The sequence below is a fragment of the Eulemur rufifrons genome, chromosome 16 (assembly GCF_041146395.1).
Source record: "Eulemur rufifrons isolate Redbay chromosome 16, OSU_ERuf_1, whole genome shotgun sequence".
In the NCBI taxonomy this organism is placed as follows: domain Eukaryota; kingdom Metazoa; phylum Chordata; class Mammalia; order Primates; family Lemuridae; genus Eulemur; species Eulemur rufifrons.
The window spans coordinates 8526796-8670974 of record NC_090998.1 but is presented as its reverse complement, the minus strand read 5'-3'; the positions used below and the strand labels follow the sequence as shown (position 1 = coordinate 8670974).

General features: G+C 39.3%; 2 protein-coding genes and 1 pseudogene across 2 annotated transcripts; 2 read left to right on the top strand and 1 right to left on the bottom strand.

Annotated features, from left to right (window-relative positions):
* Positions 1 to 36668: 36668 nt before the first annotated feature.
* On the bottom strand, positions 36669 to 84788 carry RIMKLB (ribosomal modification protein rimK like family member B). The gene is made up of 6 exons (XM_069490641.1): positions 84739 to 84788; positions 66198 to 66431; positions 45749 to 45979; positions 43761 to 43847; positions 42438 to 42641; positions 36669 to 37132 (listed from the first exon to the last, which is right to left on the bottom strand). The coding sequence occupies exons 2-6, from the start codon at positions 66370 to 66372 to the stop codon at positions 36669 to 36671; spliced, it is 1161 nt and encodes a 386-aa protein (XP_069346742.1). The 5' UTR covers positions 66373 to 66431; positions 84739 to 84788.
* On the top strand, positions 72632 to 72762 carry LOC138397647 (U4 spliceosomal RNA; annotated as a pseudogene).
* Positions 84789 to 113618: 28830 nt separating the features above from the next.
* Positions 113619 to 124662, top strand: MFAP5 (microfibril associated protein 5). Its single transcript, XM_069490957.1, has 9 exons — positions 113619 to 113635; positions 114166 to 114225; positions 115582 to 115617; positions 118357 to 118401; positions 118743 to 118775; positions 119218 to 119253; positions 121817 to 121904; positions 122785 to 122858; positions 124452 to 124662. Exons 2-9 carry the CDS (start codon positions 114168 to 114170, stop codon positions 124562 to 124564), a joined length of 483 nt encoding a protein of 160 aa, XP_069347058.1. The 5' UTR covers positions 113619 to 113635; positions 114166 to 114167; the 3' UTR covers positions 124565 to 124662.
* The last annotated feature ends 19517 nt before the right edge of the window (positions 124663 to 144179 follow it).

The following is a 144179-nucleotide window of genomic DNA, read 5'->3' as shown; positions in this document are numbered from 1 at the left end:
CTATGGAACATTTATACTGGTTCAGCCAGTTTGGGGGGAAAAGCCAGAGCTCAATATTCATAGTGGTAAAGCTCTCAGAACACATTTTGAACTCCTCCCTTTTTTTCTGGTTTCATTCCAAATTCCCATTCTCATTTAATCTCCTTTTTTTCTTTTATTATTCTATTTAGGTATACTTGGGAACACAGCATGAGGGCAGTATCAATAGAAAAGCAGTAAACTTTTAATTGGGAATTTTAAAAAGTTAATACTACTCAATATCAATGTGACTGTATGGAAGACTGTATGCACAGTCCCAGAGAAAAAAATAATTTGGACAGCCTTTCTCAGAGCACATCAAAAGCCTTGGAGATTTGCATATTCTTTGACTCAGCAATTCCTACTCTGGAAATATATCTTATTGAGGGAAAAAGAGAATGCTGTATGCAAAAATGTATCTACACTGAGTTTCTTTATGGTATTCTTTATAATGGCAATACTTAGCAGCCACCTAAAATATAAATTAGCAAGGATGCTTTCCAGGACCAATGACCAGGCTTGGTACTGCCGGGACTCACTTCTCCTAGTCTTTCTCTCTTACTTATTATTTGTCTCTGTTTGGCCTCATTTTCTTCTGCTACACACAGACTTCCCTTCAAGTGGCGGGGAAGATGGTAGCTGTGAGTCCTCAATCTATATTCTTCCAGCTCTATGATTCCAATTTACAAATTTTTCACCTATGTGATATTATAGAAATTTATGAAGAAGGACTTTGTTCCTCCTTCTCTTACAAGGTCACCTCTGAATTAACGACTGTGGCCAGGATACTACAATAGGCAGGCGCTGAGTCCTTCTCCCACCCAGAGGCCAGAGTGACGAGGCACTGTGACTGGCAGCCCCATTAGAGCCACACAGAGTTGGGTAAGGGAAATTCTCGAAAGAAAGAGGAGTTCACTACAGTAGGAAGTGTGTTGGGGTAAAGATGCTGGAAAAATAAAACATTAAGTCTATTATGGTGCTCAAAAATATGAGTTTGGTTGAATAAACTGTCATGTTAATACAAAGCAATACTTTGTAGCCATTAAAAATAATGTTTTCATGATAAAAGAAATGGTTTATAATACTAATTGAATGGGAGTAGGGGAATATGATGCAAAACAACATGTAGGAAGTTCCACTTTCACTTGGATGTGATATAAGAAGCTGGAAAGGGCACTGCTCCCTCCCTGACAATGAGAAAAAGCCAGACACATTGCAAAATCACTTTTTTGAACCCAAAAGTTGAACCTTGAGCAGAGCTGACGTTGCAGGTCAACTAAGTAGCCTGAAATCCAAAGAGGCACAATTCCTCATGAGCAGGGACTGATGTGTGGACTGTCTCCTCTGTACCAGAGCGTGGGAAGTGTTTGAGCCATCATACAAACAAGTAAGAAGAAAGCAGCTAAAGCTTTTATGGATTACGACTGTGGGCTAGAGTGGCATCCTCTGGGTGCCACAGAAGCAAAGGGTGCTTGCACTTACCTATAGGCTCTTCTCCATGATGTTCACAAGAAGTATTGGGGGCAAGGTGGGAGACTGCAAAGAGCCCCCATCAGTACTATAGGCGTAGAGGACAGTATTAGCTACCACTGCAGAAAAGGCCCCAGCTGCCCATACTTCTCTCTCAAAAGGCTTAAGACTCTGGGGAGAAACAGCAAAGACTGTTGTTTCCAGGGTACAGGTAAAGACCCATTGTCACCAGGGGACAAAGAGGGTGGGGGAACCCTACTCCTGAGGGAGGTACAATAAACAATCTTGAGCCCAGGGTTCTATACCAATACTTTTAGAGGTCTCCTAAAACTGAAGGAGTGGCAGAAAATTTTTCCCACACAAGACCTACCACAGATACAAAGTGGAGTTTGGTGGCCTGTCATAAGGAGTAGGGCAGGAATGCTGAGAAAGCCTCATTTTCCAGGGCCCAGGCATATAATCCTACCTAAGATTGACAATGAAGAGGACAACAGAGAATGATCCTGTCCTGTTGCCGTTACCCTAGCAAAAACACCAAGTAACAAGTAGTGGCAGTCTGCCACTGGCAGAGGGGCAAGAACATGGACAGAGACTACCTCTGTGATGCCTATATGGTATACAGGAAAAGCTGAGCACTAAGGGTGGAGTACAAACTTCGAGAAAACCCTCCAGCATTCCAGGCACCACCCCTAAGCATAAGGTATCATTAGAGGAATTTGAAGCCTATGGTGTACTGAAAGTAATCTTGGCAATAGCAAAACCTAAATCCAGCTCACCTTTTAACTAGATTGGCTCAACCTATCACGTTAACTGCCTGAGCTGTGTCCATTTCGAGGCACAAAAACTATTCACCTGAATCTATTTTATTCTACGCAAAATGTTTGGTATGCACTCAAAAATTACAAGATGTACCAAAAGAAGAAAATGACAACAACCCTCTGTCAAGCTACAAAGTAATCAACAGAAGCAGACTCAGAGATGACCTAGATGTTAGAACTATCAGAGGGACTTTAAAATGGCTAAGAGTAACATGTTAAAGGATCTAATTAAAAAGGAGGACAACATGCATGAACAGACAGGGAATTTCAAAAGAAAAAACATGGAAGTGATAAAGTCAAATAGAAATGTGAAAAATTAGAAATACATTATCAGAGATGAACAAATCCTTCTACAGGCTCATCAACAACCTTGACACAGCTGAGGAAATAATCAATTACCTTGAAGTTAGGTCAATTAAAAATCACCCAGACTGAAACATGAAAAAAAAGAGTGGAAAGAAATTAAACAGAGACCTATCATTCAATCCAGCATCCCACTACTGGACATCTACCCAAAGGAAGTCATTTTATAAAAAAGACATCTGCACCTCAATGTTTATCACAGCACAATTCACAATTGCAAAGATATGGAATCAACCTAAGTGTCCATCAACTGATGTGTAGATAAGGAAAAATGTGGAGTACTACTCAGCCACAAAAAGGGATGAAATAATGTCTTTTGCAGCAACTTGGATGGAACTGGAGACCATTATCCTAAGTGTCGTGGGAATGGAAAAACAAACACCATGTGTTCTCACCTATAAGTGGGAGCTAAACTAGGTATATATATGGTCATAAAGTGGTATAATGGATGTTGGAAACTAAGAAGGGGGAAGGATGAGAAGGGAGTGAGGGATAAAAATATACCTATCAAGTACAATGTACACTATTCTGGTGATGGGTACACTGAAAGCCCTGACTCCAGCATAATATGATTCATCCATCTAACAAAAAACTCTTGTACCCTCTAAATGTTTGGAAATTTAAAAAAATTAAACCAAGTATGCAAGAGCTACAGGACAATATCAAATGGTTTAGCAAACATGTTATTGGACTCTTGGAAGGAGAAGAGAGAGAAACAAGCAGAAGAAATGTTTAAAGAGCTAATGGGTGAGAATTTTCTAAAAATAATGAAAAATGGCCAGATGCAGTAGCTCTGTAATCCCAGCATTTTGGGAGGCTGAGGCAGGAGGATCTCTTGAGCCCAGGAGTTTGAGACCACCTTGGGCAACATAGCAAGACCCCCATCTCTACAAAAAAAATTTTTTTTTTAAATTAGCCAGGCATGGTGGCATGCACTTATAGTCCCAGCTACCTTGGGAGGCTGAGATGGGAGGGTTGCTTGAACCCAGGAATTCAAGGTTACTGTGAGCTATGATCACACCATGATTGCACCACTGCACTCCAGCCCAGGCATCAGAGCAAGACCCTGACTCAATCAATCAATAAAATTTTTAAAAATTAAAATATAAAAATAATGAAAAACATCAAACAATAGATTCAAGAATCATAGAAAATCCCAAGCAGAATAAACACTAAACTAAAACATACCTAAACACATATTCAAACTGCCAAAACTAGAGATAAAGAGGAAATCTCTGGCCAGAGAAAAAAGACACATTGCATACAGAAGAACAAAGATGAGAATTACAGCAAACTTCTCATGAGAAACAATGTAAGCCAGAAGGCAATGGACTGACATCTTTAAAATTCTGAAAGGAAAGAAATGGAAATTCAGAATTCTGTACACAGCAAAAATACCTTTCAACAACAGAGGGGGGACTTTTTCCGACAAACAAAGGCTGAGAGAATTTATTGCCAGTAGACCTGTGCTACAAGTAAAATTAAAGAAAGTTCTTCAGGCAGAAGATAGAAGACAGGGGTTGGCAAATTATAGCCTGCAGGTCAAATCCAGCCTGTCATCTATTTTGTAAATAAAAAGTATTGGAGTATAGCAACACTCATTCATTTACTTATTAGCTATGGCTGTTTTTGTGCTACAAAACAACAGGATAGACTTGAGGGATTGCAAGAGGCTGTCTGGCATGCCAAGCCAACCTTATTTACTGCCTTTACAGAAAAAGCTTGCTGACTCCTGGAATAAGAAACCAGATAGAAACTGCAGAAATAAATGAAGATCTCCAGAAATGGTATTAAATGAAATTAATACAAAAGACATTTAAAACAATTCTTAATTACTCTAAAAGATAAATGACTACCTAAAGCAAGAGTAGCTCATTCTGAGCTATAGTGTAGTAGTGTAGGGGTGAGGCCTTTTTTTTTTTTTTTTTAACATATCAAGACAAAGGGAATGAAAAAACATTGTAGATATAGCCTGCTTACCATAATTCTTTTGGCATCTTTTTCTTTTTTCATATTTTGGATGTCCTCACTCTAAATTTTACTCCTCTTTGTAACTTGTTCAGGGCCCACCACTACACATCTCTACTTCTTTCAGCTCTTCTAAAATCCCAGTAAAGAGATCTTTGCTCTCTCCAGCCATGAATCTTCTTTTACCCTGGCTCTTTCATTCTAGTAGACAAGCTTTGTTAACTTTGGGATCCTACTGAACGTTTTCCAATCCTGTGGCTCCAAGAGAGAAGCTAGAATGGAGACAGGTGTGTTTCTAGCTATGGGGGTTACCTGTGCATCTAACAATACATTAGCCATGCAATGAAAAATTAATAATGCTTGAGCTAGGGAGGGGTGCTTATCTACATTAAATATATTTAGCTTTGGCCAGGCACAGTGGCTCACACCTATAATCCTACCACTCTGGGAGGCTGAGGCAGGAGGATCACTTGAGCCCAGGTGTTGGAGGCTGCAATGAGCTATGATGATGCCACTGCACTCTCCCCGGGGCAGCTGAGTGAGATCCTGTCTCAAAAAAAAAAAAAAAAAAAAAAAAAGTATTCAGCTTGGATTCCTAGGAAATCAATTCTACTGCTAAGGGGATATAAAAGAACTACTTACTGTATGAGCAACCAGAAGACAACAATCTTGCACAGGAAAGATAACGGTTCAACAAATCTGAAAAGGGGAGGCCATTTATTAGTTGTGTGACTCATGATAAGTTATTATCATAACTTCTCTATCTCGGTTTCCTCATCTATAAAATGAGGGCAATAATAGCACATACCTTACAGAGTTGGTGTAAGAGTCAAAGAACTTGATGCATAAAAAGTGTCTAGAACAGTGCCTGGTACATAGCAAACTTCCTATGAAAGTTAGCTTTAATATTTTTAAAGATTATGATGGAGCAACCTTTTTTGGGGTTAACAATTTTCAGGCAATCAGCATTTTGCAGAGTTAAATAAGGCAAGATTTGTGAACTTGCTGCATAACAATATCAACATGATTAACACTACTGAACTGTACACTTAAATAAATGATTGAGAGGAGCTGGGCATGGTGGTGCGTGCCTATAGCCCCAGCTATTTGGAAGGCTGAAGCAGAAGGACCGCTTGAGTCCCAGAGTTCAAGGCCGTAGTGTGCGATGATCATGCCTATGAATAGCCACTGCACTCCCACCTGGGCAACATAGCAAGACCCTGTCTCTAAGAGAGAAAAAAAAGGTAAGAGGGTAAATTTTATATTATGTGTTTTTTACCACAATTAAAAATTAACAAAGGGGCCAGGCGCGGTGGCTCACGCCTATAATCCTAGCACTTGGGATGCTGAAGTGGGTGGATCGTTTGAGCTCAGGAGTTGGAGACTAGCCTGAGCAAGAGCGAGACCCCGTCTCTACTAAAAAAATAGAAAGAAATTAGCCGGACAACTAAAAATATATATAGAAAAAATTAGCCGGGCGTGGTGGTGCATGCCTGTAGTCCCAGCTACTCGGGAGGCTGAGGCAGAGGGATTGCTTGAGCCCAGGAGTTTGAGGTTACTGTGAGCTAGGCTGACACCATGGCACTCTACCCTGGGCAACAGAGTGAGACTCTGTCTCAAAAAAAAAAAACAAAAAAACGAAAAACAAACACAAGTTCATAAAAAATAACTTGGAGGCAGCTACTCTGCTTAGTTGCATTGAGGGTTCCACGTGCTCAGCAGAAGTGGCAGAGAGACATATCAAAGTAGGTGAGAAAAAACTGGAAAGTCAGCTTCAAACACACGCTTTTGTCCATGCCACCCCTTACCTGGATTGCCTTTTCTCCTCTACCTGGAGAATTTCTCATTGTCCTTCTGGATTCAGCCAACTCCTCCACAAAGGCATTTCTAACCCACATCATCATCTTCCACTGCTCCAGATAGAACTAGTTTCTCTCTCTTCTGTGCCCCCAAACTTTAGTACCTCGTGACCTTGAGTACGACACTAGCCATCCTGTCTTGTCCGTCTTTACTTACAGGACTCTTTCCCTACCTGTTCTGTGAAACCCGTGAGAGTGAGACTCAAAGCTTACCCATCTTTATCCCCCTAGGATGAATGCACAAACGAGGAGAAAACGGCGAAGATCATCCCATTTCCTGACCACCTCTATGAATACCTTTTGCTCCTGTTCTCCCAAACCCTTTCACATTCTTTCTGTGTTTGGGGCTCTGGTTTGGCAAAAATTTTATGAGTAATGGCATCATTAATTTATTATTCCTTCTTACAGCTAACCTCACATACTTTACATACTATGGTAAGAAGGATCCATCTTTTATTTCAGTTGATTTATTAATAAGGAAGACACGGCAAAATGCTTGTCTAGAGTTTCTGATTTATTAGTCTGTGGCGGGGCTTGAGAGTTTGCATTTTGAACAGATTCTCAGGTGATACTGATGCGGCTGGTCTGGGGACCGCACTTTGAGAACCACTTCTGTAACGCTGAAAGTAAGAGTAGTCAATCAGAATGGCTCCCTGGAGCCTAGAGCAAGGTTCTGAGGGTAAAAGTGCAGAATGTCAACCTGTCCTCTGCATCTCCCCACCAATGTCCAACAGAAAGAGGCCATGAAATCATCTTCCTTTCTCTCTTCATTCTCTGTCTCTTACAGTCTGTTCCTCCCGGGACTTCTCCAGTTTGGTCCTCTGCTCCCTGGAGTAATATGAAAATATTATAGCAACCATGAGGGATAGAAGAAACAAGCTGCCAATGCTAATGAGCTCTCTGTGGAATGAATTCACACACACTCTCCCTTGGCAGGAGAGGAAAGTTGCTCAGAAAATATGAGGGACTGCCTAAGTGTTTTCCTGTTTATAATTTTCTTTAAGGTACATCCACATAAGCTGTAATGCATAAGTAAAACAATGAATGTCAAATTTAATTTACACCTTCACGTATTTAATTAGCATTTAAAGGCCCAGAATATAAGATTTATATTTACACTCCTGGAAAACTCTCCTGTGTGCACAGTGTTTGGAGCCCAGTCAGACTATATAAGCTGTGAGGGTTTATAATTAATTGTATCTCCCAAGTATTTTATAGTACCTGGCACCTAGCAAGCTTTCAGCCAACATTGGTGTATGTGTGTGTGTGTGATTGGATCTGACATAAATATCCCTTCAGAGCCTTGTTAGGAATATCCCAGGGAACTTGTTTCTACAGTCTGGAATAATTTCCCACGTTTCCCTTCATTTCCAGGCCAACACACACAATAGGCACACACATACACCAACACACCAAACCTCTTAGTTAGGCATGGAGTACTTGTGATCATCTCTGGAAGCTCTGACTCATTTGGACACAGGGAAAACCAGGACATCCAATCGAGGTTTTGGTCTACTCTAAATAAACTCTTAAGTAAATAATCAATTTTACTATGAATGATTCATAGTCTATGGAAAGTTTATATGAAAATGAATGCAATTTGAAGAATCATGAAATCCAGAATTTTGAGATCCCCTAGACTATATTCCACTACTGCTTTCTTTTCTTTAAATATGGCTCCATTCCGTACCGATCCTTCCCTTTTCTAGATATCTTTTCCTGAGGGTCCCCGAACGGCAGGTGTTCAGGAAGTTTTAACTGCTGACAGGTCCAGTCTCACCTCCTAGAAGCTTCAAACATGCTTCACCAGTTAAGTATTACACTACACTAATTAAGTCCCAATATTTTTCAATTACATTTACTGATCTAATAGCTATTTTAAATTAGAATTAGGAAATTTCTCCATGTCTGCTCTCAATTTGAATCAAAATGCAGCTGAAATAAACTCCAGAGCATGAATATTTCCAGAGTTCCACATAACATGGTTCGCCCCCAACACGAGCATGTGATGGAGACGTGTGCTGGAGGCTCGGTTCCGGCGTGGTTCCGGCAAGTCTGATTTTCCTTCCTCCCACCACACCGCCCCTGCTGTGTCTGAGGGGAATCACATCCCGGCCCTTTACCACCCACTCTTCTTCTTACTCCCTTTTTCCTACCTCTGTCAGTCAGATTGGCCTACCAACTGTTTCTCTCTCTTCCGGTGCATTTTAGAATCTATTGAAATGCAGTTATCAGCCTGATCATCTGTCTGGAATTTGGTGGGAGAAAATGTCCACAGTTTAATAATCTCGAAAACTTAGGCTGCATAAAACCGTATTGCCGGCTTACCATGTGGCACATATCGATAAAACTGAGCCATGCTAAAGGCTATTCTGTAAAGGAGCTACCTCGCTTGGTTTTGTTCTGGGTATCCAAATCCTGACTTGAGAATGTTAGCCTACATAGACACCGCAATGTATTACCTGGAAGAGCTCTTGCACTTGGACCTTTATTGTAAATACTGAAAGTATTTCTACAGTAAGAATTATATCAATTGTATACGATCTCATTATCTTAATAGCTTATCATCTTATATATTATCTTAGCCATAACTATATTATGTATATATTATATATATTTAAATCTATAGTTGTTGTACAAGAATACTGATATAAATTTCCAATTCATCCTCACCAAAAAATGAGTTGTGATAACCAGCAATCAGTACAGCTAAGGAAAATATCTTTGTCCCGGCGTGTTTGGAATCCTTTTTTCTTTATGCTATCGCAGCCTTCCTGACCCTGTTCTATGTATTTTAAGTTCTGCCCCATACCATTCTGCTCAAGGATATTATTTTCTCATTTCCAGATTATTTCTATTTTTTTTCACATATAGTCTTTGGTCTTACATCTGCTAACATTTTCATGAATGTTTTTCTTTTCCATGATGTACTTTCCAAAAAGCTATTGGCCCACTCCACCTGGTAGCCTCCCAGGAGAGAGTGTGGTACTATCTGCTAGGGGATGACGTGCTCAGCAAGCCAGTTCTCTTCTCTCCTCACTCCAGAGGCAGCCAGAGTAGAGGGGCCTGTTTCTGTCCCTTCTGGACTGCTGATTGGAGGTTTTACCTCCAGAGAGCAGGGAGCTAATCAAGTCCTAATACTGAGGAAAGGAAGAGAAGAAAACAGCTGAAGTTGGAGCCACTCCTTGCTTGCCGTCCTGCCTCCTCTCTCCTTCTTACTAATTATAGGCTACTCTGTTTCTTTTTCAGATCCATTGAAGTGAACTATGCAATGTGCCGATGTTCAAAGACGAATGCATCAGGGCAAATGAGGTTGCCACCCAACCTCGCCCAGGCTTAGGCAGTGTGTGAGCCAACACTTGGTTTCCTAAAGTACAAAATGACAGAAAACTGGAAGTTCGTGTTAAAAGAAAGGAAAATTGTAGAGATATGTGCTCAGATTTCAGATTACACTTAGGGAGTAAGACTTTTTTCAACAAATATTTATTGAACACTGTAAAGAGCTCAATTGTGTCTTCCACGCCCCTCCCCCCCAAATTCATATGTTGAAGCCCTAACCTCTGTATCTCAGAGAGTGACTGTATTTGGAAATAGAGTCCAAGCTTCCAGTTTGCCTTGCAGATTTTGGATTTGCCAGCCTCCACACTTGCATGAGCCAATTATAAATCTCTGAGAGACAGAATATGTATATTCTATTTACCTGAAGGACCCTGACTAATACAAATATCTTCAGCCTTGTAGATACTATAGAAAATATATTTGAAAATGTTCCCTTTGACTTCAAGGGAAATATTTCAGAACATCAGATATTCACATACAAAAAGCCCAATAATGGAAAAGAAAAATCCTAAAGAAATGCCACAGAATAGCACATGACTTAGTACCTAAACTGTGTTACTAGTGATAGATATTACTCATTTAAGAACCCTGGGCTGGGTTACAGTTGTCAGGAAAGCTTAATGGCACGTATCAGCATGTCCTGAGAAGCTTCAGGGAACCTCTTTCATCCAGGTTTTCATCACGCTTTTATCCTTCTTATTCTTCTCACTTTAATCCTTTCAAGCAAACAAAAGCTGTCTTCCTTCTTGAAGGACAGGACCATGAGTCCCTCAGTCTTAACCTTATCATTTCCTCTATGGGACACCGGCTTGTCCATACTAAGCCACTTTTCTGAATTTGATAGTACTATTTTGGGAGGGGAAGAGGAACAGATGGGAGTGCTTCCTGCAAAGTATGAACGTTTTCTGGAAAAGGAGACTATATAAGGGATTGACGGGAGGGAGGAACAACAGGTTTCCTTGACAATCAGCAATGTCTGGCAGATAGCAAGCATGCAGTACATTTTTACTGACTGACTTAAAAGAATAAGTATGAAATAAACTTTTAAAAGCTACATATTTAGATAAACTTGTATTATGCCATCAACCACTGTAATAAGATATTAGACTTACTAGACAAAGACTTTAAATATTTTAAATACGTTCAAAGAGCTAAAGGAAATCATGTTTCAAGAGCCAAAGAAAGTATGAGAACAATGTCTTAGCAAATATAGAGTATCAATAAAGAGACAGAAATTTTAAAGAGGAACTAAATAGAAATTCTGGAGTTGAAAACTAAAATAACTAAAATGAAAAATTCACTAGAGGGGCTCAGCAGCAAGTTTGAGCAGGCAGAAGAATTGACAAACTTAAAAATAGGTCAATTGAGATTATCCAGTCTGAGGAGCAGAAAGAAAAAAGAATGAAGGAAAATAAACAGCTTCAGAGGCCTGTGAGACATCATGAAGCATATCATCATACCTACAATGGGAGTTATAGAAGGAGAGAAGAGAGAGAGAAAAAGGGCAGAAAAAATATTTGAAAAAATAATGGTCAGAAACTTCCCAAATTTGATGAAAAACATTAATCTACACATTCAAGGAATTCAATGAACTCTAGGTTGGACAAACTCAAAGAGATCCAAACACCTAGATACATTATAATCAGATTGTTGAAAGACAAAGACAGAGAGGGAAACTTGAAAACAGTGAGAGAACAATTTATCATGTACAAAGGATCCCCAATATGTTAACAGGTGATTTCTCACCAGAAACCGTGGAGATCAAAATTCAGTGGGATGATATATTTAAAGTGCTAAAAGAAAAAAACTGTCATCTAAGAATTCTATATCTGGAAAAAGTATCCTTCCAAAATGGACAAATTAAGACATTCCCAGGTAGACAAAAACTGGGAGGAGCAGACCTGCCTCACAAGAAATACTATAGGGAGTCTCTCAAACTGAAATAAAAAGACTTTAGACAGTAATTCAAGCCACATGAAAAAACAAAGAACACCAGTAAAGATAACTACATAGATAAATATAGAAGACAGTGTAAATATACACTTTGTTTGTAATGCCATTTTTTCCTGTGTTATTTAAAAGACAACTGGCCGGGTGAGGTGGCTTATGTCTGTAATCCTAGCACCCTGGGAGTCTGAGGCAGGAGGATCCCTTGAGCTCAGGAGTTTGAGACCAGCCTGAGCAAGAGTGGGACCCTGACTCTACTAAAAATAGAAAAATTAGCTGGGTATTGTGGCGCATGCCTGTAGTCCCAGCTACTTGGGAGGCTGAGGCAGGAGGATTGCTTGAGCCCAGGAGTTGGAGGTTGCAGTGACTATCATGACACCACTGCACTCTAGCTAGGGTGATAGAGTGCAACTCTGTCTCAAAAAAAAAAAAAAAAAAAAGACAACTATGTGATGCAATAATTATAAATCTAAATTGTTAGGCACACATGTATAAAAACGTAATTTTTAACAATAGCAGCCTAGGGGCAGGAGATAAAGCTACATAGGAGCAAAGTTTTTGCATACTATTGAAATTAAGTTGATATTAACCCAAACTAGATTGTTATAAATTAAGGTATTATTGCTAATCCTCAGGGCAACCACTAAGAAAAAGCACTAATTATAAATTAAGCACTGAGCTATTGTCAAATATCAATTATATGTTGCATGAATTTATCTCAAACTTACTCTATTTCTCCAGTGGCTGAAAAGTTAGCAAGAGACTTATCTTTGGAAACTAGTCTAGTAACTAGGCACCATACGATTCTGTATGAATTCCAAAACATCCCTCTAAAAGTGCCTTGTTATTCTGTCTAGCTTTGTTAGGATCTTTAAACAGCTTTGATGGAAGTTTGGAAAGGTAAGATTAGATCATGTTTCAAATCCAAGGAATGTCACCAAAGGAGCTCCTAAAGGAGATGCCTCTCTTCATCAATAATAAATTCTATATTCCCAGAAGACTGATAGAGAAACCCCTTGTTATTTCAGGCTACTTCCAGTAGATGGAGGTAGAGTACAGAGGACCCATCCAAGGGAAAAAGGCATCAAAATAGGACAAAACAAATATTTCAAAAGGCATGAGCAAAAAAATAGGCTAACAGTCACATGGGTACAGACATTAAAAAGCAACCCCCTTAGACAGATTGTTATCCTTGGGCTACGACACAATAGGGAAGTAATGAATCTTTGCGGAAAAGGGTGTGTTGTTGTTGTTGTTGTTTTTAAAGAGATGGGGTCTTTCCATGTTGCCCAGGCTGGAGTGTGGTGGCTCCACAGGCATGATCATAGTGCTCTACGGCCTCAAACTTCTGGCCTCAAGTGATCCTTCTGCCCCAGCCTCCCAAGTAGCTGGGACTACAGGCTTATGCCACACACATGTGCGGATCAGCATTCACCCAAGCCTCGGGAGGATCCACTGCAGATCTCAATATTCTCTCTGTGTACCTCTTTTCTCTCTGATACTCTGCTCTGAGAATTCAGCTGCCCTGGCTCTCTGACTCTCAACTCCATTTCTTCAATTCAGTGAGACCACAGGCTCCTGTTAGACTGCTCTACCCTGCCCTGTGACCTGGCAGCTCTCTCCAGGTAGTGGCAATTACTGTGCTCACCCTGGTTGTCTTCCCTCTCTAAAAAATCACTACCATGTGCTAACTGATTATGTGTCCAGTATTTGAAAACCACTGTTTCATATGTCATGTCCTGTTTTTCGGATGGTGGGTAAATCCAGGCTCCGTTCGTCCATCTTGGCCGGAAGCAGAAGTGCTTTTGTCTATGTTATTACAGTAGGCTCCTTGCTTCTACCTGTGACTTTCCAGAGTCTGTCATCGACATTATACCTAAAATGATACTTTAAAATGTAAGTTAGGCCGGGCGCGGTGGCTCACGCCTGTAATCCTAGCACTCTGGGAGGCCGAGGCGGGTGGATCGTTTGAGCTCAGGAGTTGGAGACCAGCCTGAGCAAGAGCGAGACCCCATCTCTACTAAAAATAGAAAGAAATCATCTGGCCAACTAAAATATATATATAGAAAAAATTAGCCGGGCTTGGTGGCGCATGCCTGTAGTCCCAGCTACTCGGGAGGCTGAGGCAGGAGGATCGTTTAAGCCCAGGAGTTTGAGGTTGCTGTGAGCTAGGCTGACACCACGGCACTCACTCTACCCCGGGCAAAAAAGCGAGGCTCTGTCTCAAAAAAAAAGAAAAGAATAAAATGTAAGTTAGATCATACTATTTCTCTGCTCAGAGCTGTCCAATGCCTCTCACTTTCTCTCAAGATATAATAACATCTCTACAATGATCTTAAGGCCCCGGGTAATCTGTCCCTTCACCACCTCTCTAATCTACTGCTATTCTCTCTCCTCCATCCGAACTGGCCTCATGGCTCTTCCTTGAGCACACCAGGCACACATCCAGCTTAAGGTCTTTTATCATGTTTATTGTCTACTGTCTGTTTCCCCTGCTGGACCATAAAGTAAATGATGGCAGAGGTGCTCCCCGCCCCCCACTGACTTAACCCGAGGGCCTAAAATAATACCTGGCACATCGTAGACACTCTAAATATTTGTTGAGTAAAAGCCTGAGCCCAATTATACAGCGTTTAGAATATTAGGAAGGTTACAAAAATGGGCACTCAAGTCACTGGAGACAAAACAGAAATCCAGTCACCAAAAATGGAGTATAATATCAGAATCTTCCCAGTAACAAAAGTCACTTGATGACAAGTATTGTTAGATAAGATATACTCAATCTGTTTTACCAAAGACCAGAAATTAACCTAAAGGTTGGGCTGAGATGGTGATCAAGCTACTCAAACTATGAGAAGTAGGACCTGATATTAAGTTTAGCCTGAAATACTTCAAAAACATGATTTTAAAGGGCAAATATGTTTGACAGCAGAATTTCAGGAGACATTTGGATGTGTGCTTGGAATATATTTTTCCCACTAGAATCCATTGCTATATAACACTATCATTCTTTTTTTTAACATCACTTTGTCAAGATTTTTAATGTTGATAAAGGTGTGATGAAATAGGCACCTTGTAAACTAATAGTAGAACTGTGTTGCAATCTATTTTTTTTTTTTTTTTTTTTTTTTTAGACAGAGTCTCGCTCTGTTGCCCAGGCTAGAGTGAGTGCCATGGCGTCAGCCTAGCTCACAGGAATCTCAAACTCTTGGGCTTAAGCGATCCTCCTGCCTCAGCCTCCCGAGTAGCTGGGACTACAGGCATGCGCCACCATGCCCAGCTAATTTTTTCCAGATATATTTTTAGTTGGCCAGATCATTTCTTTCTGTTTTTAGTAGAGACAGGGTCTCGCTCTTGCTCAGGCTGGTCTTGAACTCCTGACCTCGAGCGATCCACAGTGCTAGGATTACAGGCGTGAGCCATCGTGCCCAGCCTCAATCTATTTTTTAATTAATTTTTTTTAATGATGGTAAAATATATGTAACATAAAATTAAACATTTTAAGGGACACAGTTTAGTACCAGTAAGTACATTCCAACTGTTTTACAATCATCACCACTATCCATCTCCAGAACTTTTTAAATACCATCATTCTTAAACGGAAAAAAAAGGTTTAGCAATCATTATTTGTCAAAGTATTTGTGTCCACCACCTATAGAGTAAGTGGATTAAGAAACTTCTTCCTCCAATATCCTAAAGAAATTAGTTATAGAGTATAAGTAAAAGCAGAAGACACAAAATAAGAATCCCAGAGGCCCTTATAATTACTGTGTGTACATTCAACTGCATATCTTGTTCCATCTTTGAAGTAGAAAAGGTTTATAGCTTCTTTGTTTGGAAGGAAAACATGTCTTTGACTCAATCCTCTCTAGTAATATCAGATCTCATCTTTCTTTTTAACTATATGTCTTACTAGGAAGACAGGCAGTTCCTCCATCCTTTTATTCTGTGACAGCCGCCAATACCAACTGTCCTGGCATCGACCAGGAGGAAGTTCTGTGCACTGGGACGTCTCGTCTTCAACCTGGCAGTTGTTTGTGGGCTCAGGTTTGTCTGCAGAAGATAGAGCAGCGCATAGTACTCACAGAAATTCTAAATGTGTTCTTGCTTTCTGGGTGGTAGTGATCCTGGTGTTCTCATTTAGGTGAGAGAATTATAAAAGACACAGGACACTTATGGCCTGTGATCCTTTAAGTGGCCATTAACTGGCAAGTTTAATTTCTCCCAGTTCCCATTCCAGCTGCATCTAGAAACTCTCTTCTTCATTGACTTCCAGATCCTGTTCCTATAGATTCTTTCTCATTCTCCCTACCTCTGTCTCTGTCTGTCTGTCTGTCCCCACCACCACTCTTTCTCATACATGCATTTGCCTCTGCTGCTCCTCTTTTCTGACTTGGCCTTTATCCGTGAGCACACATTTTAGTTCCTGAATATTTATGTCACCACTTTGGAAAGCTTATCCTCCCTTCCAGGTTTAAGTACATCCTACATATAACTGACACACTTAAGATAGAGGGTAAGAGCTAGAAGGGACACCAGAACTAACAGTCGAATGCCTCCCTTTTCCAGGTGAGGAAGCTGAAACCCAAAAAGATTAAGTGATTTATCTACAGTTAGTCAATTGTTATAATTAGTGGCTGAGCCAGAATACTATTTTCTGTCTCCCAATCCAGTGCTCTTTCTATACAATGCTGCTGTCCTAAATCACTAAAATATGCTAGACTCCTGTGTCTATGAACCTACCAGCTGTGTCAAACACATGCTACCCCACCGAAGGACAAGGCAGCACAATTCTGCCACAGATAAGGTCTATATACAATAGACATTTTTATAGTATGACATATGCTTACATATTATAGCATACATAGTATATATGATATGAACTATACACTTTAATACAAAATATATGTAAATATTTATATGAGTCGCATATAAATATTTTAACTGTAAAGAAACTTGTATTATAATAGTTTTCTATTGCTATGTAACAAATAACCACAAACATAGAATCTTAATACAAATTTTTTTTTTTTTTTTTTTTTTTTTTGAGACAGAGTCTTGCTCTGTCACCCTGGGTAGAGTGTAGTGGCATCATGATGACGTAACCTAATCATGGAATGACATTCCAGCATATTCGAAGGTCCCATTCAAGGAGTGGGGACGGTACAGGACACGTACACAAAGGGGTAAGAATCTCAGCAGCTATTTTAGAATTCTGCCTACCACACTATTTAATGGAAGACACTTCATTCTTCTCTCTTCCCGAGTGTCCAGAGCTATTCTGATTGATTTCCCTTTACCAGACCAAAATGCTTGAAATCCCCACTTTTAGAGCAGTGACTGAAAACAAAAGGCATATTTTAAAAATAGTTTTGGCTTTGCTACTGTGTGACAACTGGAAGGTCATTTAATGTCTCTAAATCTATGTCTTAATCTTTCAAATATTGTCCCCGGTGAAACCAGAGGTTTAAGTTTCTATATTAATATTCCAACTCTTTCCATCCCATTTATTATCTCTTCTATACCTTTTTAGGAACCCTCCCCCATTTCTGTGGTAAACTTATTCTAGGTGTACCAGGAGGGGCCGACCTACGTCTAGCCAGTCAGCAAATGTCGCCCTCCTGGCCACAGTGGAGGAGGAGTTCAGGATGGGTGTGAGGCCCTACCCAGGAGAACCAGAGGCTGCTTCCTAGCCTTGTCCTAAATTTTCTGTCAGAGCAATTTGAGGAAGATGGCTGAAGCTACCAAGCTTAAATGATATAGGTCAACAGAGGTCAGTGATTATTTTGCCTGCCTTATAGAAAAAGCCTGTCTGCAGATTACAACCAAGCAATAGCAAGCAGAGCTAAGAAAGGGAAAGGGATATAAAAGCCTCTGAATCTCAGCCAGAAATGAAGTCAAGCTGACACAAGCAGATCCAAGGCATGGAAAGAGAAATAGATTCCTAGCAACGTTAATTGAGTCTCTGGATCTAGCTATGCCTGTAGCCATCACAAGCCTGGAAATCTAGGTCATAGGAACCAGTTAAGTAAATCCTCCTTTCCCTTTTTTTTTTTTCCTTTCTTAAACTAGTTTGAATTGTGTTTGTCATTTGTAACTGAAAGACTCCTGATTAATACAATCCACATAACTGTAAATTTCTTTCTTTCTTTTTCTTTTTGAGACAGAGTCTCGCTTTGTTGCCCAGGCGAGAGTGCAGTGGCGTCATCATAGCTCGCAGCAACCTCAAACTCCTGGGCTTGAGAGATCCTCCTACCTCAGCCTCCCAAGTAGATGGGACTACAGGGATGAACCACCACACTTCCTATTTTTTTTTCTATTTTTAGTAGAGACAGGGTCTCACTCTTGCTCGAGCAGGTCTGGAACTCCTGAGCTCAAGCAATCCTCCCACCTTGGCCTCCCAGAGTGCTAGGATTACAGGTGTGAGCCACCGTGCCTAGCCATAACTGTAAATTTCTGATCCAGCTTCCCATTTCTACTGACAAAAAATTATTTATGAGAAACAAAATACAACTGCAGGTAGATCCGGGCATGTAAATCCAATCATGGAGAATATGCATGGATAGTGGGAAGAGTGAATAAGTACAGATGATGCAGTGAAGAACGTGAGTAGCAGTTTATTTAAAAGATGGAAGGACAGCTTGGCAATTAATTAATGACTAGCATGACCCCAAATGTCAATGAGAATCCAATTCTCTTGCCATTGTGTCTACAAACTGCACTTATTTTTTTTTCTTCAGCTCCATATTCCTTTAACTACAGAATACATCAAGTTCTTCCTTCTCTGTTCTTTTCTTCTGTGAACAATAAGCATATACAGTAACAATTACTTTGGAACTTACAACAGGTAAATCTCAACCTCTAGATTTTTTTTACCTTAATTTTGCTTAATCATGCTTTTATTTTTTCCATAATTAATTTGCATTGCTTTTTGTGATAAGGAAAAAAAAACCCTATTTTTAATTTAATTTAATTTAATTTTTATTTTTTTTTTGGAGACAGAGTCTCACTCTTTTGCCCTGGCTAGAGTGCCATGGTGTCAGCCTAGCTCACAGCAACCTCAGATTCCTGGGCTTAAGCAATTCTTCTGCCTCAACCTCCCAAGCAGCTGGGACTACAGTCATGCACCACCATGCCCAGCTAATTTTTTCTATATATTTTTAGTTGTCCAGCTAATTTCTTCCTATTTTTTTAGTAGAGATGGAGTCTCGCTCTTGCTCAGGCTGGTCTCGAACTCCTGACCTCGAGCGATCCTCCCACCTTGGCCTCCCAGAATGCTAGGATTACAGGCGTGAGCCACTGCGCCCAGCCCCTATTTTTAATTTTAGAAAACTTCTAAAGTCTCTCTATACCTTCTCTTTCACTGGTTTTATACTAAAATTTATATTAACAGACTTTAGCTGCCATGCTGGGTTGAACAGTGTTCCCTTCAAATTCATGTAAACCCAGAACCTCAGAATGCAGCCATACTTGGAAATAGGGTCTTTCCAGGTATAATCAGTTAAGATGAGGTCATACTGGATCACTGTGGGGCCTAAATCTAATGACTGGTGTCCTTATAAGAAGGCCATCTGAAGACACAGGCACACAGGGAAGACCACCAAGTAATGGCAGAGGCAGAGATTGGAGTGATGCAGCTTCAAGCCAATGAATGCTAAGGATTGCCAGCAACCAATGCCAAGCTTATTTCCTGGAGGCTTCAGAGGGAACATGGCCCTGCCAACTTTTTTTTTTTTTTTTTTTTTTTTTTGAGACAGAGTCTCGCTCTATTGCCCAGGCTAGAGTGAGTGCCGTGGTGTCAGCTTAGCTCACGGCAACCTCAAATTCCTGGGCTCAAACGATCCTTCTGCCTCAGCCTCCCAAGTTGCTGGGACTACAGGCATGTGCCACCATGCCTGGCTAATTTTTTATATATATGTATGTATTTTTAGTTGTGCAGGTAATTTGTTTCTATTTTTTTTAGTAGAGATGAGGTCTCACTCTTGCTCAGGGTGGTCTCAAATTCCTGAGCTCAAACGATCCGCCCACCTCAGCCTCCCAGAGTGTCTAGGATTACAGGCGTGAGCCACCGCGCCCGGCCCCTGCCAACTCTTTTATGGACTTCTAGCCTCCAGAACTTTGAGAGAATAAATTTCTATTCTTTTAAGCCACCCAGTTTATGGTACATGGCTATAGCAGCCCTAGGAAACCAATATACCTGTATATCACACCATCGTCGGTAGTTTCCCTAGTTAGAAATCTGAAAAACTTTTACTCTTCTTTTTTTACCCTCCATATACCTTTCTCACAATGTCATTACTCTTGCCTTTTCTGTTTTAGTAAGTACATTTAGTTACACGGAACAAAAATCTTTTCAAGCTAAGAAAATGGTGGGGAAATTATTTACTTTGTAAATTATCTATTGTCCCATGAGAATAAGCAGTTCCTGACACGTAGGAGGCTGACTCAGCTTATTTTCTGCTGTTCTCTTGTTCTACATAAATGGAAGACTTTACATTTTCCTAAACACGTATGTTCTTTGATCATAGTGGCTTTTTCAGCAAAATGTTTTTTCTTCTTTAGAAATCAGGATACATGGATATATGCTGTGCTATGCAGCTCTGTACTTTTAGCAAGACACATAACTTGTGCTCTCCTGAAAATACCAATTTCATATGATGTAGGGAGGGTTCTCATGAAGAGCCTAAAAATATATGTGAAAGAATTTAAAAGTTAAACATAATAGTGGCATAGTAATATATTATTTTTGTAGGTCTAATCCAAGTCCCATGCCCTTTTTAAGACTTTGCTATATTCTTCTAAAGGAATACCAACTTTCTCCCCTGAATTCCTATAATAGTTTCTTTATCAGTCAGATTGCACCTAATTTGACACTATCTTGCAAATTTGTTTTTGTTTTTTAATTGTTCACAGGTATTTTTAAAAGTGTTTTTCCTTCCCTCCGTATCTCAACAGAATTGTAGGATAATGGAAGACAGAGATTGTCACTTACAGTTCTTTTATGGTCCTCCAGTGCAAAGGAGAGACAGAAATTCTAGAAGGGCCATTTATTTAACATCAATTATGTTCCAAATTCTACTAGGATTATTTAACTCTCTTAAAGAAAAACCTATCATTGTTTACCTTTTGCAGATATAAAAACTGGCATATAGAGAGGTTAACTTGCCTATAAATACAGGACTAGCATGTAGCAAGGCTGAAATTTAGATTCAATTCTAACTGGACTTTTCTTGCTATCAAATGTCGAATTATTAGGCTAGCTAGGGTTATTAAAGATGATTGTGCAAATAATAGACTTGATTGGTCTTACTTATTGGTTGACTTCATTGCAAACTCCCTGAACTGGGAAGTCTGCATAGATATCTAACGATAACATATTCATCAAAAATTAAGTCTGTTCAGTCCAGACTAGGAGCAGTTTATACTTTGGGCTCTTTGGCAGAGATGGCTTACATATAAAATGGTCTAGAATTGGGTTAATTCCACTGCTTACATATAAACTGAATTTATAAAATGTTTAAGACCTGTGCCCAACAAATACATATTGTTTTTGACTGGGCTAGTTTTGACATGTGTTTTCACTCAAATGGCTTGACCTGTAGATTTAGGGATGCAGTGGGGAATATAGTGAAATTGAGACTATAAAAATTGTTTTGGAAATACAGAATTGGCCAACTTTCTTTTCTTTATGCTTTCATTATGATCTCACATCCTAATTATACAAAAAAATTGATTTTGATTACATTCCCCAAGTGCGTGTTCAAATGTTCAATTAGTTTTATTGAACTGGTACAAATGACTTTATTATTCTTGTTGGCACTTTATAGTCCCAAGATGTTAATTAGACTTGCCAATTCTTTAATCCTGCCACATCTCCATCATGGTCTAACCATCCTCCATTAGACCTAGTGCCACTCAGGTCAATCCATTATTTCTTCTGGTTTGTGGGAACAAGGCATTATTTTTTCTCAACTCATGCTCTTCCCTCATTTTTTGACAATTAACCACATGACCAAATTTTGAAGTTCACTTTGTATATACCCATAGTATTGTTCCTGAGCGTCTCCATAGCTTTCCAGGCACTATTTATTTTTTACCGTTGTTATACAGATCCCCGCCCCCACAACACACACACACAAAGGATTACATCTCCAGCAATGTTCAATGTGTTCAAACAATTTTTAACTGGTCAAAGAAAGTTTATCTTTTTATTCTCAGTTTGGTTTTTTCTTGAGACAGTGTTCCTCTATGTTGCCCAGGCTGGCCTTAAACTCCGGGACTCAAGAGATCCTCCCACCTCAGCCTCTCAAGTAGCTGGGACTACAGACATGCACCACCACACCTGGCTCCCAGTCTCTGTATTAGAATTCCCTGGCTGCATGTAACAGAAAAAAAAAAAAAAAAAAAAAAAATTAAAGCAGAGGAAAAATTCATTGGAAGAATACTGGGATATTTTATGTAACTAAGCCAAGGAAATAAATTACGGTAGAAGCAAATAATGGAATTTTATGTTGCTGTTTACAAACTGGAGGTAGCAGTATACCTGCTTATACGGCAAGATACTCAAGATATATTGTGAAGTTATGGAACATTGCTTATATCATGATCCCACTGGGCTAAGAAATGGTTATAGATGAATACACAAATGTTGGAAGGACATTTAATAGTGATTCCTTCTAGGGAGTAAGGTCAGCAGGAGGGGAGGGGTGTCAGTCGGTTTTACTTTCCAGTTTATTCTCTTCTTGAAGACTATTTGTCTACTGTGAGCACTGTGACAGCCACAGAGGTGTGGCACTCAGACCTCCCTTAAGAAAACATGCTGCAAAATGGTGCAGCTGCTATGGAAAACAGTATGGATGCTCCTTGAGAAATTAAAAACAGAACTACCATGTGATCCAGAAATCCCACTTCTGGGTATTTATCCAAAAGAATTGAAATCAGGATCTCAAAGAGATATGCACTTCCATGTTCACTGCAGCACTATTCTTAGCCAAGATGTACAAACAAACTAACGTCTATTGACAGATGAATGGATTTTTAAAAAGTGGTATATACAAAGGAATATTATTTACCTTTACAAAGGAAACCCTGCAATATACAACATGATGAACTTTGAGGACATTATGCTAAGTGAAATATGCCAGTCACAGGGCAAATACTGCATGATTCCACTTACATAAGTATTTAAAACAGCCATCGATGCAGAGAGTAAAATGGTGGCTGCCAGGGGCTGGAGGTAGTGGGAAATGGGGAGTTGCTAATCAACAGATATAAAATTTAGTTATACAAGATGAGTAAGTTCTACAGATACAATACTGTGGCTAGAGAATACTCTATTGTACACTTAAAAATCTGTTTAGTGTTCTTGTCACAATAAAAAAGTTAATACATATAATGAAAATTATTTTTAAAAACCATGTCATACAAAGAAAACAAGAAAGCCACTGTGAGAAATGTAGTTGCCTGGCTGGCCTCCAGCTGCCACTTTTAGATCTAACTCAGTTTTCACACGGAGGCCACTTTCTGGTTTACTCCCAGCCAATGACTGCACACAACAGTACTAGGTCTCAGGCACGTAATACCCAGCCATTGATTTAGGAAATGCATTTTTTCCCCTATCTTGATCAGTAAAAGGACCAGAATGAATTTGCATCCAAGTGGAACAGACAACATTTAGTTTTGCCCCAGGGATGTCAACTCCTGCACCTTTGATGATAAAATGTGAACTACGGGCCACCTGGACATTCCACAAAACACATTACTAATCCATTCCATCAATGATATCATGTTCATTGAGCAAGATGAACGTAAGGTAGCTAGCACACTGGAGGCCTTGCAGAGTTATGTGTTCTAGAGGGTCGGAGGTAAACTCTACAGAGATTTGGAGATCTACCATCCCTGTGAAGTTCTTAGACCAGTGGTCAGGGGCATGCTGAAATGCCCTCTACAGACTGAAAAGACAAAATTGCTACATTGTGTACCACCTGCTACAAGGACGCGAGCACAATACTTCTGGGTCTCTCTAGGTTCTGGACGCAACACATCCCACTTGGAAACACTACTCCAGCCCATATACTGAATGACATGAAAAACTACTAGGTTTTCCAGTCGACTCGGGGGGGAAAAAAAACCTACTAGGTTTGAGTAGGGGCCTGGAGTAAGAAAGGGCTCTAAGATTCAGGCTGTGATGTAAATAGCCCTGCAAATTGGGTCCTACAATCTACCAAACATCATAGTATTGAAGGTGTCAGTGGCAGTAAAAGATGCTACATAAGAGTCTGTGTCGGAGGCTCATGGAACCGTGGAATTCCCCAAATGTGTGTTTAGTGGATCTGTGCAGTGTTGAAGCATGGAATAAGGTTGTCATGGAGGTGTGCCACTCAGGTCTCTTCAAGAAAACTGGTTGCAAGTAACATATCTGGCTGACAGCCTCCGGCTGCCACTCTGCCTGAGCTGTCGCCTCTTAAACGTGGCATGTGCACTTTCTTCCCTGGGTGCTCCTTGTGAACTAGTCAGGGCATTTCTGCCCAAGCCAGCACTACTGTAATGGGTGTCTGCTCTGAGGGTCCTCATTAGGCTGGCACAGAGTCTCAGAGTGGCTGAGGTCTGAGACTATTGTTTTATCACAGGTGTCTGATGTACACTGCACTCTGAAGGCCTTCCCTGCCTACTGCTCCCTCTTCCTTGTATCCCCCCCCTCACAGGCATTTCCCTCAACACATCTCTAGCACGTGTGACTCTGTCTGGTGTTCGCCTTTTGGAAATCCCAGGTGACACTGGCATGCATGCTTTAACATCAACTTGTAAAAATGACAATAATCAAATTGGAAAGATTTTTCAAAACCATACACCTATCTCAACTCCACTTAACTTTCAAGAATACAAATTGCATTGCCTTAAACTGTACCACGTTAAGTTTTAAATGTCATGGAACACCAATAGCTGAGTACTGTTGTGGCTCATAGAAAGCCTGTTTCATAAAGCTTTGCACTTTAAGGGATTCTTCCTCTGCAATTGGCAGCTTACTACAGGGGAACTACAAAAAATTTAGCAAAGGCCGTTTGTAGTAATGAAGTCATCATTCAGTGAGCTTTTAAGTTTTAAGGAATTTGAAGGATTCAGTGTCCTAGTACTTTTTGGTCATACAAGTCCTACCTCAATGTAAAAGGTGACATTCTGTTCAGAATTCTAGTTAAGCAAACTTGAGAGTAGCAACTCTAGCTTCTACCTTCCTTGACCACCAAAGCATCATTCTTGGTTCAGTGGACAGAATTTCAATATAACCATTTTTCTACCATGGCAAATGAACTCTGCTGTTACCAAAGCCCCTATTTAGAGAAGTATTAAATCGCAGATCAATGCCTAAGAATACATTCAATCCAACTATTTCTCCAGAGCCTGCTTTGTACAGTAAAGTAGGCATAATTATTTCTTTTAAAAAATACTCCTCTATGGCTTGAAGAGGGTGACTTGTCCAAAGGCCATGTAACCATTCAGTAATGGAATTAGAATCTGTATTAGTATCTGACTACAAAGCCCTTTTTTTGTCAAAAGTACTAGGGCTGTCTCTCCATACAGTCAGGAGCTAGAGACGTTTTGGTCAACCGTAGACTTGCATACATATGAGATAGTTCTCCCACAAGATTATAATGAAGATGAGAAATTCCTGTCACTTAGCATCGTAGCCATCATAATGTTGCAGCTCAACACATTATCTGTGGTGATGCTGGTGTAAAGAAACCAAGTTTGCTAATCATATAAAAGTACAGCACATACAATTTTGTATAGTAACACTTGATAATAAACAACTATTTACTGGTTTATGTATTAATTATACTATATATTGTTTAGAGTGTACTCTAATTATAAAAAGGTTCATTGTACAACGGCCTCAGGCAGGTCCTTCAGGAGGTAGTCCAGAAGGCATTGTTATCATAGTAAATGACGGCTCCATGCCCATTATTATCCCTGAAGATCTTCCAGTGGGACAAAATGTGGTGATGAGAGACAGTGATATTGATGATCCTGACCTGTGTGGGCCTAGGCTAATGCCTGTGTTTGGGCCTTAGTTTTTAACAAAAGTTTAAAAAGTAAAAAACAGAAAAATTTTAAAAATAGAAAAGCTTACAGAATAAGTATATGAAGAAAATATTTTTGTACAGCTATACAATGTGTGTTAAGCTAAAAATTACAAACACTCAAAAAATTTAAGCAATGAAAACGTTTATACAGTAAAAAGGTTATAGTAAGCTAGGGTTAAATATTGAAGAAATTTGTTTTTGTAAATTTAGCGCACCCTAAGTGTACAGTGTCTATAAAGTCTACAGGAGTGTACAGTAATGCCCTAGGCCTTCACATTCACTCACCACTCACCCACCCAGAGCAAATACCAGTCCTCCAAGCTCCATTCATGGTAAGTTCCCTATACTGTTGTGCCACTGTTTTAATCCTTTATATTGTGTTTTTACTGTACCTTTTCTATGCTTAGATATATAAATACTATTGTGTTACCACTGCCTACAGTATTTAGTACAGTAACATGCTGTACAGGTTTGTAGCCTAGCAGCAATAGGCTATCTCATATAGCCTAGGTGCACAGTAGGTTATACCATCTAGGTTTATGTAAGTAAACTCTATGATGTACCCATGACGAAACTGCCTAAGGACACATTTCTCAGAACATATCCCTGTCATTAACCAACACATGACTGCATTATGTTTCAGACCCCCTATGGCTTAAATATACTAGATCAGACATCGTCTCCAGTCACAAGTAGATTAAAATGTAGTAGACAAGGCTATAAGTCCGTGCCAGAGCCCTGTCAAGGTGAAATTTTTGAAAAGTATGCATTTCTTCAGATTAAAAAATACAGCAACAATTATTCAACATGGACAAAGTATGACGAAAGAGAGAAAAATCCATCTAATATATATTTTAGTACCTGCCTATGTGCCAAAAGGAGTAATTAATATTTCAGAAGATATTATAGAAACTAGTCTGATAAGAACCAAAGGACTCTTAAGAGTTTCATCTGGTAAAAGGTGAAGCGTAGAAATGAGAATGACAAATATTGGAGCGAGACATCAAGTCTACAGATATCTGGATCAAAGTGAATGCATATAGAATGGAGGGTGTAGAAACAGCCAAAAGAACAAGTCACACTCCATGCTATTTTATTTCCAGTTCATGGTGTTTTTATTTTAGAAAACACATGGAATCAAACAGGTTAGAGCTACTGCTTCTTTGTTCTGTGCATTTTTATTTTCCACTCGAAAAAGCACAGTGTCAATTCTGTCTTCATCAATTCTGTTAATAAGGTAAGCAAAGAAGATCACTGGTTACTTCAAAAGAACCTGTGGGGAGAAACACATAGAACTCACTTAAATCACAGATTTAACAGCTCTCTACAACCAGGAGAAAAGAGAAAGAAAATAAAGACAGAAAATCAACTAATGACAATAAAATATTACAAATTGGGTAGACTATCAAAAACCACACCAGTTTTTGGTTATTATTATTCTTTGTCACGGTGATCTTAGCTAACAAAGGTATACTCTATTCTGACTTGGAAGATATTTAATGTTCTTACCACTAAAAATTTAAAGCTAAACCTATTATCGTTTTACAAGTGCAATCTTCCCAAATTTATTTGACAGTTTTTCAGGAGAAACTATTCTAACTCCTTGGAATTTGTTCTCTCTAATGAGAGAACAGTCATATCAGTTCCATTTATAGGTCCATATATTGTCTACTTCATTGTGATGCTGATACCACTATAGCCTATACTTTTTTTCCTTTGTTTGCCGGCAATATTCCTGATTATCTTTTTTTATTCTCAAGTTTTGTGACTTTTTCTTTTCTTCTTCTTTTTTTTTTTTTTTTTTTAAAGAGACAGGGGTTTTCCTGTGTCACCTAGGTTGGACTGCAGTGGTGTAATCACAGCTCACTGCAACCTCCAACTCCTGGGCTCAAGTGATCCTTCTACCTCAGCCTCCCAAGTAGCTGGGACTACAAGCACGTGCCACCACACCCAGCCCATGACTTATTTTAGACAGATACCTAGTTAAATATATTTTCCCAGGGATTAATTTAAACTGCAAAAATCAACCCAATTTCAGACAAAATAAATAAATGTACATGAAAAATATGTAAGTAATTCTGCATACAAATCTCTTTAATAGCCTTTATTTGAATAAACCCCCCATTCTATATTAGATAACCACAAGTACAAATACCGATAACTTTCTTTGTGACACCAGAGCTCTCACTGGCCACGTGTTTAGTAACTACAATTTTGAAGGATGCATGGAATACAATGCACAGAACACTGAACTGACAATTAGGAGACTTGGACACTAGTCACGGCTCAGTAATCTTGGGCAAGTCATCAGCTTCTCTTGATTTTAGCTTCCTTATCTACAAGTCCAAGATTATACTGGATGACTAAACTTTCCAGTTTAAACACTCTAAACTTCTATGGCATGCCTTGGAGGTTGGTAGCTCAAGCTACTATAGATATTAACAGGAACCAGGACTCTTTCTTTAGTAATGTCTTCTCTGGATATCCTGTTTCTACCACCTATAAAGCTTGAAAACAATTATTTGTGTGTTAAGAGAATAAAAATGCTTTGAAAATGGTCACATATATACTCCCCAAAAAGATCAGAGTTTTAACCATCTAAAAAACTAAAACTTGATTTTCTCTAGTGTGTATGTCTCTAAAATACTGACTGCTTTGCTCATTTTCTGATTTCATTAGATACTTAAAAAATCAGAGTTTAAATAAGATTGAGAACCATATGCCTTTCACATTTCTGTCCAAGTGATCTTAAACAGCTTGGATGCCAGAAACAAAGATACTATAGTTAAAATAAACAAGTAGTTGAGTGAGTAAACAGGTCTGCAATTTACTATAAATTTAAGAATTGAAATTTACATTCTTTAATTATAAGGGACTTAGCAATATCATTTCATTTCTTCTATTCAGCCTAGTCAAATTCTAATACATAAAGAATCACAATGTTGGTAGCCTGATTCACACATCTAAAGGCAATATAGATCCCAGGCAGATGCAGACATAGAAAATGCAAATGAGGGGCTATGGGTGTGGGGCAGTGAAAGGAAGAGAGAGAGACAGGTAGACATAAACATACTCTTAAGAAAAACATGAAGGTGGAGATGAAAAATAGCAACATTGGGGTGAGTAAAATTCAGAAGGACTGAATAAAAGAAAGAAGCATACGACAGACTGAGGTAAGAGAGAGGTACAAAAACAGGGAAAGAAAGGAAGAGGGGAAAAAAGCAGAAACAGATAAGCAAGAGAGAAAAGTGAATGGGCAGAGTGGTGAATGGGCAGAGTGGGCACAGTGACTAGAAAATAGGACTAGATCAAAAAGAGATGGCCAGTTGAAACAAAAGATCTTTTCCCCCCATAATTTTGTTCAAATTACATTCTTTTGTTGTTATCCCTCTAGGGCTTCCATTAAAAAGGAGACAACCCTTTATTTTTATAAAATGGTCAACGATGCATATTTTATTTCTCTTACAGATTTTTTAAAAGTCAGATTTATTGTCAGCATAATTTCTGCCATCATTAAAGGTCATGTATACCAACGAACTAGAGGGAAAACCCTACTTTTACATACTGTTAGTTATTTTTCAAAGTAAAGAATGACAGTATGTATCCAAGTTAGGTCAAATTCAACCTAAGGTGAGGACCTGTAGGTATTTATGATTATATATCACAATATATAATTACATAACTTATATAACACTAGTATCAGATTAAAAACACACTCTTAGTTGAAAATAACTTACCGTTCATAGTTAAAATCCAGGAATCTTAGTCCTGCTTCCATTTTTTGCCCACCTTGCTTCACTTGGTATGTCATGCTCTCTTCTCCTATGTAGATTTTAAGTCAGTAGCCATCAATCTGAAGAATTCCTTCCTCTCCTGCCACCTACCAGTTTAATTCTCTGCTGCAGCAGAAGGGCATATAGAAAAAGTTCTTGCTTACTATTCAGATTAAATAGAAAAGATTCCTTTGTTTAATATTTCATATTTTCACATGTGCAACTTTCTCATGTCTCCCCCAGACCTTCCCTCCAAAAATCAGAAACAAAAATCCCAATCACAGAAAATCAAACAATGTATGATTCATGCTAAGCTGGGAAAATTATAAAAGAAAAAGAAAAAAGAAAGAAAGTGGAAAGATTTAGACACTCAGCAGTTGCCATTTCAAGGAGCCATTTTCTTTTGTTAGAGTTTCCTTCTTCACCTACCCCTACAATCTACAAATAAATTATATAACTTAAAATTTTTAACTAGGTAGTCTACAACTCCTACAAATTTTAAGTTCAGAGACTACCCAAAGAACTGTGGAAGATGCAGTGATATAAAAGAGTTTTTTTTAAGTAATTCTAGAAACTAAGGGTGTTAGATGCTTTACCTGCTTGAGTTTTCAATGTTCTGGACTGCTTATTGCCCAATGGCTCTGAATACATTAAAACACGAACACATACGCCACCTACATTTAAAATAGGGTAGCATTTGTATGCCCATATAAGCACTGGGTATATTTTTGCAAAAGAGCAATAAATCCATTACGCCCTTTAAAAAGGACTGACCATGAACGTACATTTCCTCAAACTGTATACATACATAGAAGAATCAGGGGGGAAAAAGGGAGATAGAGTGACAAATGTAATAGCACTTGTAGAAATGGATATTAACACAGCATAAATGTTTTATCTGTTAAAATACTAAGATTCATTTCTATTCCCATGCTGTTTGTCATTGGGGTCTATGCTTCAAATTTATTCTGTATTAGCTATTAAGGGACAATATCCACTAATGAACTAGTAATAACAGTAATGGCTTGTTTTTGTTCCACCCTCCCACTACCTTCACCCCAAGATAAAAAAAACACGTACAGTTTTGCCAACTTAAAAGAAAATCAGGAAATAAAACAAACACTGACATAAGCACCAAAGGCTAGTCAACAGTGGCACTGCAGTGACATTGTTTCTACTTTCTCATTCCTTCCCCCAATCTCAAGCCCCACCCTTTGACCTCTGTATATGGGATGAGCCTGAGCAGGAGAGTTGGTGATGTCAGGACTGCGCCGTTCCCACGGATGCTTCTAGAGGCCTGCTGTGCTTCTGGGAACTGGGGCACAGGGATGTCTGTCTGACTGAAACCTAAAACAACAACAGTTCACCCCACCCCTCATGTTCCCAATCACCACAATAGCAGCCAGGTATATATGCTATATAAGGCTCACCTAGTAAGTTTGAATATGGTAAAATCTAAAAACAAGATCATTCTTAACAAGTCAGAGGTATTCAATGGGGGAAACAGGTTGGAGGTTGTTAAACTCTCCATGCTTTCATAGTCCATACATTCTAATGTTGGCCATTCTTATAAGCAAGAGAACAAGGCTCTCCAGAATGAGGCTTTTGTAGTTTACACCATAAATTCTTGCAGAAGTGCAGTTGGGATTCCTCTGTTAGTAAATTCCAATTCAATAGATAAATATTTTTCTCTTAAGATGCATATGAGAGTGATTGTCCCTACCTTATATGAATCAACTGAAACACAGAATAGGTTAAAGAGTTATTACATGTCCTCCTTCGGCTGTAGAAATAGCATTACAAGCCAGGACTTCCTGTTCCCTAACTAGTGATTTACTGGACTAACAGCTTCTTTGGACAGAACATCTAAAGCCACAGAAGAAAATTATGAAGAAGTGTATCTTGAAAAGGTCCTGGCTACTTTCACTAAAATTCTACCCACTAGAAAGGGGACTATCTCCCAAAATAATAAAAACTCATATAAGAGCTAAAACTTTAAGAAGGAAGGAGAAAGGAGGAAAGAGTAGGTGGACTGGGGTAGACAGAGGAAGGGACAGTTTAATAACTACAGGAAGGCTATTAAAATGGGACAAGTTGTATTCCTATTCCTGCCATTAATTTTGTTTTACAACCTTGATTCATCTGCTTAACTATCTTGTGCTTCAAAAATGCTCTCCTATCTGTTCAAATCTGCACTTTTTCCTTGTTCAAACCACGATTTTACAATAATCTCAAACTGCTCATGTTAGAATTAGTAACTCAGAAATGCTAAAATGATTAGTTCTGAAATCACATTGCTCCTAAAATAACTAAAATTCTTTGTTATCTATGTCTTATTATTCCCTTTCACTCTTACAATGATGTCACAGAAAGAGAAGCACTAATGTCAACTGAATGCTAAGGTTGAGTTTTTATCGTATGTATAACCTAGAACCTAATTTTACCTTTTCAACACTCTAGTTTTCCATACCTGTCAACTCCTAATTGATGTCTTTATACTGTGAGCTCACTGTGTATTCGGAACACCAACCCCTGAAAAAGCTTAAGCCAGAGTAGCACAATGGAAGAAACAAACAAACCCAAAACAAAAACAAAGCCAAAAGTCACACTCTGAATACTTAATTATAGACATATATGCAAGAAATGGAGTTATCTAAATGGCTAAACAAAACCCCAAGAAAATCCTGAGTTCATCCCAACTAATTCAAACTTTACCCCCAAAAGCTCTTCTTTAATCAAATTACATGCTAGATATATTTATGCATTATTTTTCTAAATGAAAGTTATGACAAACCCATTGTTATGTTTAGAGTATATAAAGAAAGGAAATTTTAAAAAAAGAAAGTAAGTTAGCCTAGTGATGGAAAGAAAGGAGAAAGAGTCAAATTACCTGCAAGCAGGCTGGGGCTGTGCCTGAATCCAAACCGCTGCATTTACCATTCATTATACAGCTGCATTATTGGGGGAGGGGGAGTTTAGAAGGGCACTGACCCCGGAAAGTTCTCAATACTTCTCACTCATCATCAGGAAGGGGGAAGAAGGAAAGTTTTTTCTCTGGGTATTTTTTTGTTTGTTTGTATTTGTTTTTTTGGCTCCTGAAAAGGCTGGTAAAGAACAGTAACAGTGCAAGCAGTTAGAATATTTCTTCAAAAACAATGTAAAAATGCAAAACATTAAGGAATTTAAAAGGCCAAACTTTCGTTAATGTAGAAAGAATTTTTGCTAGAGTTAGGCAGCCACCCCAAAACAGCATGGCAAAAAGGCATTGGTATAAAGGAAATAAAATACCACACAAAAATCCAAAACAAAACTAAAAACATTTCAAATTAAACCTGGAAGACTAGAAGATTCCAACAGCAGATTTCTGTCCACTACTGAAACATTCCAAAATCCAAGCTTCAAAGGTGCCTAAATCTATTTTAAATGAAACTTTGCTTTGTTTTTATTTTTTAAAGGGGGGGAAAAAAAAGAAAGAAAGAAAGCAGTGAACCTGGTTATAAATCCTGCAATATATTACATTTTTAAAAATCCTAGTACAACAAAAACAAATCTTAAATGAAATTAAACAAACAAACAAATAAAAACAGTAGCAGCAGAGGTTACCTGTCTGAGCACCTACATTTTCTTAGGAGGGGATCGTGTCTCACCAGCCAAATAGCCCATAAACCTTCTCAAAAAAAATGAGCCAGGAGAAAAATATAACACAAGATTTGACTTCACAATGTCTCTAAGCCCCCCAATCCCCAAAATGGGGATTCACTGAATGAAGAGAATTTGTTTCTCCACTGCTTTCTTCTTGAGAAATAAGAAGTGATGATTCTGAAAGTCAATGCCTTCGATATCTTCTCGAAGTCTGATAACGTGCTTGACGAGAGCCAAGTCTCTTGTTGGATTTTTCTAATGTTCCAGGGTAGTTTTCTTATTGATAGCATATACAGAAAGATTTCAAAGTTCATTGCAGAAAAGTCAGCAGAAATGACCAATCAATTATAGACACCAAAAAAGAAAAAAAAACTATTAAAAATTTTAAATAGTTCATACTTATATATGTTTAGAGCGAAAGATATATAAAGTCCCGTTTTCATCATGGGTGACAGGAAAACAATATCAGAAATAATTATTTTTAAAATACAATTTAGAATTACAATTTTAACAATATATAAAAATTTTACAATAATTCAGATTTTGCCATAATTATACATATTTGATAAATACATTTTTACCTCTCATAGTAGCAATAAATATTATACAAAAGTTATTAAACAATTATGAAAATAAATCTAACTTTCATTTAAATATCTGATGTTTCCTTTGGGTTCTTCCAGAATGATTTGTTCTTATTCTTTATCTTAATTTTGGGGGGAGTCAAGGACATATTCATGTTTTTAAATCTACAATGACCATTTGCTCTTTTCATTCTAACATGTAAGTGTACAATCCAGAAATAGGTTGGTAAAGCTATGTTTTAATATAGTGTGAATGCACAAAAGATGGATAGTAAGTAAAACTACAGGTAAACTAATTTCAAATATTTCTTATAATATAGTTGGTTGGTTTGGTATAAGCTTTAAAAAAAAAAGGTTAGCTACATTTTTCCTGGTCCCTTACTCCACCAACACAAGCTTGGGCTTTTCATCAAATAAAGAGGTTGTTCTATTTGTGTTTTTAAATGCATTAATTTACACACATGTGATATATAGCTATTCAAAGTATATGTATCATAATATATGTGGCAACCAGATGGTTTCTACATGAACATATGAATGATGGTTTAATTAAGCAGTTCCTTCTTGCTCATTTATTTCTCTAATCCAAATAGTATGCATCCTCCAAAGTATAGTCATTCAGTGAAAGGACCAAGTATTTCTTTCTGTTAATGAGTCAGAGGTACTAATATATGTAATGTGAGTCCCCCAGTTCCCCTGTGTAAGTCAAATTCTTTTAGATGCAATTAGAATAATTAGAAGATAAATTAGATAAATTAGAAAGTCCTCTTATATGTCTTTTCCTCTGAGGTAAAATGAGACACTGCACAGATGAGAGGTACTATTCTATTGGTCAACAATCAACCTTTCACTCAATTTTAATATTATTTAATTCTATGGAAAAAAACAAATTTTATTACATTCCTTTTTAAAATGGGGAAAAACTGTACAAGTAAGCATGATCAAACCTCTGTTAGAGCTGGTTAATACTGATTTTTTATTATTGCCTCGAAGTCTCTCTAGTAGTGTCCAAGAAATTATCTTTAAGGTCCATGTGAAGGAAAATAGCACTGGAGAGGCAAGAAAGAGCTGGGGTAAAAGCTTCAGAGGATTTGCAGGGAGATGGAACTTGCTGTTTAAAAAATTATGTTGAGCTCTGCAGCATCGCCATTTCTTAACATACCATCCAAACCCATCACTGGGATAGTTTTATCCATGTTGTAAAGGCTCATATTATATGCAGTTTTGGGGCTATTATAAATTCAGAAAGTAAAGGAATATAAAGAGTGGACAGTATTAAAGGCTTAGAGTAGGGCTACCAGAGACTCAATACTGCTAAATAAGTCCCCAGACAAAAATATCCAGCCCACCCCATCCCAAATCCTATGTGTAAAAAAAGAAAATGCATAGCCAAAGCATTAAAGAAAAGCATGTAGCCTTGAATAAACCATACACTGAACAGTCTAGAAACAAAGGAAAAAAAACAAACAACATACATATGCACTAAAAGGCCTAAGAAGAATATATTCACCTTATGTCTTTAGGTGAATATCTCCACCCCAGTGGAGTCTAGTTATGACACAACAACTCATCTGCTTTTTAAAGTCAAAAACTGTGTTTCCCATCATGTTCCATTTTCTCGAATCTATCCTTTTTGATTAGCTGATGTAAACAAAAAGCAAAACACATACACATGCACGCGTGCACACACATATATTCTCCCTCATAAAATGTGAAAAATGCAAATATATAATGCTGGCATTGGAAATCACTCCAGCTTTATACTTAAGAACTTTTAGGCCCTTGATCTGACCCCCCAAAATATTTTTCCTTGTTTTTATTCTTTAAATGTCCAACCACCAAAAGAAAAAAAATAAAAGGCTTTAAATGTACATGTTTCAAGTCAGTGTTATGTTAACAAAAAAAGGCATAGCATTTTCTTCACTTTGGCCATTGTTAAAGATGCAGGCATAGAGCAGGGAATGTTAGACTAGAATGTATTTAAAAAAAAAAAAAAGCAACATTAACAGAGCATATCTTTCAAAAAAGACTAAACACTAACAAATACAAGTCAATGCACATATTTTAAACTAGTGTAATTTTATCTACATTGAGTAAAGGTTATTTTGTATACCAGACATTGCAATACTGTTCATTTCCCTTTCATCATGCAAGCATGCCAATTTTGTCATTAAAAGGCCTTTATTGGATTATATTCACTTTGTACCCCCACGCAAATTAAAGGAAAAAAGATGACAAAACACAAAAATCAGAAATCTCAGTAAAAGAGCCTCTTGAGATTTCATAAACAACTATGAACTAAAGCTGCTAGTTAATAAGGAAATGTCAGAATTTTCAGAGTTGTATATATATTTGTATGATTTAGGCAGAGATGTTTTCCTCACCCCTTACAAATCTTGCAATACAATGTGAAGTTATGCTACTTGGGATATTTGTATCATAACAAATTTTTTGGTAAAAAACAAGTGAGAGACCATGAAAAAATTTTTATGTTGCTCATGGCCTGAGAGCATACAAACTTTTTAGTAATTTAAAAGGGTAACTATGAGAGCCTGACATTTTCTATATTCCACCCTCTTCTGCCTCTATATCTGCAGGATTTGTAAATGACAGTTAGTAACATCTTACTAGCAGAGATCTCATCTATCTTCTCCTTCTCTCCAACTAATCCTACTAATTCATCTTCCTGAGCATCCTCCATGAACAGCATTGCAAGTTGGTTAAAAAAAAAAAAAAAGAAGAAGAAGAAAGAAAAGAAAAAGAAAGTTAAGTTTTACAGGGTTTTGTTGGTTAATTACCGGTGGAATCACTCCACCAGGAGTTTGATCTCATTGGCTAACAGCTGGTTCATGTTGAATAGGCCCCCTGGGAGCTTGGTGAGCAGCTCTCGCTCGGTGCTTTCAGGGTCACTGTCGACAGAGCTGGAACTTGCGCTCATGTTGTCGACAGCAGTGCTGGCTGGGGCACCCAGCTCTGGCTCACTAGTTTCACTGGCTGTGGACACCACGGAGAGCAGGGACATACGCCGGGTGAGCCGGCCAGAGGGCAGAAGGGAGGCGGCATAGTCCGCTATGATACCAGCTACATCTAGATTACAAGCCTTATCAAAGGCTATGAAACCTACATTTGCATTGGCCTCGCAGACACAGAAGGAGCCGTCGTCTTTCATCAACAGGTCAATGCCACACACATCCATCCCCAGGATGTTAGACACCTGGATAGCTAGCTGCTTCCCTTGTTCACTCAATGAACACATCATCCCCACACCACCTGGCAAAAGAGAAACAAGACAGAAAGTTACCAAAATGATAAACTTTTGGAGTTTAATTAAAGTTGGCCTCCAAGGCTAACCTTCTCTTCTAAATCAGTAGTGAAAACAAAGGTGTTAATCTAGTGTAAAAGTATTAAATGATTTCAGCAAAACTGGAATGTGAAGCCCGTAAGTAGGGATTTGCCCATTTTGTTCACCGCTATATACAAAATAGTGCTATAACAGTATATGACATTTAGGAGGAGCTCAAAACTATTTGTTCATTGAATGAATGACTCAAGAGGGAGAAGGGAGGGAAGTTAAAACTGCTCTAATTTTTTCATTGGAGAGAGGGAACAGGGATGATAGGGGAAAGTGAAGGTACGCCACAGACTTCGTACTATTATGATGGCACAGTGAAGTAGTAATGAAAGAGTATCAGGGAAAATTGTTATCTTCTCAAATAATAGTAAAGAATATATGTCTGACTATGAGCATAAGGAAAGAAAAGGTAACGATTAATGGAATGCAAAACTATGGCTGATCTTCCAAATTAGCTGGGTTTGGAGACAGGAGAGAAAATAGAAGTAAGTGTACCTTACACACCAGCAAATATTTAAAAAGAAAAAAGAATGCTTTTAACAATAAGCACAACATAAGACTAAAGGAATAAAATGAAATGTATTAGTAATAACATTAAAAATGGACTGAAATCTCCCATTAAAAGAGGGAAACTTGTCAGAGTGGAATAAAAACAAAACAGTTATTAATATATGCTATTTATAATAAACATAGTTTGAACAAAATGACAAAGAAAATTTGCAAACTAAAAGGAATGGGCAAAAAGATGAGACAAAGGCAAAACAAACTTTACTTCATAGCTTTACATCTCTCAACTAGAGTATATATATACTCACACACACCCATTTTTCCCTTTGTCAAATATTAACAATGAACAGTCATGCTGGCTACAAAGAAAACCTTAACAAATTTTAAGAGACTCTACAGGCCACATTCTCTAACAATAATTCAAGAAAATTGTAAAGTAATGGTAAAAGAAACTAAAAGAATATTAACTACTTCAAAATTGCAAAATTGATCCCTTGAATTAAAAATGAAATCACAAAGGAAAATGAGAACCATCTGTAAAGAAAAGATAAAAATGCTTCATACCAAAACGGTCTCTAACAGTGTCAAAGTTCCCCAGAGGAAAATGTTTAACATGAAAAGTTTTTATTTTGAAATAAGAAATTAGATGTTTTTTGCAAAAGGAGCTAGAAAGAGAGATTTAATAAAAACAAAAAGTGAAATGAATAATTAGAAATTAAAAAAAAAACCAAAAGCTAGTCTTTGTTAAGACTAAGAATGATAATAAAGACAGACTCGGAAAGGAGATTAAAAACAGCATGTGAAAATACCTCATGACTCTCTTTGGCAAAAAATGTGATACTTATAACAAATGGATGATTTCCAAGCAAATGATAAATTTCCAAAACTGACCCAAGAAGATGTGGCAAACTTTAACAGGCCAATTATCACAGAAGGAATTGGGAAAGTGATAAAAGAGCTACTGCAAAAGGAACCAGTACCAGATGGGTTCACAGCTCAGTTTTATTTAGCTATCCTTTATTCCAATTTGACTTTACCAATATAGATTGCTCTAGGAAAAGACTACAAGTTTGCCAATACATTAAATAAAATCAGCATAAATTTAATATCAAATGTGATCAAGGAGTTTTAAAAAAATATTATGGGCTAGCTAAGAGCTGTGGCTCATGCCTGTAATCCCAGCACTTTGGGAGGCAAGGTGGGAGGATTGCTTGAGGCCAGGAGTTCTAGACCAGTCTGGTCCACAGTGACACCTCATCTCTACAAAAAATTTTTAAAAATTAGCTGGATGTGGTGGCGTGCCTGTAGTCTAACCTACTTAGGAGGCTGAAGTGGAAGGATTCTTGAGCCCAGATGTTTGAGGTGGCAGTGAACTATGATAACACCACTGTATTCTAGCCCTGGCAGCAGAGAGAGACACTGTTTTCCGTCCCCTCCGCCCCCAAAAAATCATGGGCCAATCTTACTTATAAAACATAGATGAAAGTACTCTAAATACGAAAAAACTGAATTCAGTCACAATAAGCTATCACCAATCCAAAGAAGGTTTATTCTAAAGATGCAAGGGTAGTTTAAAGAAAATTTTTTTTTAATCTAAAATGTATCAACATAATCCATTACATCAAGAAAGTAAAGCGGAAAACACAGAAATTATCTTAACAGGAGGCCAAAATGGCACTGGATAAAATTTGACAATCATCCCTACTAAAAACCCTAGTAAAAAAATCTCCTTAGATAAAATATCTTTAATAGCAAAATATTAAATCTATTTCCATGGAAATCAGAAACCAGAGATCACTGCAACAATTATGACTTAACACTGCATTAGAGGTTCTAAAGCAGTGATTCATTCTCAACTGAGGAGAATCTGGAAATTGTATGCTGGCATTTTTCGTTGTTTAATTGAGATGTGGAGGGGGATCTAATGGCATTTAGTGGTTTTTGGTCCAAAATGCTAAACAAAAAGACAAACTACCCAAATGAACAAATATAATGAAAAACAACATATATACAAGGTAAATAAAAATGACCAACAAACTACAGCAACATTGGTGGGAAAAGAGGGAGAAGAGTATTTTAATAGACTCAAGTTGAAATGCACAATGTTCCTTTTTGGAAAATATTCTGGTCACTTCTATTAAAACTAAAAATGGGATTATTGCTCACAATAGTAAAAGCTGAAAACAAATTACAAATCAATAAGGGCATGGATGTATATGGTAGGTGAAAGGAGAGCAGGAGAGGTTAAGAAAAAAGGAAAAAGTATGAAAGAATTGCATTTAAATAACATTATACCAGCCTGGGCAAGAGTGAGACCCCGTTTCTACTAAAAATAGAAAGAAATTATTTGGCCAACTAAAAATGTATACAGAAAAAATTAGTCGGGCATGGTGGCGCATGCCTGTAGTCCCAGCTACTCGGGAGGCTGAGGCAGGAGGATCGGTTGAGCCCAGGAGTTTGAGGTTGCTGTGAGCTAGGCTGACGCCACGGCACTCTAGCCTGGGCAACAGAGCGAGACTCTGTCTCAAAAAAAAAAAGATTTATTAAATAACATTATAAACTGTGTGGCATAAAGCTATTTTTAAGGTTAACAAAAAATCACAGAAATATCAAAGCAGTACAGTCATCCCTTGGTATCCACAGAGTATTTTTCCATTTCCCTCCACGGATATCAAAATCCGTGGACACTCAAGTCTTTTACATAAAATAGTATTTTTTTATGTACAGTATTTGTATGTAACCTATAAAGATCCAGCCATATACTTGAAATCATCTTTAGATTACTTATAATACCCAATACAATATAAATGCTACAAGAATAGTTGCTATACTGTATTGTTTAGGGAATAATGGCAAAGGAAAAAGACTATACACGTTCAGTACCAATGTAACTACCCATTTTCTTTTCCCCGAATATTTCTGACCCATGGTTGGTTGAATCCACAAATGTAGAATCCATGGATATGGAGGGCTAACTGTATTTGCAAAAAATAGCTTGAAAGTTGATTTCCTGGGATAATCACAGTTGTCTATCATGTAGTTGAGTATCTGTCAGGTGTCTGTGTATATAATTTCACATAACTAAGATCACATTATTGTTAATAAACAGAAAAGGATGAGACACAGAGCGTAACAGTTTAAAAAGATTAAATTCATGATATTCATTTGACAATCTAGACGGTGTCTGCACAGCTTCCATGTAAATCTTTCCCATTTTGCAGTATTCAAGAAGTAGCAAAATGGGGTAGTTAACAGGTCAATACTGGAGCTAAATAGTCTAGATTTGCGTTCTGGTTATACCATTTATGACATCTATTACCTTAAGCAAGTTACTTGACTGTTCTGTGTCTTGGTTTCCTCATATGTTAAAATAAGAGTAATAACAGTATCTACAAAGAGACTGTATGGATGAAAGAAGACACAGAAAGCATTTAATACAGTACCAGCATGAAAGAGATGTTAATTGCTATTTTTGTTAATAATGAATATAGGAGAATACACATCAGTTAAAAAAAAAAAGGCTCCCTAAGAATAGGGTAATGAGGGCATTCAATTTTGAGGAACAAGATACAGGGGCTCTTGCTCTATCAGATATGGAGGCATAATGCCAGAAGAATGAAGACTGACGTTCATATAGGAAAAGATCACTACAACAGACTAGATGACCCCAACACAGACCAATGCATATATGGAAATTCAATACATTACAAACCAGTGACAAACAAACTATTCAATGAGTAGTGCTGCGACAACCAGTTATTCATTTCAACAAAAGAAAACAGGATCTCTATCACCACACTAAATAACAAAATCAATTTCAGGCGGCAGTTACTTGTAAGAACCTGGAGTTCAAGGAGAGGGCCTAAATTGGAGCTAGAAATTTGAAAATAATAGGCACATGCACTCTGGGAGGCCGAGGCGGGTGGATCGCTCGAGGTCAGGAGTTCGAGACCAGCCTGAGCAAGAGCGAGACCCCATCTCTACTAAAAAATAGAAAGAAATTATATAGACAACTAAAATATATATATACAAAAAATTAGCCGGGCATGGTGGCGCATGCCTGTAGTCCCAGCTACTCGGGAGGCTGAGGCAGTAGGATCGCTTAAGCCCAGGAGTTTGAGGTTGCTGTGAGCTAGACTGACGCCACGGCACTCACTCTAGCCCGGGCAACAGAGTGAGACTCTGTCTCAAAAAAAAAAAAAAAGAAAAGAAAATAATAGGCACATAAATGGTATTGCTGACAAGATTACTAAGACACTGATATAAACAGAAAAGAGAAAAACCCAAAGACTAAGTTCTGATGTACTTCACCCGCTAAGAGAGCTGAGAAAAATATGTATTTAAGTAAATCAAAATCAGCAATCTTGTTTGGACCAATGGCTAAAATGGGTGAAGATGCAGCTTAACAAATTCCAGTTATACACAAAATAAATATATCACCAAAGAAGGACTCTCTAACTCTAGTCAGACATCTCGTTACATGTGTGAATCTGGTTACAAATTGAGCCTGGATGAAGCAAATTTATTATGATTCAGTGAACTCTAATTCCATTATTAGAAAAACTCAGAATTATATTTATTACATTGATGATATGTCTACAAATCACATTTACACAAGAAAAAGATAACACGTTTTTCAACTTACATGTATGAATGTTCACTGGACAAGTAATAATACTACTTTAAATGCCAAAAAGACATCTGCATTGTTTTTACCTAGTGAGCAGTTGCTTTGCATCCTCCCATCTGTTGAACAACGTAACATGGTGCCAACCACACGGCCTCCCACAACAATGACACGTACATCTCGTCCATGAGACTCTTTAACATACTTCTGGAACAGGTAAGGAGCTTCGTGGCGAATAAGATGGCTTAGATCAGCCAAATGGTGCTTATCTCGGGCCAAGAAAACAGCTTTGCCTGTGATTGAAAAAAAAATAAAAAATAAAATTGTGGGTAGCTAATATCTACTACCTGAATCTTCTTGTGTCTCAATTTTCCCCAAATCCCCAAACTTTTAACAGTAAACTAGAATTTATTTTGGTATATGTTGTGAAGTAGAGGTGTAGATTCATAGTCCTCCAGGTTAGCCAAGAATGCCATCCTCATTTGTTAGTAAAACTTTTACCCTCTGAATTAAAACATAAGTGTTATGTATTACCATATATACTGTAGTAAATGAGTATACTGTATTAGTCTATAGTAATATAGAAGCATGTTACTATACACTGAGTTATTTCTGAATTCTCTAGCTTGTTCTACGGCTCTATTTTTGTGCCAATGGAAGTGGCTGTTTTTATTATGTGGTCATAAATTTTTCCTGTAGGGGAAAAGGGGAGAAGGAAAGGGATGGAATCTGTTGCTTCCGGTTGAATCTAGGAGGGCTTGTGGTTGCTCCGGCCAACAGAATATAGCAGAAGTAATTCTATATGACTTTGGAGGGCAGGTCATAAAAGGTCATGTAGCTTCTTTGTTCACTATAGCATTCACTGTAGGAGGCCTGAGACTCCTGTCTGCAATAATGGAAAAGCCAAATATAAAGAATCCAGTCAACAGTCCCAGCCGAACTCTGATCCAGCCATCCCCTCAAGGCACTAAACATGTGTTGTACTTGGATTTATGTATCACTTTATGACTTAAAAATTCTTTCTTAATCCAAAGTCATTAAAATATTTTCATATACTGTCTTGTAAAGTTTTATAGTTTTTGCCTTATACATTTAAGTCTTCAAACTACATAAATTGAGAGGGGGATGACTGGAGTTACTGACCTAAAGTCCTTGTATTGTTGATGAGGAAGACAGAGACATTAACTTGAGTCTAAGTTAGGTATGCATGTTAAAATTTCTAGGATAACCAGTAAACATAAATAGCTTCTCGTCAAACTGAACAACTCATAGTAGCCTTCTGTAACTTTGAGGTATCATGCACCTAACACTTTCCCTCTAATTTTTCTTCAGAAGCCCTGTTTCAAAATCACCCATATTAATTTGCAAGAGTAATTTCAAAATTATATATCACAGCAGGAACTCATACACACCTCTATGACCCCGTGTATTCTTCACTACCATAGGGAACTCCAGTACTTCTGCTTCATCTATCATTTTAGCAAAATTTTCGTGGCCACCTGGTTTGAGCAAAAAAAGAAATTTAAGAAGAACGGCAGGACAAGTGTTTTGTGATTAATTTTAGTTGCACTGAAGACAACAACACAAGGCAGGTAGAAGGTAAGAGCCTGATGGCTACCTTGTTTTTCTTGGAAAAATAAATAAAATTTTGAAAGTATAACTGAATTATCATTTAAAACAACCACATCTTTTAAAATGAATAATGGCTATTAAACTATACATATTCTGATATCCAATTTAAAGAAATAAAATCTTTCAGCTAAACTAAGTTTCCTAATTCTATACCGTTTCATATTTTTCTCCCTTATTCCTCTACCACACAAACAAAAGCCCCAAGATTTACTTTAATATATCCGTTTCCCTGGTTGGATTAAGAAATTGAAGAATGAGCTGGTTAAGAAGACTTGTCCAAGATTGAAGAGATGCTGCACACACATACATACCCTCTTTACTATAAAACACATACCAATATTTCTTATCTTCATTAATCAGAGTTTTTTCTACATTGAGGTAACTTAGCATCCATGGGTTAAACCTTGCTTCTAACTATTTTTATTGCCCAGGAACAAATGATACAATAGCAAGATTAGGGCAAAAATAGATTGTAGCTATAAAAATCAGCATGATGATAGAGAAAAATTAAGTCAGGAGAAAGTTCATTAAACAACTGCAGTACAAGTAATTTGTAGCTTGGCAAAATTATGACGATTTAGTCACCAATTCTTAATCCATCATTAGAACAAAGGTAGTATTTGCTAATTTGGTTAACCTTTTTCCTTTCCATTTCCATAAAATCAAAATTGTAGAATCATGATCTAAGCTATAATATCCCAAAAGCATTAGAAAGATAGAATTCCCAAGTTTAATTCATTAATTCTGTCTCTTCTTGTGCAATTGCTAAAAGTAGCAAATGCATTCACACATGCTACAAAGGCTTGACAGGTTCTCTTCTTTAAAATATTTACAATAAGAAGAGAACAGGGGTTTCTTTTTAAAGCCTCATTAAATCTCCAAGCATTTTATTGAGCATTACTTGGAGAAATACCTTTATGGAAAACTCTGTACTGATTTATAGTAAGTCTGATCTTTTCCAAACCAGAAGAACTGGACGAGCAGGAAATACACTATCGTATACATTGTTTAGAGCAGTGCTACTCAAAGTGTGGTCCTGTAACCTGTGCCTGTTTGTGACTTGTTTGCCATTGATATGTGGTTAAATAAATACAAAAGTAAGAGTAAGCACTAGAAGCTTTTATGGCCATCTGGCATTGCTATGATATTTCCATTGTATTTCCATGAGTACTAATCCACAGCAGATTGACCTTTTTTTAAAAAAACGATCCTTCACCACAGGTAGTTTTAGAAGCATTGCTTTATACATAGAAAAGTAACATTTTCTTAAAATAATGAAATTTATGAAGCATTATCAAGAAAATAATGAAGACAATGAGAAATTCAACAGAGATGTCATCAAATTCTATTACATTTTACCTCGGAAGTTCACAAACTAAGGCCTGCCTGTAGGCCAAATTTGGCCTAGTGCCTGTTTTTAATAAATAAAGTTTTACTGGAACAGAACCACACTCATTTGTTTAAGCACTGCTTTCATACTACAACAGCATTACTAAGATCATCACAGAGAACCTATAAGGCCTGTAAAGCCTAAAATATTTACGATTTGGTCCTTTACAGTAAAAGTTTGCTAACCTCATTCTACCCCATTTTGTGGAACTAATCTTAAGACATGATTCATAATTTTCCTGCCCAGTTTGTTAAAACTGAAAGTCACTTCTATAAGAAGTTCTATCATGTTTACAAATTTAGCCTATTGGTTTAGTATGGCTTTCAAAATTACCAGTGCTCTAACATTTAGGCTACACATTCTCATTAGTGATCTCACCATAAGAGAAAGTATCTGGCAGAGGAACGCCATGGCCAGCCAACTCTTGAAATGTCCAGAACTTATTAACGCAGTTCAGGATGGCTTGAGGTCGATTCATCAACCGGCATCCCATCTTCTCTAGATGGCGCAAAACAGTGATGTCACTATCACTTTGCACCCAAGGGGTTGGTACTCTCACTACCACCACTTGGGGGTAGGCAGTGATTAGTTCTCCGTTGATCCGTAGGCCTAAAGTATATAGAAATAAAACCAAAACCAACAGAAGGGAATACACAATAAAACAGAGGAACAGTAAATGCTGACGCTTGGATCACAAAACTAAATGCATTATTTTGTTAATTCTGGATTGGGAGAGATATTTCTCCATAAGAAAATTTAATTAGAAAAATCACTGCACTGGTTAGATAAATTATGGTACATGCAACTACAATGAATTACTATACAGCCATTAAAAATAATGTCATAGGCCAGACACAGTGAGTCACGCCTGCAATCCCAGCACTTTGGTAGGCCAAGGCAGGAGGAGGATCACTTGTGGCCAGAAATTCCGAGACCAGCCTGGGCAATCCAGCAAGACCCAGTTGCTACAAAGAATAAAAAATCAGATGGGCGTGGCATTATGCACCTGTAGTCCTAGTTATTTGGGAGGCTGAGACAGAAGATTGCTTGAGCCCAGGAGTTCAAGGTTGCAATGAGCTGTGTTTATGCCACTGCACTCTAGCCTGGGCAACAGAGTGGAACCTTGTCTTTAAAAATAATAATAAATGCCCAGATACATATGTTCTTTGTTTTAAAGGGTAACTCTGAGAATAAGCTTTATTTGTCTTCATATATGCACATAAAATATGTGAAAGGATAACGATATAACTGGCTTCCTCTGAGTGTAAGTGGGTGGCAAGGCAGGAAGAGAAGGCAAGAGAGAGAACTTTAGCACTGTGCTCCATACAATCTCTATGTACAATATATTTTGTACGCTTTTTTTTCTAAAGTGAGGATCATATGGCTCTATAATCAAATAAGAAAAATTTTAATTTCTTAAACTTTTATCCAATATCATTCTATTTAGGGAGGCCCCAAATAAATAAAGGAACAAACTATTTATGAGGTGTTCCTTAAAACCTATTTTTAAATATATACAGTTGTCCCCCCACCACTCTTATTTTCAGCAGATACATTAAGACCCTCAGCAGATGCCAGAAACCACTGATAGTACCGAACCCAATATATGCTGTGTTTTTTCCTATATATACATACCTAAATAAAGTTTAATACATAAATTAGGCATAGAAATCAATACCAATAACTAATAGTAAAACAGAACAATTATAATGTACTGTAATAAAAAATTATGTGAATGTGGTCTCGCACTCTCAAAATATCTTATTGTACTATTCTGTGAGAAACCGAAACCACAGAAAGTAAAACTGTAGGTAATGGGGGGACTACTATACTTGCTTAAAACATTCAAATAGAAAAATATAGAACATACTCACCTCCCATCCAACACCATCAACTAGTGTTACTAGTATGTATTTTCCCTATTGTCATTTATGTACACCGAAAATTATATCTATATATCTATATAATTTTTAGAAAAATTAGATTCCTATTTTATATTTCTATTATTTTATATAATTTTTTCCCATCACTTAAAATTATACCAGACACCTTTCTATGTCAGTGCATAAATAACTTTATATCATTTTTTTAGGTGGGCAGAATGGAGTTATTTTTTATAGATATATAATATGATCAATCCCTTAGTAATGACATTTGATAATTAGTAAGCAATTACTATGTGTCAGATTCTTTTTTAAATGCTTGAAATAGATTGATAAATAAGATAACAACCTTGTTCAAGAATCTTTCACTGTAGTAGGAGAAAGATTCTCTATGTATTACTCTATATATGTGCATTTTTATGGTACTAGCTTTTAGACATGGTAGTTCTGATGAAAGAGAGATCAGTGAAGGAACATTAATGGCAAAGTTAAGGCACAAACCATGAGGTATATGACTGTGTTTTTTTTAAAAAAAGAAAGGACACTTCAGATGTAAGGTAGTAGCAGAAGTCATAGGGCAAAAACTACAATAAGAACAGTATGTGTGCTTCAACCACAATTTGTCTTGATATACAGTAAAAGAAAAAAACTACAATAAGAATAATATGTGTGCTTCAACCACAATTTGTCTTGATATACAGTAAAAGATTTCGTTGGTCAGGTACCATGTCAAATATGCAAAGCCATATATTCCGAGCTAAAGAATTTACAACTGTTCTGATTAGAGAATTGAGAGTGTGTGCTGAATATTGCCTATTGATAGTCCACACCCTCCCCATCTTTTAATCCTTTCCCTGTATGGCAGGAACTAGAATGTTTTCCCATATATTCCTCTGCAAGCAGAATTCCATTTTGAAAATCCACTAACAAGATGACAATCACAAATCACACAAAATTGTGAAGGTGAAAGAAAAGCAGAAATTATTCTCCAGGAGCACCTATGGGTAGGTGTGTGGTCATCAGCAGATGTCAGATTTGCCAGTGGCTCCAGTCATTTTCCTCACAATCATTCACTTTGTTCCTAAAAGCATCTTGAGATCACGGACAGCAGAATTCTGCAACCCTGCACATCCTCGTTTCTTAATCTTTAGCAGTAGATTGCCTGGATAGGGAAATCTAAAGGGTAATTTAAAAACTGAAAAAAAACCAGTGGTCAGTTTGGGGATTAAAAGTTTTGAGACAAGGATATAAAAAACAAGAACATTGAAAAGGGAAGCCAGTTTGCGGCAGAAGATGTGGAATTTGGGTCTAGATATGACAGATTTTGGTGAGGACATAGGATGTCAAAGTAGAACTATTCTACATTGAGTTTAGATTAGAACTAAAAATATGTATATAGTTCATGTTGGTGGAATGGATGATATGTATGTATGTTTATTTATGGGAATCAGCTACAGAAGTAATAGCTTTTAAAAAATAGGGATATACTGACTGGAAAAAAAATAAAAGAAAAAGAGAAACCGAGGACCTCAGTAAGAGTCAGGCGAAGGAAGTAAAATCTGAGGAAAAGTCAGTCAAAAAAACTACAAAACTCTAGTATCAAGTAGTATGAAAAAGAAGAAAAGTCAGTATTATCAGGGGAGAAAAATCAAATTAACTAAATGAAAGAGAAAAGAGGATTGAGTTTTGTGAAAACCTTGAGTGATCAAGAAGGATACTGTCAATTGTCAAGAAAAAATTCAACCATTATTACCTTCTCATTATGCTAAACTGGAGACAACTTTTGCTCCTTTTAAGAAATGGGATGAAGAAAGCAAAGGAACTGTTCCATTCTGAGTCCATACCATCAATACGAACAGCCTATCTGCTGCCACTGGAAAATGGGAGTATTTTACACCTGTGGTCCCCAGGTGTACACCCCAGGTCCCCAACTCATAGGCCAAAGACTGCTACCCATCCGTGGCCTGTTAGGAACAGGGCCACACAGCAGCAGGTAAGCAAGCGAAGCTTCCTCTATATTTATAGCTGCTCCCTATGGCTCACATCACCAAATAAGCTCTACCTCCTGTCAGATCAGCAGTGGCATTAGATTCTCACAGGAGCACAAATCCTACTGTAAACTGAGCATGCAAGGGATCTAGGTTGCGCACTCCTTGTGAGAATCTAATGCCTGATGATCTGAGGTGGAGCTGAGGCGGTGATGCTAGAGCTGGGGAGTGGCTGCAAATACAGATTATCATTAACAGAGAGAGGCTGGACTGCCCAATAAATGTAATGTGCTTGAATCATCCGGAAACCATTCCCCCTGCCCTTGCCCATCCGTGGAAAATCTGTCTTCCATGAAACCAGTCCCTGGTACCAAAAAGGCTGGGACTGCTGCATTACACAAAGCACAGTCAGATCTGCATAGTGCATTATGCGGGTATTTTTGAGGATAGAAATGCTTCCTGTAACAAACACTTCATTCTCTTCTAGGCAAGCAGAAAGTAATCCAAGGCTGGAACCATGAATGTGAGCCAAAAAGGCAAAGTGACGTTTCTTAGGACTCTGCCTTATGTGCTCCTGATCGCTGGGGCACTCTTACCAAATGCCACACTTATCTTTTGATGCAGAGCTTATAAAACTGAAATAAAAGGGATGGCTCCATCCATGTTATTCAGTATACCAAATACGCATAAATGTACAAAGAACTTTATCCACAATTCCACTAAACGCATTGTAAAAAAACATGTACTCCAATTGAATGTACTATTACTCAGCTTTGTTTTCAACCCTGCTTATTCAAATATGCATTTTTATAAACATCTTAAACCTCAACTTAGGAAAATTTTCATCTAGTTTGTTGACTTAATACTGAAATTAATATTTCAATAAAAATATTTTGGATATAAATTTTAGATTAAGTGTATGATCAAGCATTAATAGCCAATGATGAGTTAATCTCAGAATAGCAATGAAATGGGAAGCAATCTTTGTTCTTTTTTATTACGACAAAAAATGTATTATGTATTAAATAGTTGCTGCTGTTATCAAGGCAGAGTGAGAAGGTGCTATGGGCTGATTATTCTCCAAGTTGAAAGATGTTAACAAACTTCTTGCTGATAATTAAGTGGGGAACTCCTCATGTAGCCTAAAGTACATTCTGCTTTTTGAGAGTGGAGTTTGGCTGCACTGTGGTTAAGTACTAGTGTTTCCCTCCTCGCAGGAAACAAAGAACAGAGAACTGACACGCTCCTTGCTGACTGGCATTTACTTTTCAACCACCCGCTAGTGCTCTAGAAAGATTTTTCAGAACCTCTGCAATATTTAAAAGCTCATGGAATTCCAAGAATTTTTTTTTTTTTTTTTTTTTTGGAGGGCAGGGTCTTGCTCTGTCACCCAGGCTAGAGTGCAGTGGCTTCATCATAGCTCACTGCAATCTCAAACTCCTGGGCTCCAACCATCCTCCTGCCTCAGTCTCCTGAGTAGCTGGGACTACAGGCACGTGCCACCATGCCCAGCTAAAAATTTCAAGAAGTTTAAGTTTCAAGTGAAGGTGTCGTTTGTATACAATTAAAAACCCAGGCCTAGAATAAGGTAGCTCATGTCTGTAATCCTAGCACTCTGGGAGGCCGAGGGGGGAAGATTGCTAGAGCTCAGGTGTTTGAGACCAGCCTGAGCAAGAATGAGACCCCATCTCTACCAAAAAGAGAAGAAAAAACAAACAACAAAATAACCCCTGCCAGGCCTTGTGGTGAACGCCTGTAGTCCCAGCTACCTGCTACTTGGGAGGCAGAGGCAGAAGGATTGTTTGAGCCCAGGAGTTGCAGGTTGCAGTGAGCTACCATGGCACCACTGCACTCTACCCAGGGGGGCAAAAGTCAGATTCTGTCTCAACAAAAACAAGGCAACTGAAAAACCCGTAAAATCTTTCTGCCAAAAATCAAGGAACCACTCACTCAAAGACTAAATACAGCATGGAGGGGCTCCCACCAACCAAATTTGAGATGATTTGGCCATCAAGAAAAATAATTAACTGATAAAACAGTGAATACAAAAATGAATCCATAATAATTGCAGAAAAAAGGTAAAAAAAAAAAAAAAAAGAGAGAGAGAGAGAGAGGGAGAAGAAAACGAAAAAAGAAAGCCTCATTTGCTACCACTGGAAGAGACTATTAATATTACAGATGCTCCTCCAAAGTGAGGAACATACACTGAATGTGTATTGCCTTTACACCATTGTAAAGTTGAAAAATCATAAATTAAACAAATGTAAGTCAGGGACGATCTGTACACAAATCTCTATTCTAAAAACTGGTAAATGGGATTTGCTCGAGGTCAGGAGTTCGAGACCAGCCTGATCAAGAGCGAGACCCGTCTCTACTAAAAAATAGAAAGAAATTATCTGGACAACTAAAAATATATGCGAAAAAAATTAGCCGAGTGTGGTGGCACATGCCTGTAGTCCCAGCTACTCGGGAGGCTGAGGCAGAAGGATTGCTTAAGCCCAGGAGTTTGAGGTTGCTGTGAGCTAGGCCGACGCCATGGCACTCTAGCCCAGGCAACAGAGACTCTGTCTCACAAAAAAAAACAAAAAAATTGATAAATGAAGTGGGAAGATTACATTTACCCAACCTTTTCTGGAGGAACTACAATTCATCACCAGTGGGGAAATATCCTTCAAAGAAAGCCAATTAATGAATCACTGATAGGGGTACAGACTCTTATTGTGTGCCTTCTGACTGCCTGCACTATGAAGCATATACAATCACCTATGAAGTAATTTTTTGCCCAAAATGTATAACCTGGATATAATCAAGCAAACTTATAGGAAATTTCAAGAGGCAGATATCAAAAGGAAATGATCAAACAAATCCAGAATGTGAGTCATTATGACAATTGTTCAAAACCATGTATGTCACTGCAGAAATAAAGAAGAGGAGATTGTTTTAGATTTAAAAGACTAAGTAGCAGACAGCACATCCAAATGTAAAGTATGACCCATACCAGATAGAATTTGAAAAGATGAACCAAAAAAGATATCTCAGAATCATTTAAGAAAATTTGATTCTGGAGCATATATTAGAGAGTTAATTTTTTTAGGTGTGCTCATGGTATTGGATTATACGGATACACACACTGAAGTTGGGGTGGGGGAGAGGAACCAAGACATCACATCAAACTCCTGAGAATTCTCTAATGAAAACCGAAAACCAATGCTGGTCATTCATATTTCAAAATCTTCTGGTTTTGATGCTCAGCTTTTTTGTAGTTTCTCTTCCTTTCTCTTACCAACACCAAAAGCCCATTTACTGTTCCTCTATTGTCCCATTTCTCTTGCCATTTACAGTTCAAGTGTCATTAACATGACACTTATAATGATGTAAAGTTCATATTGGAGAGAGAGAGGAAAGACTAAAAGCTAAAATAATCTGCTAGAGGGAATCAAAACCCAATATAAAACTAGAATTCTAACATATTCTTTCTCAACTGTGAGTTGTAGGAGACAGTGTAAGAGATTCACAACTTCTGAACTGCCCATTCCCAGCTAAATTCCCGTAACAAAAATTTAGTTGTTTAGGTCAATAGTCCAAAATACAGATCGGTTACTTAACTGACAAAGTTACTGAATTTACCACCCAAAAATGATACTTAGCACATCGAGTCAAATTTAAAAAAGACTAGACCTAGCACTCTGGGAGGCCGAGGCGGGAGGATCGCTTGAGGTCAGGAGTTCGAGACCAGCCTGAGCAAGAGCGAGACCCTGTCTCTACTAAAATAAATAAATTAACTGAATAACTAAAAAAATATATATATAAAAATTAGCCGGGCATGGTGACGCATGCCTGTAGTCCCAGCTACTCGGGAGGCTGAGGCAGGAGGATTGCTTGAGCCCAGGAGTGTAAGGTTGCTGTGAGCTAGGCTGACCAGGGCACTCTAGCTTGGGCAACAGAGTGAGACTCTGTCTCAAAAAAAAAAAAAAAAAAAGAGAGAGAGAAGAAGACTAGATAATTCTGAACATTTTTAAGAATCTCAGGTTGTTATAAATTAATCTGCTTTAGGACATTAACTCATAATAGATTTCAGCAAGACGGTTTGGATCACACAGAACAGATGCCTACCACAAATGCAAATCTGTCTTCATGTACCTCTATCTAACATATCAGAGATGCCCTCTTAGATTTTAGTTCTTTTAAATCACTGGTTTATTTCCCTCTCCCCACCCCTGGGTTCCAAATTAATTGAAAATGAAGAGAGAAAAGTAATTAAATTTTGAAGAGAACAGGACAATCAATAACAGGGATTTATGGTACCAGGGTCAGATAATATTCAAGAGTTACATAAAACAAAAGTCTGCTAAGTCTTGCTAAGAACTCCTATGACTAATAAACAAATATCAAAAATGAGAAGAATATACGCTTATAATTAAGACTAAAACTTTCATATCTGCTTAACAGCTTTCCTAACAAGATGTATTTGTTTCCTACCAGAATGCCCCTCTTTAACATCCTCAGCAATCCTTTTCCCCCTCCAATTTCTCAACGTTTCCAAGTCCTATCTGGCTATTAATCCCTATTACCTATCTAGCTATTAATCCCAATTAGAGACAAAATTTTATCTTCAAAGGTATGCTCCTTGGTGAATAAGGAACCAATAAAAATTCTTTTCCAGGTCCTTCGTCAGTGGGACAGAAAGAAACAAAATAAAGATCTATGGCGGCTCATTATCACTGAGCAATGCTACACTGCAGCTGATAATCATATGTCTAAAAAAAGAGCGAAGGAAAAAAGAGAAAGAGAAGAGGAAAACAGGAAGGAGAGTCATAGTGGTGGCACGCCTGTAGTTCCAGCTGGGAGGCTGATGCAGGAAGATTGTTTGAGCCCAGGAGTTTGAGGTGACAGAGAACTATGAACATCTCCCCACTGCACTCCAGCCTGGGTGACAGAGAGAGACTCTTGTCTCTTAAAAAAAAATAAAAATTAAAAAAAAACCTTATTTTAGTTACAGTAATGACTGAATACCTTCATTCTTAAGTACTTAAAAAAAAAAAAAAACACAGGCCGGGCACAGTGGCTCACGCCTGTAATCCTAGCACTCTGGGAGGCTGAGGCAGTAGGATTGCTTGAGCCCAGGAGTGTGAGGTTGCTGTGAGCTAGGCTGACACCACAGCACTCTAGCCTGGGCAACAGAGTGAGACTCTGTCTCAAAAAAAAAAAAAGAAAGAAAGAACGAACGAACGAACGAACAAAAAACCCAGAGAAGGGAGAGAGAAAGCAAAGTCAAATTTTTAATGTAAATAAGGAAAATCTAGCTGCCCAGCCCACCTTGAAAAGAGGTAAACTTCCTTATAACAGTGGCTCCAAGTTAAAATGTTTTTATCAATCTGTTCTACACAACTTTTGGCAACCAAGAACAGGTTACACAACTTCATGATATCTGTACTTCATGAATACAGCCATAAATAAAAACTTGTGGGACAATGAACAATAAAGTGGGGGGGGTGGGTAGAAAACTCTTTGAATACCAAATGTTTTGAAGAAAACTACAGAGAAAGATATTAAGGCTTTGCCCTCACACATTTCATTCACATCCCAAATAACAAGGAATAATAATGAGGAGATAGCAAAAGCAAACACACAATGTAGATTTATTTCAAGATCCTCTCTGTCATATAACAATGAAACCGCCTCTGATTCAAATCCAAGCTCTGTCACTTAACAGCTGTGTTACCTCAGGCAAATTACTTAATCTCTATCTGTGCATTAGCTTCCTAATCTGTAAAATGGGAATAGTAAAAGTAGTTCCTTTATAGACTGTAGAGAGGATTAACACTGTTAACATTGGTGAACAACTGCCTGGCACCTAATAAACACTCAATTCATCATCATTCATCATCCCCTTTTGCAGATGGGAAACTGAGAGCTAGACTAACCAGAAAGTAAGTTGCATGAGGGTAGGAATATGACTATTCTGTTCACAGCTATTATCTCCCAGCACTTAGAATACTAAATGTTCAATTATTACTGTAAAAAGATAAATTTCAGGATCCTCTAAATTTATTATGCCAAAGAAAAAGGTAAGCCCTGAAGACTGAGTCACAGTAGCATGTTTATAAATTCTGCTTCTTAGATTAACTTTCTTCCTCATTATTCTTGTTCTGCAAATGACGGGGAGACCAGATCTTCTCCATTTCCAATCACTGATCTTTGTTACATATTAACTGCCTCCTTTATTTTCCTGTCTCTAACTCAAGCCAGATAGTACAAAGACCCCACGACTGTTACATCTTCAGTGTGAAATGTTATATACCTTTCCTGAACGAAGACCACTTCTATACTAACAATCCCAAACTTCTACACTTTGGAACACTGACTTCCATTCTTTGGAATGTGCTTCCTGAGCTGCTATCCTCAAACTTTGCACTTGAATAAACTGTTTAAACTAGATTCTGATCCTTTTGATTATTTGAGGTTGATGTTGTTTATTGACTAATTTGAATTGAATAATACTGAATAAGTTAGGGTTTAAACCCAGGTTTGAGTCTGAAGCCATACAACCTAAAATGAGATTGCACCTCTAAATTTTACAAAAAAACTAGCCAACTCAAAACCCTAAAGTTACACAAAACCATATTCATTATCTAAAAAGGCAAAAAGAAGAAGGTAGTAGAAGGAAGAAAATGGAAAAAAGCAGAAATCAATGAAACAGACAATAAACATCAATAGAAAAGGCCAACCAAGCTAAAATTTGGCCCCTGGAAAGCTACATTTATAAATCCCTAGTGAGAATGATCTACGGAAAAAAGAAGGTATGAATAAAGTTAAGAAGAGGGACGGGTGGGGCGGGGAGGGGGTGGATCACTAAATATCCTAGACATTAAAAAGATGATGGAAGGAGTTTATGAACAATAATACATCTGAAACTTGGATGAAACATATAAAAATTCCTTTAAAAAATTTATCAAAACTCCCAGGAAAAATATAACCAAATAACCCAATAACCACTAAAGAAAATCAAACCATTTATTAATTAGTAACCTTTCCACAAAGAAAATTCTAAACTTAGATGTCTTTGCAATGTGAATTCTATGAAATATTCAAGGAAGAAATAACACCAACCTTACACAATTCTTCCAGAAGAGAGGAACAACAAAAACACTCCCCAGCTTGTTTTGTGAGGCCAACATAACCTAGCAGAAAATGACAATGACATTTCAAGGAAAGAAAATTACAGGCTCATGCCTGTAATCCCAGCTCTGGGAAGCTGAGGCAGGAGGATCACTTGAGGTCAGACCAGCCTGAGCAATAGTGAGACCTCGTCTCTATTAAAAATAGAAAAAAATTGCCAGGCGTGGTGGCACACACCTGTAGTGCCAGCTACTCAGGAGGCTAAGGCAGGAGGATCACTTGAGCCCAGGAGTTTGAGATTGCTGTGAGTTAGGCTGACACCATGGCACTCTAGCCCCATGCATGGCACTCTAGCAAATGCCCAGGCGAGAGAGCAAGACCCTGTCTCAAAAAAACAAAAAGAAAAGAAAGTTACAAGTCAACCTCACTTATGAACAAAAATCTTCAACAAAACATTAAAAAGTGAAAAAATATGATCACTCAATAGATGGATGAAAACTGTTTGATAAAATTTAACAAGCGTTCTGGATTAAAGAAAAATCTTCCACATACTAGCAGTAGAAGGAAATGTCCTTCGTCTGATAAAGGGCATTAAAAAAAATGCAGAGCCAACATCATGCTTAATGGTGAAAAGCTTTCCTCTGAGATCAGGGATGAGACTAGGATGCCCACTATTACCATTTTATTCAACGCTGTACTGGAGGTCCTATCTTGTGCAAATAGTCAAGAAAAGGGAGTGAGATGTAAGGATTGGAAAGAAAACACTCATTACTCACAGATGATGACCATGAAAGTATACAAAAGAATCGATCATAAATTATTGGAATAAGTGAGTTTAGGAAGATGGTTAGATATAATGTCTATATACAAAACATAATCAGCAGCAAAAAGAAAGGAAAATTTTTAATTGTCATTTACAATAGCAGCAAAACCATAAAATTCATAGAAATAAGATATCTAATGAAAGATGTGAGAGCTCTCAGGAGATAAAATTATAAAACATTAAGACGAGAGTGACAGAGAGAGTGTGTTTACATATGGGAAGATTCAACAGCGTATTTTATTTCTTTCCCCAAAGTGATCTACAGATTCGTATAATTTCAATAAAAATTTCAAGTGGTATTTTTGTGGAACTTTGAAAAGCTGATTCTAAAATTTATGTGTAAGTGCAAAGGACCACGAATAACCAGACATTCTTAAAGAAGAAAGAGGGCTTGCTCTACTGTATGTCACTAAACTATAGTAATTAAGTCAGTGTGGTATTGGTGCAAAGAACCAATTAGAACAAAAGAACACAACAAATAGCCCAGAAATCCCGCCTGTGTATAGCTACTTGATTTATTACAAAGGTAAAACTGGAGAGGAGAGCAAAGGGCAAAGGTTAGTCTCCTTAGTCAAAGATTCCGAGACAACCAAATATTCAAATGCAAAGAAATCATTACACCTATCACCTACAAATAAGATACCTATCATTATGCATAAAATTCCAGATGGACTATAAATTATGTTTACAGCAAAACAATACAACCTCTAAAAGATAAAATGGGAGGATTTCTTCATAACCTCGTAACAGGGAGAGATTTTTTAAACACAACCATAAACATTAAGAGTTGGATTACATTAAAATTAAATTCTACTTAACAAGACACCATTAAGAAAGTTAAAAGGCAAGCTACAGATGGGACACTTACAAAGGTAAAATAAATAACTCAATAGCAAAAGGATCAAGAGACTTGAACAGGCACTTTACAGATGATGATATCCAAACAAATACATAAAGATACTCACCCTCACTAGTGAACTGGGATATATAAATTAAAACCACAATTAAAAACCATTTCATATCCACTTATATAGCTAAAAATAAGGACCATTATACAAGTATTTACAAACATGATTTAAGAAGAAACACCTCTTCAATTTACTAGGAAGAGAAGCAAATATCCTTAACCGGCTAAAAAAATATCCCCCCCCCCCCCAAAAAAAACCCTACAGTAACCATTAGGCTTTTATTTATATTATTTTTGATGGACAATAACTATATTGCATTAATGGAGTAGAGTGTGATGTTTTGATATACATACACAATGAAATAATTAAATCAAGCAATTAACATATCTGTCACCTCACTTGACATTTGTTGTGGTGAAATACCAGATTTACTGGAACAAAATCACAGCACACTTTTAAGATTACACCTAAGACCAATATGCTTCCCATCATGACTTTTGCTCAACATTATGTTGGCAATCCTACCAAATCCAGTAAAATAAGAAAGATGACATGATTATGTACATCAGAAATCCCATAGAATCTAGTAGGGGGGGCAAAAAACAAGGGACAGAACAGTATTTATAGTACACCTTCCATGTAGGAAAAGGGAAGAAATAAACATATTCCAAACTCTGAAGACAGACTGCCTGATTCTAAATCCTAGCTCTACTACTTAAAACAATCTAGGAATATCTGCCTCATAGGATTGTTAAAAGAATGAGTTAATATTTGTAAGATGTTTTGTATAATGCTATGTAACTGTTCGTAAAGGAAATATAATATTAAAACTGGAATTCTAAGACCTGAGAGATTATTATTCTTGTTCTAGTTCAACTTAGTAACTAAAGCCATGACCTCCTTCGTGAATTGACACTCAGGTATCTTTTACAGAACAGTCTTATAGAATCAGATCAATTTCACAACTGCCAAAAGTACTGTGCATAAACGGTTGAAGAATATCATGTTTATCTACCAACAGTTAATAACCATATTATTTACTGAGTATTTACTATGTGTCAGATATCACACCAGAGCATATTATATACACCAAGTATACCCTAAACACGTTATAAAGTACAGTAGTCCCTATTTATCCACAACAGGGTACACTCCAACACCCCCAGTGAATATCTGGAACTGCAGATAGTACTGAACCCTATATACACTATAAGCGAATTTCTTTGATTTTCTTCACAATTTCATGGAAAGAAGACTCATTCTTACTGTAGCTCTTGGCAACCTTAGCATATGGTTTTTTTCTTTCCTTATAAAGTGGAGAGCTTTCACCTTTTTACTTGACAAGAGGAAGCACTTCACAGCTTCTCTTTGGCGTGTCCAAATTGCCAGCATCACTACTCTTGCCCTTTGGAGCCATCATTAAGTAAAATAAGGGTCACTTGAACACAAGCACTGCAATACTGTAACAGTTGACCAGCTGACCTGATAACTGAGATGGCTACTAACTGACTAACGGACGGGTAGTGTACATAGCACACAAACACCGGACAAAGGCATGATTCATGTCTGGGCCCAGACAGAGCAGGATGGTGCGAGATTTTCACCAGGCTACTCACAACAGCAGCAATCTAAATCTTATGAATTTTTTATTTTTGGAATTTTCCATTTAATATTTTTAGCCTACAGTTGACCTTGAATTACTGAAACCCTGGAAAATGAACCACACATGGGCGGGGGGACTACTGTTGGCATTTTAAATTTTATTCCTACTTGACAGAAAGATAGGTTATCAACAGATTTACTTTAGCATTAAGTAAATGGATCAAGATCAGTCTGCCCAACTACAAAAAGGTTCATTTAATAAATAACCAGGACAACTAGATCTAAGTTATAAAGCCCAAAGCTTTCCATTATGTCACAACTTCCCCCCAAATCCCCAGTTGTGCTAATTTCCTAGCCACATAACCGCTGGAAGACTCCTTTTAGCAGGAATATACTCTAATTGTTACATTAGACCTATAGTCTTAAATACAGGAAAGCCCCTGCATTCCATTATTTGGCTGGAACAAAGAATTTAGAGCTCTGACCTCTTGGGTTTTTCTTGCTTTAGGTCCTCCAATGCCTTCAGAAAGCCATTCTAGTCACCTGCCCCCAAATTCCACATACTCTTTAAAGTATTTGATGGCAACAGCTACCAGGTTCTCCTGGACCTTGTCCTCAAAAAGCCCATGATTCCAAGTAAATAAATGTAATTACTTAATTGCCAGTTTCATTACTGTATACTAGGTACTGCATTGTCATCCTGAAATAAGAAAGGTAGTCCCAATTGCTATCTACCCTGTCTATGCCAGGTATTCAATTCTGAGGGTCTACTGTCTACAATCTGTGGTCTGCAATTAAGTGATGTATTGGTCCCTTAATACATCACAGCCTCATCATGGCTCACTGCAACCTCAAACTCCTGCGCTCAAGCAATCCTCCTGCCTCAGCCTCGCAAGTTGGAACTACAGGTGCATACTATCACATCCGGCCCTTCCATTACTTTTTTAAACTACCAAAAAGTTATATTCATACATTGCCCTTCTTTTAGATAAGGGTACCATACCATACACCCTTTCCCCCCAACTTATTGATTTCATTTAACAATGTCAAGTTGAAACAAAAGGATATAGATAGCGACACAAAAACACATGGAAATATTAAAGCTATGTGGTAGAGGTAAATATATAGCATATACAGAAGCCTGGAATACTGTACTGGTAATGTATAAATCACTTTTAATTCTGATATAGAATTTAAAACATAAAAAGACAAAAAATAACTATAAAAATATGTTGAGGGATATGAAATATAAAAAGATGTGACAACCATAACAGAAAGTGGAAGGATGTAAAGATGTACAGTTGAAAATAGATTTAGTTATCACTTATAAAATTTTTTAAGAGACAGGATCTTGCTATGTTGGCCAGACTGGAGTGCAGTGGTGTGATCACACCTCACTGTAACCTCAAACTCCTGGGCTCAAGAGATCCTTCTGCCTCAGCCTCCAAAATAGCTGGGACTATGGTTGCACACCACCATGCTGGGCTCATTTTTTAAGTTTTTTTCGTAGAGAAGGAGTTTGACAATGTTGCCCAGGCTGGTCTTGAACTCCTGGCCTTAAGCGATCCTCCCATCTTGGGCCAGATTGTTATAACTTTAAGATATTTTATGCAATCCCTGAAATACACACAAAAATATCTTTGTACACTATTGGTGGGAATGTAAACTGGTAGAGTCACTATGGAAAACAGTATGGAGGTTCATCAAAACTAAAAATAGAACTACCTTGATCCAGTAATTCCACTTCTGGGTATATATCCAAAGGATATGAAATCAGTATTTCAGAGATATCTGCATTCCGTGTTCACTGCAGCATTATTGACGTAAGCCAAGATATGGAAACAACTTAAGTGTCTGTCAGTGAACCGATGGATAAAGAAAATGTGCATATATATACAACGGAATACTATTCAGTCTTAGAAAAGAAGAAAATGCTGTTATTTGCGACAATATGAATGAACCTGGAGGACATTATGCTAAGTAAAATAAGCCAGACACAAAAACAAAAATAATGCATGATCTCACTTATATGGAATCTACAAATATCAAACTTAAAGAAACAGAGTAGAATAGTGCTTACCAGGGGTTGGAGAGGAGATATGGGGAGATGTTGGTCAAGGGTACAAAGTTTCAGTTTTGCAAGGTAAGTTCTGGGAATGGTGATTGACTTTTTGGATACAATACCAAAGGCAAGAATAATAAAATAATAGGTAAGTTGGACTTCACTAAAATTAAAAACTTCTATAAAAGACAGTGTCAAGAGACACATCTGACAAAAGGACTGTTTTTCAAAATACACAAAGGACTCTTAAAACTCAACAATAAGAAAACAACCTGATTAAAATATGGGCAAAAGCCCTGAACAGACACCTCACCAAAGAAGATACTCAGGTGGCAAATAAGTATATGAAAAGATGCCCCACAGAGTAGAAGACAGAGGATTTATCTGAGAGCAGCATCCTACCAAAATCCAGATAAAATACAAGGGTACCATGAACACTATGCTTCTCACTAATAAAATTACAACTTTACTCTTCCTTTCTCTTCTTATGTAGACTAAGATGTTTTGGCAAGCTTTTTTTTTTTTTCCTGGAGTCAGACAAAAAGATTTTAAAGTCTTCTGGAATAATAAATAGTCAAGAGAAAAACATCATTGATGACCATCCAAATATTTTTCAAGAGAAAAGACATTTTAATGAATCTCCAACAAATCAGCACTGTCGGCCTTGGTTACTGTATTTGCAAAATGAGCTCTAAGGTATTACTACATAAACTTCACGAAAAATGCCATTTTAAACTTCATGTTCTTCACTAGAAACATAGAATGTATATTCTAAAACTATTAACCAAAGTCCCATCTTTTGAAATACTGTTGGGAAGAAAATATCATAAATGTTACCTCAGTATTAAATTCTTTACCCAAAAGGCTGTAGATTTAATAATTTGAACATGAGAATAATTTTAATTATTATAGTTTGGCTTTTAATAAATGTATATATAGCACTCTATATGTATCCTTGTGAATTCAGAGCCAATAGAAAACCATCTTAAAAGTCAATTTTTAAAAAAACACTCCTCATCCAGATTCTGGTTTCTAAGTCCCACTAAAAGGAATCAAAATTCTGAAGAAATTACTGATTACAGAGCTGTAACAAGGAAAGAACAAATGGGACTGTAAAGTAGGGGAGTGCTACAAAAATGAAGGGCACATATAAAAAGGACATAGGAGCCAGCGTGAAGGGCTCTCACTGGTCCTAACTCTGCCGATTTAAGCAAAATGGTGACATTCACGGATTATAATTTTTTGAATAATGAAAAGACCATGAATCCAAAAGATAACAGAAGGAGCTGGGTGTGGTGTCATGCACCTGTAATCCTAGGTGCTCAAGAGGCTAAGGTGGGAGGACTGCTGGAGGCTGGGAGTTTGAGATTAGCCTGAGCAACACAGTGAAACTTCTTTGGGGAGAGAGAGGAAAAAAAAAAAAAGGTAAGAGAGACAAGAAAATGCTTCTTTACAGCAGAATACCAAATAATAAATATAGAATGAATGATAGAGATGGCGGGGAACCTCCATCTTAGAACATCATAGTAAGAAGTGATTCAGGCAAGATTCACCAAGAGGCTAAAACCATTATTAGCAAGGAAAATACAGCATCTTTCAGTAAAGAAACCCAGAAGACCTTAACCAAGTCATCAAAGAATGGGGAAAACTGGCATATGCCTCCTGATGTAAAGTATTATGAAGTATAGCATTTACTTATGTGATATTCCTACCAAAACTGCATAATCTGACTATAACTTAGTATACATCAGACAAACCCAAACTGCAGGACACTCTGCAGAAAAGTTGACCTGTACTCTGCAAAAATGTCAATATCTTAAAAAATCAGGAAAGGCAAAGAAACAATTCAATAACAAAGTAAATTAACAATACACGACAAATACAACATGTGATATTTAAGAGATCCTGGGCTGGGCGCGGTGGCTCACGCCTGTAATCCTAGCACTCTGGGAGGCCGAGGTGGGCGGATCCTTTGAGCTCAGGAGTTCGAGACCAGCCTGAGCAAGAGCGAGACCCCACCTCTACTAAAAATAGAAAGAAATTATATGGACAGCTAAAAATATATATAGAAAAAATTAGCCGGGCATGGTGGCGCATGCCTGTAGTCCCAGCTACTCGGGAGGCTGAGACACGGGATCGCTTGAGCTCAGGAGTTTGAGGTTGCTGTGAGCTAGGCTGACGTCACGGCACTCACTCTAGCCTGGGCAACAGAGTGAGACTCTGTCTCAAAAAAAAAAAAAAAAAAAAAAGAGATCCTGGATAGAAGGAAAAATGCTATATAATGAAACTTCTACTTTTTGAGTATGAACTACGTATTAGTTAATAGTATAGTAATATTAAAATTCCTGAATCTAAGTAGTAGTAAGGTTATACAATATACTTGCTCTTAGGAAATGCTTAAGAATCTCAGGCACCTTTTTAAATCGTTCAGGAAGTACAGAGTGGTAAAGTAAATGTAGCAAAATATTAACAATGGCTGGAAACCGAATAAATAACACACAGGACTTCTTCATACTATTTTTTTGCAACACTTCTATAAATTTGAAACTATTTCAAAATGAAAGTTTTTAAAAGAACTAGGATAATAGACTCATTCTAACTGATTAGAGAAAGAAATTACCCAACATCCCTAAATAGCACCTTATTAAAAGAAGTAATTTACCAAGCACCCAGCAATTTTGCAGCCTTCTAAAATTAGGTCCACCCTTAAAACTAAAATAGAAAGAACTAGCAATGGTTTCCAACTCCAAAACAGGAAAATACTACCATTTGAGGAGATCTTTCAGTTTTAACAAAATTAGCCAACCTACTCCACTGAAGACATTAATAATACAGACAACAAAAACTCTGAATCAAAACCACTCCCATAAATACTTCATTAAACAAAAACAAATAGTTTCAAAATTTTTGCCCCAAAGCTAATTACGTATCTCATCAACTCAGCAATTCTTCCTCTGTTTTAAGCGCAGTCCTTTGGTAATTTTGCATTTTTTTTAAAAAAAATTTTAGTCTGCCTTATAATAGCAGATCTAATAAGTAGCAATACTTCACAGCTGACATCATTACCAGATATTCTTCAGCTCTATGACCAAAGAAAACAAACATTTTTTATTTGACCTACAGATTTCCTGTGCCCAAATAAGCAAGTAGGACAGTTTTTCTTATTGCCTATTAGATATAGTTTAAGGAATATATTCCAGAGGATGGCAAACGTAAGAAAACTACTTCATTCTCCTTCCCCTCAAGTGAATTTCTGGTCCTTAATGTATTCTGTACTTTAACTTCAAGTCTCCTGAAAGGACTACAAAGAACTTCTAAGGTTAAACAATGACTAATTGGGACAGAGAAGATGGATTTAGTTTGCCTCTTGGCATTTATTACTTTCTCCATCTGGAAGTAAGATGCTTTTTATTTTAAATAAATAAATATATTTTTATAAAATAATGTGGGATACAAGTTAACTCCTCCCCAGTTCCAGATTTAAGACATCTTTTTCCTTATATTTACATTAATAATAGAAACTTCCCCCTCAATTATCTATTCATAGCCATGATAGTAAATAATAGATGCTATATTGACAGACTTCATTTTGTAACTTTGAAATAATAGTAGATACTGAAGTTAAGATGTGGTAATGCTCTGAGCAAAGATTTTCAAATGTGTGTTTGGTTTTTGCTTTAACAAAAAGACTTTATTTTCCAGATAAAATATGTACAGAATAAATTCAAGAACTAATTTCTGAACAGAATAATTCTTTATTGTTGGGGGACTCTACTATGCATTAAAGGATATTTAGTAGCATCTCTAGCCTCTATCCACTAGCTGCCAGTAGCAACCTCCTACCCAACTGTTTTTAAACAAAAATGTCTACAGATATTTCCAAATCACAATTCTACACAATTGAATACTATACAGCCATTTTTAAATAGGGAGTTATTTTCCCAAGAGAAATCAAAACAAGTGCCATCAAAAAGACTTGTTCATAGCTGGCTTATTCAAAGTTTTGACCTGGAAACAACTCAAATGCCCTCCAATATGAGATGATCTATGCAGGTTATCAAATGAATTATACCTCGACTTAAAATTAAAGAATAAAGAACTTTGGGCTGGGCATGGTAGCAGAAGCAGAGGCAGGAGGATCTCTTGAAGGCAGGAGCTCAAGACTAGCCTGGGCACCATATTGAGACCCCATCTCCACAAAAAATTTAAAAAATTAGCCAAGTATGTAGCACAGGCTTGTAGTCCTAGCTAGTCAGGAGGCTGAGACGAGAGGATTGCTTGAGCCTGTGAGTTCTAGGATGCAGTGAGCTGTGATCACATCACTACATTCCAGCCTGGGTGACAGAGACACTGTCTCTATTAAAAAAAAAAAAGAAAAAAAAAAAAGGCAGATTCACTATATTCTAAGTAAAAATCGAAAAGATGACATAGTAGAGACTTACCCAGGTTTCCTTGCTCTATTGTCAGCACCACCTCATCCATCACCACAGCCCTAAAGTCCAGCTCCTCCTCACAGCATTTGGCCTTCAATGCTCGTAAGATCTCTTTTTGGGGATAGTCTTCCCTGATGCGGCGATCTGTCAAAAACCACAACTTGGCAGCCACAGAGCTACACATCTTGATTTGTTTGTTCTTCTTTTGCGTGGATTGTTTCCTCTTAAAAATGTAAAGTCTATCTAGATGGAAGAAAAAATACACATAAGGGTAAATCAAGAAATCTACCTGATTTCTGGATTTCACACAAATAAATGTTATGATTATATCCTAACTATACAAATAGGAAAAAAACAAGGAGATACTTTGTCTTTTCCCCTTTTATTCAAATTAAAAATTTTATACCACTAGTAATATGGAAACTGGCAACCTCTCCAGAAATAAGACTTCTCCATCTTCCCCTGGGGAAGCTGGCAGCTTAATAACCACAGCAGGTCACTTAGCAGACTTTCAGTACTGTTCCCTAGTGTTTTATACTATCTAGAAATATACTTTAATCTAATCACCAACTTTTCGCTGTTTTGCCCCCTCCCTTAAAATGCAATTCCCTTCGTGATATGAGATTCCATCAACAATATATCCCCATCTTTCCCATCACTAGAAACCCCAATTAAGCATACTTTGTGTGTGTGGTTTTATATTCAATTTTCTTCTTGTTTTAGATATGTACGAAAAGAGAGATAGTAGCACATATGTTACTACATAAGCATCAATGCTGATGTCATTTACACAGTAATGTCAAACTAAGTAAATGCAGAATGTGCAAAAGGACTTTAAATAATCAAAATAAATGTCCAGATCTACTCAACAAATTTTGATTATTTCAGTCAGGACTGCATGGTCTTACTCAATGTTTTTATTCTTTCTTTAAATGATTTTTTAAACAAATTAAGCTTTTTTACTAGAATCCAAAAAAGAAGGTTTTTCCCTAGACACAGAGTGTCATTTCTCTAAGTTTATATCATGAGCAATACAACAGATGAAAATTATCTTCCTGAGAAGCAAAAAAAAAGTTACAAGTTTGAGAACAAGCAACAAAAAGATTTTTAAAATTTTTATTTAAAAAAACACGAAATTTCAAGTATCATTCAAGCATTATTCCAGATGACATGGCAAATCCAATGCAGAAGCAAAGGGCAAGGCAAAGATCAGAAGGAAGCAAAGGCCACACAGATCAGCAGCTTCCTCAATTTCAGCAGATGGGAGAGTGGTTGACTCTCCCAGGTATCAGCCAGGAAGGCCTGCTCCACAGGCGCATATGGTGAGACCAGAGCACAGGCACAGGTACCACCAGAGCCATACTCCCTGTACCTTGGCCTGCCATGCCTGCCACATTCACCCACCTACCACACTCTTTTTTTTTTTTGGAGACAGTCTTGCTTTGTTGCCCAGGCTACAGTGACGTGGCATTAGCCTAGCTCACAGCAACCTCAAACTCCTGGGCTTAAGCAATCCTTCTGTCTCAGCCTCCCGAACAGCTGGGACTGCAGGCATGCACCACCATGCCCAGCTAATTTTTCCTATATATATTTTTAGTTGTCCGGCTAATTTTTCTTTTTCTTTTTAGTAGAGACCGGATCTCACTCTTGCTCAGGCTGGTCTTGAACTCCTGACCTTGAGCTATCCTCCTGCCTCTGCCTCCCAGAATGCTAGGATTGCAGGTGTGAGCCACCACGCCCAGCCCTTACCACATTTTTAAGCCACCTACCTCCCATGATCCACTGCCTTGAAGGCATAAGTTTCTATTAAATAATAAATGCAGAATATATAAACTAGATATATTAATAACTCAACTTACACACATACTAAGAAGGAACCATTCTATCTTAATGGTTAGGGTTAGCAGTTTTGGACAGTTGAATGGTAAATTTTTAATAAACAAATATTTATTCTTTCAAATACCATACTTTCACCAATTTTGGTCAATTTGTAAATTATAAAGTACACTATTTGTGTACAGAAAATTCTATTAAGTCCTACAGGCAGTAAAACTTCTCCCTTTTCCTTGAACAACAGAATGTTTTTGATAAACTTTTTCTCCTATGAAAATTTTCTTGAAAAGAGATTACCATTTTAACCATAGATGTGGGAAAGCTACACAGCAAAGCTGCATCATCTTGTGATGATCATCACCTTGTGATGAGCTGCACTTCAATCTCTTCCTTGTGTAGGAGCACAGGGAAGGCCGCAGTGTGCCCCCAACCAGGCACCATACCCACAGAGACACTGCTAGGTACAAGTGATTACTAGGAAGACAGATTATGGCCACACTGGGTCTTCTAGGCCACTTGGGGGTGTATCGCTCAGAAGGTAAAGCTCCACACACAAAAAAGTCACACCAGAATACCTGATGTAGAAGATTCCCAGCTTCCCTTGAGGAAGGAACTGTGAAAATGCCCTTAAAATGTGTGTGATCAGTAGTCTTTGAAATATTCACTGAACTCCAACACTCCAAAGCTATGTCAGTGCCTCCCCCGACTGTTAGTTCTGGACCATCATCTGTTCACCAATGATAAATTTCATTGCATGGTTGGCTTACACCTGAGTGTGCAGCTGCTGGCCCAATAGCAATCAGGATGGGATGCTGGCCACTGGTAACTAGGAAGTAGAAATGTTCTGCTGATATTGATCTGTCAGCTATCAGAAATGGCATGGGCCACAACAGTAAGATAATATGGTGTTTCCAGTGATTCTGTAATCAGAAAATGAAAATACTCCCCTTTCAAGAGCCAAAAAATTTTCAATCAACACATTCTTCTATATCAAACCTTTGGCTGCCAGGTACATTAGTCCCACCTTATCTGCAGGGGCTACATTCCAAGACTCCCAGTGGATTGCCTGAAACTGCACACAATACTGAACTCCACATATTTTTTTCTATACAAACCTATGATAAAGCTTAATTTACAAATTAGGCAAAGTAAGAGATCTGCAATAACTAATAGAATTATAACAATATACTATAATAACTTATACAAATGTGATTGCTCTCTCAAAATATCTTCTTGTACTGTGCCATGGGTAACTGAAACCAAAGAAAGCAAAACCATGGAAAGAGAAACTGCAGATAAGGTGGGGAGGACTACTGTAATTGCTTAGGATGTCTCACTCATAGTTGTTGCTGTTCAACACCCCATCCAGACACTTGTCACCCAGGTTGAGTTCACAATACGGGGTCTGGCCTCTGGTCTGGGAGCAGCCCCAGTACAGGTGGCAGGAGGACTATAGGCAAATCACACACTGCTAAACGGCAATGCAGGGTTCCTGCTCACATTCTGCTCTCTGGTAAGGAATGAGCTGGGAGCAGTAGGTGGATATGGCATGGCTTCCTTGCAGAGAGCACCCATAATCCTGGACTGTAATAAAGCTGGCAAAAGTCAACAGTGCAGTCCCCGGCTCACTCTTGGGTGCACTACCTGACTTCTGTAGTCCAGACACTGTCTGTACACAATATATGGCTAGTTAATATCTGAAAAGTCACTGTCAACACTTGGTAATTCTAGTAGGTCCCCTCAACTCCCCTCCTCACCAAAAAAAGACCCCCTGACTTTGGACTGAAGCCATAGCTTGAGTGATTTTATTCCTGTTGTCCACAATTTGCACACTTTCTTCACTCAACACTTGCCTGGATACTAGATACAGTTCAGTTACGTAGTTGTGGTTTTTACAGATCCAATCACACGGCACCATGTAGGGCATAGGATAAGTGCTCCATGGAGCCTGCAAAGCAAGCTCCACAGAATATGTACATGCAGGACTGCAAATTCAGTCACACAATAACTCCTGTTAGATGGTGCACCTAAGCAAGTCCAATTATCTTGTCTGGCCTCACAGCTGCAGCTCTGACATCCCCAAGAACAATAGGTGTTTTTAAATTGGTCCACAACCAACAACCACAGTTTCAGATTTGGCTTTCCATCTCCTTTGATTCTCTTTTTAATGGTCTCCAAATCCTCTTGACCCTTTCTGACATAGAAAATGATATTCCCTTTTTGTTTGGGAGAATTGAAGCAAAACTAGAGATTTCATCATTTGCCACAAATGGACCACAGCCTTTTGGGGGGATGTCTGTACCCCTAGATCTCAAACTGAAAGAATGTTCTTGCCCTGCAGAAGTTGACTACATGAAAGAGGTAGATATAGCCAGGTGCAGTGACTCACGCCTATAATCCTAGCACTTTGGGAGGCCAGAACAGAGGCTTGCGTGAGGCCAGGAATTCAAGACCAGCCTGGGCAATGGTAAAACCCAAACTGTACAAAAAATTTAAAACTTAGCAGAGTGTGGTGGCACATGCCTGTAGTCCCAGCTACTCAGGAGGATGAGGCAGGGGGATTGCTTAAGCCCTGGAGTTTGAGGTTGCTGTGAGCTAGGCTGACACCATTTCACTCTAGCTGAGGCAAAAGATTGAGAGAGTCTCTGTCTCTCTCTGTATGTATGTATGTATGTGTGTGTGTGTATGTGTGTGTGTGTGTGTGTGTGTGTGTATATATATATATATATATATATATATATATATATGTAGATACCATGTTGAAAAGCTCCAGTAACGATGGATTTGGTTCCTCAAAGCCTGTCTGAGTGGTGGTCAATGATCGCAGGACCCGGAAGTCATTATCTCTACCTTACACCTGAGATATCTTTGGTCATGTGGAATACATTTTCTTTATTAGCTTCAAAGGATTCTTATGCCTTGCTTTTCAGATAAAGATTCAAAAGTATGCTATATTGTGTTCCAATTCATTCTTACTGCTCACCACGTAGTTGGCTTCCTAACAACTTTCAATCTGTTAATTACTGTTCTATTGACACTGGTATCTTACAGTGACACCTGACCAGATTTTTCATCCACTGTAATTGTAGTGATCTTCCAGGACCAGCTTACTGACAAAGAATGAAAGGTTACAACCTCACCACCTGTCTAGTGGTATATTCCCATTCCCACAGGAGAACATGCAGCTAAACTCCTCAGTGCCCAGAAGGTAAAACCTCCCTCAGGGCTGCTGTGGCAGCAGCTGCTCACCTTCTCAGGACTATTCCACTGGAATTTACAACTGTGATGCCAGAAATGTTGGGTGAAGACTCTCCAATCCCAAAGTCAGAGGCTTCAGACACACTCATCTGCTCTTCCCCCTAACTGGTGCCCTTCAAGCCTCTAGTGCAGCTGTTTCCTCCCTTTAATAGAATTTTAAAACATCTACTTTTCTTTTTCCTATCCAGTAATAAAGAAAAAACAAAAATGCTGACAAAAGGTCAAAAGGATAGACATAAATCTACATAGCATGGGAGCCCAAAAGTATACCGATAAAATGATCTAGAATCTTTAAGAAAATTCAAATGATATTCACTATATTAAAAGACAGGAAAGAGTCCCCTGTAAAATAAAATGCTTATAAAGTAGTTAAGCTTGGTTATCCAAGTACCTGTGAGAAAATATTCTCCAGCAGTGCAAGATAAATGCAGTATTTGCAAATGTCCACATGTAGATCAGTACAGTAAAGTATTTCCCCTCTTAGAATGTAAGCTCAGGCCAACCAATTCCCAAACCCTATTTCGTTATTTCCCCCAGAATGTCAAGAAAAATAATGTATAAATACAAGACACCAAATAAATACTGCTGGGAAAAAAGTACATTTTTTGAAATAAAGAGAAATTCTACCAAAAATATTTCAGAGACAGCGTTCCCATGCAAACTTCTGGATCACAGTATCAATAAAAAAAAAAAATCACTGCCAGCCAGGCACGGTGGCTCATGCCTATAATCCTAGCACTCTGGGAGGCCGAGGTGGGAGGATTGCTCGAGGTCAGGAGTTCGAGACCAGCCTGAGCAAGAGCGAGACCTCATCTCTACTAAAAATAGAAAGAAAAATTAGCCAGACAACTAAAAATATATATAGGAAAAATCAGCCAGGCATGGTGGCATATGTGTGGAGTCCCAGCTACTCAGGAGGCTGACACAGAAGGACTACTTAAGCCCAGGACTTTGAGGTTGCTGCAAGCTAGGCTGACGCCACGGCACTCCAGCCTGGGCACCAGAACAAGATTCTTGTCTCCAAAAAAAAAAAAAAAATCACAGCCATCCTGGAATGCTCCAGACAAAACTAATTAGATGGGAATCTTAAAGTGCTTCACTCATCCTCTCACACAGGAAATAAACATTTGTTTCCCTGCTTAAGATTTCTTAGATTATTTCTAAGATACTTTAAAAGAGTACCACTTTACTTCCAAATTTTAATTCCCATATTAGACCAATCTCAGAAATAATTTTTTTCTACCTTACAAATTATTTAGAGTATATATTTTAGGATCTAAAGCTTAGTATTCTGTTTCTTACTGGGTCAAATTTCCTTAATAAACAAAGTTCAATTGCAGTCAAAATTTCAAAACATTGCACAGTAGCAGCCAATGAGGTTTATCTGAAGCTCCATTATTACTAATTGAAAACTTTTCTCAATACCCTGCCATGAAAACTTGAAATATAGTTGGCATTAGCAATTTGACAGTCTCTATGGATACAAAACTATTTAAAAAAAAACCTCAAAACACATTATGAATATTTAGAATTTCCAAAGGAATATATCAACCTATTCTGTACAGAAGAACAAACAAGACGGTAAGATTTATATCACATCAAAGAATAAGAGAAAAAAGTTAATACAAAAGATTGCTTCTCTCTCCTTCATTTTTCTTTTAAGGCCCTTATCTAAGAGTATAGAAAAAGCAAAATCACAATCTACCATCAGAAGATATTAAGGGCCAGGCATCTTGGCTCACACCCATAATCCCAGCACTTTGAGAGCCCAAGGCTGGAGGATCCCTTGAAGTAAGGAGCTCAAGACCAACCTGGGCAAGATAGCAAGACTTCATCTCTAACAAAAACAGAAAAAGAAAAAACAAAAAAAATTTTAAACAAAGATATTAAGGCACTTCTTATTACTGGGAAAATCTTTATTCCACATAAGACCACAGTATATGAACTCAGAGGTCCAATGACTAAAGAAAAATACAGGTTAGACCTTGCCTGCACCTGCCCAGAGCCTGTAGTCCTCCATGTAGCCAGCATCCTGTGAGATGCATCATGTACTCATGGAAGGGACAAGGGCAGAATGATTATGGCCAGGCTCAGGCTGGGGCTGCTGCTTCTGGCATTGTTCCTACCTACATGTACTTATTCAACTAAAACAACTATTGTGTTAATAATACTTTCAAGTAACTCCTCCAGGAGTTACTGCCCCAAATCCAGCTAATGCCACCACCAAAGCAGATGGCAGTGTCCTGCAGTCAACAGCTAGTCTCCTTGAGGTCTTGCTCTCTCTTCTGCATCTGTTAAGAGACTCAGGCTGGGAAACATCTATACTTCCTCATCTTCTAAACCTAATCCAAATGGCGTCTAAAAGTCCAATGTGGCAAAGAAAAAATAGGTCTTTATTGAATCTACTAATTCCACACCTGCTTTTATTAACAAAGAAAATGTTGAGAATCCCAAATATGAAGGATCTGAAGAACATGTGAACGGTTTGACTAAATGATGGATGCCAATATTGTGTTTGCTGGCATTTCACGTAGAAAATGAAGAGAGGCAACACCCAAAATTAGTTAAGACATGATTTCTTGAATGTGGCTTAAAAATGTGGACTATTAAAACTACCTTGAAAATAACAGATTATATGTTATCCATAAAAAAAGGATGTGATGTGGAATGGAGATTCAGTTTTCATTTGGTTCATTAATTCTATAAGGTCATAAAAACAGGTAATATAAAAAGCTTACATGATTCTATTTATATGTACAAAGCTGAGTGCAGTGGCTCACTCCTGTAATCCTAACACTTCAGGAGGCTCCAGCAGGAGGATCACTTGAGCCCAGAAGTTGGAGGCTGCAGTGAGCTATGACGACATCACTGTACTCCAGCCCCAGCAACAGAGCAAGACCCTGTCTCAAGAAAAAAATTATTTATATGTATATTAGAAAGAACTTCCCGGTGTTACTATGAATCCTCAATGTATTGTTCCAGCAGTACTAATTTAATGCTGATATACTCTAGATGAAGTTTTATACTGTTAAATTATCTCTTGGGAACTGAACTCTTTTCTTCTGAGGCTTTGAATTTGATACCGTATTTGACCATTTTTGTAGTAACTGACATGTGCCAGGGCAATAAAGGATTAGAATCCCCCAAGTCCATGCATGAGTAACTCTTACATATCCTTACAGGCAAATGGCAGGCATTTCCTAGCACCAGTTTCCATTCAACAAGAGCGCCAGATTCATTTAGCTAACTAAACTGACTCCAAAGAGTAGAATTGCACTGACCTTGACTAGTTTCAAAATGCTTTTTATTTCTGCATATGTTGAAAACTTTTTACATATTTAAGAAATGATCTGTTTTGAAGGCAAAATTACAAATCTTAAAATTAAAAAGCCAAAAATTCAAAGGAGCCAAAACTGGAAATCAAGTATTTGGGAAGTGATGACTGGAAGCTAACTTTCATCAAATTCACAAAATATTCTATACTCTTTCTGTAAATATTTAAAAAGAAAAAAAAAAAACTGTGGATCAGAATAGCCACATTTGAAACATTTTTCCTCATCAGTCAATATTTTGATAGTTAGAACCTGGTCCTAAGCCTAAAAGCAGGCTTGAGTCTGCAGTAAATCTCACCTTACCACTGCCTTGACACACAGAAACCTTTTTTAAAGAACAGATACTGCATGGAGACTTTTGTTTACATGGTGACACGCTGATGCTTAGATGTTCCAGTGTCTAATATGGCTGCAGTAGTCTTGGTGACCAAACTCAATTTTTTTTCCATCTTTAGAAACCTACAAAGGAATAACCAAATAGGACAGATCTGTAGCTACTGTGTGTCTGAATGGACAGTCCCTTTTGCTTCATATCTGAATGCCATACATCTGTTTTAGATTATATATTGTGTTTGTGTATCTATGCTTTGATCATAGTAACTTCTCATTATGGAATTGATTTGCATTCAATACAAACTGCAAAATAAAAAGAAATGGATGAAAGAGGGGAAACAATTTCAAGTTTGTGTAGAAAAATAACAAATTTGTGCATCTTAGGTTTTAAGCACTCCCTCACAGTCACAGTATCCTTTTCTGTAACTCCTTTTCTCCTGACAACTCTCCTTCTGTACATAATCCCCCAGAGCTCCATTCTTAAACTTTGCTTTACACTCTCTAGAAATGTCATCCTCATCCAGATTTCAACTATTTTCACTGAACTTTTGACCCATTAAATATCTCTTTCCAACCAGGTGCTGACTGAATTTCAGATCCCATTTCAATGAGCCTACTGAGTATCCCTAACTATCACTCACTGTTGCCTCACTTCAGCATGTAAAAAAACTGAATTTATTTTTATTCACATACCTTCAGCACTTGTATTCCCCATTGTGATCATTAAATTTTATGTCAATTTGGCTAGGCTATGGTGCCCAGTTCTTTGGTCAAACACTAGCCTACACGTTGCTAAAGCTATTTTGTAGATGTGCATCTATATTCAACTGACCGTTAAGTAAAGATTACCCTCCATAATGTAGAGGGGCCTCCTTGAATCAGTTGATGGCTTTGCTAAAGAGCAAAGACTGAACAGAAGGAACTCTGCCTCAACACTCAGGACTCATAGAAAGCTGAGTTTGCAGCCTGCTGTTCTGTCCAAAAGATTGATACCAAGTCCTCAGTTTCCAGATTGCTGGCCTGCTCTACAGATTTTACACTTAACCCCACAATCAAATGAGCCAATTCCTTTAAAAAAAAAAAAAAAAAAGTGTGTGTATGTGTGTGTGTAAGGGCTGTTCGGACAAGTATCCAGCCATAGCATCCACATTGTATCCATAGCTGGATTTTGGACAGCCCTCTGTTACATATATATCTGTGTCTCCTATTCGTTCTGTCTCTGGAGAACCCTGACTGATACACCTAGCCTAAATAAGGCACTTAATTCAGAAAACTGGGCATCGTTTTTTACTTCCATCTTTCCATCACTGCTTACACAAATGCACATACACAATGCTACTTCTATCTCCTACATATCACCTGAATTTTCCTCTTCTCTTCATCTCCAGTATTCAACATATGACACCTGGTATGCTACACAAAAGCCTCCAAGCTAATCTGCCCTCTCTCACTTCCAATTTTCTGAACATACTTTATTCTCTCATGTTTCCTGTTGCCTGGAATACATACCCCAGACCTACCTACTTAGTATAAACTCTGGGCTCCAATGTTAACACATCTGCTAAGTTTTCCCTGCCTCCTAAAGTCATCCTTCCTCCATAAGTCTGCATTATATTATTATACATATGAATACATAACCATTTTCCTGTTCAAACTCAATATGGTCCCTCTGTTAAACACTGCAAAAAGTGATGGTAAAACCTGAGTGTTCACCCAGAAACAGAAAAGGCAATTAGCGTAAGAAAAGGAAACACTTAGAAATATATAGAAAAGTGCCTATACTTTTTAATTCTTCACACGAAGAAACACAGGACAAATGCAAAAAACAAGCATACATGTGAGAGGTTAAAAGACATGTTCAAGGGACAAATGGATAAAAAAGATGTGGTATATGTACACAATGGAATATTATTTAGCCATGAAAAAGAAGGAAAATTTTGTCATTTGCAGAAACATGGATTGATCTGGAGGACATTAGATTAAGTGAAATAAACCAGGCACAGAAAGACAAATATTGCATTTTCACATTCATATATGGGACCTAAGAAAAACTGATCTCAAGGAGGTAGTGAATAGAATGGTGGCCACTAGAGATTGGTAAGGGTGGTGGGAAGGGGTAATGAAGAGGTGTTGGTGAAGGGGTAATTCTGTTAAATAGAAGGAAAAAGTTCTAGTGTTCAATAGTGCAATAGGGCAACTATAGTTAACAATAATTTATTATATTTCAGAATAGCTAGAGGTTTTCAAATGTTCCCAACATAAAGCAATGATAAATGTTTCAGGTGAATCACGTCCCAATTACCCTGGATTTGATCATTATATGTTTGTATCAAAATATAACATGTATTCCATGAATATGTACAATTATTATGTATCAATAAAAAATTTAAAAAAAAAGAAAAAAGACATGTTCATTTACATTTCACAAAACACTTTCTAAATATATTTTCTCATTTAATCTGTACATAATAATTACATGAGGAACACAGGCATCTATTATCCCCTTTTTTTTTTTTTTGAGACAGAGTCTCATTTTGTTGCCCAGGCTAGAGTGAGTGCCGTGGCGTCAGCCTAGCTCACAGCAACCTCAAACTCCTGGGCTCAAGCGATCCTCCTGCCTCAGCCTCCCGAGTAGCTGGGACTACAGGCATGCGCCACAATGCCCGGCTAATTTTTCTATATATATATTTTTAGTTGTCCATATAATTTCTTTCTATTTTTAGTAGAGACGGGGTCTCACTCTTGCTCAGGCTGGGATTATCCCCATTTTAAAAGAAGACCTGCCCAAGATACTACAACTGTAGAGCCAGGACCAGAATTAAGATTTTCTGCTTTGTACTCTTTTCAACAAAGTAATCAGGACAAAGAGAATTTGGATAAAGAAAATAAATTCCCATTTTGAGTGATTATATGTACCAAATACAATGTTAGATGGTTTAAACTATCTCTTTGAGGTGTTATGGTCTTCATCTGGCAGTGAAGCTGTTCTAGTAGAGAGGTTAGATAACTGTCTAAAGTCTTCGACAATAAGACACTGTGGGACTCATAGTAACTTCAAACTCCATACGTTCTAAAACAGGGGTTGCCAGTTGCCTCGCAATATTCATTTTCTACTTCTTCCTTAGTAATAATATACCTGATATTTAGCTGACCACAATACCATGTAACTAAAAGATGTTGCTCCCTAGGCTTTCTTGCAGCTATATGTGGACATATGCCTAAGTTTTGGCCAAAGAGATCTGCGTAAACGTACTGCATTGCAACTTCCAGAAACCATACTTAAGAGGCATACTCTTCTTCAGCCCTTTCTCCATTCTGCTATGCAGAATATGGATGTTATGGCTACAACTTTAGCAACCATCTGGACTATGAGGAAAGGGGTCAACCCTAGAAAAGGCACAGCTATGTGTTAGTAATTTGAACCCTGACAATTGTATTATATTAAGAGCCATCGCTCTGGACTCTCTGCTACCTCTTTTGCATGAGAAAGAAATAAACTTCTGTCTTATTTACATGAATGATATATGGGGATTCTTTGTTACAGGCCACAAAACCTTATCCAAACAACTATATTCTTATCATACCTTGTTCCGAAGTTGTAAGAAATTATTCCCTTGACATCAAGTTTTACACTTCAGGAAATAGTGGTACTGAATGTTCATAAGCAGGACCTTCTCCTGACACCAAATATTAACATATTGTTATTTTATGTTTATATTTATTTCACCACAACCCTGTGAAGTATTTCTATATTCTAACAGAAACACTACATGAGTCAAACAATTAGCAAACTTCAAGTCAAAAATTAGTCATAGGCCGGGCGCGGTGGCTCACGCCTGTAATCCTAGCACTCTGGGAGGCCGAGGTGGGCGGATCGTTTGAGCTAAGGAGTTCGAGACCAGCCTGAGCAAGAGCGAGACCCCATCTCTACTAAAAATAGAAATTATATGGACAGCTAAAAATATATATAGAAAAAATTAGCCGGGCATGGTGGCGCATGCCTGTAGTCCCAGCTACTCGGGAGGCTGAGACAGGAGGATCGCTTGAGCTCAGGAGTTTGAGGTTGCTGTGAGCTAGGCTGACGCCACGGCACTCACTCTAGCCTGGGCAACAGAGTGAGACTCTGTCAAAAAAATAAAAAAAAATAAAAAAAAAAAATAAAAAAAAAATTAGTCATAATCTCAGGTAAACTAAGAAACTAAGAGAACTATTATACTAAGTACACAAGACTAAGCATCCAATTAAATAATGCATTCAATTAATGTTTTAGTGCCTACTATGCACTCTACCAAAAGACCCCATGGTAAGCAAAACAAACATAGTCTCAGCACTCACAGATCCAAAAAAATGATCTGATGTTAAAATGTCATGAGCAAAAGAAGATGCTCAACATCAATGCAAATCAAAACCACTTCACATCCATTAGTAAAGTATTAGCAAACAAACAGAAAATAGCAAGCGTTGGCAAAGATGTAGATAAACAGGAGCCCTTGTGCACTTTTGGTGGAAATGAAAAATGGTGCAGCCACCATGGAAAGATGACTGTTCCTTAGAAACTTAAAAACAAAATTACCATATGATCCAGTAATTCCACTTGAGTATATATATTTATATACCCTAAATAATTGAAATCAGGGTCTCAAATAGATATTTGTACCCCCTGTTCATAGCCACATTATTCACAACAGCTAAAAGGTAGAAGCAAACCAAATACCCATGGACAGATGAATGAATAAGCAAAATGTGAGAGAGATAAACACACATCCACACACAGTGGACTCTTATTCAGCCTTAAAAAGGAATGAAATTCTGATACATGCTACAACATGGATGAACCTTGAGGACATTACACTAAATGAAATAAGCCAGTCACAATAAGACAAATATTGGAGGATTCCACTTATGAGGTATCCAGAGCAGCCAAATTCAGAGGGATGGGGAACCTGTGGCCTCAAGGCCACATGTGGCCCTTCAGATCCCCAAGTGTGGACCCTCCACCAAATCCACCTACACAGAACAAATCCCTTTATTAAAAGGATTTGTCTTGTAAAATTTGGATTCAGTCAAAAGGCAGCACTCAAAGATCCAGAAAGCCACAGGTTTGGTATATAGAGTTTCAGTTTTGCAAGATAAGAGTTTTGGAAATGGATGACAGTGACAGCTGTATAACAATATGAATGTACTTAATATCACTGAACTGTACACCTAAAAATTGTTAAGATGGTAAATTTTCTGTGTATTTTATAACAAAGAGTGTTGGAAAAAAGTCAAGTTAACTGCAAATTTTTACACATTTTACACCTAGACTCAGGAAAATGTTACCTTTTACTTAAATTACCTGTAGCTTAGTTACTAAAATTCCCAAAATAGTCTGTAATATGCAAAACCTACTAAACATTTTTCTAAAAAGGTTTATCTGGAATTCAAATATAACTTCTAATGATTTCACTTAATAGAGGAAAGTTACATCAAAGTACCTCTGGAACATGACACAAAATTTGAAACAGTTCCTGCAATTCAATGCACAGTATAGCTCCAGGTTCCTTAACATTTAACATGATAAATGTTGGGCTTTCCCTCCAAATTTTCCTTCTATACATTACATTTGAAAAAGGAGTTAGAAAGCTATTCATTTACTCAAGCCCAAGGCTAAATCACATAAGCACAGTGGCTAATGTCTTTAATCCCTGGTGCTTCGGGAAGCTGAGGCAGGAGGATTGCTTGAGGCCAGGACTTTGAGGCCAGTCTGGCAACACAGTGAGACCCCTCTGTATAAAAAATAAAAATTAGCTGGGTGTGGTGGCGCATGCCTACAGTCCTAGCTACTCAGGAGGCTAAGAAAGGAGAAACACTTGAGTTCGAGCTACAGGCTATATAGTGAGCTATGATCAAACCACTGCACTCCAGCCTAGGGAAGAACAAGACTCTGTCCCCTTAATAACAAAACAAAAAAAATCACATGGTAAAGGAACAAACTACAAATGAGAACTCTAAAGCATCAAGGAAGAATTCCAAGGTTGCTACTTGGGCAAACCTGCCTGCATTTTTCAAGACACAGTTTTCTGATAAAATAACAAAACTCAAATTCTGAGCCAAATGAGAGAGTACAGTAGTAAGAAAAATGGTCTGATGTTATGTAGCAATTCCATGTTCTACTTCGGAGACCTTATTTCTAAATTTGTAAGGAACACAAAGCCAAGAGCTAGTATCAGAAGAAAAAAAGAAAGAAATGGAATCTAAGAAGCTAAATACAGAATAAAAACATTTAAGGGAGGGGTAGATTTGAATTTTTGTCAAAACCTGGTTATGTACTGCCACTTTTGAAATAAAAGGTAGTAAAATTAAGCAGGTATGTAATAAATGATTAAACAGATTTTTCCTTTGCCAACTCATCAAGTCACAAATTGGTAGACATTTCATGAGAATCTACTTGACTCTTCCAGACCCTGCTGGGAGAACTGACTGACAGATGAAAAGTTCAAAGATTAATGAAATTAGTCTGTAAACTCCATGAATATGGAGCCCATATCTGCTTTTATTCTCTGCTGTTATCCACAGTGGGCAATATAGAACCTGATGTATAGCACACTGGGAAGGTAAGGGATAGAAGATATTTTAAGAGTTTGCTACATCAAATCATAAAGAAGCACAAAAAAAAAAAAACCCCAACTATTTCAATATTAAATACCAGGCAAATGTGTATCCCTGTAAGATCTAAATGCAGCTATCAAAAATTCATAATTTATTTTTTCAACTTCATTTAAAAAAAAAAGTGTAATGCTGCTTTCCATCATCATAAAACTGATCCTGAAATAATTAGTTTTGTTAACAGTTAAAGTTAGAAGAAAAAACAAAAATATAATTTCAGTAAGAGAAAAAAGATATAAACAGATGGGTTATATGCAGACCAGCCTCTAAGGGAATAGAGCTGGATAGCTCTGTGGCTTTTGTCCTCTAAGCCAATTTTTAGAGGAAAAAACACTGGAAAAGAAAACATTAAAAATAACACCATGGCATTAGTTACCATGAAGCCAGAAAGTCAATCCTCCTTTTCTGCAAACCTAACATGTACTCTGTTACATACGGCACATGAATTTAAAATATTATTAGGTACAGATATTTTTGGAGGTTATATTATTAACAATCCTAAACATGACCAGCTGGAAAATTTTCCAAATAAGATAATTTCCCCAACATCTGTACCTAATCTCCCTACTCAACCTCTCTTCAAACAACTACACAAATCAGCACAGCTAATATTTTAAAAATACTTTTTTCATTGTTCCTATCACAATCTCTTCCTCCGTCAGATTTCAAAATAGCATAACCATTACAATTTCTAAAGGTTCTTTTCTCATGCTTATGACAGAATTCTACTTGCAGAATACTCTTAGTAAACTAATCTGCCATAAAAGTCTCTATGAATTCTTATCTCTAAAGTGCCCCCAAAACATTTGTCAGCAAGCAACATACAATAAAACTCACCCTCCTTACTTTATGTTTGGTTTTCTCTCACTCATCACATGTTGCTCCTGGGTATAGAAGTTCATCCTCCACCCATTTTCACTCAGTTTAAGTCTCTATGCCTGCTCCCCAGAAGAAGATGATAAAAGCTACTCCTGCTTCCCACAGTATGAAACAACTAACACTGCTCTATTTCCTTGCCCCAACCCTTACTAGTGTTCATGATTAATCACTCAGCTCAGAGAGGGGAGCTTTGAGTAATGAACCTAGTAGTGACTTACTCCAGCAACAAATCCTAGGTGGATACAAATTGGAGAAAGAGGGAACTGTGAGATATTTTAAAAAGAATGTTTCTCCATGTGTCCCAACAAACCAATGCCTGAGATTTGGTTTGTGTTCATTGGTCAGAGAAAATACGAATGTCCACTTTAATGTGTTTCTTTACAATATGGCTGAGAAGGGCTAGAAGATTTATAAGATTTTGCTGGTAATTTCCCTCTGGAGAGGAAAAGGGGACTGAATGAGAAGAGAAAGGGGAATAATTTCTTGTCACTCTCCCCTCCACTCCTAGTACTCATGCTACTACTGGCATGAGTATATTCAATAGGGACTCTAAGGAAACATGGGAAAAATAAAAAAGCTATCCACTAAAAACTAAGCAGAATTTTAGCTGGTAGCCAATGTGCTGAAGGTTATATACTCAACTCCTTACCCCCTGTGTAGGGGGAAAGGCAGGAAGAGGAAAGAGGCTCTTGACTGAGTGGAGAATCGTATGTGACTGAATTTGCTGTTCCCCTTCTTGGCTCTTTTCTTAGAATCACAGACTGCCCCCCTCCCTGACAAGGAGTCTCCAGCACCTGGTAGGGATAAGAGAAGACAAGAGGAGACAGAGAAAGATAAAAAAAAAAAATCAACAGCCATGTTGCCAAACTAACAACTAAATCAATGACATGAAAGAAGAAAATTAACAGCTGTAAGATACAAAGGAATAAACATAAGATTGAGTACCTCAAAAACAGATCTCCTCCTCTTTGACATACTAACCAAATAACACACACTAACCATTAGAAAAGAAGTTTAACTATGACAATTTTTATAATTAGAGTTTTACATACTAAAATTTAAGTAATAAGTGTTGAATCTCCAAGACTGGAATTTCAGAGTGTTTTCTTCCAAATGAATATCTTAAAAGTATTCTGATGATTGCTTTTAAGAAACCATTTTAAAAAATAACCAGAAGAAATTACCTTTAAGCTACCCCATATTGTGAAAGAGAATTAAATAACACTTCAATTTTAATATAGTTCATAATTAAGAATGCCCATAAACATAACAAGCCCACAAAAAGAAAAATGTTCCATATTAAGCTGCCCATAAACTTTTTACACCGCTTTAGAATTTAACCCAACTCCACAAATATGTGGGAACAATATATTACTAACAGCAAAGAAACACTATAAGATTTACATAGAAGTTACATTCAGCACTGTTACTACTACAACCCCACTCATAGAACACTCCTCAACGTCCAATATAAAGTGCAGAAAAAGAAAAAAAGTAACCGAAAAAAACACACACCCATCTCTATCCATAAACACAAATAGGATAAAATACTGGAATTACAAATCTGCGACTAGAGATGAGGATAAATTAATACGGTAAGACTTAAGTTATTATTCCCTGTGTGAGTTTTTTTTGGGGGGGGGGATAATGTATACATTATGAGCAAATTTAAAAAATCCAAACTAGACAAGCAATTATTTGGTCACCCCCTTCTTAGAGGGCTGTCAAAGGCAAAGGGGGAATGACTTGTCAGTCACACTCTAAAACTGCGCGTTTAAGGAAGAAAACATAGAATTGAAAACAGTAACTGCAGGACGAGCAGCACATTATCCTCCTCCCTCGGTCACACCGCGGAATTTGTCGCAGGGAAGCAGGGGCTGTGAGACTACCGCACTCTTGAGGGCAGGTTAGCAACCCGCAGGTTTTACTCCAACACGCATTCCCAGGGTTACCACACCCCCTCGCCGATAGGGGCAACCATACTTCTTTCACACCCCGGTCGCCGCCTCCCTCGGTCTCACGCACTCAGCACCAGCAAGCCCCTCCCCCACACACCCAAGCGCCAGGTTCCTCGCTCCCCAGCGACTCCCGCACCGAGCGACCACCGGCCTTCACAAGCCCCGGGCCCCAGGCGCGCTCGGCCCTGCTCCCTCCCCGGGCGGGCCCCCGCTCGTCGCGGAATCCATTCCGCCGAACTCGCCCGCTCGGGAGGGCGCGCCGCCGCCTCACTCCCCTACACCGGGGAGGGAAGCGACCGGACCGCTCACCTGGCTCGGGCGGCTCCTCCCTCGCTCTCGGTGGCGGGGCCTGGCTGGGGCCTCCGAGGAAGCGCGCGCCGCCGGGCCGGCTGGAAGTCGGAGGGGGAGGGGGTCGAGATGCCGGGAGCCGCCTTTCTCCTTCGCCGACCGCGGCTCCGGCGGCCAGGCCGGGCGTCCTCGCACACTCGCCCACTTTCTCACAGCCTCGCGGTCGGCCGGCCTCTCCCTCACCCGCACTCCCACACACACCCACCCACCCACACACACCCACCCACCCACACACACACACTCCCACACTCACACCCGGCCGCTCCTCGTTCCCTCACTCGCTTGTCGCGCGCGCGCGCGACCCCGCTCACACACAGCGCGCGCGACGCCGGCGGAGACCGCCCTGCGCTCCCCCAGACCGAGGCGCCGCGCGCCGCCAGCCCGCGTGCAGAGGACCAGCGCGCGCCCGGGCCCCGCCCTCCCGGCGCAGCAGGCGGGGGACGGCGGCAGACCGAGCGAGGGGCCGGGCCAGCCCGCCGAAAGCGGCCGACGGGTCTAACACCTGCGTCGAGACCCGCCCTCCCAGTTCCCCGTCTTAGCTCGCAGCTTCAGAGGCCTCGGGCGGAAGGGAGGTGGAAAAGCGCGCACACTGGGAGGGAAAGGGGAGCGCGAGAGGGCCCCGAGGACGCGCTTCCCCACCCGCCCCAAACCGTCTTCACTGAGAAAGGAAAACGGGGGGGGGGGGCGGGGGGGGAGGTTGGTTCCCAACTCGAAACCGCGAGATTAGTCCCTTCCGTTGTGCGCCCTCTTCGCCCTCACGTTCCCTCCTCAGGCCCCACTCGTCCTCACTTTGAACCCTGACGCGAGCTCACCGGGCCTGGGGGCGCAGCGCCCTGACTGCGTATCCGCGCTTCTGCGCCTCCTGCCCACCCTTCTGAAGGCCACCGCCTAGAAGCCTCTCTACAGCGAACTCTCCCTCCAGGAGGGAAAGACTTGGAGACAAAGATCATTAATATCTATAAGACCCCTTATATGTGAACGGAAAATATATATAAAGACATTATCATCTCTGCACATGGAGAAGCAAATTTAAAATTACATCAAAAATACTCTGGGCATAGCAGGTCTAAAGATACAGGCAGGGTAGATACAGCCAGCTCTGCCGCTTAGAACTGATTGTAAACGTTGAGCAAGTTAGTTACTAAACTTCCTTTGAGCCTTTGTTATGAAAAGATTAACAGTATATTCCGAGGTTGCTGTGAGAGTAAAATGAGATAAGAGCATTCTGTAAATTCTAAAACTATGTATGAAAATAAAGTAAAATTACAGTCCAAAGGAGGCTAAGAATATTAATATGTTCAACTACATTACTACTGTTTCTAGAGTACGATAAAACCAAAGGCAGCGGATGACTTCCCTGGTTTACATGTAAGATTCATTTACAAAAAACTTTAGTCATCAGAGATCCCGTATGTGAGATGCAGGGATGTCCTTATCTGTTTGTCTTCTTGCAGGTGACGTGTCTTCTGAGTCACCTAATAACTTCAATGCTCCTCTCCCAATCTATTGCCAGAATAATCTCACCATCTGCCTGGGTGGTTTGTTTGTTTGTTTGTTGCTTATTTCCCTAGAGTATTGAGAGACCTTCAAGAGATAGAATGTAGTATAACCCGAGGTGATAACTTGTGGATTGGATTTGTAGTTCCACTACCTATGTGATCTTCTGAAGTAACTTTACCTCTTTGTATCTTAATCTGCTCAACTGTAAAAGTAAGGATAAAAATAGTTACTCACTGAGTTGTCATAAGAATAAATGAGTTAATAAGTCTATAATATTTAATGCCTGTCACAGACTGCTATTCTAAGTGTTTATGCTGTTGTTATTATTATGTTATACCACTGAGAGTGATCTAGGATAGTCAACTACTCACAAAAGGACACATCTAGAGAACAAATGTGCTGTTTGCCATACTATCTTAAGAATAAAGGGGACAAAGTCTACAGCAGCGGTCCCCAACCTTTTTGACACTCGGGACCAATTTCATGGAAGACAATTTTTCCACAGGACTGGGGGGGGGCGCGGAACTCAGGCCGGGATGCAGGCGATGGGGGATGCAAGCGATGGGGCGCTGGATTACCTGCTATTCACCTCCTGCTGTACGCCCCCCACCACCCCCAGTTTCATGGAAGGCAATTTTTCTACCGCCAGCGTTGGAGGCAGAGCTCTGTGGCCGGGTCCCTAAAAGGCCGTGGGCCAGTAGTTGGGGACCACAGTTCTACAGAACTAAAATGTTGCTATGTTCTTCCACTCTCATATTTGGCCTCCTGAGGCAAAGTATATTCAACCCAAAGACAAAGAAGAGAAGAATTTTGTTATCAAGGAAAGCTTGATTAAAGAAATACTAAAAATATTCAAAAGATAAATAGGGGAAAAGTTGCACAGAGGCTAAATAATACTTAGCCTGTTCCTTCCATCCGACTGTTAAGAAACCCAATTCATTAGGCCGGGGCTGGTGGCTCATGCCTGTAATCCTAGCACTCTGGGAGGCCAAGGAGTGGAGGAGAGAAGTGGAGGATTGCTTGAGCTAAGGAGTTGGAGATCAGCTAGGCAAGATCAAGAACCCGGTCTCAAAAAAAAAAAAAAAAAAAAAAACCAATTCATGATAACCGTGCACTCACAGAAAAAGTGGATTGTACTGGTGAAAACTGTGGGTAGTGAGTATTAGACTAATAACCCACTTGCCTGTTTTAAATATTGTTTTCATTGTACTGCTGCTATGTGCCATACACATTCTAAGATATTCCTGATGCATATAACATTGCTTTTGACTTTAATAGGAAAAAACATAAAACTCAAGACTGTATTAAAAAAAACAAAGCCAATGATATGGCTTATTTTAAACAGATTATCATTATCATTATTTTGATAATATTTATATAAATGACCAAATTCATACTTCATATTTTTTGTATGAAGTAATGGAGCTCACCATTCCCATACTGGAAAATCAAGGTCCAGAAAGGCTGTACACAGATTCAATCATAATTTTTGAGCATTCATGGTTGATATGTTTAGGTAGGTATGGACTCATACGTCCTTTGTGTAGAAACCTATGCTCAAAAGTATTTTAAGTAGTTTGTCTTGGTTTAATCATGTACCACTTATTTTTAACCAGTGAATTAATATTCTTCAGGAGGCAGTGGAGTCAGTTGAATCCCCTGGGAAACCATTCTATAAGTAATCTAGAATCTCTGGAGTTAAATAAATCTGATTTGAAAAATATTGGTGCCTGGACCCCAATCCCAGATATTCTGATTTAATCTGTTTTTGGAAGCTCTCCAGTTGATGCTAATGTATCTGGGAATAAGAGCAAAAATCTAGAAGTGTTTTGGTTTAGGCAAATGAGGAGCTTTAATTTCATCTCAAAGACACTATTTACCCATAGAATTGGTCTTCCACTCATAGAGATATGCAGTAAATATACATGCATATATAACTATTTGTATTATTATGACACATATCTAAACATTGTATAATTTATTTTTGCTGTTTACTTTGATACCAGTCTTGAATAATATTTATGCCCAATATTTAATGAGCACTTACTATGTTGTGCATTGTGTTCTAATTACCTCATTAATCCATATAATTTAATAAAGTAGTGCCAATATGATCTTTGCTGATGAGAAAACCGAGATTTATGGAAGTTAAGCAATAATATGCCACTAGTAAATACAGGTGGGATACTGCATGTAATGGAGAGCTTCCAAAACTGATCAAATCAGCTGGAATTGGGATCCAGGCACCTATATATATATATATATATATTTTAACCTAGCCAGGGGATTCTAATATGCAGCCAAGGTAAAGACCAAAGTTAACTGCACTATTTGACCTCCTTGAAATGCACATGTTGTCTACCTATTTCAGTTAGTCAATCAGATTAGCTGGTTAGAATATGGTAGCTAAATTTGCACACAAAGCATTTTTCAAGTTCTTGGTGATAAGATGAAGGTAACAGAAAGGCACATAAAAGCGAGAATTTAATGAAAAACAAAATGTTCCCTAACAAAGTTACCCAGGTCCAATCAACCCCATGTCTCTGATTCTACTTGAGTTCATAGGTGTATATCTACATCAGGTAGAAAAGCATAACTTACACATGGAGCAACAATAAGTTGTTTCTACATTATAGGTCAAGCAAACATTTTTAAGTGCCCCATACACACCATCTGTTGCAAATCATTTCCTCCTGGGTTTAAAGACAAGAAAACAAGCTGGAATTTGATCAAAACTAAAGGCCTCAAAATAGTGAAGAGGGGTATTATAAACAAGAATTTAATCTTTACAAGATTATGGGTGGTTATCAGCATCAAAAATAGTGTCCTTTATGCAATATTTCATGTGATTACTGCAAAATTTATGTGGCTAAAGGTGGTTGGTGTCTTATATCAGAACCTTCACTAGCAAGTAAGGAACGGTAGCAGCAGCTGCAGTAAATCTAGCTCTCCCCACTGTTTCCTCTCCTGGAGCCAGCCGGCTAGAACCAGCCCGACAACAACAGTCTTCGCAGTTAGAATAGCTAAACACTGATCTAGCCTTTCTCCACCCACATCCCTCCTCCTTTTCCTCCCTTCCATCTCTGCACGTTAAACGGAGTGCCTTTCTAACTATGCTAAGAAAATGCCAATGCCTCAGACACAAAGGGAGATGGGTGGGAAAAAGGAGGAAAGACCATACACTGGCTGAATCAGAGAAGATAAAGGGTAGAAAGAAAAGAAAGTCTTTTTAAAAGGCTTGATGTAGGTTTTCTTCCTCCTTTAATTACATCTGGTTGTCATTAAGATTTTTTTTTTTTCTACCATATAGGAATCACCAGGAATGCTTGTTTAAATGCAGATTCCTTGGCTCCACCTCTGACCTTCCGAATCTGCCAGAATAGCTACATTTCTTGAGCCACTCAAAGCCTCCAAAATCAGTCATATATCTGCAGTTTAAATAAGCATATCAAGTGATCGATTCTTAGACACACAAAAGTTTTGGTGTCTGAGAGACTGAAATAACCATTTGTAAAATGGTCTTTATTTAAAACACTCAACATTTATAAACCATTGTAGCCTCAAGCAATCTTGTAAGGTTGAGCAAACATCGTTGGTCCCCTCTGACAGAAGAGAACATTGAGGCAATGAGATTCAATCATTGGTAGCAATTTCCTGGTCTCCTGATTCCATGTCCATGGGAGTATCTTAAAAGTATATCAATCTAGGAAGAATGGAAGACGAAGTGGAGTAAAGAAATATGGAAACGTAATGTGTTCTCATCTAAAGAATCCACCAAGTATTAAAGAAGAAAACAAAATCCCTCATTTGGTGCAAGAAAACATGACCGATCGGTACCAGAATTACCCAAAAAACCCAAAATAAAAGAAAAATACATGACTGAATTGGTAGATAATTCACCCATGGAATCTGATCACAGAAATAATATTCAAACCACATAAGAGCTATGTAGATCTGTCACACATCTATGTCACCAGTAGCACCCTGAATAGTTAATAAACATTTACAGATTAAATGAATGAATGAATGAATAATTCTGGAAGCATCCTAATGACCTGGCACCAGCATAATTGTCCTGGTCTGCTTTACTGTCTGTCTTTTGCACAATAAAAAATTAGACTGGGGAGCCCTGTTCGTTAGTCTAAGGCCATACAGTTATCCTAGGTGCAAAGAAACAGCAGTTTATTCTGTCCAAATTCTTACGTGTCCTACTATTTCTTCATTTTGTTTTTAAATCACTCCTGTCTTGGTTTTCAAACCCACATTGGACATTGAGCTTCTGTATTCATTTTTTAAAATCTTCTTTGCTTTTCCTATTTAACCTCTCACCTATCAACTCCTGAATTCCCAAACTCTCTTTTCTTGATTTTTCTTCTTTCAGTACCTTTCAATTTGGGTTTCATCCTAAGAGGAAGGCACAAAGTAAGACAAGACATCGAAGAGAAAGAATGAAAAAATGAAAAAGAAAACCAATGGGGAGTGGCCCAGTGGGATTACTAGGAGAATCTCTAGTATACAGGTTTCCCATCTTTGATTATTTCCCAGGACTTTTCTGGACAACTGGGACGTACAACTTAAATACTGGCTTGCTTTACAAGTAAATGGTAGATGTAAACTTAGACATGAGGAAAACACTACAGAAATGTTTGAAACACATAGCTATATCCCTGTCCCAGTCTCATAATAAACCTACCGTGTCTTAGAACATGCAATGTTCCAACCCTTCTGGGTTTGAGTATCTTCTCTTTACAGATGAGCAAACTGAGGCACAGTGAGGTTACACAACTTGTCCAAAGTCACACAGCTAGCAAGTCGCAATGCCAAGATTTGAATGTAAGTAGGAAGGCACATGTTCTTAACCACTTTGTTCCAACACTTCTTGTAATCCCTCCGAAAACTATAAAATTGTCTGTAGTTTTCTCTCACCTACCTTAGTTTTACTTAGGTATCAATGCCTGCTGTTTTGCCTTATGCTCCAACAGCATTTGCAAACATTTGAAAAATAATAGTACATGTATATTATAATTTGCCACAAAGGATCTAAGAATCCATTTACAAGAACAGGGTCTCCATTTAAAAAATAATAAGAATTCATTAACTGAGCACACCTATAAAGATTCAACAGAAAAATGTATTACTTACACATGCAGGATCCTTCAATTATGTCTAGATTCTATTTTGATTAACAAAGTATAAATCCAGTTAAGTCATAAATGGACTTGCTAAAGTTATAGAAGCTTTTTACCATTATGCTTTTTCTCAAACTTCAGATATGAAAAGAACTATTATCTTGGGGGAGACTAAAATGTGTTGATGTTTAGAAAGGGACCCACCGACATGTTGGGACAAAAAGGGGTTAGCAGAAAACCCAGAGTTTAGTGGAGAAACCAGGGTTTAGTGCCTAATAAAGAGGCCAAAAGTAGGTCAGTGTCCCTGACAGTCACAGCTGGTAAAGAGTGATGTCACCAGAGAAATGGGGGCGGGGAGGTGGAATGTAAGGCAGGGAAGAAATGGAGAGACCCTTTGAGAGGGAGAACCGAGCACCGAGCACCGTGGAGGCAGAAGAGGGGGAATTTACCTAGGTGGGTTTTGAATGGGCCTTTTATAGGCCGATTGCAGAAACAGCTGAAGCATCGCTCCTCCCCGCTCTGCTCCGGGCGGGCCTGCTTTCTCCCAGGCCGCAGTCCTCCGTAGACCCCCTCTGCTGGAGACAAAGACACCAGAGAAAGCAATGGGGAGAAAGACAAACCTGAAAAAGAATGATTTCGATGAAGAGAAGGGTGAGGAAAAAAGGGAAAGAGACTGTTAATCAAATCCAGGGAATCATGATGGAGTAGAAGAAATAACAAAGAAAAGAGGTAGATGACAAAAGAGTAAAAAGGAAAGGAGGGAAAGACGGCTGAATGAAACAAAAGACAGATTAATGCATACAGCAAAAGTCGTCTTGGAAATATGATAATTTCTAATTACTGAGGTTTAAAAAATGAAATGAACAAAATGCTGGGAAAGAAGACATCATAATGGATGTAAGCAGAAATCAAAAATATCTAGTTAAGTGTTTTGGCAACAAAGCCAAACGGATACTCCCAACCAGGACTTCTCTCCCAGCCCACACCCAAGTTCAGGTTATGCTGTACACCTGTGTTCACGTGTGTTAGGAGTTAAAGATCTCATTCCAGGTATCGGTGGTCCCTGTTAAATTTTGTTACAGTAGTAACAATTATCTTTGGAATGTGGAGATAGGATATATTTCAATATCCCTGCTTTGTCAGGGCAAATTTATTTTTAAAGAAAATTCCTGTTTTGAAATATGTCATGCACTTCACACATTATTTTAATCACCAAAAACATTCCCTAATCATGTTCAATTAATCCCTGCATCAAAACTGAATGTCCTTCCATTATGCCCCATAGCCCTCCTATGACAACAGTAAAACTCGCTTTTTTATGATCTCAAGGCTGATAATGCTCCTTTCTGGATAATTGTTAAGGTTTTAAATTCCCCCTGGTATAACCAAAATATACCAGTAATGTACATTATTTCAGAGAAACAATGTCCAGAAAGAAATGAGGCAGACTAAGAAGTATCTCACTGAGGTACCGGCCGAGTTAAGGGTGTTTAGTACCTATATCTGAAAGAACATGTTGTTTTTCTTTCCTTCCACCTCTAAAATTTCCCTTTCTAAGGAATGAAATTCTATTATTTATCTTGTTTTTTCTCATTCTGCCTTTCCCTAAGTCTCCCTTTTCTTGTCTCTTGTTGCAACCGCTCTCTTTGTTTCCATCTCATGTTGCCACCGTATTTCCTTCTAAATTCCGACTTTGTTGTGTCTTGGCTTAGTCTGCCAGACTTCCACTAAACTTTCAGAGTTGGAATCAGAACAGTGCATTTGGCAAAAAGTCAGCCACACATACCACACAACCACAAACAAGCACTCTAACTGCAAAATCTTTTTAACAATCCATTCCCGTTTCTTGCAGTCAGCAGTTCACACAGATCTATGATCTGAAATAAGCAACACATACATTCACATACATTTTGCATGCACATGGCCTCTGCAGTCGGCTCACAAAAACACAATGTCTGCAGAAAGGTCCTGCAGGCAGCATACACAGGCAGTGCATTCTCCACCCCTTTCATAAGCTCTTCCTGACTGGCTCTTTCTCCCAGACACCTCCTCCCCTCATGCTGCCTGGCAATGACTCCCCTCCTTTTCCTGCAGTTCTCAAATCCTAACTGCAGTGCCATCCATCACTTGCCTAACAGATCCTCAGGCAAAGCAATTGTTGTTTCCTGAAGCTCCCTTTTTTCTTGACTGGGAACTTGCTCTACGAAAAGGACTGTCAGAACAGAATCTCCTTCTGGAACACAATACTATAGGCTGGTTCCTAGTATCCTAACTTGTTTCTACAGATTTTCATTTTGACATGGATGGCTTAGGGAGAAAACAGGGAAGAAGGAAAAGGAGAAAAAACAGATAGGAAAAAACGAGTTGGGGAGGTAGAGAGAGCTCCGGTAGAAATTTCATTTTGTCCAAGACAAGGTGGACAAAAACATAGACTTAAAAAAGGGGAGAGGAAATGGAGCAAGAGGTATGAAAATAAAACAAAGAAAATAGGTAAAAGTATGAAAGATTAGTTATAACATTTCTCTCGAACTTTTTGTTTCTGAGGTGACCCCAGAAGAAGGATTGTAGGCCGGGCGCGGTGGCTCACGCCTGTAATCCTAGCACTCTGGGAGGCCGAGGTGGGCGGATCGTTTGAGCTCAGGAGGTCGAGACCAGCCTGAGCAAGAGCGAGACCCCATCTCTACTAAAAATAGAAAGAAATTATATGGACAGCTAAAAATATATATATAGAAAAAATTAGCCGGGCATGGTGGCGCATGCCTGTAGTCCCAGCTACTCGGGAGGCTGAGACAGGAGGATCCCTTGAGCTCAGGAGTTTGAGGTTGCTGTGAGCTAGGCTGACGCCACGGCACTCACTCTAGCCTGGGCAACAAAGTGAGACTCTGTCTCAAAAAAAAAAGAAGGATTGTATACTTGGAAATTTCCTAAAAAGACAAAAGAGATAACCATCCCAAATATCTGCCACAGGGGAGATTTAAACCACTAATTTGAAGGTATCCAGTGATGGGTAGAGAGCAAGTACATTTGAATTTTGGTTAAACAGATGATTTGTCCCAGATACTACAATATTTGGGACAAATCACTTGAGACAATATTTGGGACACTTATACTAAAAAACTATCTGATGTTTACCTGAAATTTACATTTAACTGATCCTCTTGTATTTATCTGATCTCAGGGAATTCAGATACATGCTCAAATTGGAGAAATACTGTTATCAAGTAAGAATGCCTGCATTTAATAAGACCACGTGAATCAGAATCACCTGAAGATGGTTGCAAAGTGTAGATTCTTGCCCCTACCACAGACACACCAAATTGAAGTCCCCAAGGAAGGAGCTCAAGATTTTTCATTGATGATTTTGATGTAACAAAGTTTGATAATCATTGATTTCTCCACAATTCTTTGTGGAGCCCTCCCTAAAACTGCATAGGGTTGAACACTGCATTTTTATATGCGTCTATCACACCATATATATGTATAGATATATATATGGCATTAACTTTTTAAAAGTCAATGGGAAATCAAAAGAGCAGGCATCACTACAGATGCCATGGACATTAAAATATGTTATAAATATAAATGCAAAAATCCTCAAAATGTTACCAAATTGAATCCAACAATGCATAAAAACAATTAGAGGGCTGTGCTTGGTGGCCTATGCCTGTAATCCCAGCACTTAAGGAGGCCGAAGCAAGAGGATCACCAGGAGTTCAAGACCAGTCTGGGCAACATTGCTCCATCCCATCTCTACAAAATTAAAGAAAAAAAAAAGAGGTGGGGTCTCACTATGTTGTCCAGGCTGGGGTGCAATGGCTACTCACAGGTGCAATCACAGAAGGAAGCAGCCTGGAATTCCTAGGCTCAAGCAATCCTCCTGCTTCAGCCTCCTGAGTAGCTGGAACTATAGGCACATAGCTCTACACCTAGCTTCAACCAAATATTATAGGAGAACAAAGTCAGAGGACTGACTCTAACCGATTTCAAGACTTAATATAGGCTGGGCTCAGTAGCTCACACCTGTAATCCTAGCACTCTGGGAGGCTGAGGCGGAAGGATCACTTGAGCTCAAACAGCTTGAGGTTGCAGTGAGCTGTGGAGCTAGGATGATGCCACTGCACTCTAACTGGGGTGACAGAGCCAGATTCTGTCGCAAAAAAAGAAAAAAAAAAGACTTACTATAAAGCTACACTAATCAAGAGAGTGTGGTATTGGAGACAGAATAGACAAATATGTCAATGAAATGGACTAGAGAGCCCATAAATAGATCCACATAAATATGGCCAATTGATTTTTTCTACCTTTGAGGTTTAATTTATAAATAATATAAATAAATAAATTATAAAATATAAATTATACCTCAATTAAGGTAAATTATTTTAGTGAACTATGATGGTACCACTCCGTTCCAGCCCAGGTGACAGAATAAGACCCTATTTCAAAAAAAAAGAAGGAAAAGATAGTCTTTCAACAAATGGTGCTGGAACAACTGGACATCCACATACAAAAAAAAAATCCAGACAGAGACCTTACACCGTTCACAAAAATTTACCCAAAATGGATCATAGACCTATATGTAAACTGCAAAACTATAAAACTCTTAGAAGATAACATAAGAGAAAATTTAGATGACCTCGTGTGTGGCAATGACATTTTAGATACAACCCTAAAGGCATGAAAGAATGAACTGATAAATCAAATAGATAACTTCACTTTATTACAAACATTTACTTTAGATACAACCCTAAGTTATCAAATAGATAACTTCACTTCATTACAAACATTTACTTTGCAAAAGACAATGTCAAGAGAATGAGAAGACCAGCCACAAACTGGGGCCAATATTTGCAAAAGATATGTTATCCAAAATATTCAAAGTACTTTTAAAATACAAGAAAATGAACAACCTGATTTTTTAAATGGGCAAAGTACCTGAATAGACACTACATCCTCTACATCAAAGATATATAGATGGCAAATAAGCCTATGAAAAGGTCCTCCACATTGTATATCATGGAGGAAATACAAATTAAAACATTAAGTAAGAGACCACTATGCCCCTATTAGAATGTCCCAAAATCCAGAACACTGACAACACCAAATGCTAGCAAGTATGTGAAACAACAGAAACACTCATTGCTGATGGAACATAAAATGGTACAGCCACCTTGAAAAACAGATTAGTAGTTTCTTACAAAACTAAACAGACCCCTACACCATGTGATCCAGCAATCATACTCCTTGGTATTTACCCAAAAAGGATGAAAATTTATGTCCACACTAAAACCCGCACACAGATGTTTATAGCAACTTTATTCATAATTGCCAGAACTTGGAAGCAACCAAGATGTCCTTCAGTAGGTAAATGGATAAACTGGGTTATATTCAGTAAATCAACTATTCAGTGATAAAAAGAAATGAGCTATCAGGCCTCCAAAAGACATGGAGGAACCTTAAGTGCACATTACTAAATGAAAGAACCCAACCCAAAAAGGCAACATTCCAACGATCTGACATTCTGGAAAAAAACAGAACTATGGAGATGGTAAAAATATCAGTGGTTGTCAGCAGTTTGGGGAAAGAGAGAGATGAAGAACCGAAGCTAAGTTTTTAGGCAGTGAAACTATTCTGATACTGGAATAGTGGATACATGTCATTATACATTTGTCCAAACCCTAGAATATTCAAAACCAAGCATGAACCCTAATGTAAACTATAGACTTTGGGTGATAATCAATGTAGGTTCATTGGTTTTAAATGCACCACTCCAGTGCAGTGATGTCAGTGGTAGGGGAGAAAATGTGTGTGAGGTGAGTGGGTATGTGGGAACTCTGCCTGCCTCTCATTTTACTATGAACATAAAACTTTTTAATGTATTGCTAGTTTTGTCAGAAAGAAATTATAAAAAAAAAAAAAACTTTTTAAAATCATGTGTATTTTAAAGGAAAAAAACTGACCGCGTGGTGGCTCACGCCTGTAATCCTAGCACTCTGGGAGGCCTGTAATCCTAGCACTCTGAGAGGCCGAGGCGGGAGGATCGCTGGAGGTCAGGAGTTCGAGATCAGCCTGAGCAAGAGCGAGACCCGTCTCTACTAAAAAATAGAAAGAACTTATCTGGACAACTAAAAATATATAGAAAAAATTAGCCGGGCATGGTGGCGCATGCCTGTAGTCCCAGCTACTCGGGAGGCTGAGGCAGGAGGGTTGCTTGAGTCCAGGAGTTTGAGGTTGCTGTGAGCTAGGCTGATGCCACGGCACTCTAGCCCAGGCAAAAGAGCGAGACTCTGTCTTGAGAAAAAAAAAGACCTGGTCTCTACTAAAAAATAGAAAAATTAGCCAGGCTCAGTGGCACGCACCAGTAGTCCCAGTTATTAGGAAGGCTGAGGCAGCAGGATCACTTGAGCCCAGGAGACTGAGGCTGCCGTGAGCTATGATGATGCCGTTGCACTCTACCCTGGGTGACAGAGCCAGACTCTGTCTCAATCAATCAGTCACTCACTCACCCAATGGAAAAAAGCCAATGGGTTTAAGATACGGTATACTACTCTAACCATCCTAGGATTACCTGGGGTAGAGTAGGTGTTGGTGGGGAAAAGATTTTGACATATCAGCCATTCAGAAGATTCTACGCTTCTGATCCCCAATCTTACCAGCCCCCTACAGCTATCTCTCCACCACCTTAAGCAGCCAATATTACTAAGGAAAATGACTTAGATCCCTTGTTTTTTTTACATATTGAGCAAATAAAAAAGTAAGACTTGTTTCTCTTTCCTAATTCTTTTATTGTTTTCTTTTTCTTTTTCCTCTTTTCAGTATTCTTGATGTTTGCAATCTTTCCTAATTCTTGACTCTTTGAATGTAAGAAGTGTGACTGATTTGTCTTTTTTTCTTTTCTTTTCTTTTTTTTTTTTTTGAGACAGAGTCTCACTCTGTCACCCGGGCTAGAGTGCCGTGGCGTCAGCCTAACTCACAGCAATCTCAAAGTCCTGGGCTCAAGCAATCCTCCTGCCTCAGCCTCCCCAGTAGCTGGGACTACAGGTATGTGCCACCATGCCCAGCTAATTTTTTCTATATATTTTTAGCTGTCCAAATCATTTCTTTCCATTTTTAGTAGGGGGGGGGTCTCCCTCTTGCTCAGGCTGGTCTCGAACTCGAGCTCAAACAATCCGCCCGCCTCGGCCTCCCAGAGTGCTAGGATTACAGGCGTGAGCCACCGCGTCCCGCCTGACTTGTCTTTTTAAAGTACCAGTAGTTGGCCAGGCGTAGTGGCTCACGCCTGTAATCCTGGCACTCTGGGAGGCCAAGACAGGAGGATCGCTTGAGCTCAGGATTCGAGATCAGCCTGAGCAAGAGCAAAACCCCGTCTCTGCTAAAAATAGAAAAAATTAGCTGGGCGTGATGACAGGCGCCGGTAGTCCCAGCTACTCGGGAGGCTGAGGCAGTAGGATTGCTTGGGCCCAGGAGTTGGAGGTTGCTGTGAGCTTAGGCTGCCGTCACAGCACTCTAACCCGGGTGACAGAGCAAGACTCTGTCTCAAAAATAAATAAATTTAAAAAAATAAAGTACCAGTACTTAATGAAGTGCCTGGCATTGAGAAGGACACCAGGCTATAAATGAGGTACAGGTCTTAGTGATTGGGACTCTTCCACTCTGTCAGGCATGGTTCAATATTGTTGCTACTTGCGCTAACGTTAGCAGTCAACTGGAAGAGTAAATAGTCTGGAGGGAGAAGCAACCAAACTGCAGGACTGCTCAAAAGAGGTTATTTGTTGCCCTCTCGTGACCAGCTTTAGGAAATACAGGCTCTCACTTTCATACCCAAGAATTCTGATTCCTTTAACTTTGTGGGGAGGGTTTTAGATATATTTATTCTAAGAAACACACTGTTTCTCTACACTCTCACACAGAACACATTGACACCAGATGTGTGGGTTTTTTTCCCCCGACACTGACCAGTCCTCTGACACCAGCTGGGTGCCCTGCAATTCATTTCAATCCTGACACGATCTCCCTGGAGTTCATGTCAGATCCCACAAGTTAAGGGCTTGGTCCCACAAGCCTGCTTTCATTCCAGATGCCCACTGAAAGCCCAGACCTCTGCTACTTCAGACCGACCAGCCTTACAATTGACATTGGAGGTCCCCATGACCTCCTGCTTGAGTTCCATAGTTTGCTAGGATGGCTCACAGAATTCAGGAAAGCACATTACTTACCAGTTTACTGTAGAAGATGTAAAGGACAGATGAAGAGAGGTAGCTGGCGAGGTCTGGATGGGTCCTGAGCACAGTCCCCGCGGAGTTGGGATGCGCCACCCTCCTGCACGTGGATTCGGCTCACTCACCCGGATGCTCATCCAGTCTAATTATTCGGGAGTTTCTACAGAGCTTTATTTCCAGCCCTCTCCCCTCCTTCCTGGAGGTCAATGGGCGGGGCTGATAGTTCCCACGCTCTAATCCCTTCGTCCTCACCGAGAACCGCCCCATCCGGAGTCTGTCAAGGGGCCCCACCCTCAGCCATTCATTAGCATACACTCAGGTGACCCGTTGTTGTTATGCAAGCTCAGGGGCTTGTTGTGAATAACAAAGGACAATCCTTTCACTCAGGAAATTCCAAGAATTTTAGGACCAAATAAATAAAGTACAAAAAAAAAAAAAAAAAAGTAAAAGAATTTTAGGACCTCTGAGCTGAGAACTGGGCACAAAGACCAAATATATTTCCTACTATACCAATCTATTCAATATCTCTTTTTTCTTTTGTACAATTGTTTTATTTACATTGGCGGCGGCCCTCAAAGCACAGATACATGAAGATCAGACGTGAAGAACAGCAGCTCTGGCACCAGGAACAAGGAGCTTATGATACACACGGCTTCACTGCAGGTTTGTTTCCTTAATGGTCACGTCCATCGCCTGAAACTTTTTAGAAGACTTTTCCACAATAGATGCGGGTCAAGGTCATATATTAAAATCTGCCCTAACTGGCGTTTTTTTTTTTTTTTTTTTTTTTTTGCTGAGAATGAGAGTCCCTGACTGTCTTAGGAAGATCCCTACTGGCCCTTTTCATTTTAGCAGAATAGGGGCAGAGCCACCTGTGGCCCACCAACTTAAATGCCTGAACCAAACCCAGACAGCTCAGCAGAACAACCTGTAGGCTCCGTTCAGGCCTCACCTCATCTTTCACTAGTTGCTGTGAAAGGAAACCTTTTTTCTTGGTTTTAAATATGAAAACAAGATCCTGTTGTTCCTTGTCTAAAAGGAGAAAACAGTAGATGTGAGGCCAGCTGTCACCTGGACTGTGTGAACAAGGCATGGTTTGGCTGTGCTTCCACTTGTCCAAGGACCTGCTCAAGTTCCTGGATGGAAGGAAACCTTACTCAGTTGCTGGATGCTTGGAAACTTCTGAAGCAGATGGGGACCTTTGACTTTTCCAGCTCCGGGGACCTGCTGCACAGTTCAAAGCAGGAATGGCTTAGAGCAGGGTTCTGTTGGTTTGCTCCTGAACTAGCTGGACAGTGAAGCAGGACTTCCATCTGGCTGGCACTGGAAGCTGCACCACTCCAAGGCCCTGCAGGGTAAACTTCTGTATGGCTGGGAAGTATTGTTCACTCATCTGAGTTTTTTCAACACTACAGTCCCTTGAAGATTACTGGAATTTCTAACCTGAACAAGCCTCTTTCTATAGCCATTTCCTGGTGAACAAAGTATCTGTCCACAGTGAGTCCACATTGTGGCAGAGACATTCAGGAAAATAATCCAAAGGAGATATTACCCAAACTGAGTTATAAAGGATGAGTAGAAATTAGCCAAATAAAAATAAGGATTGTGGGAAATTAAGGCTTGTGGTAGAAGTGCTCCAAATAGAATGTAGCATTTACAACAGCTTAGAAACAAGAAAGAGCTCAGAGCTTGCAGAGCAATGTAAGTAATTCAGTATGGCTAGAAAGCAAGGCGCAAATGTTTGGGGGCAGGTGGATTGGAGCACTGATGATGCGACATAAAAATATTATGCATAGCCATGTTTGCCATGCTAAGGAATTTCATCTACATCCCAAGGATAATGGGGAGTCTTTATGGTTTTTAAGCCAAGGAGTGACTTAATCAGATTAGTGCTTTGTATTATGAATAAGGTGGGGAAGCACAGGGGCTGGGAGACCAATTACAGCAATGACTGGACTGAAACAAAGTGGTGTGGAAAGAATGGAGAGAAAGAATGAAATTGAAAGATGTTTGGGGCCCGGCATGGTGGTTCACACCTGTAATCCTAGCACTATGGGAGGCTGAGGCAGGAGGATTGCTTGAGTTCAGGAGTTGGAGACCAACCTGGGCAAGAGCAATTAAGGAAACAATTGAGGATGACTCACACATATTCAACTGGGTAACTTAGTAGATAGTGGGGGTGGACCGGTAAGAAGATGATAATTCAATTTTAGACATGCTGAGATACTGTGATTTAGCTTGCTCAACATTTATCTTGTGCTCTTCCTGCACTGCAGGTGGTAGAAAACTAAAAACTATATATCCTAGACTGTCCTACAACTAGAGTCTGAATGTGATTTATGCCCTAGCAACCATAGGCACCAGCATGAGATTTGAATTAAAAACCAGGCTCAGTGAGGAGAGAGGCAAGGAGTGAGTATCCATTTTTCTGGTGTGGATTGTAGCAGAGGCAGGGTGGTTCCGAAGCCGAGTGGTAACATCCCAGTTTGGAAAGTGGCCTCCACGTGGTGGGAGAAGTAATAAGAGTCCGTTGCTGGTCACTCCTGGAAGCTCAGCCTAGAGTATGTTCCTTTAGGTTCCCTCCCTTCTGCCCCAATGATTCTGCTCTCTGTAACTAAAACCTGTCTGACTCAAGGTGTCTATGGGATGTCCCAAGAACGATGTGCTATTGCGTATTCTGATGTAGAGCCCAGGAGATAGATACGTGAAAATAAATATAATTTAAAAGCTGTTGGAACCCCCAAAACACCCTAAGCCTTGAGAGAGATGTAACTGTCATCTGAGTCACATACGGTTACAACTTCTGTTTCTTAGATTATAGATTAGCTCACTTTCTTATTTTTCTTGTTCTGTACAATGACTACAGAGAATTAAACGACGTCAGAGACAAAAACCTCTTGTTTTCTTCATTAGTGACCCTTGTTATAGATCAACCTCCCCTTTGTTGTCCTGCTTTGCTTAGACCAGATGGCAGAAAACCCATGACTATTACACCCTCTGTGAAAACATGTTAAATGTACCCTTCCAAAAAAGAAACTTTGCCTATTATCACCAAATTGCTGTAAATACATGAGAAACTTGTATGAAACATGTTGTAATCCTGCTAAAAATTCCTGTCTCTGCCTATGCAAATGAAACCTTAACTTCCTTCTGAATGTTGAGTCCATTCCCTCTATGAACTAAAATAAAATCTTAAGCCCCGCTAGCTGACTGAATGGACCCCATCTTGGCCAAGGGGACCCCAGAAATACCCTAAAGCTGAGTTGCTGGCCATGAAAAAGGAGGTTGGACATGGTTCATCATGCCCCCTTCCCTTCATGGAGATATGTTTTTGTAACTCATTAACAGGCCTAAGGTTACATAAGACAAAGCTTAAGCCATAAGTGTAGGTCATCTATTTACTTAACAGGTCAATTGTCTGGTCTGTACCCAGTGGCTTGTCTCTAATTAGCAGACTACCTTATTTAACTTAAAAAATATCAAACTTTTAGACAAAGCCTCATTTCTTTAACCAATTACAAAGTTAAAGAATCTTTAAAGCCACCTATAACCTGTCAAGCCCTGGTTGGAGATGTGCTGCCTTTTCAGGCCAAACCAATGGAAGCCTTCCATGTATTGATTTTATGACCTTATGTGTAAGTCCTGTCCTCCTGAAATGTATAAAACCAAACTGTAACCCAGCCACAGCAGGACCACTTGCTCAAGGCCATGGGTGCACATATTCAGCTCAGAATAAACCTCTTTAAATTATTTTACAGAGTTTGGATCCTTTTCCATAGACACTTTGAAGTTGGTGCTTACAAGTGGGCCATCCTCAAACTTTGTGTTTAAATAAACGTTTTTTTTTTTTTTTGAGACAGAGTCTTGCTCTGTTGCCCGGGCTAGAGTGCTGTGGCATCAGCCCAGCTCACAGCAACCTCAAACTCCTGGGCTCAAGCAATATTCCTGCCTCAGCCTCCCGAGTAGCTGGGACTACAGGCATGCACCACCATGCCCAGCTCATATTTTCTGTATATATTTTTAGCTGTCCAAATCATTTCTTTCTATTTTTTTTTTTTTTAGTAGAGATGGGGTCTCGCTCTCGCTCGCTCAGGCTGGTCTTGAACTCCTGACCTGGAGTGATCCTCCCACCTCAGCTTCCCAGAGTGCTAGGATTACAGGCGTGAGCCACCACGCCTGGCCTAAATAAACTCTTTAAATTAGATTTTGACCCCTTTGATTATTTTATGTTGACAGATGTAGGTTAGACTGAGGTATGGATCTGGGAGGATAAACCAATAGCTGGTAAATGAAGACAAGAGAGTGGATTAGGCCAAGGGCAGCGGCTCACACCTATAATCCTAGCACTCTGGGAGGCTGAGGCGGGAGGATCACTTGAGCTCAGGAGTTTGAGACCAGCCTGAGCAAGAAAGACCCTGTCTCTACCAAAAAGAAAGGAAAAAAACCCAGCTGGGTGTTGTAGCTCATGCCTGTAGTCCCAGCTACCTGGGAGGCTGAGGCAGCAGGATCGCTTGAGCCCCGAAGCTGCAGGTTGCAGTGAGCTACAGTGACGCCACTGCACTCCAGCCAGGGTGACAGAGTGAGACTCTGTCTCAACAAAAACAAACAGGGCAACTGAGAGTGGATTAATGAGGGAGAGGGAACCATAAAAAGAGAGGTGCCCGAGCCAGAACCTTGAAAACCAACACTTAAGAGTATGCAGAAAAAAAAAAGAAAAGAAATGTTTTAAAAAGAACACTAGAAACATTGTAGAGGTGGCTCTAAGAGGAGAACAAGGACTGTGACATCATAAATGCCAAGGGAAGGAGACATTTCAGAGAGTAGGAACTGTTCAGCAGTGCCTAATGCTGCAGAAAATAGGAAAATGAGACTGAAATGTGTCTGTCAAATCGAGCAACAAAGAGGTTTTTGTGTGACAGCTTTTCTTAGAATTGTAAAGATGAGTTAGGTTTCTGGGAAAGGGGAAGATGCAAATGTTTCTTCCTTGGCACAGGACCCTCGTCTGTTGAAAAGCTTCAGCTTAACTTCAGAGGCACTCTGGTGCACTAAAGATGACTGCACATTTTTTGTGATTCCTCCCATTAAGAGGTAGAGTCTCTTTCTCCTCCCCTTAAATTGGAACTGACCTTGTGACTCATTTTGACCAATAGAATGTTGTGAGAACTTCTGAAACTAAGTCTTAAGCGATCTGATGCTTCTTCATTTGCTTCTTGGAATGCTCCCTCTCTCAGCCCATGGCCCTGCTATCAGAAGCCCAAGTGAGTCGGTGGAGATACGACACGGAAGAGAACTGAGGCTTCTGCCAGCAGCCCCATCTGGATTCCCACTGGCCGCCAGCACCAACTAGCCTTGGGAGCGAGGCCAATTTAGGTCTTTCAGCCATCCCTGCAGCCCAGCCAAGATCATGTAAAGCAGAATTCTTGCCTGATCAACATACAAAATCATGGAAAATAGTTAATTGTTTTAATTACTGAGTTTGGTGTAGTTTGCTAAACAGCACCATTCAGGGAGCTGAGGAGAAGGATGTTCAGGTGGAAAGATGTCAGAGATTCATGATCGCCAGTCAGTAAGGAGTGCTTGAAAGAGCAGCTCTGTACCTCTGCCAGTCACCACTCTCAGCATAGCTCTGACCAGCGCTCCTCACTCTCAGACCAGAAAACGCAAGGGCTGCAGGTGACCCCACAGAACAACAAAGTCTGATTTCCCTCTGATGAGCTTCAGTCCCAACATTTTTCTTTTCTATTTTATTTTATTTATTTATTTGAGACAGAGTCTCACTCTGTTGCCTGGGCGAGTGTCGTGGCATCAGCCTAGCTCACAGCAACCTTCTGCCTCAGCCTCCCAAGTAGCTGGGACTACAGGCATGCGCCACCATGCCCGGCTAATTTTTATATATATATATATATATATATTTTTAGTAGTCCATATAATTTCTATCTATTTTTTGTAGAGACAGGGTCTCGCTCTTGCTCAGGCTGGTCTCGAACTCCTGCCCTCGAGCGATCCTCCTGCCTCGGCCTCCCAGAGTGCTAGGATTACAGGCGTGAGCCACTTCTCCCGGCCCAGTCCCAACCTTTTTAAATCATCCCATCCATCACTGTGTCTCAAGAAGCATATCAATTACCAGTCCCTAGAGTAGAAGTCTGTCTCCAAAGAAAGAATTTCTCCTATAGATTTCCTTAGAAAATGTTAGCAGCATAAATGCAAAACGTTGTCTGTTTTATTTCTGCTGTAGTTCAAATACTTAAAACAGTATGCCTGGAGTATAGAAAGTTCTCCATGTTTTTTGAATGAATAAATGAATTTTAATTATCCATAGTCATGTATTCAGGAAGTCACTCCCAGATATAAACTAAACTTAGCTCCAAAATAATCTCCCTCCCTCCCTCCCATTTTCTTAAGTTGATTTTTTATTTTATTTTTAATTAATTAATTAATTTTTTTTGGACAGAGTCTTGCTCTGTCACCCCGGCTAGAGTGCAGTGGCATCATCATAGCTCACTTCAACCTCAGCCTCCTGGGCTCAAGGATCCTCCTGCCTCAGCCTCCCGAGTAGCTGGGACTATAGGTGCCTGTCACCACGCCTGGCTAATTTTTTCTAGTTCTTTGTAGAGGTGGGATTTTACTCTTGCTCAGGCTTGTCTTGAACTCTTAGAGTTCCTCCCTCCTCTGCCTCAAAAGTGCTAGGATTATAGGCGTGAGCCACTGAGCCCAGCCTCTTGCTCTCACTTTCTTTTTCTCCCTCCCTCTCTTTTCCTTCTTTCTCTCCATGTCTCTCCCTTTTCTGTTTCTTCTCCCTTATCTCATTTTTCTTTTCTTTCCTTCCCTTTCTCTCTGCTTTCCTATGAATTATATACTATACATAATTTATGGAGCATAAACATACTATACTTACTTCTTAGCTAACATAGCCTAGCACGTGGTAAATGCTCCATAAATATTAGCTATTTATTACTAATTTATACTAATAGCCACCATATAATAGCTAGTTTATAGTATTTCTTATTAATATAATTGTATTGATACTATATCACATAATTATATATTATTATAGTTACAAATGTATAAATATTATGTTTAAATGTAATAGATAAAATAATATTATAGTTACACGACATATTAGTTATCTACCCCAAAATTTAGCAGCTTAAAACAAACATTTATTTTCCCCAGATTTCTCTTGATTATGAATCCAAGTATGACTTCATTGAGTACCTCTGGCTCATGGTATCTCACAAGGCTGTAATCAAGGTGTTGGCTCGGGCTGTAGTCATTTCAAGGCCCAACTGAGGGAGGAACTCTAAGAGTTCCAGACTAGCCTGAGCAAGAGTAGATCCTGTCTCTACAAAAACTAGAATAATTAGCTGGGCATCATGATGGGCGCCTGTAGTCCCAGCTACTGAGAGAAGATCCACTTTCAAGTTCATTCACATGACTTTTGGCAGTCCTTCCCCTGCCGGCTGGCTGTTGGCTAGACACATCAGTTCCTTGCCATGTGAGTGTCTCTACAGAGCAGCTCACAGCATGGCAGCTGGCATTGTTCAAAGCAAATGAGCAAGAAAGAAAGTTAGAGAGGTCCATGCCAGGTGGCTTATGCCTATAATCCTAGCACTCTGCGAGGCCAACGCGGGAGGATTGCTTGAGCTCAGGAGTTCGAGACCAGCCTGAGCAAGAGTGAGAGACCCTGTCTCTACCAAAAATAGAAAAATTAGCTGGGTGTCCCAGCACACACCTACAGTCCCAGCTATGATGACACCACTGCACTCTAGCCAGGGTGACAAAGTAAAACTCTGTCTCAAAAAAAAAAAAAAAGAAAAAGAAAAAGGAAACTGAGCCCCTGTCCTCACTCTCCCCCTTTCATTAAAAAAAAAAAAAAAAAAAAGGAAAAAAAGAAAAGAAAAAGAAAGCAAAAGAGCACCAAAGATAGAAGCCAAAGTCTTTTTGCAACCTAATCTGGGGAGTTACAGCCCATCACCTCTGCTATATTCTATTTGCTAGTAGTCCCTAAATTCAGCTCACATTCAAGGGGAGAGGATTACAAAGGGGATAAAGAACAAGAAATGGGGACCATTGAGGACTATCTTACAGGCTGCCTAGCACATATAACATATATTAATTATGTAATTATGTATTAATTATGTAAATGTGCTGAAATTACTAATTATATTAGCTATGATTATTTATTAATAAGTATATACATTGAACTTTCTTGGATATTTTTCCACATTTGCAAATTCCAGAATTTCTTTCTCTCTTTTTTGTGTGTATGTGTGTGGGAGGGTGAAGGGGTTGAGGGTTGGTGAAATGAGAAGATGGAGATTTCCCTTCCATTAGTAAATTTCTAGTACTTATCCTATTTTGTCTGTCTATAGCCAGTTTTATCAGAGTTATTTAAATTTTTTTGTTGTTGTGGATTCTATTTCAGGAACTTTAACAGAATCATGAATCTGGGTCAAACATTTTACATTTGCATGGTCAAGACAGCATGAATGTAACAGTGCAAAACTGACTACCAGTGCTATCAGAAAGTTTACACAAAGCAGAATGATGAGACAGAAGCACTAATTTTTTTTTTTTTTTTTTTTGAGACAGAGTTTTACTCTGTTGCCCAGGCTAGAGTGCTATGGCATCAGCCTAGCTCACAGCAACCTCAAACTCCTGGGCTCAAGCGATCCTCCTGCCTCAGCCTCCCAAGTAGCTGGGACTACAGGCATGCACCACCATGCCTGGCTAAGTTTTTCTATATGTTTTTTAGTTGTCCAGCTAATTTTCTTTCTATTTTTAGTAGAGATGGGGTCTTGCTCTTGCTCAGGCTGGTCTCAAACTCCTGAACTCAAACAATCCGCCTGTCTCGGCCTCCCAGAGTGCTAGGATTACAGGTGTGAGCCACCACGCCTGGCCAGAAGCACTAATTATTGTGACATAGATTATATATGTTTTACGTGAATGATTTTATAGGCTTATTGCCAAAATTCCTTTGTTTCAAAAATAGCTGTCACCCAATTTCTCTGCTTTGGGGTGGCCTATTTCCTATTCTCTTCGTATCCCTTCAATACATTGGTTACTTATTCCACTTGCCAAACTCCCTGTATACTCTCAAACTGCTTACTTCCCTAAAACTTTAACCTTTACTCCTTTGCATTTGACTAAGTTTTTGAATGTTTATATCTCAGAAATGGGAATTTACCATTTCAAGTCTTCATCTCACACAATCGAAATTTTGAGTTCTCATGTGCTAACCATTATGTCAGCTAGAGATGAGTAAGATTTAGCCTCTGCCATCAAGGAACGTTCAGCCCAACAGAGATTTAAGATACGTAAAAGAGTTTGATAAAGCTGATGATATAATTATAAAAATAAACAAAGGGTTAGCTCAGTAAAGATTAGCTCTTCAGAAGCAGAAGGGGTCCAGGAAAGGTTTCTGAAAGGAGACTACATATAAGCTGGTCTTGAACTCCTGGCTTCAAGTGGTCCCCCTGCCTCGGCTTCCCAAAGTGCTGGGATTATAGGTGTGAGCCACCACATCTAGCCTAAGCTGGATTTTGATGGACAGACATATGTTCCCTAGCCCAAGTTTTCTAAGGACATACATCTGCTAGCATCTAAGTCCATCTTTTGCATTTGGCTGTTACTACTTCATTGCTTCATTCCTCTATACACACCACTCCCTCTCCCTGTCCTCCCCATCTCATGTAACCCTCCTCCCTTCTCTTCCTTCCTTTTATGGGAATTTTTTGTGTGTGTTTAGCTCCTGGGTTTAATTTAGTTGGATTGGACTGTAGTAATAACGTTTCTGTACATTTGCCCAGAGGCCTTCAGCTAATGGGTGTATTCTTTACAGGCCAATAAACAGATGAATGAAGCCAGCCTGCTGTCTTGCATCTCTGTCTCCCTTCTATTTCTCTGCACTTGCCCATCTTCCAACAGACCTTTTTTGAAAATTAAAATTTTCCTGGGCGACTCAAACATAGATTGCCTTCATTAAGTCACTTCTACACCTGCCAGTCAATTCCACAGAGGACTTTGCTTTTGCCAGAGAATGTGTTGTCTACCCACAGGAGATCCAGCCTATGTAAGGAGGGAATATGAACTGTTGCTCAAGGAGTTTTTCCCCAGTGTGAGGGAGAACCCCAGGAAATTATGGGTTTACATAATTATGTAATCATGTAATTATGGGTTTACAATCTGGATGGCATTTGCTCATTTCTGACCATCGGTGCTGATTTTGATTTGATGTAATTAAATGATAATTTATGGTGTAGTGGAACAGAGGCTGACCAGATCACCCTGAGAAAAGTAAATCTGAGGATCCAAGATCGGTCTCTGAAAGCAAACGAAGAACTGTGCTAGAAGAAAGGGGCCACCATAGCCACCGTGAGGAAATTAAGCAACTACCTGGAAACTATTAATAACTGCATCCTTGTTCATTTTTTTTTTAAACTTTTTTTTCTTTTTTGAGGCTGGTCAAGTGAAGCGGTGGGGGTAATCACTGCATCCTTGAAAGTCTATAAAGCCCAACAACAGTTTTGCCTTGCTCCTGCTCCTTTCCTTCTGAGATGCTACTCTCTGCCTGTCCTCTCCTCTGGCCTTGCTCTGAACATTCTGTTCCTATTTTCACTGCCCTCACTTCAGATCTCCTCCTACAACCCCAGGAGAGTGCCCCCTCCTACTGCCTGGGGAGGCTTTCCTAAACTAGAGTCTAGCTAGGCCAGCACATTGAGGTCATTGCTCTCCCTGCCAAATGATTGGCCTGAGTTCAGTGTCTCCATCTGTCTAAGCTTCATGGAAAACATGATTGTTGCTCTAGGCTTTCTATTCTATGTCCTGCCTTAGCTGTGTCCTGCTTTGCATCTGCTTTTTTGTTTCTTCTCTCCCTCTACTTTCTTTCCCTGAGTCTCCCCAGGCTACAATCACATCTGTTTTCTAGCCTCTGCCCCCTCACTGTGGAGCAGATGGGAGAAGAGCAAGTTCTGGGCCAGGCAGATCAGGAAGAGCTGGGCTTTGTACTCATATTTGTTCTGGGGACTGACCATAATCCGTGTATCTCAGAGATGGAACACTTCTAGCTCCCTCGGAGGTACCAGAAGCGCTTATGAAGTGCTCTTTGCTTATTTCTATGTTCATTGCTCTCCTTTTCTCTCAACTAGACTCCTTCCTTCCTTCCATCATTTACTCTTTCTTTCTTGTAGTCTGCAGCTTATTAATACAATCTGCTCTCTGTCTGCTTGTACTCTTCTCTAGTTTAGTTCATAGGGAGATACACACTGTAGACTAAAGAGGAGCCAACAGCCTGAAACTTACCACTTTCATCTCATACAAGGTCCACCATGCCTCAGACTTGAGTTTCTATAATTCAAGTTTATTCTCTCCAAAGTGGGGCTGTTTTCATGGTCTAAACACTAGGGTTTCTACTAATAAGAACAAATACAAAGTTTTAAAAATTCCTGGATTAGGCCGGACGTGGTGGATCATGCCTGTAATCCTAGCACTCTGGGAGGCCGAGGTGGGTGGATCATTTGAGCTCAGGAGTTCGAGCAAGAGCAAGACCCCATCTCTACTAAAAAAATAGAAAGAAATTAGCTGGACAACTAAAAATATATATAAAAAAATTAGCCGGGCATGGTGGCGCATGCCTGTAGTACCAGCTACTTGGGAGGCTGAGGCAGTAGGATTGCTTGAGCCCAGGAGTTTGAGGTTGCTGTTAGCGAGGCTGATGCCATGGCACTCTAGCCTGGGCAACAGAGTGAGACTCTGTCTCAAAAAAAAAAAAAAAAAAAAAATTCCTGGATCATGCTGGGCGAGGTGGCTCACGCCTGTAATCCTAGCACTCTGGGAGGCCGAGGTGGCTCACGCCTGTAATCCTAGCACTCTGGAAGGCCAAGGCAGGTGAATCATTTGAGCTCAGGAGTTGGAGACCAGCCTGAGAAAGAGCGAGACCCTGTCTCTACTAAAATAGAAAGAAATTATATGGACAACTAAAATTATATATAGAAAAAATTAGCCAGGCATGGTGGCGCATGCCTGTAGTTCCAGCTACTTGGGAGGCTAAGGCAGGAGGATCGCTTGAGCCCAGGAGTTTGAGGTTGCTGTGAGCTAGGCTGATGCCATGGCACTCTAACCCAGGCAACAGAGTCAGACTCTGTCTCAAAAATAACTAAATAAATAAAATTCCTGGATCAGAGAAAGTGTTATCTATATATTCCATGGTCTGAGGAAAAATACTGATAGAAAATGAGGTAATCGAGACCGGGTGTGGTAGCTCATGCCTGTAATCCCAGCACTCTGGGAGGCCGAGGTGGGAGGATCGCTTGAGCCCAGGAGTTTGAGACCAGCCTGGGAGAGACTAGGTGACAGAGTGAGACTGTATCTCTAAAAAAGAAGAAAAAGAAAATGAAGCAAGCATAATTAACTTGTTTCCCAGTTTTCTTTGGGCTTCTGATGGCATTTGATTCTTGAGGTTCCAAAAAAACCAACATTCTTTTCTTCTTCTTCTTATTTTTTTAATATGAAGCCGGGGGAGGGCAAGTGAGGAGGAGGGTTCGGTTTCTTTCTTTCTTTTTTGTTTTTTAGACAGAGCCTCCTCTGTCGCACCGGGTAGAGTGCAGTGGCGTCATCATTGTTCATTGAAACCTCAAACTCCTGGGCTTAAGCAATCCTCCTACCTCAGCCTCCTGAATAGCTGGGACTACAGGTATGCAGACAACACCCAGCTAATTTTTCTATTTTTAGTAGAGACGGGGTCTCACTCTTGCTCAGGCTGGTCTTGAACTCCTGAGCTCAAACAGTCCTCTCACCTTGGCCTCCCAGAGTGCTAGGATTACAGGTGTGAGCCACTACAAGGCCAGAAACCAACATTCTTAGCATAAGCTTAAACAAAGACAAAAGACAAAATAAGGCTGGCCCCTTCCTACATGAAGCTCCTCCAAAAGAATTGGAAAGTTATGAATTCTTCAACTTTTTATAACCTGAAGACAACCAGCCTTCCTCTTGGATAAAACTCATATAGTGTCTGTGTTTGCTTTAAATAGGAAATTCTCAGGGAGGGGGGGAAACCAAGCAGAATCTGAATGTGTGGGTCAAGGAGGCAGAGAAGAAAAAGAAATACAGGAATACAAAGGAATTTGCTAGTGTTGAGAAGATGAATATTTAAAAAGAAAGAGGTCAGGTGGGGTAGCTCACACCTGTAATCCTAGCACTCTGAGAGGCCGAGGTGAGAGGATCACTTTAGCTCAGGAGCTTGAGACCAGCCTGGCAACATGGTGAGACCATGCCTCTACAAAAACATAGAAAAATTAACTGGGAGTGCTGGGCACACCTGTAGTTGCAGCTACTCAGGAGGTTGAGGCAGGAGGATCACTTGAACCCAAGAGTTTGAGGTTGCTGTGAGCTATGATGATGCCACTGTACTCTTGCTGAGGCAACAGAATGACACTCTGCCTCAAAAAAAAAAAAAAAAGAAGAAGAAAAGAAAAGAAAGAAAGAAAAGGGAAAAAAAGTGAGAAAGGGTAATGAAGGAATGATTCAAATAAGAAAGATCTCCAGAGAAGGAAACAGATTCTGGTAACGGGCAGTCAAACACTCCAATGATGAGAGAGAAGTATTTAGGTAAGAAAGAAAGCCAGGCAAAAAAGGAGGGCTAGGGCCGGACTGTGAGAGCAGGGAAAATAGGCTGATGGGAAAAGGCACACATTAGCTTGGGCCAGCTGTTCTAGAGAGCAGCAAGATCTCTCACCACTGTGGTCATAACCTTTGGAATGAGGGTGTGAGCGGCTGCAAATTCCCATCTCCCTTTTCATTCCAGCCTCATTGTAACAAGCATTCGACTGGCTTCTCTCTCTCTCCTTCTCCTCGCTCTCCCTCATCTCATTGTGTCAGAGTAGGCCAAGTCTGAAGTCCTTTCCAGGGAGTGGCTCTGTTCATCCTATTCTCCAGCCAAAGTCAGAACAGCGTAAGGGGAGAGAGGCACAGTCAGCAGCCAAAGGACTCGGTGGAAAGAACAGAGCACCGTGGACAGTGAGTTAACTCGATTATATAAAACTCTAAATAGAGGGAAGGTGTGAATGTGAGAGAGAGAGAGTGTGTGTGTGTGAGTGTGTGTGCTGTGTTGAAGGGCTGGAGAGGGGCAATGAGGAATGTCACTGAACTTAGACTCGCTCAGACAACCAACTATCCATGGAATTCAAATGAGAAGAGACACCAAGATGAGCAGATGATACAAAAATGAAAGATTAGACATGAGCGGTGAAAGAGGCCACAGGGGAGGGCCAAATATGGACCATTTGGAATATAAAATTTCCTCTGACTTGGGAGGAAAGAATAATAAGAGCTAGAATAATGGTAAGTAACCAAAGAACAGAATTGAGGGAGAAATGAACGTTGGTGAAAAGGTAAGAAAAGAGAGAAAGGGTTTGAGTCATAAGGGGAAACCAAGGAAGCTCCTGGGGAGACAGAGAGACAGGGGACCCAGAGGCACCTTTCCCGGCCCTGCGGGGCTGATGTGTCCCTGAGCATCACATTCTCTGCTCTCCCCATCGCCCCATCAGATATGCTGCTCTTGGGACCCAAGGTGCTGCTGTTCCTCACTGCACTCCTCCTCCCCGCTGGTGAGTCCCTGCCTTTATCCTCTTCTCGCTAGAGTGTCAGCCCCGCAGCTATACATGTGTGTGGGAATGCTAGAAGGTGGGATGGAACGAGGCTGAGGGGGAATGGGAGGAGAGATGCTTAGTATTGAGCTCTAGAACTGCTATTAAAGAGAAGAAAAGAATAGATTTTGTGTCAAAGAAAAAAGGTCAGGAATGTGACTAGACCTCAAACCTGGGAAAAGGCATCCTGAGAATTGTGAAACTAAGATACACACAAATGCATATTAACCACCCTAAGAGGGTCACACATATAGACATACAAGTAAACAAACACCAAAGGGAAAAGAAGCTAATATACTGGGACTTACCTGATAAGAAACTGGACCAAATTTAAATCTTGAACAAAAACAGTGGGAATATATACACTAACACCTAACAAACACTAGCACCAGCATACACACAATTATATTCACGTACACACAAAAAATACAATCCATACCTACACACAAAAGAAAAACAATCTTCACAGATTTCCGAGACTCTAGCTAGAAGATTGGCCACAGAAAGTGAATCAAAGGCTTTAAAGAAATCCTTCTCTATTTTTTTCCTCCTTCTACCAGATACAGACTGAGAAAATAATTCTGCTTTGTTCAGCTAGGGGGAAGGCTGCGGGAATAGAAGGGCAGGACACACCAGAAAGGCTGCTGGGCCCCTCTGTGGGACAGGACTCCACTCTGGGCTGGGAACGAAGGCAAGACGGCATCCTGGTCAGGGCTTAGCAGAGCGGGGCTTTGTTCTCAGGGACTTGTCTTTCTTGAGTGTTTCTATATCTACCAGTTTTGTGCATAGCACTAAAGGTCTGAGCGATTTTATATTGAGCTATATAGGAATAAAACACAGGCCAGGCGCGGTGGCTCACGCCTGTAATCCTAGCACTCTGGGAGGCCGAGGCGGGCGGTTCCTTTGAGCTCAGGAGTTGGAGACCAGCCTGAGCAAGAGCGAGACCTCCGTCTCTACTAAAAAATAGAAAGAAATTATATGCACAACTAAATATATATATATATATATATATATATATATAATTAGCTGGGCATGGTAGCGCATGCCTGTAATCCCAGCTACTCGGGAGGCTGAGGCCTAAGCCCAGGAGTTTGAGGTTGCTGTGAGCGAGGCTGATGCCACGGCACTCACTCTAGCCCGGGCAACAGAGTGAGACTCTGTCTCAAAAAAAAAAAAAAAAAAAAAAGAAAGAAATAAAACACAAAGATAAAGTACAACCATTTCTCCATCATTTTCTGGTTCATCTCATGAAAGCATTCTTGGTTGCAGAGCTGCACTCACTCACATCCCTTTTCTCCTTCCTTTCCTTTGCTACAGATTGGATACCCCTAGGAGCCAATGGCCAACGAGGAGGTAGGTGAACCCTCGCCTATGGGCTCTGTTGGGGTTCTTATCAGGATAATGTAGATGAACAGAGTAGATGAACTCTGTCCTATGACAAGGTGTTACACAGCCAAGTTTTGAGAAACAGGATCTACTTCACTAGTTTCTACAATCCCATCATCCCATTTATAAAACCTCCTTGTCTTTTTTTTTTTTTTTACTGCTGAAACTCCTTTCCCAAGACTTCATCCGTGCCCACCTCTTGTTTCCACTCTCCTCTTTACATCTCTTATCTCACTCAGAAACTGCCCACTCATCCTTACAGAAAGCATTTTTTTACATCCCTGTAACTGTGGAAAAATGCAAAGACAGGGTAAGAGTTTAATCTCAGTATATGGGAAATTGCGGTGTGACTGGGCAGAACCCAAAAGTTTTGGTCCTAAAGAATCACTTCCTTCAGTTTGATGAAGAAAATTCCATCCTGCCTGAAGGCCTTCAACATAATTATAATTTATCCCTTTACTTCTCCCAACCCAGGAGACTTAGAAGACAGAGCACTGTAGTATGAAACCCACTGATAAGGTCGTAACATCAATTTTAGTGGGTCACAGCTGGTATTTTTTTAATGAATTAAGATAGACTAAAATAAATATATCAGAATGCATCGCATGCATTTTGTGAGAGTAAAGTATTTTATTTCATAAAACTTGTTTCAGTTTTACAGCTGTGTATACTGGGGCACAACACAATATGGGTCCTAGTGCAGAAGATAAAAACATAGAAATAAAACCTTTTTTTCTCCAAGGTTTTTCTCCAAGTTAACTTTCTCCAAGTTAAAAATATCTGAATTCCCAAGGTTCTGAACCTAGATCAAATTTCAGCGCTAGCAAAACTAAAAATCTGAATTCATTTCTCTGGGCTAGTTAAGGATCAGTCCTGTTTTATGACTTAGGACGCTTTTCTAGGAGAAATATGATAAGTTACAATGAAAACGTCTTAAGATTTCTTTCCAGAGAACTTCATGAATCCTAGATAAAACATTCATATGGTGGTAGTTCTTGGAGAAGTTGGTTACACAGAGTTAAATACAGAAAAGCAATACTCTGCCCTGAAATCCCCAAGAGACGGCTGGACACACTCTCAAACCCTCTGTCCTTGCATTGCGTGGCTCCTGTCTGTGAGTGGCTGGCCAGGAATGTGGCTGGGCCTCTGGAGAAGGGGAACCGGGAAGGACTGGGCTACACCCTGGAGAGGCTCGGGTCCTCTCTTACAGTTTCTGGAATGGTTCTGGTCAGTGGTTTTTCACATGCCCTGTGGGATTGGAACAGACTTGGATTCCTTTTATTAAAAATTGTTCTGGGAAAAGAAAGCTTATAACCAGTGTTAAAGGTAAAGAGGCTCTTATGTCAGACCTGGTGACTTTCTATCTGGAATTTAGAAGAAAAAGATGGGTAAGCAAGGGAAACTCCTATGAAATGCTTTATTTGTGTTTTGCCTTTCTTACAATTGTAGCTAACTCTGACATGTTTTATAAAAATCTTTACTCTCACCAGATATAGATCTGACATTTAGAATCTGAAGTTTAAAAAGAAAAAGTCAAAGCAAACTATGTGAATTTGCTGTCCCCTAGTGGGTGAAATAGATTATGACTATAAACTATTTATATTGCAGAGTAAATTGCAGATGGAATATTTGTTAAATATTCAAATGTTTTTTGTTAAGAGGGTGGATTTCAGGTGCTCTTATCACACACACATACAAAGGAAACTATGTGAGGAGATAGATATGTTCATTTGCTCGACTAGTTGACTGCAGTAATCATTTTACTTTGCGTATGTATCCAAAACATCATGTATACCTTAAATATATACAATGAAATTTATATATGAGGCCAGGAATGGTGGCTTATGCTTGTAATCCTGGCACTTTAGGAAGCTGGGGCAGGAGGATCACTTGAGACCAGGAGTTCAAGACCAGCCTGGGCAACATAGCAAGACCCTGTTTCTACGAAAAATATAAAAAAGCAACTGGGTACAGTGGCAGGCACTTGTAGTCCCAGTTATTTAATATTTGGGAGGCTGAGGCAGGAGGATTCCTTGAACCCAGAAGTTTGGGGTTGCAGTGAGCTATGATGACACCACTGCACTCAACGCTGGGCAACAGAGCGAGACCCTGTCTCAAAAAAAAAAAAAAATGTATGTGTGAATTAAAAAATAAAAGTAAATGCTAATACTGCTTTGTTATTTTGCTTTTTAAAGTAGAGAATTTGTTTCAGGAAGTTCTGTTATTTACAGTTTTAGGTACAGGTTTCTCAATTTGTCCTAACAGATTCTACTTTAAGACCTGGACCATTTTTATGTTTCTCCTCTTGCCTTTATTTTCCAATGATCAAATGCAAAGCATTCTCTACTTAAATTGGCATTTTCCCTTGTCACTCTTCATCTCACATCTCAATAGCATCAGAAAACCATCAACATCACCTTTTGTGAATGCTCTTATATATAAACATATGAGCAGATCCATATCCAATATTATATCAGAATTATAAACGTCAAAGTCACAATGTCTTTTGTATAGCCAATTTGCATTTTAAATACATATTGCAAAGCGTCATCAATCTCGTGTGATTATTATAAACAAGCAGGAAAAACAATACATTCAGTTCTCTGTTGGGCACTGTGCTAGACAGCTTCACTTACTGGGAGTGCGAGGGTGGGAGGCGGACAGAGAATGTGCAGAAAATGTTTTCCGATTTCTTTTTTTTTTCAGATGATGTGACTCAAGCGACTCAAGAAACATTCACAGACGATCCCAGTAGGTTACCTTTTTTTGTTCATTTGCTTGCTCTCATGTTGGGAAGAGAGAGGTTGAGGATGATGTCTGCACAAAGAGAAATAACGACTGGAAAAGAGCTGGTGGACACTCCGAGCTCACACAGAGCTCTGTTGTCCATGTCAGATGCCAGCGTCTCTGTACACATGCCCAATATTATAATCTCTTCCATTTCGTTCTGTGACAGTCCCTTATTCACTCAAGAGTCCACACGCCTTCACGTCAATCTTCTTGTCTCCTTTTAGATCGTCTTCCCTTTGTCCTGCTTCCCTTAGCTACTTTTCCCTCCTGGATTTTTCATTCCTTGTTGTGTATCTTTGCAGATCTGGTGAATGATCCCCCTACAGACGAAACGGGTAAGTTTTACTAGAGTTCTTTAAAAAATAACATGGTTCATGTTAATATTCACAATATTTATTCCAGCTCTTGAATTCATCCTGTATTTTTATCTCTGGATAGAGGGATTATAGGAAGGTTGTTGCTCAGTGACACTGGGATAAAAGGAAAGAGAGGCCTTGTAGTCCTCTAACAAAGGGGAACAAAGTGGATGAATAGCAAAAATAAGGCATGGATAATAAAGGCTTCCAAAAATTAGTCAAATGTCAACAGGACTAATATTCTTCAAAAAATACTCACAATTACTTCAATTAATTCTGTACCCTTGTACATAAAACAGAAACCAGCCACAGTCCTGCCCTTGCCCTGGTATCTCCCATATCTCCCTTCTTCCTCTTCCCACTCTGCCTTCCCCCTTGCAGTTCAAAGCCTCCTCACGCCTGCTGTTTTGTGCCTTTTCAGTTCTGGCTGATGTCGAGCCGTCCACAGATGACCCGGGTGAGTTCAGATCTGGGATCCCAGGGCCACTGGGGCCACTCTGGGCTTTCCCCAGAGCCCCTTATAGATGGCAGTGCAGCTACTGAAGGATCCTAAATAGACAGGACGACAGCTTATGCAGAACATTCTTCCAATAGTTCAGTTCTTGAGTAGATTCAGTGTTGGGAGTTAGGAAAGGTTTTTCCAGAGGGGACATTGACCAAGTTGCTTCCCAAAAGACAGGTAGAAGTGAAGAGAATGGGGGAGAGCCTTCAGGTAAAGAAAACAATGTGGGCAAAAGTCTTAGGCTGAAAATGAAAACTAGGCCGGGCGCGGTGGCTCACGCCTGTAATCCTAGCACTCTGGGAGGCCGAGGCGGGTGGATTGCTCAAGGTCAGGAGTTCGAGACCAGCCTGAGCGAGACCCCCGTCTCTACTAAAAATAGAAAGACATTATATGGACAACTAAAAATCTATATAGAAAAAAATTAGCCGGGCATAGTGGCGCATGCCTGTAGTCCCAGCTACTCGGGAGGCTGAGGCAGTAGGATCGCTTAAGCCGAGGAGTCTGAGGTTGCTGTGAGCTAAGCTGACGCCACGGCACTCACTCTAGCCTGGGCAACAAAGTGAGACTCTGTCTCAACAAAAAAAAAAAAAAAAAAAAGAAAATGAAAACTAGTCAGAGAGAAGTTTATGCAAGGGAAGGTTCTAATCAGATTTCTGCATTGGAAAGATCACACTTCCCCCTACCATGCCCCCAGGGCAACGTGGAGAGCTGATTTGATCACGATCAGCCCGTAATCTGAAAAACCAGCAAGAATGCTGTTGCAGTATGCCCAATAAAAGATGATGGTCTGAACCAAGGTAGAGATGGTGAGAATTAAATGTGAGCTATAAGGGTGAGGGGATTGTTGAAATAATGTCCAGCTTTCTAGATGTGGCTATGGGGTCGATGGTGATACCATTCACTGAAGAACAAGTTGAGTTGGTAAAGGGAAAGATAAATAAGTTAGAGAGATGCTGAATTTGAACGATTATTGAAAAATCCAAGAACTTGTCCATAAAAAGGCAGTTCAATTTACATAGGTCTGGAGTTTGGGAGCGAGATCTGGGTTAGAAGCATAGGTTTGGGAATTAGCAGCATATAAACCTGCCTTGAAGCCATGGGATGGATGAGATTACCTAGCATACTTCCTAGTATTTTATCTATTAGTGACTCTTCCAGTGACATTTCCCTAGGTAACTCTTCTGCCTCATCTAGTCGTCTAACTCCTTGACCTGTTCTCCATTCTGTGAATAGGCCCATTATTAAACTTGCCCTTAGCTTAGGTCTAGCTATTGATATGACCCTCACTGTTCTTTACACAACAACTTTTATCAAAGAACCCATGATGATATATTGAATCCACAGAAATTTTTCCTGATGAAAAAGAGCATCGACAGGATAATAATCGTTTCTCTCCTTAGCTCTAGAAGCTTTTCTGGACATGTGGCTCTTTGCCTTGTGTTCCTACTAAATTTGCTTCTTGTCAACAACACAAAGATATTCACATTACAATGAATTTCTCAACTCTGTGGGAGAGAAAGGAGAAAGATAAAAATCCCAACCTACCTCCTAAATCTCTTCAATTTTGTGGCTCAAATCAGCCCAGTATGAGAACTTTCTTTTAGAAGTTGCTAAGAGTTATTAACTCATTTGTTTCCTATTTAGGGGCACCCAGGCAGGTCCCAAGTGAGGCAAGGTGACAGTGACAGAGGTAGTGACTTCTAGAATTGGTAATAACTGAATAAAATTTCTGCTTTTCAGCCTCGCCCAATGCTAAAAATACCACCGCAGGTATGATTATTTATTGAATGCCTTTTTCTTAAGTCTTTTTATTCTTCCTGTGGATTCCTTACCTCCTTGTTGCTTGGAGGATACTTGGTAGATCTAGTTTAATTGCAATTCTTTCTCAAAGAGTATTAGTGCCCTTCACTCCCCTATTCCTGTTTTTAAAAATGAGCTCTTGTCCTAAAAGTCATGGGGAAAGGATGGAACCAATATTCTGTGGTCCCTAAATAGCCCTCTCCTTACACTACCTTTGGACTTTATTTGGTGGCTAATGGATTGGGAAGTGAAATCAATTTGACTGCAAGGACTCCACCTTACCATAGATGTCACGGTTAAAATTGCTTTTCCCAATGTATTGATAATTCTGGTGTACAGTGAGGGTTGAAAACTGCTGGAAGAGAGCGCACAGTGACCTGCCTAAGAATTCTTATTCTTCAGAATGAAATTATCAGCATTTCTATTTTATATTTCCTATTGGATAATCTTAGAAAGACTTTTTTCCTGGAAGTACCCTCAGAGATTATTTTATCCACTTCTGCTTCCTGGTAGGGAAGCACCTAAATTTCATGTAGCTAATTTCCCCTTGCTCCGCTTTTGGTGAGCAGGAAGGACATGGCTCAGTTAATGATGGTTCTCTGTGGAGACTATGCTGTATATTTTTTTCCCACTCTCTCTCTCCTTCCCCATCATTTTAATCCTTTGTTGATGCTGCTCCTATGTGGACCTCCCTATTTTTTGTGTTGGGCTTCCTCAGAGTGCCGGGATGAAAAATTTGCTTGCACAAGACTCTATTCTGTGCATCGGCCAGTCAAACAATGCGTCCATCAGTTATGCTTCACCAGGTAAGGAATTCTAGAATGCCCAGAGAGCATCTGCCATGGTAGTGTTTTTGCGTTAGTAATTATTTAATGAGTACCCACCATGAAATTGCAATCTTTGGTTTTTAGCACAACCCTCCTAGGGATTCCTGAAGGTGCCAGCTAGAACCTGAAGTCTGGGTTGAAGTAAACAGAGAACAGACCAAATAATAGACACTAGAAGGCAAGTGAAGGTTAGGGCTTGAGGAAGGAGGGTCACAAGGGAAACACAGGTATCTTCCATTTATTACCGGATGGAAAGAGCCTGGAGCAAAAGACCCAGCTCTGAAGGTAGAAAACAGTGGGGACCAGTATTAAGCTTGACTCTAGGTAAAGTGTGCAAAGTGTCACAGAGAAGAGTAATTAATACCATTCCGTCTCCTACATTCCACTGGGGAAAAAAAGGAAGTCTGAAATACTTACGGAAATCCAGTTGGGGAAGAACAGATACAAGAGAGTGGGGAATACAAGTGTTGAAGAGGCGTCATCCTAGGCTGGGTGTGGTGGCTCCTGCCTGTAATCCCAGCACTTTGGGAGGCCAAGGCAGGAAAATCGCTTGAGACTAAGAGTTTGAGACCAGCCTGAGCAACACAGCGAGACCACATCTCTACAAAAAAATAGAAAAATTAGCTGGGCGTGGTGGCACACGCCTATAGTCCCACCTACTTGTTAGGCTGAGGCAGGAGGATCCCTTTAGCCCAGGGAGTTTGAGTTGCAGTGAAAAAAAAAAAAGAAAAAGAAAAAGAAAAAAAGAAGAGGCATCCTAGACCTAGGCTAGCTCTCTCTTTCTCCCTCTCAAGGCTTTTTTTTTTTTTTTTTTTTTTTTTATCTCTTTTCTTGACCATGCCATTGGAACTTGTGGCAGTTTACGACGTATGTATATCATCAACAATGAAATCTGCTCCCGTCTTGTCTGTAAGGAACATGAAGTTATGAAAGGTAAGATGATGTCTGGGTGTTTATTGGTGAGAAACAGTTATGAGAGGAGTAATAGGGCTATGATGCTAATATATCTGAAGTCTGGTTTTGGAGGAGGGCTTTAGGCTACTCCCTTAAATTCCATTGGCTCCTGTGAAAGTTACCCCAAATAAACAATCTAAGTAAAGCAGTATGCTTAATATACAAACACAACCCTAAGAAAAGTATCCCTAAATCCCTTTCCAACTAGACTGTAACCCCCCAACCTCTCCTACACAGAGAGATTTCTGAAGCTCTGGCTGTTCTAAAGATCACTCTCTGGGGTTCTGGAGAAAAGGTTCAGTCAGCTATCACAGAATAGACTTCACCAGTCAGCAGCCATGCCCATACCTCTGAAAACGAAACACACACACACCTTAACAGGACCTATAAATAAAAAATAGATGAGACATTTAGAAATAGGCTCCATTATAAGCATTTCCCCAACTCCAAGAACCACTTACATTTCTTATTGTGAAATTTCAGAGGTGGAGGAAGGTAGAAAGACGTTGTAAGAGCAATTACGGGCCAGGCGCAGTGGCTCATGCCTGTAATCCTAGCACTCTGGGAGGCCGAGGCGGGAGGATTGCTAGAGGTCAGGAGTTCGAGACCAGCCTGAGCAAGAGTGAGACCCCGTCTCTACTAAAAAAATAGAAAGAAATTAACCGGACAACTAAAAATATATATAGAAAAAATTAGCTGGGCATGGTGGTGCATGCCTGTAGTCCCAGCTACTCAGGAGGCTGAGGCAGGAGGATTGCTTGAGCCCAGGAGTCTGAGGTTGCTGTGAGCTAGGCTGATGCCACGGCACTCTAGCCCGGGCAACAGAGCAAGACTCTGTCTCAAAAAAAAAAAAAGAACAATTACAAGCATCCGAAGTGTGTGGTTATAGACCACGCATGGTGGGAACAAAGACATTTCTCACCTTCCCCATGGCCAGCCCCAAATGATGGCTGCGGTTGGTGAAGACACCACAGACACGGCCACTTCTGACTCAGCAGCCAGCTCTGTGCTGAGTTCTTGAGTAAGAGCTGTAGTGAACTTCGCAGAAGGAAACTTGCGGCTCGCCCCCATTGGCTCTGTGCAGGCCACCTGCAAGGGAAGCACCTTGAGGTGGGGGATGAGTCTTTGGGACTCGAGGCACTTTCAGGTATCTCAGGGGACTTACTAAAGTTGGCTATCTGCACACAATAAATACCTAAATGTGTATTGAATGATTGGACCTCATTTTTCTATTTAATAGATCCATCATTAGAATAATCGGTAGCTAAGTGCATAACATTTACTGGCCACTTGTGCAAGGTACTTTGCATACATTATTTCATTTTAATACTCACAAATACATTGTTGAGGTAGGTATTTTAATGTTTACAGAAAGGGATAGTGAGGTTCATAAAAGTTAAGAAACTTTCTAGTAAGCAGTTAAATAATAAACGGCAGTGCTGAGATTTTCACCCAGATGTTCTTCTCTTCAACATTTCACTACACCACCTGCAAAGTCTTCTCTTTCCCTTAAAACAAGAGCCCTTGTTATCTTCCTGCATTCTCTTCCCACGTGCTCTGCTTCTCTCCTAGATGAACTTTGCCGTCAGATGGCCGGTCTGCCCCCACGGAGACTCCGTCGCTCCAACTACTTCCGACTTCCTCCCTGTGAAAATGTGGATTTGCAGAGACCTAGTGGTCTGTGATCGTCAAGAAACAGGAAAAAAAAAGAATGTGAGGTGCAAGGAAGGAGAGTTTCCTTCTTCTCCAACCATCGTCAGCTAACCCATAGACAGTATTTCTTCTAACCAATCTCTTTATAACGTCCAGCTTTTACTCCTCCTCTCTAATTTTTTACCCAGACTGATGACATTTATCTCATACAAATACAAAGTCTCTGTATATTATTGCATGGTTTTGCTGCTTCTCAATATCAAAGACACAGTGGAATAAATGATGACCATAAGGTTTATATACAAACATTCTACATAAAATTTCAGGGGAGAATAAACTTTACGTTAATAATCTTTACCGTTGAATCTGTCTGATATAGATCTTAGGGTGGAAGAAGCTATCCTTGTCTATTTCAGCTAACCACAGAACTTCATTTATTTGTCTTTCAACAGTTTCCCAGATTAATGCACCATTATTTACATGTTCCTCTTTACTCTTATTTTAACTATTTTGCTAGATTGTCCTAAAATTTGCCTGGCAGGTCTTCTTTAAGAGAAGGATCATGGTAATTTTTGTAGTCCTAGAAGATTCTCCGGCCAGGCGCGGTGGCTCACACATGTAATCACACATGCACTCTGGGAGGCCGAGGCGGGAGGATCGCTCGAGGTCAGGAGTTTGAGACCAGCCTGAGCAAGAGTGAGACCCTGTCTCTACTAAAAAATAGAAAGAACTTATCTGGACAACTAAAAATATATAGAAAAAATTAGCTGGGCATGGTAGCACATGCCTGTAGTCCCAGTGACTCGGGAGGCTGAGGCAGAAGGATTGCTTGAGCCCAGGAGTTTGACGTGGTTGTGAGCTAGGCTGATGCCACGGCACTCTAGCCAGGGCAAAAGAGCAAGACTCTGTCTCAAAAAAAAAAAAAAGATTCTCCAACAAAACCAAAAATTATAAGATACTACTGGCAATATACACAGAGCCAAAATATTATCTTCTGCTAAGCTCTGAGGCTGGGGCTAAAGAGTGAGGACTATGCCAGGTATAGAACTTAGACTCGTAATTCCCCAGCCAATTTTTCATGCAGTTGTCCATCAGGAAGTAGGGCTGGAAAGTAAGTCTCATTTACCTATTCCTTTATGGTAGTACTGGGGTTAGCCTACCTCCACAAAGCAAATTAGACAACTTAATGTGAAACCACACCATTGGTTAAAGTTGCTGCTACTTCTTTCACCCTTACCACTTACCAAGTGCACACTAGAGATTATTGTGCAAATGGCTTCTAGAATATCCTTATTTGGGGCCTAATAAGGGCATTCAGACCTGAATTTTAATAGGCAGGTGGAAAGTTTACCTAATGGTTAATATGAAAACGTAAAAGAAACACAATATTCAGACAACCCACATTCTTACCCTGGCTCTAGTTGTAACCGTGTAGCCTTAGATAAGTCATTTTTCTTCATTAGGTCCTAGTTTAATTTCCTCATCTTTAAAATGAGAAGGTTAAATATATTTTAGTTCTAAGGTTTCTTTTAATTCTAAGATTCTCTGGATTTAAATGCATTATTCACATTTCTTGAAGCCTAGACATATCTAATTCACCACAACCATGTCTGCTTTACCCTAGATGAGGACAGCAGCCTACAATGTAACAGAACAAAATCCCGTTACAGGGCCCGGCCCAGTGGCTCACACCTGTAATGCTAGCACTCTGGAAGGCAGAGGTGGGAGGATTGCTTGAGCTCAGGAGTTTAAGACCAGCCTGAGGGAGATCCTGTCTCTACTAAAAATAGAAAAATTAGCCAGGCGTCATGGCGTGTGCCTGTAGTTCCAGCTACTCAGGAGGCTGAGGCAGGAGGATCACTTGAGCCCAGCAGTTTGAAGTTTCAGTGAGCTACAGTGATGCCATTGCACTCTAGCCTGGGTAACAGAGACCCTGTCTCAAAAAAAAAAAAAAAAATCCCATTATAATAAGTGACAAATTATGTATTATGGATACTTCTGTCTGAATAACTCAATAACTTTCTATAAAAGCCAATGAGATTCAAATAGGAACTAGGGAACAACAAGTTACGTGTGAGGGGTTGGATTCCTTTCAGCATGTTGAGAAAATGAGCTAAATGAGGATCAGATTCTTGCTGTTAAGAAACAACTTAGTTTAATGGGATTGGTACAACTGATTAAAGATAAATGCTAGAAAAAGCTCCAAAGCACGTAATCTCTACTTCACCCAGTCTCTAGAATTAAATGTACTCATTTATAAACAGACATATTAAATGCACATTGTAGCCACCATAGGGAAACCTTGTAGGCACAGAATTTCTAAGAATCATTTTAAGAATCTCTTCATGAACTTGACCCTCCCACTGCATGTTTTGACATTCCAACCAGATAGCACCTCAATCCCAGTATGATGTATACTGCAAGTTAAATATTTTAAAATACCTTTTTTTCCCAATTTCTTTCTCAGAATGAAGTCGGCTTTGGTCTGGTTAATTCTTTTTTCTCTTCTCTTATGTTTACAAAAAAGACCTGAATTTATGCTCTTTTATTCCACTTTGAAAACTGAGTACCAATATTTCTCAAACCTCTCTTCTGCCAACCTCTTCTATCCTTCATTCCTCAACGTTGCCATTGGTTCTCCAGCTCCCCAGACATATTTGCGTCCCTCCAGATGTGGCCCCTGTTTCTTTTCTGCCCCCTGCAGGTCCAACAGTCTTGCCAGGTGACGTTTCATGCTTCTCTCACTTCTCTTTCGCATGATCAAATCCCTGTGTCCTGCCATTTCTCTTTGTTCTTATGTTCTCTACACTTTTCAACTCTTCTTCGTGTGTTAACCAATATTTCTAACTTGCTTTCTATCCTTTTTTTCCTCATCTTTATAAAGTCTTATTTTGCTCTATAAGTTTCCCCTGAGAAAGGTTCCAGGTCAAAGTTTCAGGTGATTGTTTTTGGCCCCAGCCATTTCCTTCTGTACTCTCTCCCTGTTGCCAGAATTCCATCACCTCTGTATTGTTGCTGTTGGTCACCCCTGTACCACCTCAGGTCCCTAATGTTCTAGTTTTCTCTCCTTGTTCTATCCTTGGAAAGAATTTGAAAACCTTTTACTCTTTAAGGTATTAATATTATCCTTTTCTTGATTAACATAACTAACACCCTCATTAAACAAAGAATTTATATTTTAATGAAAAGCAATTATTCAAATTAAAATAATGCATCTTTAATGTTGAAATTAAAGGATTTGGTAAAAATATCGTAAGGATTGAATGCCTTCCTGGTGTCCTGAATAGATAGCAGCCTCATCTGACTACCCGTGAGGTTAACTGTTACTTTCTCTTCCCAAATTGAATTAATCCTACTCTGAGCCTAACTTTTTCCATATTCCATGCTTATGATTCAAAAAAATTCTCCTTTCTCCTCAGATGAACAAATTCTGGAAATTCAAGTGTGTCTCTACTCACTGACTAGACTTCTATGCACACTTTCCCTCGGTAATCTTTTGACTCACTGGCAGATGGTGCAAACCCCAGCTGGTCTCCCTCGTCCTGGGTCTTACTTTTGATGACATCAAGCAGTATATGTTGCTAGCCACAAGCTCCTCCCCACTCTGTTTCAGGGTGTTTGTGGCCAAAATTGGATGTTTAACCACTACTTTATACCTGGTCAGAAGGCACAAGCAACTTGCAACCTCTAAGGTTCCCCTTCCTTATGAACTAAAGCAGCTGTAACCCCAGGAAGAAAGAAAGAAATCTGAGAATAAACAGAAATGAAGATGAAAAACAACAGGCAAAGGGGATAATGAGATGACAGGTTGACACCAGGGGAGGAGAACCAGGAGGCTAAAGGATGGCAATTCTCAAATTCCACATTCAAAGGGAGTTCTGCAAGTGTGTTGAAGGGGTCCTGAGAGATCTGGAAACTTAGGGCAAAATGGAGAGACATCAGGAGCACACCAGGGGCGAGGCAGCACTGTTATCGCAGTTTTGTCAACTCAGGGAAGCCTTGCTTAAAAATGCAACACTGTGATAAAAATTGAAGTCCTTACATCTTTCAGCATTTTCACTAACCAAACATCAGGGAAAGTGACTTGTTAAGTTTCTCTGGTGGTAAAGAGAAAAACAGGTGGTCACAATTTTTTTCTTTCTTTCTTTCTTTTTTTTTTTTTTCTTTTCTAAAAACCAATCGAGCAGAGCCAGAAAGTGTCAGACCACCACTTCTGGGCAGAACCCAAGATGGAAAAAGCAAATGTTTATATAAATAGAGGTGCAGAGCCCATAGCTTCCTGTTGACAAATCGAGTTTCACTTTACCTCAAAACCTCACTTTTTTTTTTTAATAGCTGATAATGGTTTTATGTTTTTTTCAATTTGTCCAATCACTGTAAGGTTCTAGTTTATTCCTAACCCCTGGGCCCTGTAGTTCTTTTCTCTGTCTCTGGTATTTTTCTCTTTTCTCTCCCTTTTTCTTTCTTCTGTGTATATACCCGGCCATGCACGTGTACTGTGTAACTTTATGGAGAACATTGTTAAATTTATGCAACAATTCACAGGGACCAAATTCAAGATGATCTCATAAATTTATGTGACATTCCCTTCTTCCTCGCCCACTAAAAAAAAGGAAGTAGATGAACTTTGAACAAGTAAAGGGAAATTCTTTCAATGGAAAAATCACCTGAACTATATTTAAAGGATTGAGGGGTGTGAAGGTATCAACTGCATGATTATATACCATTTCCTAATATGTCATTCTGTCCCAAACGGTCAAACCCAAGGAGTTATATTAATAATAAAGGCTGATGAGAACTGTCTAGAAGAACATTTCCTCCATTTGTATAAAATTACATCCATATATTCATTTATTCTTGAAAATGAATGAGGTTTTAGGGGGAAGAGGAATGAAGTAGCAGCAATACAAATAAGCATATAAAAATGTGTAACATCAAAACCAATAGGTATTGAAAACCAAAATTACTTCAAAATGTTCATATAAAATCCTGAGTGACAGCTCCTTAATTGTTATTCAGAGAAACTAGTTTGCTGGAAGGTAATCTGTAGCTTGACAAAGTCAAACAACTGTGCTCATTTATGTAGCCACTATCTGACAGAAACTGAGACAGAAAGATCTGTCATAATGTAATAATTCATAATTAAGGTACAAATACTCATAAGAATGACACTGTATTCTAATGAGATACAGCAGTAATAATTTCTCTCTTGCCATGTAGGAACTAAAAAAGTATTACATCATCGACATATGGGACATCTCGACCTCAAATCAACTTGGCTCTAGGTATAATAAAACCTACATTTATATCATCCTGTTCATTTTAATATATAATAAAATAATTGGTATTTGTGTTAGTGCCTGTACAGACTTGGGACTAACTAGTTGTTTGATCTTCAGCAAATAAATTCTCAGCTATAAACTGGTGGCAGTGTGCCTGCTTTACAGGTGGTTCTGAGAATTAAAAAGATTATGATCAACAAGAAAAAAAATCAAACAATCCCATCAATAAATGGGCAAAGGACATGAACAGAAACTTTTCAAAAGAAGATAGAATAATAGCCAGCAAACATATAAAAAAATGCTCAACATCTCCAATCATTAAGGCAATGCAAATAAAAACCACAATGAGATATCACCTAAGTCCAGTAAGATTGGCCTTTATCAAAAAAATCCCAAAGCAACAAATGCTGGCAAGGATGTGGAGAGATAGGAACACTCTTACACTGCTGGTGGGACTGCAAATTAGTGCAACCTCTGTGGAAAAGAATTTGGAGATACCTCAAAGAGCTACAAGTAGAACTACCATTTGATCCAGCAATAGCACTATTAGGGATCTACCCAAAGGAACAAAAGTCATTTTATAATACAGACATCTGCACTCGAATGTTTATGGCAGCACAATTCACTGTAGCAAGGATGTGGAAACAACCCAAGTGCCCGTCAATCCATGAGTGGATTAATAAAATGTGGTATATGTATACCATGGAGTACTACTCAATTATAAAAAACGACAGTGATCTAGCACCTCTTATATTTTCCTGGATAGAGCTTGAGCCCATCCTCTGAAGTGAGGTTATCACAAGAATGGAAGAATAGGCTCCACATGTACTCGCCATCAAACCGGTACTGGCTGATCAACACTAAGGTGCTCACACAGTAGTAATATTCTTTGGGGGCAGGGAGCTTGGGGGTGGGTAAACTCACAACTAATGGACATGGTGAGCATTGTAGTGGGGGAAGGGCACGTCTCAAATCATGGTTGGGATGTGGCAAAGTCATAACATGTAACCAAAATGTTGTACCCCCATAATTTCCTGAAATAATAATTTAAAAAAAGATTATGTATTCAAAAAGTTTAGCAACTGTAAAACTATTAAGTATATAATAAGACTATAGAACTTTTTTTTCTACTTAAGCTGCCTGGTTTCTCCCAAAATGTTCTTGAGTAAGTTGACTCTTCTATTCTTTCCCTTGTAACAAAATGAGAAGACCCTTGCTCGTTAGCCAGTGAGTAGGAAGGTATGAAAACCTGCAAAAAGTATACACCACCATGAATACTAGTTTCTCTACAGTTTAAGATTTTAATTAATTAATTAACTTAATTATTTATTTTAGAGACAGGGTCTCACTCTGCTGTCCAGGCTGGAGTGCATTGGCTCAATCCCAGCTCACTGAAGCCTTGAACTCCCGGGCCTAAGCGATCCTCCTGCCTCAGCCTTTTGAGTATCTGATACTACAAGCATGTGCTATTGCACCTGGATAAAATTTTTTTTTTTTTTAATTTTTTGTAGAGACCGGGTCTCAAACTCCTGGCCTCAAGGGATCCTCCTGCCTCAGCCTCCCAAAATGCTGGGATTACAGGCGTGAGCCACCATGCCCAGCCTTAAGGTTTTTAATTTAAATAAAACCATATAAAATTGTTTTTTACAAACATCATATTTCATTCTGAGAGTGACCCTGTGAGGTGGGAAGCAGAGGTATTAGTATTATTCAGAGAACAAGTTTTAAAGAGATGGGGCCAAGTTCACAAAGTTGGGTGCAACAGAACCATGCCTGAACGCTAAAACTCTAAAACCTCTAAAGGTTCTAAAGCTTACTTTCAATTGCAAAAGGAAGATTCTGAGACAAAGGTGTAGTTTCCTTGCTAGTCAAAAGTTTGTAAGGGAGTGAGACCTTAGAAAAACTGGAATAAAAAATACGATGGGCCGGGAGCGGTGGCTCACGCCTGTAATCCTAGCACTCTGGGAGGCCGAGGCGGGTGGATCGCTCAAGGTCAGGAGTTCGAGACCAGCCTGAGCAAAAGTGAGACCCCGTCTCTACTAAAAATAGAAAGAAATTATATGGACAACTAAAAATATATATATAGAAAAATTAGCCGGGCATAATGGCGCATGCCTGTAGTCCCAGCTACTCGGGAGGCTGAGGCAGGAGGATTGCTTGAGCCCAGGAGTTTGAGGTTGCTGTGAGCTAGGCTGACGCCATGGCACTCACTCTAGCCTGGGCAACAAAGTGAGACTCTGTCTCAAAAAAAAAAAATTAAAAAAATAAAAATAAATAAAAATACAATGACTTAAAGGGGAAAGAATTAGATTTCCAAAGTTATCAAGTTTACTGTTAGTCTGTTCGTGGTGGGAACACAGCAATTCTTTTCACATGGTTCTCATATCCTCAAAGGTGTTTACTCACCTTCAGAGATCCCCATTGCCAAAGTCAGGGACACAGTTGTTTTTATTAGAGAGTCAGTAACTTCCAGGAAAGACTGAAGGTTTTATTTATTTTGGTGGCTAGAACTAGGTGCTATGACCCTGCTCTTCTGCCCACTGACTGAGGGATATGACATGGTTTCTTACTCAAAGTTGAGGCAGCGGACAGAAGTCTCTTTTGTTTTCACACACTACATACGCTACCCAGGAATTCTGTGGAGACTCAGACAGTGGCTGTCAGCTATGACTCTGATCAGAAGCAAGAACATGGGAAACGCCAGAGGGATTCATATTTTTTTCTCTTCTCAGAAGGATGGAGGATCAGTATGTTTCCTGGCTGATCAGTCTTTTTCTTTATCATGGTTTCTTTGATAGATCCCTTCAGGAAGTTTAGCGTAGGTGTCACAGCACACTCCGCAGCTGGACTACACGGGTGCAACTCCTGACTGTACTGTTGTGATCTGAACCATTCTCTGCCTCCGTTTTCTCATCTGTAGAAGAGACCAATGATACCCAACCCTTATGGTAAGATCAAATGACCTAAGTGGTCAGAATAACACCTGGCACAGGCGCACCATGTAAGGGTGAGTCATTACCCTTCAGTCAACAAACAACTTTTGAATATGACGTGCCTGACGCAGTGCTGGGGATACAGAGTGAAATGAGACACGGTCTCTACATGCAAGGATACTAGAGTCACTTTTTCATTACTCAGCTTGTTTCTTTCTGCTCTGAATAACACTTTTTGCCTCCTACAATGACATACAGTTTCTCGTTTTCTTTTCAGTTTTTTATCATTTTTGATGACAAAAATAAAGTAATGCTTTGAGTTGTACTGGCCCTCGATTTTGTCTAGACCCGCCCATAGCCTTCAATTCCCCCATACGCACCTGCTCCCTAGGTTTTGGCAAAGTGAACCTCCCACTGATATCTCGGGTTCTTTCCTCCTAGTCCCATTTCTATTCTTCCTTCTCTGTCCCAGATCATTTGTCCCCTTGCCCTCCTTATTAAGGGACTGTCTCCCCTGCTTACACACACTAGTAGCTAACAGCATACACAAAGGGAGAATCCCACAGGCATCACTTATATCCTTTTTCTGGCTATTCAGGCCCCACAGGTCTCTGAGTTCAATTAGAATTTTTGTTTTAATTGAGTTGTAATTCACACAACACAAAACGAACCATTTTAAAGTGTATAATACAGTGGCATTTAGTACATACACATTGTTACACAACCACCATCTCTACCTACTTCCAAAACTTTTTCATCACCCCAGAAGGAAACCCCATATCCAGTAAGCAGTCACCCCCTAGTCTCCCTCCCTCTGGCCCCTGGGCAAGCCCCAGACTGCTTTCTGCCTCTATGGATTTACCTATTCCAGATATATTTTCATATAAATTAAATACTTTCACGTAAATGGAATCACATACTACGTGACCTTTTGCATCTGCCTTTTTTTTTTTTTTTTTTTTTTTTTTTTTTTTGACTAGTCAAGTGCAGTGGTGAGAAGGGGGGAAATTAGAAGAACAAGGAGTTCAATCTGTAACTGACTGTGAAATCAAGTGGAATAACTCACTACCTTCGGACCAGCCTGCATCTGCCATAATCAAGATTTTTAGATTATTTGTACAGGGTATAAATAACTACTTACAGAGCATATCCAGGATAATTATCTCAATAGGGAGAATTTTGATTTTATTTAATTTTATGCTGTAGCCATACCTCCTTTAAGGAACCTGCAGGTGGGTGTCTAGAGGAACCAGCATGTGTGGGAACAGGCCCAGGCAAAATGAATTAACCGAAGTGCTAGGGTGCACTGAGTGGGTTAGTAGTGTTGTTTTCAAAATTGTGCTGAGATGGTTGACTCTTCCTTTTCTCCTCTGGTAACCAAGTGAAAACTCCCTTGCTGGTACTTTTTTAGCCAATGTGTGGATGGGGGAGGGGAGGTGAAAGGAAGTGTGAGGGCCATGGGGAGGAAGCCAGGCTCAAGTGTGTACTTGAATTTGGAGCAGTTGATATCAATTAGTTGTTTCTCAAATTTCATCAAGGACACTGATTTTAATTCAGTCAAGAGGGGTTATGATTTAATTGGTAGTGACTGAATGGATTCTTATAAAAGAAAGGCAATGATCCATCCAGACCCTAAAGAAAAAGAGAACCCAGGAGGAAGACTTTGCCAGGATGGTTCCAGGGCTTCCTAGAACAGAGGGTGAGCTGATTCCAATGACTGTTGGGCACTGTCTAGACAGAAATATCCCAGAGTGGAGAATCACAATTCTACAGACGACATATTGTTTCCAATAGGCTGTATTTTCTTTCAGACCTGTCCCTCATCTACTTTAGAGCTATTTTAGTCAAGAGTAACTCTACAGTCTTTGGAATCATATCATTCCTTATATTACATCACTGAGTAAACAAATAAAATGGAATTGGAGCTTTGCAATGAGAGTAAAGGCCTGTGAAGAGTCTCACATTATTTGGGTTCCTGTTATTTTCCCTGGCATTTCAATTTGTTAAGACGTACCTCCCCCCACCAAACCACCCACACAAACAACAATTTTTAAAAAATGAATAGGGTCAGATGATCATAGCATTTTAGGGCTAAGAGAGACTGTGGAGATCTTCTAGGCCAATATTTATCAAAGTTTGGTTCCAGACTGACCACCTGCTTTGGAATTATTGGAGTGTTTGTCAAAAAGGCAGAGTCCTGGGCTGCACTCCAGACTTACAGAATCAAAATCTGTAGGGATTAAACATTGGAATCTGCAATTTTATACAGTGATTCACACTAAAATGTGAGAACCTTAAATCTACTCACTTATATTTCATTACCAATCAGAAAACTTTGAACCATGGGCACAGATAACTTGTTGATACTCACAATTTATATTTTAAAAATATCTTTTCTTCTAAATTTATCAGTTATTGTAAGATAATATATTATAAAAACAGTTGTTCTTTTTTTTTTTTTTTTTTTTGAGACAGAGTCTCACTCTGTTGCCCAGGCTAGAGTGAGTGCTGTGGCGTCAGCCTAGCTCACAGCAACCTCAAACTCCTGAGCTCAAGCGATCCTCCTGTCTCAGCCTCCCGAGTAGCTGGGACTACAGGCATGCACCACCATGCCCGGCTAATTTTTTTCTATATATATTTTTAGCTGTCCATATAATTTCTTTCTATTTTTAGTAGAGATGGGGTCTCGCTCTTGCTCAGGCTGGTCTTGAACTCCTGAGCTCAAACGATCCGCCCGCCTCGGCCTCCCAGAGTGCTAGGATTACAGGCGTGAGCCACTGCGCCCGGCCGTATAAAAACAGTTGTTCTTTATAGAGTAACTTTCATGCACCAGGCAACATGCTGAGATGCTTGTTTACATTATCTTTAACAACCCTCCAAGATAGTTGTTTCACTCACTGAGGCTCAGTGTTCAAGCCTGAAATCTGGAATAATAATAGTTCCTACCTCTTGGATTTAAATGAGATCATATCTGTAATGTATTTAGCACAAAACCTGGCGTAGAGTAAGTGCACAATAAAGGTTAGCCGCTATTACTATTAGGTTATTAAGTATGAAATGTCTGATTTCCTTAAGTACTCAGTTTGACAGTTGATATCTCTGACATTTCACTTTAACATTTCTTTTTTTTTTTCTTATTGTGAAGGTACATCCTCATTCTTTCAAACACACATTTTGGCTTGTGATTATCTTTCAAAAAAATTTTTAAGAGCAATTTGGCCGGGTGTGGTGGCTCACGCCTGTAATCCTAGCACTCTGAGAGGCCGAGGCGGGTGGATTGTTTGAGCTCAGGAGTTCAAGACCAGCCTGAGCAAGAACGAGACCCCGTCTCTGCTAAAAATAGAAAGAAATTATATGGACAGCTAAAAATATATACAGAAAAGTTAGCCGGCATGGTGGCGCATGCCTGTAGTTCCAGCTACTCAGGAGGCTGAGGCAGAAGGATCACTTGAGCCCAGGAGTTTGAGGTTGCTGTGAGCTAGGTTGATGCCATGGCACTCTAGCCCGGGCAACAGAGTGAGACTCTTTCTCAAAAAAATAAATAAATAAATAAATAAATTTTTTAGAGCAATTTTCATGAAACCATGGATAAGTCAAAAATTCATGGTATTTTTAAGTATGAGTTCCATCATGGAGCAAATGCAGCGCAGACAGCTCAAAATATCAACAAAGTGTTTGGGAAGGATGCAGCTAATGAACTCACAGAACATCGATGGTTTGAGCAGTTCCCTTCTGGTGATTTTAATCTTGAAAATGAGCCACGTGGGTGACCTGAGACCAAAGTCGATAATGATGAGCTGAAAGCTGTAGTGGAAGCGAATCCATCTCAACCTACATGTAAATTAGCAGCAAGGTTGGATGTTACTATTCCAGCGATATAGGACCATATGAAACAAATTGGCAAGGTAAAGAAGCTGGACAGATGGGTTCTGCATGATTTAAATGAACATCAGAAGAGGAATCATCCCAGAGCTTGCCTTTCTTTGCTGTCACAACATAAAGGTAAACCATTTCTGCACTGTGTCGTTACGTGTGATGAAAAATGTATTCTTTTTGACAATCACAAGCATTTGACAAAATGATTGGATAAAGATGAAGTGCTGAAACACAGTCCAAAACCAAATATGCATCAAAGAGAGTTAATGGTGTCTGTTTGGTGGTCCAGCGCTGTTATTATCCCCTACAGCTTCAGGAAATTTCGTTAATCCATTACAGCACATGCCTACTGCAACTAATTGGAGGAAGCAATGAGGATGCTTGCAGATAAGCAGCTGAGATTGGTCAACAGATGCAGGCCAATCCTCTTGCCAGATATGGTGTCACACAAACAAGGCTGCTCAAACTACAGAAGCTGGGCTTGGGAACTCTCTGTCATCCACTGTATGTATTCACCAGAACTGACTAGTCAGTAGTGGCTTTTTGGACCACTTCTTGCAAGGAAAAATATTCAATTCTCAACAAGCTGTGGAAAACGCCTTTGGCGATTTCATTGCCCCTCCCTCTCAAGGCTTCCTGGTTGCTGGCATAACCAAGCTACCATGAAGATGGCAAAACTGTGTCGACAGTTTAGGCGCATACTTTAATTAATTGCACTGCTTCTTGTTTGAGATAAAATAAAGTACACTTTTGATTACAAATCAAATCGGACATTTCAGATTTAATGACCTGATATTACTTGTTCACATTTTACACACAGAGAAACTGAAACATGTGACATTAGGTAACACATTCAAAGAAATGTGGAGAAGCATGGTGGATAGAAAACGGTGGAGACAGAATTCTAACCTCTATGTTTTTGGTTACAAAACCTAACATTTTCCACTGCTCCGTACGATTTCCTGTATGCATTTGATCAATGGAGCTTCCTTAGTTCATTTTCCCATCAAAAATCATTATTTCTCTTTAGCCCTGTGTCCAGTCCTAGGCTTTTGAGAAATTCTTGTTTACTGTTCTCTCATCCTTGAATAGTCCTGGACAGCTGCACAGCAGAAGTCGAGTGAGTAATTCCTGTATGTGTTTAAAGGCCTGTCCCTCAACTTCTTCATACCCTAGAGAAATTCAGTAACATGGCTGGCAGTAAACTGAGAAAAACAAAAATCGGGGAATGCAGAAGTTGAAGCACTCCAAAAATGACACTTTCACCCACACAGACCCCTTTTTGGGCTCTTTTAAAAACAACAAGAGTATCGTGTTGAACAATCTAGCTGGTGTCCAAAAATAGTGGCTTGGCGAGTCACTGCCTGAGCATTTGGGCCCCAGACACAGGAGTAAGTAGCCTGGAGACTTCCCAGGGGGAATCCCCACTCGGCCTCACATACCGGCCATAGTGAAACCTCACCTTGTGCTTCTCAGGATGAAGGTGATGAAGTCCAGATGTACAAAACTTACCTCAGCCACCGGCAGCACAATTTCCAAGTCATGTTATTTTTGTTAAAACTAAAGTAACCAGGTTGTGCTGTGGTTTTTCAATAGAAGTTGGTGAGGGGAGAGGGTAGTTAGCAAGGAAAATATTAATAACTAATAGCTGAGCAAAACCCCACAAAATTGTTTTTTAATCTCACTAACTCCAAATCTCCAGGAATGACAAATGCTTTTGTAATTATAGAAGATATAATGGTCTTTCCTTTAGAAGAAGAAAAGTGAACAAGGAATATAGCTTTCTAAGAAGTCAAGTATTTTCTGATCCTGGATAAATCACGCCTCCTTAACTGAAAGAATTTTATAGTCACGTGCAAGTTATTGAAGTCTGAATTTTGTTAGAAAGTTTTCCTTAAGGAGCTTATATAAAATATGAAGGACATCTCATTTTATCTGTCATCATTGCTTTGCTGTTAGCTGTCACTCAAGTCAGACCAAGCTCCTCCTTGTTGCTAGAGCATGCGCAACAAGTCTTCGCAGTCCCTTCACTGGTGCCGTTTCTGTCACCTAGAGAGAGGATGAGAAATTTTATCAGGCATAGTTCGCATGTTCCAGACACCATGCTTTCACATTCGCATGCAGTGGCTAAGAAGACTGTCACAATGACCTTGTGAGGAAACAGTTCTATCCCAGTGTCACGCATTTCCTAAGTGAAAGGGCCAGACCTAGGGCCCAAGCCTCTTTGTCTTCAAAACACCACACCGGCTTCTTTACCCTGTACTGTCTTCCAGGAACTCTCTGCCCCATCCTCTTCACTTATTTAACCCTTACCCATTCATCAAGGCCTCAATCAAGCACCACCAGTCTATCATGAAACCTTAGGTTATCTAGATTATTGTGATTATTATGACTCCTGTCTACCATGATTCTCCTCTTCCTCTGAATTCATGACACTAAGTGGATGAAGCATGTCCTGCTTCAGTCGTCCCTTGGTATTCATGGGGGATTCCAGCACACCCTTTGGATACAAAAGTCCCTTATATAAAACGGTGTAGTATTTGCATATAACCTATGCACATCTTCCCATATGCTTTAAATCATCTCTAGATTACTTCTAATACCAAATACAATGTAAAAGCTATGTAAATAGTTGTTACAGGTTAGGCACTATAGCTCACGCCTACAATCCTAGCACTTTGGGAGGCTGAGGCAGGAGGATCACTTGAGGCTGGGATTTCAAGACCAGCCTGGGCAACTAGCAAGACCCTCTCTCTACAATAAAATTTAAAAATTAGCCAGGCGTGGTGGAGTGCACCTGTACTCCCAGCTACTTGGGAGGCTGAGGCAGGAGAATCTCTTGAGCCAGGAGTTTGAGGTTGCAGTGAGCTGTGATGATGCCACTGCACTCTAGCCTGAGAGACAGAGTAAGACTCTGTTTTTTTTTTTTAAAAAAAAAAAAAGGAGAGAGAAAGAAAAATAGTTTTTTTACTATATTGCTTTTTGATTAATATTATTTTTATCATATTTTTATTTTATTTTATTTTTTTCAAATATTTTTGATCTCAGGTTGTGAAACCTATGGATAGAGAGCGCCAACTGTACTGGGTTTGTACAAGAGGTAGGAGACCACTATTTGGAAAGTGTTGGCAAGATTCATGCTTTCTGGAAGGGAATGAGAGAATTATTTTTTCCCCATTAAATTATTTTATAAAGAAGAATAAAATACAAAATGCGGAGCGTCTGAGAGCACAATCCCAAACCACTCATATTAGGCTGCAATTTACTTGGAATCTATGTTTTATCTTTAAAATTTACATGATTCTATGTTAGCAACCACACTGGTGGGCCTGCCAAATGTGGGCTTACTCTGAATACAGGGGAGAATAAAAGTTGTTGAAATTTTCCATTTCTTGAGGCCTTTTACTTTTTACAGGAGAGTGGAAGATGATAGTGGGGAAAATACATGCGTATAAGGAAAATTAATGTGCATATTATATTCTACTCTAAATAATTATTTTTATTTATTTACTTATGTTTTGGGTTTTTTTTGAGACAGTCTTGCTCTGTTGCCTTAGCCTAGCTCACAGCAACCTCAAACTCCTGGACTCAAGCAATCCTCCTGCCTCAGTCTCCTGAGTAGCTGGGACTACAGGCATGCGCCACCACTCCCGGCTATTTTTTTCCATTTTTAGTAGGGACAGAGTCTCTACTAAAAAGTGCTCCACATCTGGCCTATATATTCTACTCTGGAATTGCAACACTTTGGGAGGCCGAGGCAGGAGGATTGCTTGAGATAAGGAGTTCAAGACCAACCTGAGCAACATAGTGAGACCTGGTCTCTACAAAAAATAGAAAAATTAGCTGGACATGGAGTCGTGTCTGTAGTCCGAGCTGCTAAGGAGGCTGAGGCAAGAGGATCATTTGAGCCCAGGAGTTTGAGGTTGCAGTAAGCTGTGATGATGCCACTGCACTCTAGCCCAGGCAACAAAGAGCAAGAATTTGTCCTACACTTCCCCACACCAAAAAAAAGCACTTTCCCCCAAAAGGGAAAAACATCAAAACAAACAGATTTTTTTCTCTCCAACACCTTCATTTTCAAATCCTGAATATTCTAAAACTGATTTTTATATGTTGGAGAGAATCTTCTTTATACAGTCTATACATTGAAAAGTAAGATTTTTCAAAACAGAAGATATTATACAAGAATGTACACTGAGTATTTTGTGTTTACTAGGTTTTGCCAATACCAAATCAAATTGCCTTCATAAAATGGAATAAATAAATATATCCACAGATAATTCTGCCAAAAGTGCCTCTTTTGACAAAATGAGGAGATTCAAAGGAGTACATGTCCATGCGTTAATTAGATTTGGATTTAATTATTTGTTAGAGCAACTGTCCACATTTGTTATGTGGGAGAGAAAGGCTTTCTTGCATAAGCCATTTATTAAGTTTGCCTGACATATACAGCCAAACTCAATAGTATAGTAATATGAGGTAGGGGGAATCTTTCTTTGTACTTCCAACAAAGATTTCTAAACTCTTATGCCCAAATAGAGTAAGATCTACAGGGTTGATTTTGCCAGCATGATAGTATTGCATGAGCTTTGGAGTAAGGCTGATAAATTCAAATCTCAATCCTAACTTTTTTGCACTCCAGTTGTTGGCTGAGCTTGTTGGAGAATGAATTTTTGTATAAAGGACTAGGATCGGGTGCAGTGGCTCATGCCTGTAATACTAGCACTCTGGGAGGCCGAGGTGGGAGGACAGCTTGAGCTCAGGAGTTTGAGACCAGCCTGAGCAAGAGTGAGACCCTGTCTCTACCAAAAATAGAAAAAATTATCCAGGTGCCATGGCAGGTGCCTGGACTCCCAGTTACTTGGAAGGCTGAGGCAGGAGAATCGCTTGAGCCTAGGAGTTTGAGGTTGCTGTGAGCTAGGCTGATGCCACGGCACTCTAGCTTGGGCAACAGCGAGACTCTGTCTCAAAAAATAAAAAATAAAAATAAAGAAATAGGACCTCTCCCTAGTCAGAGCTTGAGCAGAAAGAAGGAGGGCCCCTGTCTGAGAAGCTATTGGGCATAATTTTATAGTTTCAGCCAGGATTTTTGTGTGCATGTGTAAAGGAGCTGCCATTAAAAAGTATGTGATAGATACAAAAATCCTTTAAAAAAATACTAGCAAATTGAATTCAACAACACTTCAAAAAGATTCTACACCATATCCGAGTGGAATTTATTCCTGCAGTGAAAGTTTGGTTTAATGTATACAAATTAATGTGTACAAATCAGTCAAAATGATAGACCACATTAAAAAACACATGATCATGTCAATGGATGCAGAAAAAACATTTGACAAAGTTTAACATTTATTCATGGTAAAACCTCTCATCAAAATAAGTATAGAAGCAAATTTTCTCAACACAATAAAGGCCATCTATGAAAAGCACACAGCTAACATCATAATCAATGGAAAAACTGAAAGCTTTTCCTCTAAGATCTGGTACAAGGCAAGAATGCCTACTCTTGCCACTTCTATTCAATATAGTACTAGAAATACTAGCAAGAACAATCACACAAGAAAAGTTAAAAAGAGGCATCCTAATTGGAAAGGAAGATGTAAAATGATTTCTGCTTGTGGATCACATAATTCTGTATTTAGAAAATCCTAAAGACATCACAAAAAAACTGTTAGAACTAATAAAATCAGTGGAGTTGCAGGATACAAAATCAACATGCAAAAATTAATTGCATTTACTTACAATAATCAAGATCTACCTGAAAAGGAAAGCAAGAAAACAGTTCTATTTATGATAGCATCAAAAAGAATAAAATACTTAAGAATAAATTTAATCAAGGAGGTGAAAGATTCATACACTGAAACCTATAAGACATTGATTTAAAAAATTGAAGAAGACACAGATAAATGGAAAGATATTCTATGTTCATGGATTGGAAGAATTAATATTGTTAAATGTTCCTACTAATCTCAAAGGGACATAGAGATTCAACACAATCCCTATCAAAATTCCATTTTTCATAGAAGTAGAAAAAACAATTCTAAAATTTATATGAAACCACAAAAGAACCTGAATAGACGAATCAATCTTGAGAAAGAAGAACAAAGTAGAGGCATCATACTTCCTGATTTTAAATTATATCACAAAGTTATGGTAATCAAAACCCGTATAGCCCTAGCATAAAAACAGACACATAGACCAATGAAGCAGAACGGAAAGCCCCAAAATAAACTCAAGCATAAAAGGTCAACTAAGTTTTGACAAGAGCGCCAAGCATACACAATGGGGAAAGGACAGTCTCTTCAATAAAAGATAATATCTTCAATAAATGGTGTTAGGAAAATTGGATATCCAGTGCAAAAGAATAAAATTGGATCCTTATCTTACACCATACAAAAGAATCAACTCAAAATTGATTAAAGACTTAAGTGATCTGGGCCGGGCGCGGTGGCTCACGCCCGTAATCCTAGCACTCTGGGAGGCCGAGGTGGGCGGATCGTTTGAGCTCAGGAGTTCGAGACCAGCCTGAGCAAGAGCGAGACCCCATCTCTACTAAAAATAGAAAGAAATTATATGGACAGCTAAAAATATATATAGAAAAAATTAGCCGGGCATGGTGGTGCATGCCTGTAGTCCCAGCTACTCGGGAGGCTGAGACAGGAGGATCGCTTGAGCTCAGGAGTTTGAGGTTACTGTGAGCTAGGCTAATGCCACGGCACTCACTCTAGCCTGGGCAACAGAGTGAGACTCTGTCTCAAAAAAAAAAAAAAAAAAAGACTTAAGTGATCTGAAACCATAAAACTCCTAGAAGAAAACATAGGGGGAAACTCCTTGACATTGGCCTTGGCAATAATTTTTTTTTATATGATACCAAAAGAATAGGTAACAAAAGCAAAACACAAAGTGAACTAAATCAAACTGAAAAGCTTCTGCACAGCAAAGGAAACAATCATCAATATGAAAAGGCAACCTATAGATTGGTAGAAACTATTTGAAAACCTTATATCTGAAAAGGGGTTAATATCCAAAACAAATAAGGAACTCACACAACTTAATAGCAAAAACAACATGAATGTAAAATCATCAAAAGAGTCAGAATCTAATTCAAAGAGAGTTTATTGAAGCACAAAGTTTGAGGATAGCCCATCAGTAAACACCAAATCCAAAGGAATGAAGTCAACATTCAGAAGTAAGGAAGTTAAGGTTTCATTTACAAAGACAGAAACAGAGGAATTTTTAGCAGGATTACAACATTTTTCATACAAGGTTCACGCATCGTTTCAGTGATTGGTGATAGGCAATGTTTCTTTTGGGGACGGGTACATTTAACATGTTTTTACAGAGAGTGTAACAGTCACAGGTCTTCTGTCATCTGGTCTAAGCCAGACAACAAAGGGTAAGTTAATCTATAATGAGGGTCACTATTTAAGAAGGCAGGAAGTTTTTGTCCCTGACGCCATTTAATTCTATTGTAATCATTGTACAAAAGAAGAAAAATGAGAAAGTGAGCTAATCTATAATCTGAGAAACAAAAGTTGTAATCATATGGGACTTAG

Excerpts from the sequence above, each read along its gene's own strand:
- RIMKLB (XM_069490641.1), bottom strand. The coding sequence starts at position 66,372 with ATGTGTAGCTCTGTGGCTGCCAAGTTGTGGTTTTTGACAGATCGCCGC. Across the intron at positions 45,980-66,197 it reads AATAGAGCAAGGAAACCTGG|GCCTACGGATCAACGGAGAA; the intron begins GTAAGTCTCTAC and ends TATATACTTTAG. Across the intron at positions 43,848-45,748 it reads GCCAGATACTTTCTCTTATG|GTGGCCACGAAAATTTTGCT; the intron begins GTGAGATCACTA and ends TGCTCAAACCAG.
- MFAP5 (XM_069490957.1), top strand. The coding sequence starts at position 114,168 with ATGCTGCTCTTGGGACCCAAGGTGCTGCTGTTCCTCACTGCACTCCTC. Across the intron at positions 114,226-115,581 it reads TGCACTCCTCCTCCCCGCTG|ATTGGATACCCCTAGGAGCC; the intron begins GTGAGTCCCTGC and ends CCTTTGCTACAG. Across the intron at positions 118,776-119,217 it reads TCCCCCTACAGACGAAACGG|TTCTGGCTGATGTCGAGCCG; the intron begins GTAAGTTTTACT and ends GTGCCTTTTCAG.